This window comes from Amia ocellicauda, chromosome 1 (assembly GCF_036373705.1).
Source record: "Amia ocellicauda isolate fAmiCal2 chromosome 1, fAmiCal2.hap1, whole genome shotgun sequence".
Lineage (NCBI taxonomy): Eukaryota > Metazoa > Chordata > Actinopteri > Amiiformes > Amiidae > Amia > Amia ocellicauda.
The window spans coordinates 20,892,165-21,006,986 of NC_089850.1; the positions used below are offsets into that span (position 1 = coordinate 20,892,165).

The following is a 114,822-nucleotide window of genomic DNA, read 5'->3' on the forward strand; positions in this document are numbered from 1 at the left end:
GGGGATTCAAGTGAAAAGTATATTTAATGATAGGACATCTCAGAACAGGCGCCAGGTCCACAAATAAGTTATTTGTCCGTGGTGTTATATTTAATCAATCGATTAGGATATTTACCTTTTAGAAACTTTATTTAATTATAAGAATATAAAAGATTATCCGTGCGCTAGGAAGTTAAGGTAGGCTATGCGTTATAAAGGTAACGATTTGCTAAAGGCATGTTAGGGGGATACTGTAACTGAGATGACTATGCAACTGAATTATCTTTGGATCATGTTAATGCAGTTCTATCTAAGGCTACAGGCATTTGTTTCAATATTTCAGCATTCAAAATCATGCCGTCATCGATTACTTCACCTCCTTGGCAAATCGCATACCTGCCAATACGGCATCGTCCAACAGATTAGTCGTAATGCATAAAACGGTCCCCTCTGTTTTTATCTGGATACATTATAATCCTTTTTTTTTGTGTGTTACACTATACATATAACTTGTTTCTCGGAGTATTCAAAGAAATAGATGCAAAATAAGAATAAGAGTATTAATAAATAAATACAAACGTGCATTTCGTTTTTCATCAAGGTAAGACAACCCCCTTTTGTAAATGAATCCAGAAATATGTAGTAATGTAGTATACTAGCATCCACGACCTGATAAGAACACTACAGTCACCCAGCTGGATAACATCCTGTGGATAAACGACTTCACTACAATACATACAATGAATACACCCTGAAACCCGTATTTACCCATACCTCTAACTAGCTGTTGCCGGACAATGAAAATACAGAACTTGAGGGAGACTGAATTAAAAAGCTCCGTATCTCATGGTCTTGTGTTATTTATTGTAACAAGCCTGGAAGCACGTTTACATCGAGCGCACTTATGGAAGCTGCTCGGCAGGGCAATAGGCTACACTGCTGACGGTTTATATCGGGAGATAGCGGAGCTGGGACATGAAATGTAGAGTGAATGCCAATGTATGTAATGCGGTTCAAGCTGTTCAAAGCACCTTGGATCTCGGGTTATTACATAAATTATATCCAGCGCTTCTACATAGTGATTTTTCACGGTTTCGTCGTTTTTAAAACGCACAATCTTTGCATCATTCGTGCTGGCTTCCGTTGATAAGAGGGGACAATGCACGCAGGGCTACATGCTTTGTGTTTAAACACTCCACTTGACAAACAGCTTACGGAATGTGCTTTTCCTTACGCATATGCGTATAACATGGGTGAAAAAACGATTGCATTTTATATTATTTGCAAAACATACAAAATATTGCAAACAACAAATAATCCCCAAACACAACACATACTTTAAGTGGAATGCATAATGTGAAGCGATACCCTACCTGATGAACTGCAGCTTCTCTCCCAGTGCAGCCCCTCCAGATGTGCGGTCTGCGGCACTCTGGACCCTCACACACACGCACCGCACCACTGCCTGCGTCCACAAGCCGCGCAACACGCCGAAAAATGACACATGTGTAGGTACATGCGTGTGTGCGTGCGTCTACATACATGAATAACTGCACTTCTGACACTTACTTCTTCTCTGCCAGATCCCCTTTCCTTGCTGTTCTTCATCAGCAGTTATTTCCCGTGCGTCTCGCCGTTTGAATTGTATGCGTTTAATCGCTGAGCGCCGTCAGCGTGTCGGAGTCGTGTCGCCAGCGACCCCCCGCAGCCCCGCGCGCCGCAGCCTTCACGGGGTGGCCCCTGCCTCGCGCCGAGCAGCCCCTCGCCTCATAGCAGCTCGAGCCGGACAGCGGAGCAGGGGCAGCTCACACCGGCTGCACGAAGCCCGGACGGCGGCTCTCGCAGGCGTCACAGTCTTCTGGGAAAGCGGGCATCCATGCGCCCGGATGCTTCAAAGTGCCCGAGTGGTAAAACATAATATTCTGAATAGTGAGGCGCGCACTGGCACAGCCGGCGCAGAGGAGCGGGCTCTGCCGTGCTGACCGGCGGAGTGCGGCGCAGGTGTGGCGGCTGCCGGGAGGCGCGGGAGACACAGGTGTGCACCACGGCGCCGCCTCTGTTGTGCTGCTGCTGTCGCGCTGTTTAAACGGCTCCTCAGCCTAAAATGCTTTCGGTAATGTTAAACTGTTAGTCGCTCTGGAGAAGGGCGTCTGTTAGGTAATACTTAATGTTTGTGTTTTTGGTAAAATGTTTATTATCCCGCTTTATTCCGAACTGATTCGATTTCTTGGCGAGGGGAAGCCTTAAGCGTTGCATTTCAGTAAATCATCTGTTTACAATGAACCCGTACTAAACCCATTTCCACTAGTGTCCTGAAATTCACGTTGTACGTGTGTTGTGCAAGAACAGGTGTTTGTGTCGTGTTGAGATGTATGTGATGAAATTGTGGAAGTATAGCTTACATAATAGACATGCTGTTGCAGATTGGCAAACGCATGCTTTAAAATGCTTCATTTATTCATCCTGTCACTGGTCCTGCATGAAAGACACATTCGTCTTTGTTGCTGCAGATTTCCAAACACAGTCAAAACAACAACGCATAGCGGTTAAACTTATTCTGTTGACTGCATCAGGAAAAAACCCTCTTTCCTTAATTAGTTCAGCATTATTCTGAGCACACGATCCCCCCTGCTTCCTGGATGTCTCTCTCCTTCTGGGAACACAGCAGCTACAGCCTCACGGAGGTTAGGTTTGGGGTTATATAACACAATTGATTGTATGAGTGGCTATTATTACTCAGGCTGGGTTTGTACTGAAGAAGGTGTTTGTTCTTGAGCAGATTGCATAGGTGGCCTGGCCAAATGTAGTTCAGTGGGCCGGTCCCCCCGTGTAGAAACCCCAGCAAACCCCCCATACCACCCCCGCCCCCCCCATGACCAAACTTCGTGGACACCCAGACACACTTTGGCACCCTCCCCCATCCCAGATCGCACTTTACTGGGACCCAGACCTCACCAGCTCATTTTTTGGTCCCAGTCCGCCCCTGGCAGATTGTGAGTATCATCTACATTACCGGTAGAAGGGTCTGGTCTGGTTAAGCGAGCTGACCATTTACAGCCTACGTCCTTATGCTCTGATAAAATAGGAGTCAATATATTTTGCGCTTCTTGCTAATGTAAGTGAGAGAGCATTTACACAGTCCAGTAACCACGTCCGAGGAGCTCTGTGTATCCTGGTCCTGAGGAATTGATGTAGAGAGATTAACTGAGGACAGGTGACACTCGGAGACTTTGTTTTCAGTTTCATAACTAAGTGCTTCATATTTGCCTTATAGAATGTCAGTTAAGGTATAGTTCACATGCTATAGGATGCTAGTGAATGGCTGTATTAATTGTACCCTTTGTTGTGACCCTGGATCCAGATAGGGAAAGGTTTGGTTCCTCTGCACAAGCACGACTGTGTCTGCTCAGGGTAGTGCTCTGATTGAATTGTGGTGGGAAAATCACCGGATGGTTCTTCGCGTCCTCTGAGGGTGTCAATGCACTGTTGCCTTGCCACAGACTCAAACAAAAGAGGCACCACAGACTGGTGTCGTCCACTAATACACAATACTAGAAATATACCTCTCACAGGCATTTAAACCAGAATTGAATTGAGGACCAATTTTTCATTTTCAGTTTGCATGCAGGTCAAAATTGTAATTAGGCCTTAGGCATGTGTTCATTCTTCTCTAGTGTTTTAGCAAACTTATCCATAGTAAGCAGAGTACTTGAGACTGTCATGCCCTAGTTTCTCTTTATTGCATAAATATCATCTCACTATCTGTGATAACAAAAAACAAACTTACTTCCTGGGGCTATCAATTACTTTTTAACTTAAAGTAAATTGACTCATTAGGGAATTTTAGGAACAGGCTTAACCAACAAAGGCCAATTATAAAACATGTAGTAAATGCTGCTGCCTTCCTCGGGTGATATTCTGCTGCTCACAGTTTCACTGCTGTAGATGTATTTTTTTGCTCCTTGTTTCATAATTCCCCCTCTCCCATAAGTATTAAAACAAGAACACAGATTTGTTTTGGTTTTATTTGCATGTTTGTGGCCCCTTGTACTGAATTAAAGAATAATGTCAGTGATCACAGTAACAGAGCAGATGTCTGAATGTTCTCTGAATGTAGGCCTCATGGCCGAAGTGAAATGAATAATCACGGGATGGTAGCTGTTTATCTTATTGGCTCTGCCTCCTTTGTGTGAAATATCACCCTTCTCTTCTCCAACAGTGGGGAACTTACCAAAACAATCCAACTCAGTAGCAAATGTTGCACTCTGTAACTAAATATGAATTGTATCCCAGAATGTTAAAAAAACACATCTGAATTAACTAAATGAACAGTTCTTAAAAGGGGATACAGACTACATAAATAGAATTGATATGCTTTTCTCATATACTGTATAAATGTATACTGTATATACTCATAACTATGTTCGTTTTACCCAGAATATACTATAAATAATCAAATTTCATTATAAAGTTTAGAATGTTAAATTAATTAAATTATTTCAAGTCAAGGACTATAATATATACAATGTTAAAGGTTTTATTGATACCCACTCCTGAAACACACACACACACACACACACACACACACACACACACACACACACACACACACACACACACACACACACACACACACACACACACACACACACAGAGAGACAGGCACACAATCACAGAGAAAATCATCTGGGATGCTGTTTTGATTCATTCCCAGCTATGGAAATGTTTCAATCTGGAGTAACAGTCTTCAATAACAGTCAATACTCTGAGCATCACAGCCCTAGAGAACACCCACATAAAAACAATGCAGGCCAGAGTGGAAGCGAAAGACAGTGAGATTTGTGTCACATAAACTCATAACCAATCTTACGAGCAGCATTTGCGGTAGGGATGTGCTCTTCAGTGGATACTGGCAGTGGCAATCAGCGGCACAAAATGCAATAATTAAATAACAACAGGCATCATGAGAAATAGGCAGAGAGGCTGTGAGGAGAGTGGGAGACGGGATGCAGGCTGGAGGAATGTGGGACTGGGAAGTGTGCGGCTGAGACCTAGAGAGCTGGTGATCATTGTTACTTTACAGGCTCCAAAACCTGGTCATTCAAAGCAATAATTACACAAAAGCCCAAACAACACAGATGTGTGGAAAGAAACAGTTAGGAAAGCAAATGCATGGATCTGAGAAATAAATAACGGTATGTGACGTCCGTGAGAGAGTAAAGATGTTAAAATGGGAGTGTGTCAGATGCACTGCAAGAACAAATGAGAGATGGACTAAATACATAAATACTATATACATGAAGATAAGCTCCATGACTATATTTAAATGAGAGGATTCTTCTTTGAGAAATGCAGCATGATGTTTTTTTGTAAATTTTCTGTCCCACTGTGACTGCACAGTTGAAATGCAGGCGACAGCCTACGTATGAGAAACCAAAGTTTGCAGTCAGATGAACATCCTCCACACCTCTCACTCGAATAGCTGGCCAGATCCGTGCAGTGCCTGGTCAACCACAATCATCATCTGTTGCTACTGAGCCTTTTCTGAGCCCAAGCCAAAGCATTTCCACATGGCCAGCCTAGGAATCTTGGGTCAGCAAAGGGGTGATCTGGCACAATGATACAAATCTCTGAGAGACAGAGGCAGAAAGATAGTACTGTGTGTAGGTAAAAATAAATGTAACCACCAATTTGTGCCGATTGCTCCTTGTAACAGAAACTAATACGTGACACCCTGGGTTCATTCAGAGTTCAGTCCGCATCCACATTGTGCAATTGGCACTGACTGATTAAAATCCTTCTGAAAGCTACACACAATTTATGAAGGGGAGGTGAGCTCTCTATCTGCTTCAGATAGCCATGGATGTCTAGTTTCCTATATCGCCGTGTCCCTGCTCTTCGCCAAGGGCTGCAACAGGTCACAGCTCAAAGCAGTGACGTTCTGTCTGCTTGGAACAGCTCAGTGATGCAGTATGCCCGCTGAGAAGGCCCTGTCTGCAGGGACTCCGAGTTCTCCAGCGTTCTTGCTGGGAGCTGTGGTTAATTCATGAGCAGACAATAGGCATGTGTGTAGTGCTCCCTGGTGTAGTGGCAAGTGTAGAAGGGATTCCGTTGATTAAAACACAGTGGGCCCCCAGAGAAGCAGTCCCATGGCAGTGCTGCTGATCTTCTATTATCAGAACCCCAGCAGCTGGACACATCGTGAAAGTGTCTCTTCATTAGACATTGCCTGCCTGCTTTCACTGCAGGATATATTGCATTATTTAGAGATTGGGTTTTTTGTGTGTGTGCGTGTGTATTTGTTTCGTTTTGTTTATCCTTCTCTGTCAGCAACTGTCAAGATGCATTTCTCTTCTGTCAACAGGCCAAAGATGTTAAATTGTGTGTGTACTATCCTACTTCATATTATTATTATTATTATTATTATTATTATTATTATTATTATTATTATTAATAATAATAATAATAGTAAAAGGATGAAGAAAATCTGGATCATTGCAGATACATTTGTTCAGAAGGATCACATCTGATATCATTTGGGTGTTTCAATACTTCAATCATAGGAGAAATAATTTGACACGAACACCATTGTTCCCCAGCAGTTTAAGGTTGTGACATTTTAGTGTTTTCTCCAGTGTTCCAGCACTGTCAGGCTCTTCTCAATGTACGTGTGAATTATTAATCGGCTTATGAGTGGGGGTGAAGCATGGTTCCTGTTCTGTGCAGACCTAATCAACTTTGAAAAGCCAAATTACTTCATTTTAATTTCCACAGTGAAAGCAAGTGGCTGTAGCATTTACTCATCCAGTTTAAGGCTGCTGACAGATGTGATCTGTCACAATAGGGCAGTGCAGGGGTATACCATGTAGGGGTATACCATACAATTAGGTTGCTTAACAGGACTTGATCCAACTACACTCTAATTCTCCTGCAATATATTCTGCAAGAGCAGAAAGGCAATGTTAGAATAAATCAGCAATGCAGGTGGAGTTTGTGTCTGTACTCTACATTTATTATAACATGTCTTCTATATTATCCCTTTTTTGTCATATAGTTTAACAATTGAAAAACCAAGTTGCTATGCTGGGCATGGCTCTGCACAGTGTGTGACAAAGTGGACAGTGCTTGTGGAGCAGTCCTTATTATCCCCCCCCCCCCCCCCCCCCGTATAAGAGCAGCCTGATGAACATCTGAACCTCAGTCATAAGACCTGTTTTTGCTTCTGCTGCTGGTCAGCTGGGTGCTCTGACAGGGCCTCTGAGACGGAGATGGCTCCTTTCCTGACCAGATGAGAGGGGGAAACAATAATATAATTTAAATATCAAAATAAGCAACAAAAACCACGCTCCCCTTGGCTTTCAGAGGTAAAGGACCCCCCCCCCAAGAGACGACTGCACGAATGGTTGAGCTTTAGGAAGTGAGTGAGAGAGCAATTAAGAGAAGCGGTAGGAAGTAGGAAGTGGTAGAGTGTGCAGGAGGCCGTCCCGGCTGACTCTGAGCTGCCAGCAGAGGGCGAGAGGGAGCATTCTCTCTGACAGCTGGGTGTAAGAGCTGTGCAGTGCTGTACAGTCATTAAGTAGACTCCATACTAGCCCCCAGGCTTCTTAACCAAACACCTGTTAGAACATTATTTATTGAATTGTTCTTGTTGAATGTGTGTGCAGCCCAGGTCAGCTGGGTAATATTTTTGTTGTGATGTTTTCAGTTGTTATGTTTCCTTGAGCTGAGCCTCAAAGCAGCTCTGTACTACGATCTGGGAAATGTGATAAAAGCAGGTCATGGAAAACAGCAGCCCTGGCTGATTGCAGCTTTTTTGTTCCAGAGCTAACCTGTGCTTTCCCAAAGTACTTGTACGTGTTTGAAGGGGAAAAAACATGCAAGAAAAAATGGAAATTAATTTGCTTTTTTGTTGTTGTTGTTGCCAGTTTCACATGTCATGGGTATCTCAGCTGGGATAAGAATGGCACTTTTGTAAGAGATCAGTGAGTTTTTAATTCTAAGCCCTTTTTTGTTTATTTTTGCTCCAGTGTGTCAGTTGCTAAACACCTCAGCAATAAGTGACCTGACTACATCATCACAGGCTAAGGTTTAAAGGAGCTTGATTATTTTTTTTGCGTTTTCCCTTTTTCTTAATGTATAATAATTAAATGTTTGGTTCTCAGGCGTTTAATACAAGAGCAGGGCAAAATGCTGTTGCTGTTTTATCCCACTAATGATTTTCCTCTAGGTTGTGCTACTTAACCAATGACACACAGCAATTTCTCAAGTGCCTTGTTGTAATTTGTCCCCCACTCCCTTATAATAAATCCTACATCTAATGTGTTTTTAATAAATGTGTGTACAGTGTAACTGATCAGACTAAAACATTACACCACTGTGCAGACTGCATATAATACTATTAACACAGGAAATGAATCAAATTAACATCAGACTGAGCTTTTAAAACATCATGTTTTGGAGCCAATTACTGACCCATCACCTCGCTTATGACTGCTGTAACGCAAACCTGAGACCTATTGACTTAATTCCTCTGATGATTGAATATTACACATGTGCACTGCTTACAAATACATTCAGTGGGCATTCTTGGCCTTTTTCTCAGGTCATTGGACTTGCATCCAGCCCTGAAGAGCGTGGTGCACCTGAGCTGAGCTCTGACCGTCAGGATATTCAGGGTATTCTGCTGACCATTCAGGACCAAGTAAACCATCAGTCAAATCTTGTATTTATTATTACCTAACTCCAGGTAATAATATTCTCGGTCTCTCCCCGATTGTACCTCGGTTCACTGCTATTACCAATCCAGAAAGGATGCATTAGTCTAATCATGACTTTACGTTGCTTCACTCACTTGTGCAGAGGTGGGGTCACAGTGGCTCACGCGACTTCGCAAACGTTCGTGTTTTGAGCTGACAGGGTATTCACTGTTTCAGTTGAAGGTCTTGAGCGAGTTGAACCAATATATCATTTATTTATTTATTTGTTTGTTTGTTTAATTGTTTATTTTTTACAGGTGACCAATAAGTAGTGAGCAGAGGTGGACCGTACATCTCACAGGGGATTCTCTACCTCTCTTGAAGGCCCTGGTTAGCAACCAATGAGAGTCAAAGTTCTGTCTGCTGTCCAATCATTAGTGAGCAAATGAGCAACCACAGACATTAATATTCCCTGTTAACGGTTAACCATTTTGCTTGATATTGAAAATACACATACCTTCACAACATAATTATCTGTAATTTTATTTTACATTAAAAATAAAAATAAATGTCATCTGACAACGGAGACATCATAATCAATTTGTTTATGAATCCTTTTTCAAGGGGAACTTTCTCTGAAAAATTGGACATTGTTAAAAACACAGATCCCTGAGCTGACACAGGAAGGAAAAGGACTTGCACCTTCATAACTCAAACTATGAAAGGCACTTGTGGCTTACAAGTAGCCATCACTCTGAAGAAAGAATGCAGAATGGATTGTGTATCCATTCTTGTAATCTGGTGAGTAATGTTCTACATTTGTATAATTTGCAAAGTACAAAATAGTCAATTAAACTATTTATGTCTCTCATTAACAGAGTGACTAAGCTCTGTTAATCTTTTGTATTTATAATATTTACAGAACATAATGCAACATTGCAATAGTGTTTCAAAACAAAATGGTAAAATTGGGGGTTGCGACAACACCGTTTCCCCATTTGATTTTGGCATGGCACAGCACTGGCACTGAGAAGAGTCACAGTGCAACTACAAGTGTTTTTAACAAGGTGGTAAACACACATATTCTTCTTTTAAAATGTCCCCCTAGGCCTGTATTGATTCAGATTCAGACCATAACTGTCTCTTGAGTTTGAAAATCCTGACTCTGCATTATTAAATCACAATGCACACATTGCCACATTGTGTTTTTCCACAGTGCAGTCAGGACGTGATCCAGCAACGGTAGAGGAGAGGATGTGCCAAAGATTATCCCAAAGAGTGCAATCATTTAAAAACTCTGCTACAGTTTACCTACTGTGTCATTTAAATCTGGTTTTGCTACAGAAGCCTTTGCAGTGAGAGGGGAAAAAATAATGAGAAAATAATGTTGTCCTCCTGTACAGCATGCAGATCTAAAGTAAATGCCAAAGACAGCCAAAAACTCTAGACATATTGATTGGTTTAAACCACTCAGGCATATTGGGAGAAACATGTTTTTCTCTTTATAGTTTTCTTTTCTCTTCTTGAGGCATTATGAATTCCATTGTATGAAACTTACAACCTTTTTTTATTTACTTTTTAATTTGTATTGCAGGATTTTTTTATAGATGTTTATGAGTCATCAACCATTTACACTTGGGGGAAATTATTCAAAACAATCCTGTTTTTCCTAACTGGAGAGATTTTCCATTTAAAGTAAATGGAATGTTTGAAAAACTTTTTTAAATATATTTTTTAACATCAGTATGCACAGATGATTGATGTGACTCCAGTTATATGGCTATTAAGTAATCTGAAGTCCAAATATGGCACAATATTGTTATTCCTGCACAGTGAAGAGTAGTTCAATATGTCCAGTTCTAATTTTGGAGGCTGCATGCAAGAAACTATTGTCTGGGCTTTTCTGTTTCATGCTCCTGTTTTTCCTGGCTAATTGATACAAATTATGTTTAGAATAGCAGATTGGTGAATTATGTTGCTGCTAGCAACAGCTGTTTGGCCTGTCCTCAGAGGAGGCATTACAATCTAATGAAATATAGAAACCTATTTGATTGGCCATTCGTTTTAAACTAGACCAGATAAAAATTGTTGCAATGTTCTGTTTAAGAAATGTGGATTTCCAGGAAGTAAATGCCAATGTTTAAAAAATAAATAAATAAAATAAAAAAGACACTAGTAGATTGTAACCTGCATTATTATTATTATTTTTATTTCTTGGCAGACGCCCTTATCTACGGCGACTTACAACATAAGTGCAAACAAAGTGCAAAAATACAGTGAAGTACAAGCCATCAATCATTACAAATTCAATTTAGATAAAACATAGCAATTGTGTGCAGTGTGGTGAGACAGCGGTAGGTGAGGGTCAAAGTCTTGAACTGAATGCGTGCCGGTATCGGGAGCCATTGGAGGCAGTGGAGTAGCGTGTGAATCGGGGCAGAGAGACACCAGACGAGCCGCAGAGCTCTGGATGAGCTGGAGCGGCGGGTAGTGGTTGCAGGCAGGCCGGCCAGGAGGGAGTCGCAGTATCCAGGCGGGAGAGGACCAGGGACTGGACGAGCAGCTGAGTCGAGCAGCCGGGGAGGAAGGGACGGATCCGGCGTATGTTGCTCAGGAAGAGTCTGCCGGTGCTTGTCAGCGTGGTGATGTGCTGGGTGTAGGAGCGCAGGATCGAGGGTCACTCCTAGGTTTTTAGCTGAAGAAGAAGGAGAGAGTGTGGTAGGACAGAAACACCTGTGTTGCGTTGAATGACACAAGGCTGGTCAGGATGGCCCTCCCTCCCACGCAGGACTGCTAATAGCACAATTAATGGCCACTTAATATCTGAATACAGACAAAGACAGTGCCAGATACACACAGTTACACTGAACAATAGCTCGTAGTCATGTTAAACAAATGCTAAATAATCACAGCCTACACTGTAACGCTTCTGATTGCAGACAGGCGTGTCGAGTGCGCTAAGTTACTCGCTAAATTCACTAAAAACCGTCGCTGCTCTTCCTACAAAACAGGTCCAAGTATACAATTCGTAGCTAAACAACAAACCACGTTAACAGTCAATGTAACTTAACTGAACTAGGAAATGCGAGAGAAAAAGCGACACTTAGCTGCGGCGACTTGAGCGACTTCTCAGCTGGCTTGCCCGAGAGTCCAGTGGCAACGACACAAACACACCGGCTAATTTAAGCTGTATTAGACAATAAACTCACTAATGCTAAACTACATATTGTAATATCACTGCTTCTGAGGTATGTGTACTTCAAGGCTCCCACATGACACTTTTCAGTCTCCTATACTACAACAACTCCTTATCCCTGATGGGACATAAGGCTGCAACGAGTTGTCTCCATTTATTCCTGTAATTGGCTGCATGTTGTGCTTCTCCCCATGACAGATTCATTTGACCCAGATAATTTGTTATGGTTCTTCGCCAGGTGGCTTTTGGCCCCACTGATTTTCTTTTGCCGGAGGCGTCCATCCCAGCACAATTTTCGGAATGTAGTTTTGGTCCATTCATAGGACATGGCCAAGCCATCGCAGTTTTGATGCTTGGTTTCTAGTAGGATGTTATGGCTTTGGGTCTTTATCTACAGTTTTTGGTTGGATAACTTGTTTGGTCAGAATATATCACAGATGCATTCACACTCTCCAGCATTCTGAGTCATATAGGAGAACAGACTTAACCTTGCTGTTGTATATTTGGACCTTGGTTTTGAGACTGCAATGTCTGGATTTCTACATAGTACACAGTTGGCTGAAGGCACCCCTAGCTTTTCCTAGCCTTGCTTAGATGTCTTTCTGGGCCCAGTTATCCCTACTGATCAGAATGCCCAGGTAGATTAAATTATCCACAGACTCCAGTGGGTCACATTTTATAACAGGTGTCATGTGGGCAATGTTGATTGGAGGCATTGATGTACAGCCCTGTTTCTCTGCAAAGTTAACCAGTTTATCAGTTTTCACCTGCAGATTGCAGTGGTTGGTGGAAATAACAGCAAGGTCATCAGCCAAGTCCAAGTCCTCTATTTGGCTGAATGGGGTACACTGGATGCCTCTGGGTTTGTCTGATAGGGTGTTGACCATGATCCAATCTGTGGTGAGGAGGAAAAGGATGCATGAGATGATGCAGCCTTGTCTCAATCCACACCTTACAGGGAACCATTTAGAGAGGGTGTAGCCCATGATAGCACTGCATTCGAAGTGATCATAGATCTTTCCTATGCTCATTATCTTCCAAAGGGTATCCCTGTGCACAATATCAAATACTATTTTGAAGTCCACAAAGTTTATGAACAGAGGTGTGTTCCATTCAAGGCACTGCTCGATTATGTTGGGTAGAGTAAAGATCTGATCAATACATACTCTTTCTCTTCTGAATCCCACATGCTACTGTCTGAGTATGGTGTCAATGGCAATCTCCATCCTACTGAGGAGAACTCTGCAGTAGACCTTGCTGTGAATGGATAGTCATGCTGTCAATGTCAAGGACATCTCCCATTCTCTGAATATTGGCTGGTTGCTTTGGATCAGGAAGGTTGAGCACTTCTTGAAAGTGTTGCACCCATCTCACTGCCTGCTCTCTTTCAGAGGTGATGGTGTTTCCATGTTTATCCATAATGGTAGCAGATTGTTTGTAGTTTTTACCACTGAGACACTTGGAGATCTTGTACACGGTGCCCAGGTCTGTGTTGGCTTCAGTCGTCTCAGCCTTGCCGGCTAGGTTCTCAACAAAGGTCCTCTTGTCTCTGCTGGCATTTCTTTTCACTTCTCTGTCCTTCATGTAGTCTTGCTGACTTGATGATTAATCATTTTGTCTTCAGTTTCTTCCACCAATCTTCTGCCATGTCCCTGGTGTTATCCATTCTTTAGCTCCTTCCATTCCAATTGGCCTCCAGGGCACTGAAATGATTATTTCCCTCCATGACAAACTCTTTGTTGTTCTTTGGTCACTTGAGTTTAGCAATATCTTTTTGTTTTCGGAATTGACCTTGGTATGATCCTCTTAAGCTTGAGCTTGATGGTTTCACCCACAAGGTAGTGGTCACTGTAGGCCTCTGCTCCATGGAATTTTCTGACATCCCAGAGTGACCTCCGCCACTTTCCATTGACCTTAATGAGTTTACACTGGCAACTTTTATCATGGCTCTGTGCCAACCTAGGGCAGTGTAAACATTTCAGTCTGACCTAAAAATGGTAGGTGGTCCTGCAGTTGCTTAGGTCCGTCCTAACTGTACTGTACATGCAGATTCTCTGAGGATGGTTTACTTTACGCACAATGTGAGCATCTCCAGGCCATGGCCCCTTGACTTGAATGTCACTTCAGTAGAACCTCCAATCGGAAGAAACCAAAACAAAACATTTGTATCTTGCATATTTAAAAAATAAATAGTCTAACCACCTTTAATATTTTAAAAACCTTGGTAAGAATGCTTTAGAGTTAGTTTGATCATTTATATGTAAAGTTTATAAATTATACATTTATTTTATTTATTGGTTGAAAGCAGGGGTGCTCAATCCTGGTCCTGGAGAACCCCAATCCACTTAATCTTATAGGTCACTGTAAATCACCAATTTCTATACTGGGAACACAACCAAGGGAATTCTTCCCTCAGGAGGCTGCAGGTATTCAGGTAATTGCTCCAATAGTTTCAAAAGGACTGAATTTACCACAACACCTGCTTCATTGATACTTCCAGGTGTTTATAAATTGGTGATACAAGCGTGACCTCTAAAACCTGCTGCATAGGGGCTCTCCAGGACCAGGATTGAGCACCCCTGGTTTAAAGGGACTGCAATCCTCTACCAGAATGCAGGTTACAAATTATTTTCATATAATATAGGTTGATTTGAAACACTTCAAGCAATTGATAAAGTATTATTTATTTGTGTCTGCACATTTTGTTCTTGCTGTGTATTGATTAAACACCTTACAGTGTTCATTCTGTACAAGAAACATACTGTTTTATTACACATTACTTTGAAAGTCAAGTTTATGCCACAATGCAGACATGCATTGGGTTTGATGCTATATTTCTGATCAGCTGTTTAATATTCCTGCCACCGAGCAAACAGCTGAGCAACACTACTGATCTTTATGTATGAGAAGTGGTAGTGCTCACACTGCCGGGACTCTGAAAGTGGGACTGGCAGATAGTACTTGGTGCTCAGAACAAAATAGACAGACATAAACTGAAACTAACCTCTAGCTCCTCTCTAACCTAAACTAAATATATACTGTAACAGTTCCCTACCTAAACATATAACTAATATATAAAAGATGGAAGCAAACAATTAAAAGTTTGTCACTGTGATTTATAAATCCTGTTGTCAATTTCTCTTTCTCACGCATTCTCCATGCCCAAGCTTATGGCAGGACAAATTGTAATTTAGAGATATCTCAAATAATTATTTTTAGTCTTTTCTGATATACTGAAACAGAGAAGAGCTCTCCTTTGAGGTATTTACAGCAACCATGATTGTGATGCTTATACTTGATGACCAAAATCATAGAATGGAACTGAAAAATCACACATACTTTACTTGTATTAATACATGAGTGCATATAAACCAATCATCTTAGGGACTGCAATGAGTTTGAGTTTTAAATGTGTTGTTGTTGTTTCATCTGTATTCCAAGTTTAGATTGGTGTAATTCTGAGGTGGTCAGCGGTGGGTTTGTCAATTTTGTAGCCCCAATAAAAGCTCAGTTTAGGGGCCCAACCACCTCTACCTGTTATTGGTATGTGTGGTGATGCTAAAATGGTCATGTTTGACAAAATCCTATGTCATTGTGTTCTATTTTCTGAAGTGAAAATAGGAGAGTGAAAGACATTTTCTTACCTTCTATTAGTTATTCACTTTGCTGGCTTCCAATGACTGAAGCTGGCCAAGTTACAGTAGCTCAAATGTGTCATGACACGCGCTGAATGAAATTACTGTTTGTGAATAGACATGCAGATGGCATGTATAGGGCACTATGAAATCAGCGTTGCAGAGAACACCGCCAGAATTCAGGAGGAAAAACTGAACACATTACAACAAAGTAAGTTTAAACAAACACCATATAAATGTATAAATACATATAAATGTAGTTGTGTCTCCCAACCCACGTCATCCCAGCTGGAAAGGTCCAACAAACCTCATATCCTTTAGGGAGAGTGTGGAGAGACTTGGCTGCACACTTTGCACTTGTTCCGTATGATCCACTCTACTTCACACTACTTGTTTTTATTTTTTATTGAACAAACTTCAAAAAGGAAACAAAAAATTGATCCAATTACATGAGCACACAACGTGTTTCAACTCATTGTTTTCATCAGGTGGTGCATGTTGTCAATTAAGGCAAATCCTATTTATACTTGTGTTAATTACTTTATGCAATTTAAAATGTACATAATTTACCAATACAATGTGTGTGTGTATATGTGTATAATTTAAAATACATTGAAATAGCATTGTTTGTATAACACGAGGCTTCGAGAAACACACATCATGGGAACGTATGAAAAAACTTTTAAAGCACATTTTAGCACCTTTCAGCTACCATACACCATACAAAAAAGCACTGCCTCTTGTGCCACTTCACTCTCGCAACTGTAGCTCCGTTATCAATTGAGTGAAAACAACAACCTTCTGATTAAGCCATGCTCTCATCAGCAGTTAACATTTGTTGGCTGTTTACTTGGTATTTGCAGAAGTCAGAGCAATTAGGTCAGTGGAATGTCCTAATGAAGAGTCGTAGAAATCCAGAGAGAGATGCACCTCCAATCAAAAAGTTTTTATAACAAGCAGCTGCAAGAAAGAGGTTCAAGAGGCGATCTCAAGAACAGTCTTAGAGAAGTTACAAACTACAGGCACGTTTATGCAGACCAGACAGGAGAGAAAGATAACAGGACTCACATGTCTGTCCCGGGATGAGTGGAAATTCCATTTCTGCCTGACAATTGCTCAGGAAGACCCATATATGGCTAAACTGGGGTAAATTAAAGCATATGTAATATTTAATATAAGGGGGTTTGTACGATGTATCAAGCCCAAATTGCTGGTGAAGACTGGTTCTTATCAAACTCTGTTCTTCTAGGTATCAGAGTTGAAATAGCACAGTACTGTAGCACAGTGAGACAGTGACCTTGTTCACACTGACACACAGGAAAGAAATGCAGATCTTCACTAGCAACGGGCTTAGCAACAACGATGCTAAATTTCAGGGTTTCCCACAGTTATATTAAAAAATCGGTGCCCAAAAATACACAAGAACCTTGTTCTCGGTCTCGCTCTGGAACAAGCTACATGGCCTTTGAGCTGGAGCTGACTGTGGTTCCTTTGAGAAAAGGATGGATGAAGTTCTGTGGTAGAACCTTCCTGATAGCGTTCGCTATAAACCCCCTCCTCCAGGGCATTTGCTATGACTCAGAGAAGGATTGCGGTTGTGTCCTGGCCTCCTGGGGAGCTTATCCCTATTCTGTGAGTCTGCTGGAGGCAGCATGGGAGTGTAATGTCAGGGTCGAGCTGCAGCAAACTTCAATTTACACAAACGGAACAGTCTGCTGGGCTACACTTGGCTCTGACACAGCTTGTTCATTAGTGCCATATGTGATCAGCATCAGCATTGTGGACCTGTGCACACAGACTCACTAGTTATATTAGATATCTACAGAATACGTATGCCTGGCAACTGGCTGACACATTCATCACTCTGCGGTTTTGATTAATTGTTATAATAATGCTCGCACAGAGCTCAGCACTGTGGACTGCCGTTTATTAAATGCAGTGTTGTGCCCAGAAATACCTATACAGCATATCACCTGTTGATATTCCACAACTTGTTTATTTTTATTGTTAAATATTTACGTTTCCTCTCATTCTCCAAAGTAAGTTAGAAAATAATCTCTCCAGTACTGAAACTTTAATGCTCCCGAAAAGCAGCCAGGAATTATGTAACTGAATTTGCAGTGACTTATCATTTATTTGGAAGAAACCTTCATATTTTGAATGCCATTCTCATTCCACTGCTGATGTATAGCACCGCTCTCCACATAGTTAATCAAACCAGAGGCTGAATACATTAGAAAAATGCATTTCCTTTCTACATTTCAGATTCAAGGAAAAGAGAAAGCTGAATTAATTCTGACTAGCATCCATAGTAAAGAAAGTATTCCTTTTGGCCTTTGAAATGTCTTTCAAAAACAAAAGACTCTTCTAGTTATTTTTACACAGAATGCACTCTATTGCCTATACCCCCACTCCCTCAGGTGTTTTTCAGAAGAAGAAAAAGAAATACCCCACATAATTGTTTGAGAGTCTGTAGAAAACTGAATGTTGCAGTTTGAGGAGCGGGGCCATAAGTGTCATATAGAAACTAAGGTGACAGGGCTCACAGAACAGAGTCCAGTTAGAAGGGCGTGTCTCCCTGAGTGGCTGTCTGGATGTTTACTGTGTGAGTCGTGTGACGAACCTGTGCAGGAAGCCTCCTGCTGGGCTTGGTGAGGGTGGACACACACACCACAGGGGCCTGGGCGCAGCTGGGCAGCTGCTGTAACACTCTCCATCACAACAACCAGAGACTCTCTGTGCTGTAGCCGTTAGGACCTCAAAATCATCTCCAAACACGGCTGTCGTGCCTAAAGTCCGTTTCATAGTACTATTCTTCTCAGGATTATTGTATCTGACTTGACGGCTTACAATAAGAAGGAAAAATTATTTCATTGTGTGATGTACTGTGTGTCTGTGGGAAACACAGACTGATTTGAAATACTGTTTTTTGTTTTTGTTGTTTTACCTGTTGTTTAATAATACAGTCTGCTTTTGGAGAACCATCTATAGCAGGGGTTCCCAACAATATTTAGCAAACCTCCATTTACCCTATGTAGTCTTTGCTCTGGGGCACGGGGGGGGGTATTAACAGCATTCACGCTTTACTTGATCATTATACATATATATATATATACATATACATATATATATGTATATATGGACCGGTGACAAATTAAAGGAAAAAACAACATAAAGTGTCTCAGTAAGGTGTTGGGCACCACGAGCCACCAGAACAGCTTCAATGCTCTTGGCACAGATTCTACAAGTCTCTGGACTCTACTGGAGGGATGAACACCATTCTTCCACAAGATATTCCCTCATTTGCTGTTTTGACGATGGTGGTGGAGAGCGCTGTCTAACACGTCGGTCCAAAATCTCCCATAGGTGTTCAATTGGTTTGAGATTTGGTGACTCCAAAGGCCATAGCATATGATTCACATCATTTTCATACTCATCACACCATTCAGTGCCCCCTCGTGCCCTGTGGATGGGGGCATTGTCATCCTGAAAGAGACCACTCCCATCAGGATAGAAATGTTTCACCATAGGATAAAGGTGATCACTCAGAATAACTTTGTCATGGGGGGGCGGGGGTGTTGGTGTGCTGACGGTACATTCTTCTGGGTTGGGGGGGAGCCGCTATTTTGCTTGTATTTTCTAAATTGTTTGGAGAGCCCCTCAGATGGTATTGCATGATGGATAAGTATCTGCTTGTAATTCTCAGCATTGAGGAGACCATTCATCCTGACCAAATCCCCAACTCCATTTGCAGAAATGCAGCCCCAAACTTGCAAGGAACCTCCACCATGCTTCACTGTTGCCTGCAGTGAACAAACTGCCTTCTGCTACAGCCAAATATTTCAAATTTTGACTCATCAGTCCAGAGCACCTGCTGCCATGTTTCTGAACCCCAGTTCTGTGTTTTCATGCATAGTTGAGTCGCTTGGCCTTGTTTCCACGTCGGAAGTATGGCTTTTTGACCGCAAGTCTTCCATGAAGGCCACTTCTGACCAGACGTCTCCGGACAGTAGATGGGTGTACCAGGGTCCCACTGTTTTCAGACAGTTCTGAGCTGATGGCACTGCTGGACATCTTCCGATTGCAAAGGGAAGTAAGCATGATGTGTCTTTCATCTGCTGCAGTAAGTTTCCTTGGCCGACCACTGCATCTTCGGTCCTCAACGTTGCCCGTTTCTTTGTCCTTCTTCAAAAGAGCTTGGACAGCACATCTGGAAACCCCTGTCTGCCTTGAAATGTCGGCCTGGGAGAGACCTTGCTGATGCAGTAAAACTACCTTGTGTCTTGTTGCTGTGCTCAGTCTTGCCATGGTGTTTGTCAGGATTATCAGTGATTGTATTGTATTACTATTCTTTCCTATACCCCACTCAATGTTAAGTATCGTTTTTTCGCGTCTCCTAGTTTAGATACATTGTTTGTTTACATGGTTACTTGTTTAATTAAGAGTTAGCTATATTTTGCACCTGTATTGTAGTAACGACAGTGACTGTTTGTTAGTAAATTAGCAACTTACTTAACGCACTTTGTCCTTAAATTGACATGCAGTTTCTGTAAATCAGAAGCGGTTACATTGTAGGCTGTTATTATCTAGTATTGTTGCGAGCTATTGATCAGTGTAACTGCATGAGTCTGGCACAGTCTTTGTCTGTATTGACATTCAAAGCAGCCATTAATTGTGCTATCGGCAGTCCTGCCTGGGAGGGATTGTGCCATCACAACAGTCTTGTGTCACTCAAACAACGCAGGTGGGTACCGTCCTAATTAGCTACAGGTGGAGTATTTAACAGCCCCCTGGACCTCTGTGCCAGCAGTCAGCACTAGCAGCCTCAGTGCCCCAATTCCAAAGGGCCACGCTTACAAAGGGCAGGGACTCTAGCTGTGGGACTCCAGCAAGGAGAAGACTACAAGGAGATGCCGCACAGCAACAGCAAAAAGCCATGACTATCTCTTAAATTCCTGTTCTGCTCTCTCCTTCCACTCAGCGTCCACTCCCTCTGTCACCTTCCGCTGTAATCTCTGCTCTGTCTCCCCCTCCACCCTTGCCTCCACTGCTCTCACTCTCTTACCTTCCATTGACTGTTTTTCCCATCTGTCCGTCAACAGCTATGGATATACTCCTAGAGGGTACCACAGTTTAATCTAAAACGAGTTATGTCTTGTAATCCCAATTTTAAAAACTGCCTTTATCCCCCCAAAACGCAACATAAGACATTCCTGATTTATATCCATTTTAGCCCATCAGCATTGCGCTTGTTTTCAAAATAGCACTGATCTCTGAAACGGTAAACGTTCACACCATCACAATGAATACATCATTCAGCAATGTTGAAGAAATATCAGACAATATCACAAACCCGTACTTAATAGCAATTTGCTTTTTGGAAAGAGCTATTTCTGTAAAATACAGGGGATGAATGAAAAAATTGAATGCCCATTGACTACAATGGGGAAAACAGAAGGACTACAATCCTAAAATCCTGAATACACTTTCTTTTAAAATAAAATAAAAGTGGAGTGACATGGAATGACAAGCCTGGAATATCGAAAACGCACTGAAAACATAGTACAAATAGGTTTGACTGCCTATATCTCCAAATCCTAGACTGTGATTATAAAATCCTGAATACACTTTCTTTAAAATAACCTAATATAAAAAAGTGAAATGACAGCTGATTTCCATGGAATGACAGGCCTGGAATAGTGAAAACACACTAAAAACATATTAGGATTGTTTTCACACACACACACACACACACACACACACACACACACACACACACACACACACAAACTGATTTACAATCAGGTCTCACGAATGAAATACTTTGGAAGTTTTATGATTTGTTTGAAAGGCAAGTTCCATGATACCACTTCCTGCATTGACAACAAAGAACCATGCCCTCTCTCATTTGATTGGTTAATTTACCAAAACTAAACAAACCTTATCTGCTGCAAAAAGAAAATGCACAATACTTCTATTTGATTTCATAAAACATTTTGCTTTAATATTAAAATGTAATAAAATAGAAATTACTTATTGAATGTCAATTACTGTGAGGAAATTGATTAACAATATAATTTTCTGAAGTATGCAAAGCAAATAAAAAGAGTTAATCAGTTAATGATCACAATGTTGATTGTTGTTAATTATTAATTATTAATTCATTATTCATATTCTTTATTATTAATATGTCTATTCAGACACTTAGATTTAGACACTTTATTATTTACAATTATTTCAAGATATCACATTATTTTACATACAGTTGCCCATTTACACAGTTTATTTTTTCAGATAAGATTGAACTTGCAGTGTACATAAATGTAGATGACATCATCTACATTTATGTAAATGTAATCAAACATTACATATTTGTACTATGTTTTCAATGCATTGTCAATATACCAGGCCTGTCAATCAATAGAAAGCAGCTGTCATTCCTTGTCATTCCATTTTTATGTTTAATATATTATGTTATTTTAAATAAAGCGTAGTCAAGATTTTAAGATTCCTTTGTGGGATTTGGAGATAAAGACTGTCTTTCTGTTTTCCCCATTGTAGTCAATTGCCATTCCGTTTTGTTGTTTGTTTTAGTCTGTCCCCTGTATTTTACAGTAACAGCTCTTTCCAAAAAGCAAATTGCTATTAAGTACGGGTTTGTGATATTGTCTGATATTTCTTCAACATTGCTGAATGATGTATTCATTGTGATGGTGTGAACGTTTACGTCCCAAATAAATCCTCCTGTCCTGACCAGTGATGTTCCCCACAATAAACTAACAACAAAATAATATCAACATTTATTTGTGTTCTAGGTAAGTTGGTATTGTGATATTATTTGTATTGATTTTATTTAAATATCAGCTACAGCCATTTAGAAATAATAATAACACAAACTTTTAAATCAATAGAACCGTTACTTTATTGTTACATATCTCTGTACTCTGGCCATGATTGAGAGAAAAAGAATTGTGTGTATATATATATATATATATACAGTGGGGGAAAAAAGTATTTGATCTCCTGCTGATTTTGTACGTTTGCCCACTGACAAAGAAATGATCAGTCTATAATTTTAATGGTAGGTGTATTTTAACAGTGAGATACAGAATAACAACAAAAAAATCCAGAAAAATGCATTTCAAAAAAGTTATAAATTGATTTGCATGTTAATGAGGGAAATAAGTATTTGACCCCTTCGACTTAGTACTTGGTGGCAAAACCCTTGTTGGCAATCACAGAGGTCAGACGTTTCTTGTAGTTGGCTACCAGGTTTGCACACATCTCAGGAGGGATTTTGTCCCACTCCTCTTTGCAGATCCTCTCCAAGTCATTAAGGTTTCGAGGCTGACGTTTGGCAACTCGAAACTTCAGCTCCCTCCACAGATTTTCTATGGGATTAAGGTCTGGAGACTGGCTAGGCCACTCCAGGACCATAATGTGCTTCTTCTTGAGCCACTCCTTTGTTGCCTTGGCTGTGTGTTTTGGGTCATTGTCATGCTGGAATACCCATCCACGACCCATTTTCAATGCCCTGGCTGAGGGAAGGAGGTTCTCACCCAAGATTTGACGGTACATGGCCCCATCCATTGTCCCTTTGATGCGGTGCAGTTGTCCTGTCCCCTTAGCAGAAAAACACCCCCAAAGCATAATGTTTCCACCTCCATGTTTGAGGATGGTGTTCTTGGGGTCATTCCTCCTCCTCCAAACATGGCGAGTTGAGTTGATGCCAAAGAGCTCGATTTTGGTCTCATCTGACCACAACACTTTCACCCAGTTCTCCTCTGAATCATTCAGATGTTCATTGGCAAACTTCAGACGGGCCTGTACATGTGCTTTCTTGAGCAGGGGGACCTTGCGGGCGCTGCAGGATTTCAGTCCTTCACGGCGTAGTGTGTTACCAATTGTTTTCTTGGTGACTATGGTCCCAGCTGCCTTGAGATCATTAACAAGATCCTCCCGTGTAGTTCTGGGCTGATTCCTCACCGTTCTCATGATCATTGAAACTCCATGAGGTGAGATCTTGCATGGAGCCCCAGACCGAGGGAGACTGACAGTTATTTTGTGTTTCTTCCATTTGCGAATAATCCCACCAACTGCTGTCACCTTCTCACCAAGCTGCTTGGCGATGGTCTTGTAGCCTATTCCAGCCTTGTGTAGGTCTAGTCTTGTCCCTGACATCCTTGGACAGCTCTTTGGTCTTGGCCATGGTGGAGAGTTTGGAATCTGATTGATTGATTGCTTCTGTGGACAGGTGTCTTTTATACAGGTAACGAGCTGAGATTAGGAGCACTCCCTTTAAGAGAGTGCTCCTAATCTCACCTCATTACCTGTATAAAAGACACCTGAGAGCCAGAAATCTTGTGGATTGATAGGGGATCAAATACTTATTTCCCTCATTAACATGCAAATCAATTTATAACTTTTTTGAAATGCGTTTTTCTGGATTTTTTTGCTGTTATTCTGTCTCTCACTGTTAAAATACACCTACCATTAAAATTATAGACTGATCAGTTCTTTTTCAGTGGGCAAATGTTCAAAATCAGCAGGAGATCAAATACTTTTTTCCCTCACTGTATACATATATATATATATATACACTCACCTAAAGGATTATTAGGAACACCATACTAATACTGTGTTTGACCCCCTTTCGCCTTCAGAACTGCCTTAATTCTACGTGGCATTGATTTAACAAGGTGCTGAAAGCATTCTTTAGAAATGTTGGCCCATATTGATAGGATATCATCTTGCAGTTGATGGAGATTTGTGGGATGCACATCCAGGGCACGAAGCTCCCGTTCCACCACATCCCAAAGATGCTCTATTGGGTTGAGATCTGGTGACTGTGGGGGCCAGTTTAGTACAGTGAACTCATTGTCATGTTCAAGAAACCAATTTGAAATGATTCGACCTTTGTGACATGGTGCATTATCCTGCTGGAAGTAGCCATCAGAGGATGGGTACATGGTGGTTATAAAGGGATGGACATGATCAAAAACAATGCTCAGGTAGGCCGTGGCATTTAAACAATGCCCAATTGGCACTAAGGGGCCTAAAGTGTGCCAAGAAAACATCCCCCACACCATTACACCACCACCACCAGCCTGCACAGTGGTAACAAGGCATGATGGATCCATGTTCTCATTCTGTTTACGCCAAATTCTGACTCTACCATCTGAATGTATCAACAGAAATCGAGACTCATCAGACCAGGCAACATTTTTCCAGTCTTCAACTGTCCAATTTTGGTGAGCTTGTGCAAATTGTAGCCTCTTTTTCCTATTTGTAGTGGAGATGAGTGGTACCCGGTGGGGTCTTCTGCTGTTGTAGTCCATCCGCCTCAAGGTTGTACGTGTTGTGGCTTCACAAATGCTTTGCTGCATACCTCGGTTGTAACGAGTGGTTATTTCAGTCAAAGTTGCTCTTCTATCAGCTTGAATCAGTCGGCCCATTCTCCTCTGACCTCTAGCATCAACAAGGCATTTTCGCCCACAGGACTGCCGCATACTGGATGTTTTTCCCTTTTCACACCATTCTTTGTAAACCCTAGAAATGGTTGTGCGTGAAAATCCCAGTAACTGAGCAGATTGTGAAATACTCAGACCGGCCCGTCTGGCACCAACAACCATGCCACGCTCAAAATTGCTTAAATCACCTTTCTTTCCCATTCAGACATTCAGTTTGGAGTTCAGGAGATTGTCTTGACCAGGACCACACCCCTAAATGCATTGAAGCAACTGCCATGTGATTGGTTGGTTAGATAATTGCATTAATGAGAAATTGAACAGGTGTTCCTAATAATCCTTTAGGTGAGTGTGTATATATATATATATATATATATATATATATATATATATATATATATATATATATACTCCAAGTACTTTTTAAATTAGCTTATTTTTACTTTTACTTGAGAATTTGTTTATACCAGTACTTTTACTTCTACTTGAGTAAATTTTCATCAAAGTAACAGCACTTCTACTTGAGTACAATTTTTCAGTACTCTTTCCACCTCTCCTAAAACCCTGCAAAACATAGAAACAGAAATTAAATCTTGTATGCAGTACATACACTTTCCTGTAAAGGAATAAATTCTGAAATACATTGAGAAATATCCCAAAGATTTGATTAACAATACTGATATTATTGAAATATCTGAACATTGATGTACTACCAATTTTTAAAAGCACTCATGGTTCAGTTTGGCCAATTTTATGTGCTATTCACCAGAATATGTATTTCCAGTTACGCTGACATATGGTAGCAGTAGGCCCAACAATTTGGATTTTCTTCAAAATACAGTGAGGAATTTAGGTGAACTCTTTCAAAATGGTTTGGTATACAGTAGTAGACATGTCCAACTACAGCTTCGATGCATTGTTTGTGATGCCTCTGCTAGAGCAATGGTGAAATCTTTCAAGCAATACTCTGGCTACTATGGCTGTGAAAAATACACCCAGAAAGGAGTGTGGTTAAACAAGGTAACCTACCAGGAAACTCAGAATTTATTCTTTATATATACTTATTTAGTAATTATGTTTTACTCTATTTATGTTTGTAATAATAAAAGTGTAGATTTCAAGTGTATGTGCTGTAATTTTGAAAGGTAATCCCTGAATGGCATGTCAGTCCATTGCAGATAAACAAATTCAATTTTTTGTATTAAATGTAGACCCTTATGTGAAATTATATATTAACAAATTATCCAAATCAAGTTTTATGTTTCTTGTTTTTTATCCATGGCATTATTTTTCGATATGTCAAAATCAGACATTTTCGATACATAAACATGTTTTAGGGTAAAGAGGCGTACTGGCCACTTGCAAACGCCAGGCAGAGGGCAGAACGATGTGATATTCCAGACACAGAGCTGTGGCAAAGCCATCTTGTAAGGGTCTTCAGGGAAACTGGTAACTGATACAATGAGTCCCCGATGGACGCACAAACTATTATTGAAATTACCATTTTGTATGTATTTCCAGATAAATATGACGATGCCATTGCTATGTGCAATAGGGCATGCTTGACATCAAATGTTGATTGCAATACAGAGCAGGTGTGGATGTAGCATAGTGGTGAAACCAGCCCATTTTGACTGATAAAGACACATGGTGATGGTAAGAATGAATGATAGATTTATTTCTTCATAAGACTGTCAAAATGATATGTTAGATATGTTATTTTATTGCAAGTACGTTATACATATATAAGAAATAACAATCTGAAAAACTGAATATTATGCTGGATTATTACCCCAATATTTCTCAAACCTCCTACTAGCAAACCTGTGTGGCTGTATCTCATGCCAACCATGCTCTGATGTTATGACAACATTTTGGGAATTAAACTGTTAATTATACATTTCTCTATTTTTCATAACAATGTTTATTGGGTGATATCAATGCAATTGAGTGCTATGTTGGAACAAATAAGGTGCTGGGATGGAATGAAACACATGTGACTCTCAGGACCAGGACTGAGGATCACAGTATTAATGACTATTGTTTAGTGATGATAATTCAATTATTGCCAATGTTATGTTATAGATGAAGAATTGGAAGACAGTATCCGTTTCCAAGCACGGAAAACAACCTGTTGCCACATTCTTCCCCATTCTCACGGCCCTTGTTAACCCTGCAAAGGAAACGGGCAGATGTCTCCCAGTAGAGAATTACTTCTGTGTTGCTGAGCAGGTCACTCAATTAGTGCCCATTGTGTGTGTGTGTGGTTGGGAATGGTGCTTCACTGGAAGTGGAAAGTGGAAGTGCTGGAAGTGGAAAGTGGGTGACAAACCATATTCACACAGCAGGGGGCCTAGGGTGGGGGTGGGGGGGTCATTGTGCGGAGTTCAACTTCTCACCTCTGGAATCCCTGCCCAGCCATAGAGTCAGCCTGTAATCACAACACCTGTAGCTCTGTCAGCCCTGCATTCACATTGTGTGGTACCTTGAACATGGGGCACACTGCCAGGCTATACGCTTACAGGTAACTTGCACTAATTTCACTCAGTTTGATTCCACTGGTGAGGGAAAAAATGTCTTTGGGCCACATTAATAAGCCTGTTAGGGGTCAGAAATAGCAGGAAGCAAACCTGTCTCACATAGCGTGAAACTTACTCTCTCGGCTTGTGTTATCCCAGCACTGAGCAGGGACATGCTGGCTTGCATGCTTCAGGTATAGACAGGGTTAAGAGATTGGCCCAAGAGTCCCGCCCTCTCTGCCTGCTCTCGTCTGTCTTGTCAGTGTTTGGTTTTGCAGATGCAGATTCAGGGACCTACATTAGTTGATGTCTCCTTGCTTGTCAGCAGATTACCATGAAACCTCGACCTGTGGAACCCTGCTGTGCCTGTCCCTGCACTGATCATATCCACACTCCACTAGATCACTTTCAAGGCTGATATGTATCAGATTGGACACCCTCCATCCATCAGCTGTTTATTTGGAGGACTGGTACTCACTGTGTGTTTCTGTAATAATTTAAATTGATCTTTTTTCTTTCTTTTCATTTTTCCATCCATTGTATTATCCCTGTCAGACACAGTTAGCATTGATACCAGATACAAATGTGATGCACAACTCTGCACAAAGTGACCGAAGGGGTTATACCGTCCATGACTGCCGTATCGATCTCGCTCCACACAATGTAATGTAACTTGGTTCCACACATTTCTCCACATTTTTGCTGTGGGTTAGGGTTGGCCGGAGCTGGACAGTTTTTGTTAGTTGTGCTCCAGAGCCGGAGTGGAGCTGGAGCTGGCATTGCTGGAGCCGGAGCGGAGCTGAAGTCATGGAGCTGCTCCACTCTCTCCCCCGCTGCATTCAACTCTCCCAGATATATTCTCAAATTAACAAAATATGTAACTTCAATTTTGGCCATGTAGTGTATTTTGGTTTTGTTGAACAGTTATTTACACAAGAAGAGTAAATAAAACACTAAAACTTTAATACCAGATTTCTACATTCTTATCTCTTTAATCATCTTAGAAAATGTATAACAAAGCAACACAACTTAAAAAAACCTTTATAAATAGTGATCCCATCCTGGTTTGGACTGATTCTTGTGGCTCCAGAGCAGTGTGGAGCTGCACCGGAGCCGCTCTGGAGCTAGAGCTGGAGCTGGGGCTGCTGGAGCCCACATGGAGCTGGAGCTGGAGCTGAACCTCTGGAGCCACTCCGGGGCTGGAGCCAGTAAACCCTACTGTGGGTAACAGTTTGAGTCACACTGTGCTCTGAGAAGTTACGCACTATGCTGACTGCTTTCAGGGTGCTGTTAGCCATCTGTATAAAGATGCAGAGGTTTATTCTAACTGTAGTCACTCTTACCGGGTTGCTCTGTGTTACATAACATGGGGCCAGTGTGCTGCTCAGCTCAGCGTGACAGTGTTTGATTTGCTCCGATTTGCATGTGAATGCACTGCAACTATGTGAACGGAAAAAACATTGCGATCGCGTGACAGTGCTCTTTGGGAACCTGCACAGAGGACTCAAAAATAGAAACTTTAAAAAAAAGAAAAGGAATAAAAAAACAGTTAGGAGATTAATCCTTTTGGGTCACTGCCTGCGACAGCAACAACAACAAAGTGCACTGGGTACACATCTGTGCTGTGGCTGGCATGTCATTTTCCACAGAATTTGACAGCAGTGGTAGTGTATGCACAGTGCTGTGGTGTGCCGCTGCGCTGTAGTGTGCTACAGGTTGAGCCCATAACAACAGCAACAACACAGTGTTTGCCGCTGACACACCTGCTGGACACACACTCTGTCAATGGTTATTGATGTTGTGTTTGTGTTCTGTCACTTTCTGCCCTTGGCAACCCCTGTGCTCCACAGTCTATTGGCTGAGCCACCAGGAGAGTCTCCACCCTCTGCCCAACTTCAGGGAACTGTCTTACAAACTTCACTCCTCGACAGGTATCTGGACAGAGGCCTTTGCTCCTGTGCCCCGAGTACAGGAGACCTGACACTGACAGTGTGCTCTCTCCCAGCTGTGACACTGAGGGATGACATGGCTGCTCCACAAAATGGTGATCTTTGTGTGTGTGTGTGTGTGTGTGTGTGTGTGTGTGTGTATTAGTTCAAGGCCAACATTTCCTGGCCGCTTCTGATTAAAGTCTGTGGCAATTAATTTGTGAAGGGATGCAATACCTAATTAAACAGATTGATTAATTGAGTGATTGATTAGCTATCTCTTCTCTCTCCTTCATACTGATGAGATAACGCAATATTTCACTGTAAATAAAGCACAGGTCTAATAGGAAATCCTGTGAATAACGTTTCAGGTATTTTATCTTCTTATAGACCTTCCTTTCTTCATTCCTTCATTCAGTGCGAACCATTTTGCTGAGAAGCCTTGCATTACATTATGTGAAAGTCCCACGGTTCTGGAAGGTCTGTGTTTATGTAACATTCTTAATTCTGAATGATAATTTGAACATCCCAATAACAGATGAATTATTCAACCTGGGTCAGAAGGTTCTCTCTAACAGAAAAGCAAAAAGCACCACACCGCTGTTGCAGGTCACCTTTGGGGCATCTGAAGCAAACTCCTTGTGCCTTTCTGAATTGTCAAGATGAGTATGTTTCTTTGTCTTGATGGCTGAAATTTCTGCAATGATAAATCATGATGCGAAATGCCAAATCAATAAATAACCTTAGAACATTGTGACCCTGGTTTATAAATGCCTCCCAGCAGCTATCCATATTCTGCGGGTGGAATGGGTGGCTCAGGTACTGTGCGGTCTGTTACCTCCACAACTATTTATTCACACGAGTTCTGCTGTGCTCTTCCAAAAAGTTCAAAATTCATACATTTCTCAAGCTAAGTTTTAATTCGGAATACAGATAAAGCTGGATATGCACTTATGGAGATATTTCGATTTTTTTTGAGAGCATTAATATGAGTAATGTGGCTACATTTTGGATTTAAGTGAAGTTATGAAATTAAGGATCTGTTTTGGGGCGAAATAGGGTGAGGGTTAGAGAAACCCAGTAAACTTAGTCTTTCATTAAGGTTAGAGCTGCATTGCTACGGAGTTAATGGGACCAAGTGTAGATTTGTGTAGGGCTGGCTTGAAATGTTGGCATTAGCCAGGGTTGAGTTTCAGACTGATGATTGGCCTTAAAATGTGTCCGGTAACATACTGATGTAATATGTATAATGGGATACAGTGAAACATGTCTCCTCTCTTTGTAATAATGGCTCCAATTAATTAATTTTGATCTGAGCTGGATTTAAAAAAATAGGTTGCAAATGCAATCCTGGTTATCTGAGATGGAATACTACACAAAGGGGTGGGACTAGTTAAAGCAGGCAGAGGCAGGGTCTGCCTGAGTGACAGCGCACTGTGGCCTATAGGCAGCTTTGTTGGACAATGTGTTCATGAGTTCCCATGGCTACAAGCAATGGCCCATCCCCCTTTGGGTAGCATTCTCTATTTGAAAGATAACCAGAAACCCCTTCCTCTTCTGAGGACTGGAGCTGCTGACCCCTGATAAAGTGCCTCAGTTAATCTTTTATCACCTTTATCAGTAAAGATATTGTAAACATTTTTAAAGGAAATAAAAATAAGTCATGTAGTATTTGCTCTAAGGTGACAGTTCACTAAAACCAGCAGTGCGCTTGCATCGGTCTTCAGTCAACGAAGTAACCGCCTGGTGAGTTTCCAGCGCTTCCTATTATTTTGAGTGGGTGCGTGAGATTTCTCACATCCCAGGCATTGACGTCAATCAGCAGCAGCAGACAGATTACAAAGTAATTGACTTCATGAGAGTCACAGTGGACCTGGGAGTCTGCAGAGGCCTAGCATTAATATGCTTCACATTAGGAGGAACTGCTCGTGAGGCTGCTATTAACACTAAGTGCATTCACTCTTTGTAACTCACTTCTCTTGTCCATGAGATCAGATGGCGGAGTTGATGGACGAGATGGTCAGAGTTTCTCTGGAGCTGAAAGCTTTTCTCTTGCAATTTGTAATTTTGGCAACCAAACATAATTCCAAGTTCATTTGTTTTTTTGTTATTTAATTAATATTATTCAGTATTAATAATCACCTAAATTGATATCCACTAACATGTCCTACCTGATTTATAGTATTTTGCAGAAGCTTAAGTTTGTTTTGTACATAATAAAATCAAACGTATGGTGCAGTGAACAAAATAAAGCCAGTAGACTAGTGCATGTCCCATGATTGACTTTACTCTCTCGTGGGTGCTTCTTTAATGACCTCCCACTGACTAGACACAGTGATCTGCGAGGGGGCAAAGTGGCTTCCTTCAGACCCTTTGAGTCCAATACCATTCAGACCTGATAGTCGGCACCACACACAACAGCGCCCAGTACCTGTGTGAAGAGCAGAGTAACTCTGCAGTGGGTGAATCCAGCAGAGGTGTGCTACTGTATGCAGGGGAACTGGCTCAGAACCAGACTGACTCGTCTCCTGGCAGTTTCAGTCAAAAGGGCATAACCTGATGCCATGTGTGCATGTGTGCATGTGTGCATGTGTGCGTGTGTATGTGTGTGTGCTTGTGAGAGAGTGAGAGTGTCTGAGTGTTGTCTAACTTTGCCCTCTCTTCTGATCTCTAGGTGTGCAGGTCGCCATGGTGCCCAGGTACTCCATAATGGGCCCCTGCAGGGGACACTTGTGCTCAAAAAGCAGCCGTGAGTTTTACACTTTGACAGCTTGATTCAAGATTTCCACTGCATGCACGTAACTCTGGGTTTGTTACTGTTGAGTCCACTTTCTTTTTAATATGCTACCACCCGATTGCTTTATAAATAAAGAAATACATTCCTTGGGGTACTGCTCAGTCTGGGACAGGCACTGAAGTTCACTCATATATTAGTGGGGCTTGGTATTATAAAGGAGGAGAAGAGAGAGAACTATGAGCTGGATAACAACCTCTGCGATACGAAGAGGCAAGCTGTACAAGTTTTTTAACTGCAAGACATTTTCACTGGCTTAATGACTTGGAGAGGATCTGCAAAGAGGAGTGGGACAAAATCCCTCCTGAGATGTGTGCAAACCTGGTGGCCAACTACAAGAAACGTCTGACCTCTGTGATTGCCAACAAGAGTTTTGCCACCAAGTACTAAGTCGAAGGGGTCAAATACTTATTTCACTCATTAACATGCAAATCAATTTATAACTTTTTTTAAATGCATTTTTCTGGATTTTTTTTGTTGCTATTCTGTCTCTCACTGTTAAAATACACCTACCATTAAAATTATAGACTGATAATTTCTTTGTCAGTGGGCAAACGTACAAAATCAGCAGGGGATCAAATACTTTTTCCCCCACTGTAACTGTATGTGTGTTAATTTAATTCAGGAGCAATAATAGCATGATGAAGGTAATTCAGATTATACTAGCAGGTGGTTCAGGAAAGAAGTACTTAAGATATCTCCCCAACAAATGTTTCCACTGATTTTAATGAAAGGGCCATTACATTCTCCCCTGCAGGATTTACAGACAGCTCAGCCATGCAGACATCCACTCCAGGAAGGCCAGTGTCACAAGTCAATTACATTAACTTGTAAATAAAGGGCAGCCCACTCTCATGTAGAACAATCTAATTGCTTCTTTCTATGATGATTTACTTTTCGTGTGATCACTCTTTGCTTTGGCTCCAGATCAGAAATTTCGCAGGACAAACATAATTCAACAGGAGAGATGCAGTCCTTTTATCCTTACCAGAACTGCCTATCAGCTCCCATTCTGAAGCAAATTGTGTGCATTTTTTTCATTTTTAATAAGTCATCAATTAGTTACCAATGCAATTGTTACCACGGTTATGTTATTTATGAACCAGTTATGGTAATCAGATTCCCTTTTTTTTTGGGGGGGGGGGGATTAATACTGTTGTGCAGAGTATAATAAGGAGATATTAATATTTTACTTCTATACTGTTTCTGGTCTGTTCATGTAGTAACACATAGCTGAATTCTCTGTAGAAGTCTGTATTCTTGTACAGTGTGTGGTGATGCATTATAATTACAAGTCCTTTACCTCACATAACCTCTTATATGTAGCTGTGAGGCATGCACTCACAGAATCAATAAATAAATGATTTCTTGGTATCCAACATTTAACAAGAGAAGTAATTATGAAAATTCATAACACATTATAATATATTAGCCATTCACACATTTAAATTAACTGATAAACAAGAGAATAACCCCAGTGTATAGAAGATGCCTTCTTTTCCCCTGGAGTACTTGTTGTTTCTGACACATACATATGTACAGTTTGAGTGTTTACATTCTTTACAAGATTTAAACACTCACTTATAATATGATTTTCAGAATGAAGGAAATTAAATTGTGCTCACAAGAAAACAAAACAGAAATGGTTAACCTAATTTAAACACACTGGTGGGGTACATCATACAGGGAACACCAATCAGCTTTATTGCTGCAGCTGGTCGGCCCAGTGAACAGCTGATCACAGTATTGATTTGATTGAAAGAGAGAGAGCACATTAGCTTATGTGATTTCCTGTTAACTTAAAGAAGATGAATGCTGACTATACTGAGTTAATAACTGCAAATGACAAAGACTGAAACATTCAAATGCAAAAATGCAATAAGCAGGTTAATTATTCAACAGTACTCAAATTAGCAACAGTGTTATACTGTTATACTATGCTACTCAAATTTCCTACCCTGAGATTATGGCAGATCACATCAAACTAACAAATCTGGCCAGCTCAATATAAAAAAAGGATGTAAACTCCATTCTTGCAATGAATACAGTCTCGCTGGCAAATTCCCTGGGAGAATCCAGTTAACAGAAACCCTGTCGCTCGTGCAGAAAGCAGATAACAGAAATGCACAAAGGCGAAGCCAGAAAGGAGGACTCTAATCCCCTTCATTAGGGATGATTACGCACTTTTTTACTGTAGGAACATAGAGCTGGTGAGTCCTTAATATGAGCCATAGCGTTCTGAAATTATTCACAATGAACTCACTACCAGATGAATCCCAGTAGCCTGTCAATAATTCAGCAAATTAAGAGACCAGGCTTGGGAAGTCTGAAGTTGTCAGGATACTAATTAGCTTATGTATCTGTGAAGTATTAAATTCTTACAGTTTTATATTGTAATGCAGACAATGTTACAGTCTCTCAGTTTGTGTTACTGAATTAAACTCTCACAGTGTTAAAGTGCTACACTCTTACAGTGTTACAGTCCCAGTATAGTCTGGGCTCCAAGGACCACTGGCTTACAGCAGCAGTGAGAGTGTGTCTGTGTGTGAACTCTATTCCACTTGGGCTTTACATAAACAGGGTAGCCTTTGTGCACATTTACCTTGGTATTTATGAATGTTTAATATGGTTTTACGGTGCTTTTATCATAGTAACACATTACAGTGCTTTCCTATTTAAAATAAACATTGCATTGTGTGCGATTTCAGCAGCAGCCTTGAGAAAAATCCTAGAAGAGGACTGCCTCAATCAGCCTCTATGGCTGTTGTTAACCTTTTGAGTAAATGTTTTTTTTATGAAACGTTATACTGCAAATCACGTAAATAAATCCCATTTGCAACTGAATGTAGAAAAAAGCAACAAAAGGAAGCAAGACGGAAAGTAAGGGAAGTGGCCAGGTAGGAATATTACAAAGCAGAAAGGTCACTGTAGGATGAGACGTTTAGATTTAACATTAAGATTATTTTAAATCTGTACACGAACATAACCTTCCGCAACAGTGATGTGAATTTTGAGATCAGTCTTTGTTCTATTACGGAGAAAAATGTACAAATGTGTATGGAATGGCTGTAGCAATGTGTAGGAATCCAGCTGGTACACACACCAAGTTAGCTACATACCCTTTGCAGTCAGATGCCTATATTATACACTATTTAGCTACTGTTTACAGAATGCCTTTGTGCAAACATCTGCTACTGCTACTTAGGAAACAGTTAATTGAATAAATAGCATGACCATAATCAAAGCTCCCTACTAGAAGCATATGTCTAATTTGCAAAGAAGGCAAAAGGATTCACTGAACTTACTGGATACTAATGGTTTTGTCAGCAACAAACAAACAAACAAACAAAACGGGAAAATAACATCAATCCGTGGGTCAATAGAAGGGTAATTGTTCTTTGATCTGCCCAGCTGGGACCTGAGCTCAATAGGAAATGAAAGCCTTTTTCTGTATCTTAGGGACATGCTTGCTTCTTTCTGATCATTATGGTCCATGCAGTATAAACAGCCGTTTGTAATCATGTCAAATGCTGCCTGCCTGTTGACTCCTTCCATTTCCCGAAACACTGAGCATTGCCTGTTGCATCTGATTGCATTATTTATTATTCATTATTCATTATGAAAGGCTGATCACATTTGCTTATCAAAATTTTAATGTAGCTTTTCTTGGATGTGTTATGAAACTTTTCAAATGTAAAAGTTGTCGTTACAATTGTTTTGTCCTGTTTTTGAAACGAGCCTTTGTATGAGTGTAGCACTTATGAGTTTGTCTGGGCAATGTCTCAGCAGATATAACTGAGGCCTCCTAAGAAGCCTGCTTAACCAGAGCGCAATTGAGTCAGTGTTAAGCTGGGTGGCAAGGCTAGCCTCAGAATCACTGGGATGTTTTGGGGATGCTGTGTTGTGTGATGTTATGTATAATTGTCTTGTTGTGAGTGACCATGACAGTCCAGCTCTCAGCCCTGCTGTAGCCCTATGGCGTTCCTCCAGTGACAGACCAGTCCCTCTGTGACTCTCTTCCCAGCTGAAGGAACTATTGAAACAGCTTATCACTTGGCAAGGCTTAATTGGCTCACAAGCATGCAATGTAGATACAGTTATGTACCACAGTGGTGTGTGTGTGTGTGTGTGTGTGTGTGTGTGTGTGTGTGTGTGTGTGTGTATGGACATGTTTATGGACATGTGGAAGATATAATGTCTCTAAGACCTCTTCCAGCCTTCAGCTAAGGAAACAGTTTCAGAAGGAAATACTGTTAATTTCAGATGCAAGGTCATACTATGCATTCATATTTAATATTTTACAAAAAATAAATGGGTCCTTTTTAAATGTTTGTTTTAGTTTTTGTCAGTATATCGACAGAATGTATTCAGAAATAGGAAGTTGTCTACAATGCTGTCTGGCTGCGGTGAGGCAGGAGTTGAGCGCCAACCACGGTGCATAGTTAAAGGGATATTTTCTAGAATAAGAATATAGTTCTTATAGTTATTTTCAATGGCAGGATAACCCCCCCCATCATCTCTGATTGACACAGGGACCTTGACTCTGGACTCTGTTTTTCAATTCCAGTGTTTTGTTCTGGGTCTTCTAACAAACTATCAACCCAGTACCTGATTCAGGACCACATGTCAGTCCATTACAGAAAGCTGCTGTCTGCTAAAGGTAATCAGGTCAATTTCTCATCAATCTGCCTTGTGTGAAGCCAATTATTATTAACAATATTTATCTACTATACATATATTTATACTTCTTCATCTACTTTTTCTCCCCCTCCTTCCCCTCCACTTCTTCTTTCTGCCTGTGAGGTAACACAGTAAGAAAACTGCATCATAGGCATCCAGAATTATAATTTCAAAGTTGGGTGAACATATTGAAGCTGTATGTTGAATGTGTGCACATTATTTATATTGTTATTGCATGAACTGTACAAGTTAATTAAAAATGTGTCAGAAAAGCATTGTGTAAAGGAATGGGATAATCAATGTGTTGAATCTCAGAGCTGAAGTGATTATTTTCTTCAAAGTGATGGTACACCCAGTATTTGCAGCTTCAGCCATTGTCCTTTACAGGAATAAAACATATATAATTGAGACAGTTAGGGCGATTGATACATCTGTTCAATGTCAGCTATCTCTGTCATTAACTTTTGAACAATTGTGGAATATTTCATATCAGTCACGCTGATATTTTCAATAATGTTCTGTTCTAGTTAATTTTTGTGGTTTATTTTATATATATTATTTTTATTATTTTACAGCTTCTGTTGACACGTCCATACCAAAATCTCTGCTCACCAGTGTGAAATGTAAGTTAATTGTTTTAATAGTGTATTTATATTGACCAAGAAATGAATGTGTGTGGCAGTTGTCCATAATCCAGATAATAAGATGACTTGAGGTTTGAAATGTATGTTTATTAATTTGTTAGTGTGTTTATTTAAGAGCTATAAAATAATAATAAAAACTGTAAAATAGTTATCACACACAAACAGTTCTGCTCTTGGCCCTTGTCTTGCCAACCTTAAAGGATACAGTGCAGTACAGTACAGTATAACTGCAGGGGTTAGGTTCCTGAGAGAACTCATGGTTGCCAAAACCAAAAGCCTATGGGAGAAATGGGGTTAGGTTCCATGGCCATGATTTACACTCATTTATTAGCATAATTATCATGTACTTTAATAATCATGAGAAATAGCCTATGTACCTATATGAACAAAAATACTGTAATTTGCCTTGAATATTGATATTGAAATCCAGGTGATGACGATGAAGATGACTATGATGGTGATGGGGCAGGGGTTGGTTAGAGGGATGATGAGATGTGTAGAGGCCATGATTTAAGGTATAAAAAGTAAAATCATTTTCACAATCATTATCCGACATGTCAATGTGTTTATGAATGACTGCACAAAACTCTTGTGGGAACACAATACCGTGGAAATGCAAAACTGTACACCGCAGTAGGCAAAATGGTATTTTTTTGCATGGATACTCAAAACCTCGTTAGGGAACACACGGTTGGCAAGAGATTACTGTACTCAATCACAGATGCAGCTTTTATAAAATAATATCCTGTACTTATTTCCATCCGCTACATTTTCTACAAGACCCTTCTCATCTGTGTCTGTTCTCAGGCTTCGTTAACATGCTAATGAGGTACAGGACACTGTGTTACCACTGTAAATATGTTAATGAGGTGCAGCACACTGTTACCACTGATTAATATTCTAATGAGGGGCTGGACACTGTGTTACCCTTGTTAACATGGTAACACAGTGTCCTGATTTTCACAATATCACAAAAATGAAATCAGGTAGTAGAAAGTATAATATAATTTATCAAAGGACCTGACTGATACTTTCATAAAAGGAAAATGAGAATAGTGAGGTCTTACAGATGTACCCAGTTGAAATACACAAAGCAGATATGATGATCTAAAGAACTATAGCCCCATTAGTCTACGTCCCATCTTATACACATTTTACAAAGATATTCACACATTTCCTTTGGAAAGATGCAGAGAATATGAGCTTCCTCTGTGCCTGGGCTTTGTTGACTGCGAGAAATCATGATTCAATTTATACGTTCATCTGGGTTCTAAAAAATCTAAATGTGTATATACAGAATTGGGGGTAGGGGCCACGAGCCACCAGAACAGCTTCAATGCTCTTGGCACAGATTCTACGAGTCTCTGGACTCTACTGGAGGGATGAACACCATTCTTCCACAAGATATTCTCTTGTTTGGTGTTTTGATGATGGTGGTGGAGAGCACTGTCTAACACATCAGTCCAGAATCTCCCATAGGTGTTCAATTGGGTTGAGATCTGGTAACTGTGAAGGCCATAGCATATGATTCACATAATTTTCATACTCATCACACCATTCAGTGCCCCCTCGTGCCCTGTGGATGGGGGCATTGTCATCCTGGAAGAGACCACTCCCATCAGGATAGAAATGTGTCACCATCGGATAAAGGTGATCACTCAGAATAACCTGGTAATGATTTGCAGTGACCCTTCACTCTAAGGGGACAAGTGGACCCAAACCATGTCAGGAAAATGCCCCCCACAGCATAACAGAGCCTCCAGACCCCCTCACTGTAGGGGTCAAGCAGTCAGGCCTGTGCCATTCTCTTGGTGTTGCCACACATGCACTCGCCCGCTTGTCCAGAACACGAGCCAGTTGAGCGTCTTTGTGACTGAAGCTCCTGCCATCCATCCCTCAATAATGACCCCTCTTTCAAAGTCCTTTCCTCTTACCATCTTGATCCAAAATGCTTGCTCAGCATTTTTATACATGCCACAGAGCATGATAGGATGTTAATTGTTTAATTTAAGTTTTTTCCTTTAATTTGTCACCCATCTGTATATATACACACACATAGGCATAGGTTTAGGTGTCCCTATATACACTCACCTAAAGGATTATTAGGAACACCATACTAATACTGTGTTTGACCCCCTTTCGCCTTCAGAACTGCCTTAATTCTATGTGGCATTGATTCAACAAGGTGCTGAAAGCATTCTTTAGAAATGTTGGCCCATATTGATAGGATAGCATCTTGCAGTTGATGGAGATTTGTAGGATGCACATCCAGGGCACGAAGCTCCCGTTCCACCACATCCCAAAGATGCTCTATTGGGTTGAGATCTGGTGACTGTGGGGGCCAGTTTAGTACAGTGAACTCATTGTCATGTTCAAGAAACCAATTAGAAATGATTCGACCTTTGTGACATGGTGCATTATCCTGCTGGAAATAGCCATCAGAGGATGGGTACATGGTGGTCATAAAGGGATGGACATGGTCAGAAACAATGCTCAGGTAGGTCGTGGCATTTAAACGATGCCCAATTGGCACTAAGGGGCCTAAAGTGTGCCAAGAAAACATCCCCCACACCATTACACCACCACCAGCAGCCTGCACAGTGGTAACAAGGCATGATGGATCCATGTTCTCATTCTGTTTACGCCAAATTCTGACTACCATCTGAATGTCTCAACAGAAATCGAGACTCATCAGACCAGGCAACATTTTTCCAGTCTTCAACTGTCCAATTTTGGTGAGCTTGTGCAAATTGTAGCCTCTTTTTCCTATTTGTAGTGGAGACGAGTGGTACCCGGTGGGGTCTTCTGCTGTTGTAGCCCATCTGCCTCAAGGTTGTACGTGTTGTGGCTTCACAAATGCTTTGCTGCATACCTCGGTTGTAACGAGTGGTTATTTCAGTCAAAGTTGCTCTTCTATCAGCTTGAATCAGTCGGCCCATTCTCCTCTGACCTCTAGCATCAACAAGGCATTTTCGCCCACAGGACTGCCGCATACTGGATGTTTTTCCCTTTTCACACCATTCTTTTTAAACCCTAGAAATGGTTGTGCGTGAAAATCCCAGTAACTGAGCAGATTGTGAAATACTCAGACCGGCCTGTCTGGCACCAACAACCATGCCACGCTCAGAATTGCTTAAATCACCTTTCTTTCCCATTCAGACATTCAGTTTGGAGTTCAGGAGATTGTCTTGACCAGGACCACACCCCTAAATGCATTGAAGCAACTGCCATTTGATTGGTTGGTTAGATAATTGCATTAATGAGAAATTGAACAGGTGTTCCTAATAATCCTTTAGGTGAGTGTATATGTATATATAATGTTCTACAGAAAAGGGCTTTGATATTTGAAGTCAGATTGAGTGAATTCAAACAAAATCATTGAAATGGAGGAAATTCTGTAAATTCATCTCTGCTATGGATCCATTGCTTGTCTTTTCTCAAGCGGGTGGTTTGTACTCCATGTTTTTAATTGCTTTGGCTTTCTTAATTGGATTCTTCGGTCTAAAGCTCTTTGTTAATGGCTTAATTGAAGCCCCTGTTGCTGCTGAGGATTTCATTAGACCTCAAACAGCACAATAGTTCTGACAATGGGGACAAGTGGTGCCATGGACAACTTGCGAGATCCACCACAGCTCCAGAACACACATGTCTGTGTTGCCAAGAATGTTGGGCACCTGGGTCTGGCCTTTCATAGTAACCTGACCCTCCTCCTTCCTTTAAAAGGAGCACTGATGCCAATTAGAAGTCACTTAACAAGCAGATGCTTGCAGTTTTACACTCTGTTTGCTTATTAATATGCTCATAGGTATTCTCCCTGGTCAGTGGGAATGGAAGTGACCACAGGTTTAGAATGCTGGAGTTCAATTTAAGTCAGAATCCAGTGTTATTTAAAGCTGCTGGACCTAGAGCCCATTGTGTTAGATTTGCAATTAAATAATTATTTTCTAAATTGGCAATTATCTGTTTGCTAGTCTGTAAAATGTAGATATAATGTGTGCATGGTATCCATTAATAACAGCCCAAAACTATGGTGCCTTTTGTTTTTAGATGCTGAAAACATATATAAACTCCTCAGTTGCTGTTTCAACCTGATGTGTTTCTGTTGGCTGCACTTTGTCTGTGCTATTGCCACCCATACATAGTCTCTGTGTCATGGGTGCTCATTTTATTATGGCAAGGCATATTACTACAGAGCACATCACATGCAGAACAGAAGAGAAAAAAGAAAAGGGATAACCAATCAGCACATCGGAGAGAAAAACAAAATATCCTCTAGGGCAAGAAAGAATACATCTCTGTGGCTCCACAGCTTAAGGTTCAGGCCTAATGAAGGCCTCCCCTCCAGGCAGTTGAATTGAAATAGGTGATTTTAACAAGGAGACCAGAAAGTTCTTTTACTTGATGTACTATAGTCCATGTCTCAATTTTCTCTACAGAACGGAGCGTACAGTGCTGTGACTGTCATTCTGAAGGGTTTAGTGCTGCTTTCCTTTGCCAATTAATCTCTTAGAGGGCACTGATTGGTTCAAATTTGAGACATAGCGGTCATCATTTAACTGAGGAATAATCTAAACAAATATAAGTGTCTCTTCAGCGGCAAATTTCCATTTTCTCATTTAATAGGGATTGGAGTCTGTGCTCCCCACACTGTGCTCACTTACTCACTTCAAGGCTGAGGAATGTCCTTTCTCTCCCCGCCGCTATCGGGACATATATCTGACCTTCCAAAAATAATTACTAACTCATTTTTCATTTTTCACTCTTTTCTCCAAGGGCACTTGCAATAGTGCAGTCCAATTAGCCTACAATACTGGATTCACACCAGCATGCAATAGTATACAGTAGTGGTTACCCTGTATGGAAACAAAGAATGAAATACAAAGCAAAGAATTAATTAAAATCAAAGAGCTCAATGACAGGAGTGTCCTTTAACACAAAATGATTCAGCAGCCCCATGCCAAATATATTATTGCAGCAATCTGTCTTTCTTTCGGGTTTATTCTGAACCTCAAGTTTGTGCCCGCGAGGCCCCGGCTGTCCTGTACCCTGTACACTCATCAATTTTACTTCTAATTAAGTTGGAAGAAGAGTGGTTTCTTTCCCTCAAGCTGTAGGCTTTCAGATTTTTGTTTTTAATGTAATAATGATCTCGCCACTTCCACTCTTCAGACAATCTTTCCTCTGGGATCCTCTTGAGGTGTGAGCCTCATGGGGAAACTGTCTGATCCTGTTTAAAAGAACCGTTCTCACAATAATAATGAAATGAAAACAAGCAAATATATATATATTTATAAATCATAAGCCTGTCTTGACTGCTCCTGAATAATTAATCACCGGTTATTAAATTGTGTCGCCCCAAGGATTGTTCTGTCCTGTTAAATTTCTTCCCTTGTTTTTATTAGTGGTGGTGCTGTTCCTGCCGCCACCATTTTCCCTCACAAATGGATGAGCTAAAATGTAATTTCTCCCACATTAACATCTGTTGCAGACGAGCAGAATGTGGAGACCCTACATCTGTGTCAGTGAAAAAACGACCACAAACATCTACCACACAGCACCTCCTTGAAGCCATTGTTTTCATCGCCATTGCAGCCTTCATTATGCAAACACAGTTTTAGTTCAATAAATATTTAAAAGAGAAAGAAAATGCCATTAATACAGCCACTCCCTGTGTTACTGATCTGTACTCTGACAAGCGTTGTCCGATCTTTGGTTCTTCTCCCATATGGCCAAAATCATCACCATTAAACAGTGACAATTCCAGACTGGGATAACACCGGTGTGACAAGCTGGAATAGCCCACTGTGCACAAATACCCATAAGCCTTTGAGAACAATATTGATACGTGCTGAAACACCACCTTGTGCTCAACACTGGCCACTCCTGTTTTCTGGGACTGACACCTAGGGATGAGCAATTTCACAAATTTAGAAAAACAAGATTTAACTCCTAAGTACTGCATAAAGAAATGTAACAAAGAATAATGCTTGTTACATGGATTTATGCTATAGGCAGCTTAAAGAAAGAACCATGTTCTTTCAATGTTCAAAACCACTATCATCATAGTCATTATTAATACAGTAATGCTAATAATGATGCTAATAATCAATATTAGCATTATTGACACTAACACCAACTTAGTGTCACACATTCTCACATATGCACAATACTAAACTAATTTCTACAGCAACTGACTGTTCTACAAACCATTACTGATACAAACCTGTATATTACCATACATTATATATATCAAATTAAACAGTACTGTTATATATAAAGTATATTTTATATATTTCATATTCTAATTTCAACTGTTCTGGGATCCATTCCCCATCCTTACTGACACCGCCTCTAATCTTTTGTCATGTGTCAGTTTCTTGTCAGATGTCATCCCAGAACTGGCTTTCTGTGGCATGTGCTGTGCATTACAGGGAAGAGAGAGGAGAAAAGGGAGGTTTGAGCTTTTCAAACACCATTCCACTTCTGCAAACTCCATACAAGATATTCCTGTTAACAATTAAAGCAATATATATTTCCCGCTAAATTAAAAACCAAAGCGGCTCAGCAGATCCTTTTCTTCTTTCTTTCTTTCTTTCTTTCTTTCTTTCTTTCTTTCTTTCTTTCTTTTTTCTCTTCTTTTAATCAGTCAATGATCTGTGAAATGGGAACTTAATTGCTTTCATTCAAATGCGTGAGTCACGAAAGAAAGGCTTGTTTATTCTAGCCCTGTCTGTTGGTATTTATCCGCTGTTAATACCGACTGGCAGGACCCATGACAAGTAAAGTAAAGTAAAGTAAAGTCAGGAACATGCTGTGCTCTCTGCCTTTGTTTAGTGGATATAGGTGTACAATAGGTAGAAATTGGTGCAGTTGCTGTGTGTACCACAGTACAGCATGTACATGTACAGCATCTGATTTGATAGAATGTTTTACATTGCAGTGCACTTTAAGAAAATCAACGGAAAAGTTTAGAGTGAACCGGTGCTTTTGGAGACATTTGGTGCCTATAGCAGTGATCAGATAACTAATAATGAGGCTTAAATAATCAAATAAAACACAAAAAGTTGGGGAAGTTATAGTGACTTGTTCTCTGTTCTCTATTTTGATAAATAAGCTCAGGAGCAGTATGAGCTTATTTATGAAAAGCACGGGTTTTTCCAGTGTAGTTAGAATAGTGCTGTCCAGCTCAACATTTCCACAGGGCTCAAACGTTTTTTACCTCTTGAAGTTTCAGTTCCACCACACACACACAAACACACACACACTTACCTCCCTCTCACATATTTTATGTATGTATTGATTTCTATGCAGTCACCCTTACAGGTTTCACAAGAAACATTTTCAAAGATTTACAAAGTCAGTATAATGCTTATACAGTCAGTAGAATAATACAAAATAAGCATTGTAGAAATTAGCTACCAAGTGCAGACAAAATAGTTAAATCCCAGGTATGTGGTGAAGGGTTGATTAAGAGTACCCCCCTTCTGTTCTGCACCACAAATTAATTTCTACATCAGAGAACAGGATGAGTAAATGCTTTAGCCAGGAATGCCGACATCAGTTCATTAAGTTCAATTTTTTTTTTCACAAATTCCTTCCCTTTTTATTATTTTATTTCTTAATTATCCCATTATGTATTTGTTTAGGCTAATGTCAGAAAACATAATCAAACTATATATAGTTACATGCAGGTTTTATTTTGAGGAGACAGACATTGAAAGAAACAATGCAATGACGTGGAGAATGCAGTGTACAGGTGACAGCGTCTGGTGCATTTTGTCAGGTTACGAATGATTCTGTTTGTTCTGTCAGAGACTCTGCAAGGAAGCAAACACCCCCTGCCAAGAAGGCAATTCCCTGTAATGTTTTCCTTCCCAGAGTATAGTCAATCATGATACAAAACATGGGCAATCCTCTTGGTGGCTTCTCTGACCAATGACTTCCGACCTCTGACTATTTTCCCATCTGCTCAGTCTGGAAGGATGGCCAGCTCTCAGCAGATTCTGGGTGGTGCTGTATAACTTCCACTTCTTAATGATCTAATTGACCGTGCTCCAAGGGATATTCAATTTGAAATATTTTCATACCCCTCCCCTGATCTGTGCCTTTCCACAGTTGTATCCCAGAGTAGTTTTGAAAGCTCATTGGTCTTAATGGTAGTATCTTTGCTTTGAATGCACTACCTCACTGTGGGACCTTACAGAGACAGGTGTATTTAATCTGAAATCACGTGAACCACTTTGCACACAGATACACTCCATTCAACTTATTGCGTGAATTCTGAAGGCAGTTGGCTGATCCTGAGCTTATTTAGGAGTGTCATAGCAGAGGGGGTGAATACTTATTTTTTCACCTCTCCATTTTTTCCCACTTGTTGAAAGTGTGGAGTGTGGAGTGCAGAGTGTGTAAATCAAAAGGGGAATAATCCCATTTAAATGCATCAAAATATCAGGTTGTAACAAAACAAGATGTGAAAAAGTCCAAGGGCGGTGAATACTTCCTATAGCCTCTGTATTGTACATCATCATGACTGGCATTTCTCAGAGATGACTGTCCGTTCTGATTCTGAATTTGAAATGGAGAGAGAGGGATGGATACATAGGCATTCAGCAGCAGCTTGGGGCTCATCCGGATAGCTGCTCTGTATGGAAATCAAGGTTATCTTTGTTCAGCAATTCCATATGATGATAACACTGAATATGCAAAAGGAGAAAGAGTCTTTAACTTTAGCAGACTTTCTTCTGTGAAACGGTGTGTGAGTCATTCTCCTGAATAATCAAATTTCCTAATATTCTGCATAGTGCACAAGTCTTGTATTTGAGGTTAATGGATTTCACCTCTAATACTTTATATTTATTATATATAAATGCAAAAGTCACTTGTAGGCCTCTTTCAATTGTGTGCAGTTAGTGTTATCATTAAAGACATTGCTATAATGGGCTCCTGCTCTCAGGTTATTACTCATATATAATATCAAAAGGAGCTTTACAGCACCATTTCAAATGTTTTAAATCATTCATATTTTCAAACAAATACAAATTAAGTCATTTTATTAATATTTTAGATTTTGTGCTTTGCCTGCTCCATATGAATCTATTATTTGCAGGCTTCTACCAAGAAAGCGGTTTTTATTGCAGCCAGTGTATCAGTGTTGGAGAGACGGTGGAGACACTCAGTTGAGACCCTGCATACTGCGCCTGTGTCCCTGTGTCTCATGTTTTGCGTTTGCCCACAACACATCACAGTGAATGGTCAGAGAAGACAGTTCTCTCACTAATGTGTTTTCCCTCAGCTCATATATATGGTAGCAGGTCAATTTCCAGGTCAGTAAGCACTAAGCTCAGTAAGCAGAGAAATTTAAATTAAGTGCGACCCCCAAAGGCAAGAAGGACCCACAAATTACCCTGCTTCAGGCCAAGCTGTGCCCATGTGTGCTGACACCCTGGGGGTAAAATACAGTGTGACTTTTACAGGACCTATATCAAATGCCCTTATCTCACATTGTTAACAGACCATGACCAGCTGAGACGGGACAGACTGAGGACAGCGAAGGCGGAGTACCGGAGAGGAGGAGCTCAGAGCAGGCCCGGTCCAGCAGCTCCTACACAGACTCGCAGGGTACAAGCATGTCTGTTTCACTCTGTTCCCAGTAACTCACAGCACTGGTAGCTTCCATAGTAGATGACCAGTTTCTCAATCAAACAGCCAAAGACCTGTTTCTCCTTGGGCAAATTCAAATGGAGTGAGGTTGAATCAATCTGCTTTATTACATTGTACCAAAGCCTTCCAGGTTTATTACATTGTACCAAAGCCTCCTTGGATTATTTATACCAAATCAATTTATTACATTGTACTAAAGCCTCATGGGTTTTAAAATGTAATTTTTTTATTTCAAAGTATAACCAATCAATGCCTCCCCATCCACACAAATAATCTCTGGAACGTTTAATGCCTGTGTATCAGGTGTAAATTGTAATAATAATAAAAAAATAAAAAAATAAAATATATATATATATATTTTTTTTTAAAGCATGTTTGTGGCATCAGGATCAAAAGCTGTTAGCTAGCATTACTGCTGTCCTTAATGATGTGTCAAATATGAGGCAAATATCACAAGAAATACCTAGATGACATTCTGTCTTTTTTCAGACTTTACTTGGTTCTGTTTTTGCACTGTCCCTCAGCTCTCCCACACATGCCCTGGTCTGTCTACAATACTGCTTACTTTAGGAAACTGAAGATTTGCTTTTATCCCTCATCTCTTGTCAATTTGATTGTGTCTGACAGGACATGATTTACTGCACTGCCCTCTCAGATGGGCTGGTGTTCTCTCTGACAGGGTGGCTGTTGACAGTTGTCATTTTTTATGTATGAATGTATTTAAGAGATCTGTTTTGTTAATGTATTCTAGATGCTTGCGGCTATATACTGCAAAACATAGCAGTGTTTTGACTGCATTGCCTTGAAAATCTGCTTAACTCTGCATTTTATTTGCAGTAGATCATTTGCTTAACACTAACAGATGCTTTAGAAGTTTAAGTGTATTTTAAATTATTATTTGTGCTTTATATCTCCCAGTTTTTCACAATACAGCTAACAGTTGGTGTGCTAATCTTAGGATGACTTTTAACACTGACCACTGTCAAAAATGAAGGGAGCCTTGTGTAGTGTTTTATTTTTATTTTTTCACAAGTAAATCAGTTGTTCTGCAAATGTGCTGAAAGAGTCACTTTTAGCTCTTGAACTTCTGTTGATTGAAATCATCAGCACAATTCCTAGAGTAGAGTGACACCAGCCTGCACCCTGATCCATCAGGCAAGACAACAACAAAAAACTTTGTTGCAGCATTGTGCAGCTTTTTAATTTTTAAAAGTCTATGCCTATCCACCACACCTATGCATCTAAGCATAAAGAAAGAAAAGAACAGAAACAAATAGCCACCACTGAGTACAGGTGTGTAACATGGAATTCTGAGGGGACTTGTCCAAGTGATTGATTGATTGATTGATTGTCTTTTGTTATGGGGCTTATTTGGTTTATAATGAGAACATTACAAAGTGACGTAACCCCTCAGTAAATGTAGTACAGTGTTAAGCCTCCTGTGGTGGGAGACCCGGTCTTTTGGCATAGAGCATGTGGTGCGGAGCATGTGGTGCGGAGAGCTCCAAGGGGTGCCGGTGGTGCATGGTTCGAATCCCGGGTGGGGAGCTCCGACCTCAGTCAGCTACACTTTGCATTCAGTGAAGATCTGAATGAGTCGCCTTACCAGCACAGAGCACTGGCACAGAGCACTGTAACACACACATAAGCAGGCAGAGCAATGCAGTCTGTGGAATGCGTCAGAAGGAGACGTGTGAGGGTGGGTGTGAGTGACATGGTGGCCATCCCTGAGCATCCCAGGGCAGGTCTTGTCAAGCTCTAGTGAAGTATTCTGACAGGCTCTAACTCAGAGCACACAGCACGCTCGCCCTTGCCAATCAAACAAAATAAAAAGTATAAAAACAATGCTTGATGCAGGTCACAGGAAGAGACAGACACTGCTATGGCTGGTTTAGGCTTTGTTGTCTTCAGCAGGTCCCGTCCCTGTGAGACCGCAGTCTGAATGTCTGCTTCATAAAGACTTTTAAACACTGATGTGCTCAGTGAGGCAGGTTCTGATGTATTGATTAATTCAATAATGTTGACAGCATTTGGATCACACTTCTGCACAGCCCTCACCCCCTCTATACCAAAGCTCCCTAAAATATACAACCAACTGTACTGTACTATGGAAAACTATACTGTACTGTACTTTACTTAACTGGTGTAAAACTAACGCGGTGTTCCTGAAATTTAGAAACTGGAGGTATAGGAGGTGAACTAATACAAGAGCAACTGCATTGTCCAAATGCTGTCAAAAGTAGGAAGGCCTGTTTGAGAAGAGTGTCCCTGTAAGTGAAAGCTGTGGGGTGTTTTATTGGCAGCACCTTTTTATTTGTCCTTAGAAGCTCCAATTGTCTCTTCATTCAGAGCGCTCCCTGCAGTGGAGGCCGCTCACCAACCCCAGGGCTTTCCTCAATGACCTGCTGCTCCCTAAGGACTGGGGACCTGCCATTTGACCGCAATTACTGGGCTTGTTACAGAGTTCAGTGACCAAACTCTTTGACGGCTGATTACTTGCATGTTGGCTTCAGTGCATTTACCAGTCTGAATGAACTACTGGAGTCGTTAGATAATGTGCTTCATCTCTCAGAGTGTATTGCGGCAAGACTCCTGGTCCTGGAGAGCCATTTCCCAGCAGGCTGTGTGGCTAATTTAAGCTCCTCAACCCCTGCAATTTACACTGAAGCCAATTGTTGCAAAGTAACATGGGAAGGCTTGGAACTGTCCAGCTCTACAGTCATAGGTTTTCTCTGTGACTCGTACAACTGAGTGACTGTGACTGAGTGTGATAGTGAGCTCCACAACTAGACCAATAAACCCTCTTTCTGAGAGTGCATGCACAGATTGCACTGTGCCTCAAGGGGGGAAGCGAGAAACGAGAAAGTGTTATAGGCGAGATGGAGAAATAACAAATCTGGGATTTACTATCTTGCAAATTACTAACCTGTCAATTGGTCCCATGGTGCATAATACTAAATATCAGCTGCTTGGATCCAGCAATGCAGAAATACGTAGACCTTTTTAACTTTTTCTATTCCTTCTTGCAGCATCGCAGCGTTCTGTGAATCATTGAAACTACAAATTAAAGGTTCCCTTAGAAAAGCACTTGCTGATGGCATTGTCATATTTGCAAAAACACCTGAAGACCTACAGCTTCAATTTCAAGAACTCTCAAATGCCATCAGGAAACTTGGACTGAAAATGAACCTGAGTAAAACAAAAGTCACACATACTTAGTGGCATTTTTATGAACTGATGCATGAACTGAACCCCTTTCTACCTTTACATTTTAAGTTTACCCATCCTTTCTCAAAGTACTTTTTTCATTTATTTTTTTCCCTAGAAAAAATAAAATATTGGTAATATTGTGTATCAAAGATTGACTAGATCAGACCCTCACCCCAATCCTACCCCCATCTGTACAGTAATTTATGAAGTATCGATTCTGTGTTTTGTATTGGCAGAGTGGTTTCTGTGGGGACACTGCAGCTGTGCGGACACTTCACTCACACAGATCACGTAGCTGTCCTCCCTTCACGTCTGACAGACTGTGGTCACCAGACACAAACAGCCAGCGCCCTCGTTCCTGTGCCCCGAGCCCCTCCACACACCTCTCCCCCACCCGCATCGCACAGCAGACCCTCCACAGCCTCGTTCCGAAGCCTTTGGGGGGCTTCTCTCTCCACGTGGCGACGCCCAAGCCAGACAGGCCCTTCAGGACACCCCCGCAGAAGACCTACAGTGGAGATGTTCTGGACAAGCACCCACATGCCTTCCTCTGCACGAGCCAGCCTTTCACCCCCAGGACCGTGATGAACCAGGGCAAGACCTCATTTCTGTCTGGCTACCGCTACTACGCACCCCCCCAGCAGAGACACACTACCCTGAGGGGAAGGTGAGTGGCTTCCCCACCCAGGCTGGCAGCAATACAATCCAGTGTTTTGGGAACTAACCATTTTGTAGGTTTAGTGTAATAAACACAGTTAAAAATATACACAAGAAATGTGAGTTTTGGCAAAGGACAATGAAGTCATAGTAAAGCATTGGAGTGATATATAGTTTTAGGAAACACACACCATGGAAAAGAAGGGCAAACTACACTCATGCTCAGCCCATGAAACCACTGTCAACTCACTGTGCAAACTTACTGTAGTAAACTTTCATAAACAAAGGCTGGGATTAAATCAAATACTCTGACCCACCCTGCTAATATTGAATTAGTTACCCAGTACTGATGGCATTTGATTGTTTTAGTTTTGTCTTGATTTTCCTGCTTGTTGGAAGGTGCTTGGCTCTCCTCCAGAAGGCATTTGAATAATCCCCTACGTCTCTGTTGTGTTTCTGCTTGCAAGCCCCTCCGCAGCACCAGCAGGGACACAGAGGAGCAGGCGGCCCCACAGACAGGTTGGTTTCTCTTGCTTATTTGCTGTAGAGAGGGAATAAATATCAGCGTAGGGAGAGGTGGAAACACTCTGAGAACACTCCAGTTCCCATGGGCAGGTCACAGGACTATGATGTTAATGGAGCCCATTTGTTGTTGAGGGAGAGCTGGGGCATAATATTAAGTTGCTTCAGGAATATCACAAGTTGCCCATCTATCTCACTTCCAAATATAGAGTATGCTTTCTCTCTAAAGTACTGAAAGATTGAAATGCCAGGCTGACACTGTAGGTAAGGAGTTGTAACCTAATGGAAACCAGAGTGCGATGCTTTCAGTGTGTTCTGATGTTGAATTCATTGTCTTGGTATCTTCGCATCAGTGTGCTTTTTATTACTTGCTAAAGTGTAGATAAGATCTTCTCAGTGACATACAAATATGCTATGGGAACAATCCACCCGGCATTCAAACTACATATCTCAGGGCTGTAGAGTGATATACACTACTGGTCAAAAGTTTTAGAACTCCTAAATGTTTCCAGTTTTAATTGAAATGTATACAGTTTCATGTCTCAATGTACTCTGAAATTAAAGCATAGAACAAATTAACAATTGGAGATCAAAGAAATCATGGAATCATTTTGTTTAACAAAATTTAACGCCTTAAGCTGACAAACCCCTCTGGTACCTGCATTCTAAAATGGGGGGTGGGGGAATACTTGGTCTGAGTAGGAATACAAAATCTCTGAAAATATTGACAATTGTGACATATTCTAGAACCAGACAGTCTACTTATTAAAACAAGACCATCAACGTGTTGGTAGAAGCAACACACACCCGTAGAGAGCTCAGAATGTCAAAATGGAAAATGGTTTACAGTGTACTAATACACAATGATTTTACATAACTGGATCTGAACTTCTCTGTGTTTGATAGAACATCAAGTAATATATACTGGATTAATCATTAGGTTGTTCTGAACAAAACAAGCCTATTTGCAAAAAAATCGGATCGAAACTGAGTGATCTGTGACCGTCTGAATGAGACCCCTTCCGAAGCAGACTGTGTGTTTACCCCCCGGGCTCTGAATGACGGCAGGCCACATGGAAACTGTAAATCGGATGTGTTTGAGACTGAAACACGCTGGTAGCCAAGAGAATAATCTTTCAAACGATGTGCGCATTGTAGGAATACAGTGTAACTTCTATGTACAGGAGCTGCGCATAACACTGCCAAATAATGCTTAAGAGGGTGTAGTAACTCAGTATATAACTCAGAAATGTACATTATGTTTCAGTGTTTGGTAACCTAAACTTTTTTTTACCTCTGGCAGTTTACCGCTTACCTTTTTACCATTTCAGGTTAGTCACTGGACTGCTTAAATTTCAATAAAAACTGGGAAAATGGGGGTGTTCTAAAACTTTTTCCTGGTACTGTACCTGTTCCACCACTTGGACGTATCTCGAGATGTGGAAGGCATAACACTATACTGTTTTTTTCTGAGTGTAACATCACTTGTAATGTGCTCATATATCATACCAGTTATGACAGCAACAGGGGAATGATAATTCAGCCCTAAAACTACTCAAAACATATTTGCGTTCCACTATGCCAGAAGAAGGCCGGGCGCACCTGTACATAAATAAGGACCTCAAACTAATGTATGGAGATATTATTGATGAATTCAGGAGTCACAGCAGGAGACTTGAATTCACCTAGAAAGTCCTACATCCGTGGCGGAAACAGTTTAATTCCAATGAAGATGCATATTTCTATCAGACGCACAAATCGAACATTGTGCATCCTCACCCGTTTCAATTCCAGAGCTCCACCAAAATAATAATAATAATTTTATTTATATAGGACTTATCAAGCACAAGGCACAAAGTGCTGCACAATCGATAAAAAAACAACAGCAGATTAAAACAAGGATATATAAGGCAATAAAAAGATAAAAAAGACAAGGTGACATCAGAAAGTAAAAAATGTAAAACAATAAAGGTAATGAAAATAGCAGAAGGACAGATGTAGTAGATCAGTGGTTTCAAACCTGTACTGGATTATCACCTACCCTGCTGGTTTTTGTTCCAATCGAGCTCTCAATTACATAATTTAACCCTTAATTGAAGTAATTTGATTACATTTTACTCTTTAAATTGTGTAACTGATAGAAAGTTGGTACCTTAATATTTTTTTATACAATTTTATATTTAACTTAATTAAAAGGCTCTGATTTAGGAAATTATTAAGGGTATTATTATTAACCCCAATTGAAGGTTCAATTAAGTAATTAAGAGCTCAGTTGGATCAAAAACCAGCAGGGTAGGTGGTACGCCAGGACAGGTTTGAGACCCACTGCAGTAGATAAAATAAAAAAAAAATACAAATACAATTATCTAACTGTTACATACATTTGGAAATGCAATGAGTTTAGAAATATACTTTATAGATCTCTTTGATTGACAAGCACTAGAAACCACATATAGTTTGCTTGCATAATGTCGATATGTGATTTCCCGCATGATTGTATCCCATTGTAATATATGTGATTGTGAAGCAAAGATATGTTTGAGTCAAAATCTGCCTGATTTAATGGATTTCAATTTTTTGACACCGAAATGACTCACAATCACGCATTTCAGGTCCAATTTCCACAATTTTATGGGGGAGTGCTCTTCTATACTCCACACCTGCTGGTTTGTCTGAAGAGAGACTGAGCCACACACATAGTCGTCATTAGTGGTGTTTCATCTTAGCGGTTTCAGTGATTCGTGTGAAATGTGTTGAACCACTGCAAATGATGTATATTATTGTTGTGCTGGCTGTAGAGATTTCTGCAAGCATTTCAGATGAGCTGTCTCTGTAGAATCCAGCTGTAGCTTGATCGTGCATGAAACATTAATGGCTCGTAATTACACCAACCCCTGCAATGATTTAGCAGAAATCCTGTCAGCAGGTCACTTGCGAGTGACTATTGAGATAAAATGTAAGTGCAGAGTTGATTTCCTGCTGCACTTACGTCATCTGCATCAATTTAAAGGTCGTGTAATTTTGGGGTAGAAACGTCTTCACTGCACTGACTGCTAAGAAAATGTGCACAAGTGTAGGGAACCCTTTCTGTAGCTACAGTGGAGTTTGATCACCATCATCAGCCAAGATGTTTCTACTTCCGCTTCTATCTAAAGCTTCTCTTTTCCATGTCATGCCTGCAAAGTTTATCATCACATTTTCGTTTGTTCTCGGATGCTTTCAATTATTATTATCTCATCTTGTTATTCCAAGCATACACATTCATAAGTGTTGATCAAATACTTTTCTATTTAGGCAAATGGGTAGGTTTCCTTTCAGCAGCATGATGTTTCTTCCCAATGCACTCCATCCCATTTTCAATCTTCTTTTGATTTCTAATATCCGTTGATCTACGTAAATTTTCTTAGGTTTCAAAAAGCTGTTAAATTTACTTTTGTTTTACTCAGGTTCATTTTCAGTCCAGGTTTCCTGATGGCATTTGGGAGTTCTTGAAATTGAATCTGTAGGTCTTCAGGTGTTTTTGCAAATATGACAATGTCATCAGCAAATCGTAAGATGTTCAAATGAGCTCCGTTTAATTTGAGAAAACTCATATTCTGTGCATCTTTCCAATTCTTCTTGTATGACTTGTATATGGACCATCATGTTATAGCCACTTCTGAATCCTGCTTGTTCTTTTGGCTGGGCAAATTCCAGTGTGTTTTGAAGGAGATGTGTTAATGTCTTGGAAATGCCTGTAGTTCTTCAGATCATCTTGGTCTCCTTCCTTGTGCAGGAGAGTGACACTTGCATTTAACTTTGAGACACTTTGTAAAAGGTTTTGTGAGAATCTCATCCATTTTCTTCTCCAGCTAATTTTAGGATCTCCACCGTCTCCAGGTGCTTTTCCATTTTTCATCTTCTTTATGGCATAGCCTGCTTCTTCTGGAATCACTTCTGGTATTTCACTTGTGTTCATTGAGACTTCTTAGTATATATTTTTCACATATACACTCACCTAAAGGATTATTAGGAACACCTGTTCAATTTCTCATTAATGCAATTATCTAACCAACCAATCACATGGCAGTTGCTTCAATGCATTTAGGGGTGTGGTCCTGGTCAAGACAATCTCCCGAACTCCAAACTGAATGTCTGAATGGGAAAGAAAGGTGATTTAAGCAATTTTGAGCGTGGCATGGTTGTTGGTGCCAGACGGGCCGGTCTGAGTATTTCACAATCTGCTCAGTTACTGGGATTTTCACACACAACCATTTCTAGGGTTTACAAAGAATGGTGTGAAAAGGGAAAAACATCCAGTATGCGGCAGTCCTGTGGGCGAAAATGCCTTGTTGATGCTAGAGGTCAGAGGAGAATGGGCCGACTGATTCAAGCTGATAGAAGAGCAACTTTGACTGAAATAACCACTCGTTACAACCGAGGTATGCAGCAAAGCATTTGTGAAGCCACAACACGTACAACCTTGAGGCGGATGGGCTACAACAGCAGAAGACCCCACCGGGTACCACTCATCTCCACTACAAATAGGAAAAAGAGGCTACAATTTGCACAAGCTCACCAAAATTGGACAGTTGAAGACTGGAAAAATGTTGCCTGGTCTGATGAGTCTCGATTTCTGTTGAGACATTCAGATGGTAGAGTCAGAATTTGGCGTAAACAGAATGAGAACATGGATCCATCATGCCTTGTTACCACTGTGCAGGCTGCTGGTGGTGGTGTAATGGTGTGGGGGATGTTTTCTTGGCACACTTTAGGCCCCTTAGTGCCAATTGGGCATCGTTTAAATGCCACGGCCTACCTGAGCATTGTTTCTGACCATGTCCATCCCTTTATGACCACCATGTACCCATCCTCTGATAGCTACTTCCAGCAGGATAATGCACCATGTCACAAAGGTCGAATCATTTCAAATTGGTTTCTTGAACATGACAATGAGTTCACTGTACTAAACTGGCCCCCACAGTCACCAGATCTCAACCCAATAGAGCATCTTTGGGATGTGGTGGAACGGGAGCTTCGTGCCCTGGATGTGTATCCCACAAATCTCCATCAACTGCAAGATGCTATCCTATCAATATGGGCCAACATTTCTAAAGAATGCTTTTAGCACCTTGTTGAATCAATGCCACGTAGAATTAAGGCAGTTCTGAAGGCGAAAGGGGGTCAAACACAGTATTAGTATGTTGTTCCTAATAATCCTTTAGGTGAGTGTATATGTGTATGTTTGTGTTTCTGTAGATTTGTAGGTTTCTGTAGGTTAATAAATAAAGACTGTGTGGTGACTAGTTGAAAATGTTCCTTTCCAGGGTAAGGAAGCCAAGCTGTTCAGGTCCCACACTTCCACTGATCTCTATGAAGAACTTCCAGCAAGGTATTTTTATTATTATTATTATTATTGCAATACTAAATAAAAATTGACGGATTAATTATTATTATTATTATCATTATTATTAATGGAGAACTTCTAAAGCTATGACAGTCTTCTGAACGCTGCTGAAAAAGGATGGAGAGTGGTGCGTATGAAAGTAGTGAGAGTCCAGCGGTTCAGAGTAGCGTTCCTGAGCCACGGGATCCCTGGTTTCTTCCATCCTGGGCCCTTGGCTGGTTTCCTGTCCTGTCCCTGTTCCCTGAGCTGCCTACACATTGAAGCCAGGTTTTCCTGTTATGAGCTCTTTACATGACCAGATTAACAACATTATATGACGTGATTATTTCCTTTTTTCTGTGGAAATCTCCTGTTCTGCAGGGTTCTTGAATTTTTTAACACATCTGCAAACCTTCTACTGGGTAGAGGAGTGTTACACACCTCACAGGTAATATAGTGAAAGTTGTTTAAAATTAAAGTGAAACGTCAGTGCAAATGGGAATCACATTACAGAAACCTAACCCAATCAATTACACATTATCTTTATGAATATCACAAAAAATAATTATTTACTGCTTTATACTGTTATTGACTTATTACTCCTTATTACTATATTTCTCTTACCATGGGCAACTTACATTGTTACAATATATCACATTATTGTTACATACAATTATCCATTATACAGCTGTTTCAAGGGTCCAACAGCAGTGTCCCTCACCTGGGATTGAAAACCATGACCCTCCACCCAGTCCAAAGCCCTGACCACTAATTCAAGTAGACCATAGTCGGAGGGGTTCATGGAGTGCAGATTGTTGTTGTACAGATGTTCAATACTTTTTTTTTTTTAGGTGTCTTTCCTGCATCACTTCCCCATTGTTTATTAATACCTATTGACTTGTTTCTGGCAGCTCTCTGTAGCTGAACCCACTGTGTAACACAAACCTCTGCCACACATTTTACAATATAGTAGAGAAACCTGTGCAGCCAACTTAATTATATTTTAGTTACTGTTGCAGTTTCCACAAAACAAATCAATAAATGCTGTGAACAGAAACACAGCATGCTATACCTCATAAATACAGGATGGTAAGTTTTTGATTCACTGGGTGTAGTGAAAAATGACGTGTATCACAATACTACATTGTTTTAGCCAGCACCTAAAACATTTTATCTGTCTGCGAATATTGTAATGTTTATAGTTATGTGACATTACACTGCTTATGAAATTGACAACTGTAGATATAGCTCAGTATTTTCTTGAATTGGAATCCCTTTGATTGTTTTGGAGCACAAGTCCTGATAGCTTGAAGATCATCACGTCACCAAGACGTTAGCAGCAGATCCTTTAAGTCCTGTAAGTTGCGAGGTGGGGCCTCCATGGATGGGACTTGTTTGTCCAGCACATCCCACAGATGCTCGATTGGATTGAGATCTGGGGAATTTGGAGGCCAAGTCAACACCTTGAACTCGTGATTCATCAGACCAGGCCACCTTCTTCCATTGCTCCGTGGTCCAGTTCTGATGCTCACGTGCCCATTGTAGACACTTTCGGCAGTGGACAGGGGTCAGCATGGGCACCCTGACTGGTCTGCGGCTACGCAGCCCCATACGCAACAAACTGCGATGCACTGTGTGTTCTGACACCTTTCTATCAGAACCAACATTCACTTTTTCAGCAATTTGAGCTACAGTAGCTCGTCTGTTGGATCGGACCACACGGGCCAGCCTTCGCTCCCCACGTGCATCAATGAGCCTTGGCTGCCCATGACCCTGTCACCGGTTCTCCGCTTTTCCTTCCTTGGACCACTTTTGATAGGTACTGACCACTGCAGACCGGGAACACCCCACAAGAGCTGCAGTTTTGGAGATGCTCTGACCCAGTCATCTAGCCATCACAATTTGGCCCTTGTCAAAGTCACTCAGATCCTTACGCTGCCCATTTTTCCTGCTTCTAACACATCAACTTTGAGGACAAAATGTTCACTTGTTGCCTAATATATCCCACCCACTGACAGGTGCCATGATAACGAGATTATCAGTGTTATGTTAATAATTTTATGGCTGATTGGTGTATAATATACTATAGACACACTACTGGTCAAAAGTTTTAGAACAACTCAATTTTTCCTGTTTGTATTGACATTTACGTAGTTTAAGGTCTCAGTATACTCTGAAATTAAAGCATAGAACAAATAAACAATTGGAGAAATCATGGAATCATTTTGTTTAACAAAATGTAACCCCTTGAGACTCTGAGCTTTCTAAGGATGTGGATTCGCTGATGTGAAACAAAATATGTTTTAAAACCCCAAAATGGTGGGTGGGGGGATACTTGGTCTGAGTAGGAATACAAAATCTCAGAACATATTGACAATTATGACATATTCTGGAACCAGACAGTCTACTGATCAAAACAAGACCATCCACATTTTGGTAGAAGCAACAGAATGCCCGTAGAGAGCTCAAAATATCAAGATGGAAAACTCTGTTTACAGTGTACCAATACACAATGATTTTACATAACTGGATCCAAACTTCTCTGTTTGATCACGTCACAATGCGTTTTGCCACTACTTTTATTAAACAAAAGTCTGGTCTAAATACAGGATAAGTGAGAGAGCGGCTGCCTTATTTGGGCCAGCACCTCATGGGGGTGAAGATGCTGTAGTGCATGGGTTCTTTCAAGTTACATATATATATATATATATATATATATATATATATATATATATATTGAATTTAATTTAATATATTCAATGTATGAAACTTTGATCTATATATATATATATATATTGTTTCAATATATAAATATACAACTTCAATATTCATTATATACATATATATAATATTGTTATGTATTATATAATACATTTATACACATACACGCATTATAATTTGCATCAGTATGAAATCCCAGACTATAATTATACTGGAATTGGTGATCTTGAACATAAACCATCACCCAACATATTTGAAGCTAGCATTATAATTGGACATGTACTCGTTGTGTGGTTGTTTCTATCGGAATGCTAGAACCCTTACTGTAACAATCAGCCATTCTGCCTCAGTCGTCTGCGGACTGCTTATATTCAGCCAGCCTCACGTTTCCATGACAACCAATGTACTGTTGAATACTTTAGTTCCATCATCTATAAGAACCATATGTATGTAGAATTATATAGAATATAATAATAATATATATATATATATATATATGCATGTATATATAAGAAAATAAAATGTATATATATATATACACATTCATATATATTAATTATTAACTTCACATTGAAGTTGGGAACATTCTCTACACAAGTATACAAGTGTCTGCTAATTACCTTAACTAATAATAATAAATAATACTCCGTTACAGTGCTCTGGGATAGTGCACTTGACAGCATTGCTCAAATAACTTGATGATTTTTGCAGGGAAGAAGAGCTGAGGTACCTTCAGTTCCTCGAAGATGTGACCACTGACATTCTGCTGAATGGATTCTACTCCAACAAGTAAGAATGCAAAAGGAAAATAAAAAAGGATATTCATGCCTTAGGCAGTCGTGACATTGCAGTTACCTTTTCGTAAGGCTTTGACAGTACGGACTTGTTTGATGTCTGCTGTGACAGCTTCCCCGATTGTGACTGAAAGCAGGTGAGTGTTGTAGGAGTACAGAGGTCTGTTCAGAGCAGCCGCTGTTCAGCTCCTGAAACTGGGGCCATTGCACTGATCAGTAACACTTGCCTTCTACCTAGGGAACCTGCAGTGAGCTGTGTACAGATTATTTATATTCTTTCTTTTGTTTATCTGACTGTGTCTCCAGATCATTTTCCCATGATTCCTCTCTTTTCTCTAAGGAAGTTGGAGTCTGTTTTCCAAAGGCACATGACCAGCAGGTGTGACCTCAGTGAGGTTAGTGTGTAAAAGTCGTGATCTTAAATTGAACACGTTCACACATTCAGTCACAGACGTTCACGTCACAGTTACTTCAATTATTTCAAGCGATGAAGAATCAAAACAATTCTCTCACTATAAAGTCATCTTCTTTTTCACACTTTTCAGCAGTCAGGTCCACATCCTTCTCTCTGAGTGGTGTGTCGTATTGAAACGTCACATGACATCAGAATTATACGCCAGCCTGTCGTCAGGTCAATTTCACACTGTCGCAGCGCAGTTTCACAGCATCAGTTCTAGGGAGTGTTTATTTCATTTTAATGTGTTAACATTTTAATACAGAGAGAGATTTCCAAACTCCAAAACTCCCAAAAGTACCACTCAGAGTCCTCAGGTTATTTCTTCAACAGGACCTGAGAGATGCAGAAACACGAAGCAGTTTTCTGTTCTCTGCAGGCCCTGACCGCTTCTGTCTTGAACGTTGTTTTTGAATGTTGTGGTTTATAGTGCAAGTCAAAAGTATTGTATAGCTTGCATTAATATTAAAATGTATGTTTTTTTTATTATTCTAATCTTTTACCACTGGTTTACCATTAACTATTCCTATTTTCTTAATGGCTCCTTTTCGGGAAAACACAACAGCTGCATCAAATATATTAGTATATAACTATATGCTATATAGTATGGTATTAAGTGCTGTAGGGGCTGCCGTAACATTAACAGTGTCAAACATACCATAATTGCAATCTGTTTTTAAACATAATTCATTTTAAAGCACAGTACTCTGTGTGCTGGTGATATTTATCCACAGTATTCATCAACACACGCTGTCGTATTGACAGAGAGCCGGCAGGATACATTAAGACTGTTACTGTTTTTGCGTGTCTAGCATCTAGTTTGACATCAAGATGTCCAATACCCTGAAGCAATCACAGGGAGCACTTATGCATTCTGATTGATCTGTGTGCGGTGCAGGGCTCCTCCGTGCAGCGAGTGTTTGTCTGCTCAGTCACTGTGTCACAGAACCACCTGTTTCTGAGCAGAACGCATGGTTTGCAAATTTGCTACAAGGGTTTCAATGGCATGTCCTGATGTGGCCATTCACAGGCTTACAGCACCACACAATTCATGTTTAATGTACGATGGCACTGGAATGGATTTTGCTGCTCCTGTTCTGTTTGAGGATCCAGCTGGATTAATTACAGCCTGTGCAGCGAACATACAGACATTCAGAGTAACAGAGTAGCTGTAATGTATTATAGTCATGTATTTAAGTCATTTCAAGGCTCGTGTAACATCTTTTTAGAGTCCTGAGCTGAAAATTGCTATACTGTGTGGCCCAGAAAACAGCAAAAAATTATGTATTAATTAATCCATTCAAACTCTTACAAATGTGCAATTAATTATAACAACACATCAGTGCTCTACAATCATTGGAGTCTAATAAAGATCTACAGTATTGAGTCTTGGGTTGGAAAAAATAAAATGTATATTTAATTACAAGTCAATTCCTTTCAATTATTCATCAAAAGGTGGTATCATTTTGAGAAAAAACATCCAAAGAATCAAAGGGTTCTCCTCTGTTGTTCTGCATGGGCAAAATCAAAATGTCTGTGTTAGTGATTGATCAGTTTTGGTTTTGTCAAATCCTGCAGGCCTATGCTCAATGTACAAGACACACACAACTATAGAGATACGTGTAAACTTTCATACTATCTTTTGCAAAGTCACTGATTCACTGAGTGTTGCACAATACAGCAATAATCAAAGCCAATTTCAGTTAGTGAGATTTCACCACATGCAAAAACATATTTGCTGATGTGTGTTTGTCTTTTACATTTTGTTTTTGTTAGATACATCTTTTTTATTTGATTACCAAGTTTACCCAAGTGAATTATTCATAATAATAATTCTCTCACAAATCAAGGAGCACTGTAAATATTATGGATGAAGTTTGGCACTCATAAAATGGTTTGGTTCATTAAGTGTTTTCTTCATGTTTTTTTTTTTTTAAGTACATATTTTTTTCTAGTCTGCACCTGCCCCTTTAGCCCTTGAGATATTGACAACATGACTAATGAAAAGTCCATTTGCAGGAGATGCATACTTAACAATGAATTGTAGATTTAAAGCAATAAACATAAAATTCTGTGTTCCCAGAAAAACAATTTGTACAAGAAAACATCCTATTTATCTAAAGTGGTGTTGCTGAGTGATTTGTGGCCTTTTCAGATAAAGGACTCAGTCTAAAGAACTTCTGAAAAATATCCCACAATATATATATATATATATACACTCACCTAAAGGATTATTAGGAACACCTGTTCAATTCTCATTAATGCAATTATCTAACCAACCAATCACATGGCAGTTGCTTCAATGCATTTAGGGGTGTGGTCCTGGTCAAGACAATCTCCTGAACTCCAAACTGAATGTCTGAATGGGAAAGAAAGGTGATTTAAGCAATTTTGAGCGTGGCATGGTTGTTGGTGCCAGACGGGCCGGTCTGAGTATTTCACAATCTGCTCAGTTACTGGGATTTTCACACACAACCATTTCTAGGGTTTACAAAGAATGGTGTGAAAAGGGAAAAACATCCAGTATGCGGCAGTCCTGTGGGCGAAAATGCCTTGTTGATGCTAGAGGTCAGAGGAGAATGGGCCGACTGATTCAAGCTGACAGAAGAGCAACTTTGACTGAAATAACCACTCGTTACAACCGAGGTATGCAGCAAAGCATTTGTGAAGCCACAACACGTACAACCTTGAGGCGGATGGGCTACAACAGCAGAAGACCCCACCGGGTACCACTCATCTCCACTACAAATAGGAAAAAGAGGCTACAATTTGCACAAGCTCACCAAAATTGGACAGTTGAAGACTGGAAAAATGTTGCCTGGTCTGATGAGTCTCGATTTCTGTTGAGACATTCAGATGGTAGAGTCAGAATTTGGCTTAAACAGAATGAGAACATGGATCCATCATGCCTTGTTACCACTGTGCAGGCTGGTGGTGGTGGTGTAATGGTGTGGGGGATGTTTTCTTGGCACACTTTAGGCCCCTTAGTGCCAATTGGGCATCGTTTAAATGCCACGGCCTACCTGAGCATTGTTTCTGACCATGTCCATCCCTTTATGACCACCATGTACCCATCCTCTGATGGCTATTCCCAGCAGGATAATGCACCATGTCACAAAGGTCGAATCATTTCAAATTGGTTTCTTGAACATGACAATGAGTTCACTGTACTAAACTGGCCCCCACAGTCACCAGATCTCAACCCAATAGAGCATCTTTGGGATGTGGTGGAACGGGAGCTTCGTGCCCTGGATGTGCATCCCACAAATCTCCATCAACTGCAAGATGCTATCCTATCAATATGGGCCAACATTTCTAAAGAATGCTTTCAGCACCTTGTTGAATCAATGCCACGTAGAATTAAGGCAGTTCTGAAGGCGAAAGGGGGTCAAACACAGTATTAGTATGGTGTTCCTAATAATCCTTTAGGTGAGTGTATATATATATATATATATATATATATATATAATTCTTACCGATATAAGTACAATACACTGCTTACTCCAGTTTTCGTAAATGTGTTTATGAAAGGGATCACCTAACGTATTTTTTGCTTGTACTTTGAGTGATAAGTTGTCAACTTTGATCACAGGGTATATAACTGAAAGAACCGAGTGAAGCAGCCAGTCCACCCCTTTACACCAGATCAGAAATTGCATATACATTATTTTTATTTTTAAGCAATAGGAAAATCAGCATTGAATAACAAAACAGATTATCAGTGGAGACAAGCATGTTCCACTATGCTGACTGCTGGGTTTGATTCCCAAGAGTGACACTGCTGTTGTGCCCTGAAGCAACTGCTCTAGTAAAATAATGAGGATAATATTAAAAAAAAAAAAAGTTTTGGATCCACAGTGTTTCCAGCTCTGGTTTTTGAGGAACCCTGTGTTCTCTGGTTTTCAGTCCAGCTAAACTCTGTATTGAGCCCTTAAATCGTTAATTGAGCTATTTTCCTAATTAGCTTAATTGGCGTCATGTTGTTGCCAAGACACTGAGTGAATAAAATTCCATTCAGTCAGTAAATTAAGTGTTGTTCTTTCAAACCTAACTGAGCAATTATCATTTAATAGTGCACAGATATGGGTGGTAATTAAATAGTAACAACTGCTTTTAATTCTGTACAGACTGGGTTTGCCTATTTCCAGACTCCCTGTCCCCAAGACCACTCACCTCAATGAGGGGGAACCCAGCGCTGGGCACAGGGTTAATGCAGTTTTCTAATGGAGAGTTATCTCATTAAATGCTTGATGATTTGTAGTCTTACCAAGCAAGTAGTTCAACTTAAGAGTGACTAGCCCAATTGATCAAGAGCTCAGTTGAAGGAGTATCTGAAGACATTGGGGGACCTCAGGAGCAGGACTGGGAAGGAATTCACTTTTTAAAATTAATGAATTATGTGAATTGACTGACTGACACACTGACTGAGTCTTTTTCACTCAAGTTAATAGTACTTGGGTAATGAATCTCTTGTAAAGGACATGTATGGTACATAATTTCCACGTATGATCTAGAACAGATAATGGAATGGGGAAAAGGCTCTTGAAACCTGCCCTAACAGAGGACAAGCTCCCAGCTGTCCCTGTGTGACTTCTCTGTGGGCTACACTAATACTGTAGTTCTGGGGCCAGTTGCACAAAAGGTCTTAAATGCTTTTAAGACAATTTTTTAGGTCTTAGACTTACATTTAAGCCCAAAATAAATAGGCCTGTTGCACAAAAAAAATTAAAATCAGTTTGGTCTTAAATTGAAGTCATTTTTTAAGCCTACCCTACACCAGGCTTAAATGGGGAAAATGTGTCTCTTGTTATAGAAACTGACATGAAACCAACATGGCAGCACATATGCCAGGTAATGTAGATTTTTTTATATGAAAGGGCATTCATACAAAGTAATGGAAGTTTAACTAATAATAGTTGCAACTAATTTGACACTGAAATGTTTAATTTAATGAATAAAAACTGTATTAATACTTTAGGTGAACTATTACAAATCTATTATCTAGTATCTATTATAAAGAATGACAACTGTATTTACAACCAACAACTCTTAATAAATTACAATAATAATTTTCTCCTTCCCCATTTAACTCGAATCTTGCCATTTATAACTAACATTTTGATTTCTAGATCAAGTTTTTCCCTCTACAACTAAAGATTTCCCTTCTGTAGTTCCAACAATCCAACGTAAAGGTCCTCTCTTTGAACCTAGTTTTTATGTTTTTAGTTTGAATGGGGCAGACATCTTCAGAATCGTATTATTAGTATTATTAAATATGTAAATGTCCTGTTGTTATGTAGTCGGTGAAACAGCTGTGAAATAAGCAATATATATCAATAATTGTAACTATACAAATAGACATACGTTAAAATGAGTATTTGTATTAAACACCACTCCCAAACAATATGCATATTATGTGATGCATTTATATAATTTTAATACAACAAGTTTTTCAACTATTATATCAGATGATGCTCAGTGAGGTTTGCACAAGCTGTCCGGTAACTAGAGGGTTAGAAATGTACTGAACAAAAGCAGGACGTGTCCCCCCTCAGCGGCTTATTAAACGTATTGAGTGTCAGTGAGTTGTATGTGTAAAAATCACTCGTTGAACTCGTAAAAATGTAGTATACACTTATTTGATTGTACTGTATTTAAACATAAAGAAGTGCTTTTAAAAACTAAGCCATTTTGTTTTTTTCATTCTTCACAAGAATAATAAGTGCAGACTTTGCTGCTTTGCAACATCAGGTGAGCCAGGGCTGACGTCAGACCCGCGGGGTGGTGTTGTGCAGCGTCTATCGTCAGGTCTTACGTAAGTCAAATTTCACAGGACTTAGACTAAGGCTAAGACTTAAAATAAGACCTTTTTAGTGCAAGCGGCCCCTACTGTTTTGCTATAGCACAGGATGTTGTGCCCAAGTCAATATATTATAATCTGCAAACCCAAACCAACCAATGAACATTAAATGAACACAACTCAATCCTAACAAACCCTCAGAGACTGATACACCAAAGTTATATTCATAAGTTAATTTGGGATTCTGAGTTTTTACCTTTCACCTCAATTTACTGCTAAAGTAAACCAGTGACAGGTTTAACACGTGCTACAGTGTAAATCGTAATGGGTGCTGAAGAGAGCACACAATACTGCAATACTTTTTCAGTACTGTTGCTGATGATCTTGCACGTTATTTATGTAAAGGAATTCTGGTCCTCTTGGTATAATTCAGTGCTTCATATCTGTCTAAATTGAAAGCCATGTATTGTCTCCTTAAATCTTAGCCTCAATTGTGGCATCCTGACTTATCCAGTCAGAGCGTGGCTGACCGTGATTGGTGTTCTCTATTAATAGAAATTCTTAGTTTTTCTTCGCACTGGAACGATACTGAATAAAGTCCCCCGTGGTGTTGCTTGACAGTTTAAAAAAGCAGTTTTCGAGACTAAAACCATTATATAGGATTCATAATAATCATCAAGAAGTTTAGTGCAGGAAAGTGTTTGAGTACCTTAGGAGTCTGACTCATTGCTGAAACTTTAGTCTCAGATGCTCTTCACGTCAGTTTAGTTACAAGAGCCAGATTTTCATACAGAGCTGAGTGTACCGGGGTACTGGGCACTGAGTTACCCCAGCTCCCAATTGGCAGGCTACTATGTCACCCCCTCCAGAATCAACTTTTCTGAGATGGTGTCCTGTCACTGGCCTGACCCGGCCCAGCCCTGCTTAGCTCCTGAGACCAGAAAAGATGTGCAGGCTGTTCCCTCAACAGTAGCGGAGATGGGCTGGTACCTGCCGTCCACTCACCTGCGCTCACCTGTGATCTTCCCCACACTGTCCCCTTGTCGGAGGCAGGGATTGATGCTGTGAGGCTCCTCCCAGCGCCTGTGTGCCGTGTGGTGACGGCTCTTCAGCCCTGACGTAGGGTTCTGGTTCAAAAGGAAGATGCTGCAGAAGCCCCAGGGAGGCAATTCTGAACATCACAGAAAAAGCAACTAATTAGTCAGTGGGGTATAATTACACCGTTTCGGTCCCTGTCTCCACTGGGACTCCATTCCTGCACTTCTGAATGTGAGATGTGTGTGTCTCTGGAGTCTTACACCCACCGTTTCCCACATGCGTCATGCTGAGGTCTTGAGTTGTGTACCAACACACTGTGGCTGCTCAACACACTGAGCCCCAGTGCAGCTCATTTTAGTGCTCACCCTTGCAAAAGCCCCATGTCTACCAACTGGGATGCACTATGTTAAGTATTGCTCAGTGTAGAAAGTCCGTTTTTTGCAATGAGGCAGCTCTGATCCTCAAGGCCCTGTGAGGGAATTCACTTACGAGAACCCTACCCTCCTTCAGATATTACTGTGCAACACAACCGTTTTAAGATAATGCCTGAAAACAGTTTGGCTGTAAAACTTAAGATTTAACATGACATTTTTAAAATATTACAATGTACTTAAAAGATACCTTTGGTTCTTTGATATCCTTAGTTGGATATCTCCACATTATTTAAATAATTCACTTTAAGGTATCTATCACAATTTAAAGATGTTTCTAATACCAGTTTGTCTTGCCATTTGGGAACATGTAAGATGGGAGAGCCTGCTGTTTAGCACACAAACCTTAATGTCTGAAACATTCTTTGTTCAATTTTGTAGCCCAATATAACTTTTTTCATCAGACTAGTAGGAATCCTAACTCACCGACAGCAAGATACAGCTGAAATATTACTGCAAAATGTAAACCATTTAACTTCTGTAGAAGAGTATGCATATATTTTTACCTCACCATATATTTTCAACCAATAGAATAAATCTATGGATTACAGACTTACAAATTATAAATATTTACATTCAGTATATTTTAAGGGTCATATTCTGGCATATGAAAAACATTTGGATCTTCCATATATTAAAAATATACACTTGTTCCATATGTGACAATATGACAAAAAAACACTTAACATGTAACACTGAATGCCACCTCACAGGCAACATGACCTTAGGGAAGAACCTAAAACAGAAGACTGTGAGACGGCAGCTACTGCCTTGCTGTAAACACCGCAGTCACACCGAAATCATTCACAGTACAGTACCTGCTTCTGTTCAGTTTCAGCTGTCTTGATGCAGATTCATTTTTTATAGCTTGTCTGTTTGCTTATCTAAGGATTCCTATGGGTGCTTAAAGTCAGGGTAATAATTCTCTTAGCCCTTTAATTCACCTGAGCATCTATTCCTTATTTTAAGAGGCAAGTATGTGTGGTTCGTTCTTTCTCATTCATTCCCTGAGCTAAAATATGCATGGTGTTGCATAATTGAGTTTTCATTTTTCTCCTGTGAGTGAACTTATTTAAAGTGCAACAGAAAATGTCACATTAATCAGCCAGTTATTTTATGCATGCATGTATGGTTATTTATTTACTTATTTATTTGTATAGTAATTAATTTGATCTCAAAGCTAAGATCTATATATGTATATGTACAGTGCCGATCAGAAGTATTCACCCCTCTTGGGCCTTTTCACATTTTTACTCATTCAGATTGAATTTCTTTCCCTTTGATTTAAACAACCTACTCCACCATTTCCATGTGGGACAAATGGGGGTAAAAAAACAAATCAATGAAAAATTAAAACCTGAAAAGTTTTCATTAAATATGTATTCACCCTCTTTGCTATGACAATCCTAAAGAAGTTCGGGCGAAACTAATTGCCTTCAGAACTCACACAAATAGCTGAATGGAGTCCATCTGTGTACAATAAAGTGGTTCACATGATTTCAGATTAAACGCACCTGTAAAGTCCCACTGTTGGGTAGTACTTTCCCAACAACTCCAGGATAAAGTGGAAAGGGGTATAAAAAGATTTAAAAGGCATTGAATATCAGTCAAGGGCATTGGTTGGAGAAGCCATTCCTCGTGTGGCCCAATCAAACCCTAGACTAGAACCCGATTGAGAATCTGTAGTAAGACTTGAAGATTACTGTCCAGCAATCCTATCCAACTTGACAGAACTTGAACAGTTTTGCCAAGAAGAATGGGTGAATTTTGCACAATCCAGATGTGCAGACCTGTTAGAGACTTACCCCCAAAAGACTGTAATTGCTGCCAAAGGTGGTTCCACAAGTATTGACCCAGGTGGACAAATACTTATTTTTTCAATACAAATTCTCTTGCCTCTTCAAAGTGTTGAGTAGGTTGTGTATAGGTAAAATACAACCATTTAAATGCATCAAAATTTCAAGTTATAACACAACAAAATGGGAAAAAGTCCAAGGGGGTTGAATACTACTTATAGGCACTGTATATAGTATATGTGTGTGTTCTGCCCTCGTGGTCGCAGTGTCCTGTACTGAAAGCGTTAAAGTCTTTCTCAAGGTTGTATCCCTGCCTTCCCCACAGTTCAGAAACCCCAGTGAGTCTGACGGTGTGTTTAGACTTGCTAATCACTCGCTGCCCAGAGTCTTCCTGACCTATTGCAGGGAGCTCAGCCATAGGATGAAGAGGCCTTGCATTTTGATTGAACGTCTCTCACACATGGGTGATTTATAGTGTTCCTCTCTGTTATTCTTTGATTATCTAGGAAGTACAGATTGACTTCCACTCATCAGAACTACATTATCTATCATTCATCACTTTTTGTTAATCACAGTGACTTGGCTTATTTTTCTAACTAATACATTTGACCTGTCAAGTTCTTTGATCTTATTTAAAGAAACACACACAAGCAGCTTAGCATTTCCGTTGCCTGCAGCATGTTGCCGTTTTCAGTTTTCCACAAGTGTGCTGCTTTGTATAATTGGTGCGTTTCTTATTCCAAGGACACAAACTCAAGATTAAGCTCCTGCATCCATTATCGTGCACTGTAATATGGAGAAGTGCGAGATGAATGGTGATGAATAGATGCAAGAATCTCTGTATATAAGCAGAGATTGTAGCCTGTTTCCCGGGCACTTCAGTCTGCCCATTCTCTAAACGTCATTTCAAACAAAGGTGCCAATCTAGCCAAACAAAATGTAAGCATGGAAAATAACTTTGTTTTTCTGCCCTAACACCATATCAAAAAACATATTGTTAGAAAAAGGTGACTCTTCCTCTGCGGCAGAAAGCTTTATAATCACCTGTTCTTTCTTATATGCAGCCATTTGCATTATAGTGACCTCAGAAGCCACAATGGTTGTCAAATGAGTTGATGGGTGCTTTGTGCCTCTGCTGTACATTTTCTTCTTAAATGTGTGTTGGCTGTGCTGTGGGTGCTGACTATATATCTGAGCTATATATTTTACTGAAATGCTTTTATCAAGGGTGTGAAGCCACCTTCTTCAAGAGGGCCACATAAAGGGCTGAGGGCTGCCTGACACGGACTGATTTAGCATTTGCTTTGGAGTAATATGAAAGTGAACGGCACTGCCGCGTGAACCAGATTTGACTGTTTCCAGGCTGAAGTTCTGCGTTGCCACGTAGAAGCAATTACTCCTGACTTTCTGCGTTTTTGTATTTTATTTCTTTATTTGCTTTTGTTAGGCAATCACTTTTTCCCCACGTGATCTGCGTTCAAGAAATAAATGAAAAAAATATACTTATGAACTGCTGTGCAAAGGTTATAGTAAGGGATGGAGGTGGGGGGGTTAAGAAACTGTACAATACAACACAACACAGGGGTTGAGAAAAGAGCTCCTGTTGGCTGGCATGTAAATGATCCAGTCCCGCAATCCCCAGTCTGGAATGGTCCTTTATTTCCTCCGATTGAGAACAGACCTGCTGCGGTTTCTCGGACCCCCTGGTGCTTCAGAGTGCAGTGGAGAGTCAGACTGCTCTCCAGGCTCCAGTACAGCAGCACCGCAATTTGCAGTTCAAGAGGCACTAAAGTGAAAGCATTTTAAATATTCATTTGTTTCAACTTGTGGTGGAAATTGCCAGTGCAAATGAGTGGTGATTTATTTATTTATTAAAAAAATATATACCAACAGACTCTAAAAATAGCCAGGCAAGCTGAGGGCTGGAGGACAGTGAAGCATGATGATACTGAACATCTAAGACCATCCATTTGGAAAACCGTGAGGCCTTCATTTTATTTAAACAGCCACATATTATTTTGCTGTGAAGCGGGTCGAGGCAGGTGGGTAGCGGGCAGTCAGATAGAAGAGAGCTTATCGCTGTGGGTCAGGTTGAGGCTGCTGTCAGCACCACATGACCTTGTCTGGAGCTTGCTTTCCTGCAGTGCACTCTGTGCCCATTCACTGCTTACAATGTGTTCTCCTTATTGCCAGGATATGCTCAGAAATGAACTGGTACTTTCCGAGTAAGAACCACACTTCTAGAAGGCCTAAACACAGAAAACCTGAAAAGCAGGAAGAGTGCGAACAAATTTGGGCATAATAATAATAAATAATTAAAACTAATAAGTAATAATAAGGAATAACATCATCATTCTCTAACTAGGGAGATGAGTGTGCTGTCTGTGCCTCAGTGTGCACATGCTTCAAGTGACGGGATGGGTGGGTTTGTACAAAATAAATAAATAAACAAACTTCCATAGCGTGTTCTGAAACCTTGCTGTAATGGAATCTGTCTATGAAAATCACGACGATAATTAAAATGTAATAAAAGCAAAACTTTAAATAAGCATTTCATTCAAAACAAGCAGCAGTGTGAGAGAACTGCAGTTATTATTCTTTATCGATATATATTTATACACTGCCCATGTTAAAATTCATTAAGATACGAAAGTAAGAATTATGCAACCTGGTAACTAAGGACAAGCAGTCTGTCCTGGCAGGTGTACAGGTGTGCAGAACCTCAAAGTAAACTGAATGGATTGACCATTCAGCTCTGAATCGCTGTCACACGCCACCGCTAACTGGCAAATCATGCTCCTGTGCAGGAAGAGAAGACCATTTTTCAGCAAAGGCCAGCATTAACTACATACAGAAATGCCTGCCTATTGGCCTGCCTGCATACAGACACACTTCTAAAGTTGTTCTCACTCCCTTAATTTGAACAGTTATTGAAAATTGTTTATTAAACTACTTGTTTTATCAATATGTTCTCAGTTCGGAGAGAGAAACTGCAGAGTCCAGCTGATTGAATGAGTGGAGACGGGCTCTTGAAAGCCCAGTGTGGTGTTTAACAGCTCTATAATAAATCAAACAAGTAGAGAGTTTTAGCCTTTAGCAAGACAATACTATACAACAGAAACACCACAACAAATAAAAATAAAAACTGTTTTTAATCCTACAGCAGTTCTGCTAGTGCAACACAAGTCCAGGTACAACATGTTCAAAGATTATTATTCCTTTTCTATAAATAGTGATATAGATGAGACAATCCAATTACCTAAAGTGTTTCGGAGAACTCCCTGGTGATTATAGCAGGAAACCTCAGGTTCAGAACAGCCCTCAGGCCAAAGCCTCCCCCAGGAAGCTGTTGAGCTCTTTTCTTGGTACGACTCCATTTCTACCTTCTTCCAGAGCCTCCTCCTCCAGGAACCGGACAGAGATGGAGACCTCTCTGGTCCCAGGAGTGGCCAGATGTCCACATACCTCCTGTTCAATGTACCTTCAAAGCGGCGCTAATGCCACCACCTCTGCACAGGCATCTTGCGTGCATCTCCAGGGACGCCTCTCCTGCCAGACACTTCTCATTTGTTAGAATACATCAGAACTGTGGAAACCCGAATCTGAACTTGCCAACATGTTCCCCCCCAGAAAAAAAAACATTAAACTATCCAAGCAAGAGAAGACTGTTAGATCTGAATGCAGTTTCAGACTTTTCCCATCAATGATTTGCAATTTTATTAACTATAAAATAATGTTGTTTCCATTCAGAAGAGGTCTTCATGATTTTTATATATATATATATATATATATATATATATATATATATATATATATACACACACACACACACACACACACTACTGTTCAAAAGTTTGGGGTCACTTAGAAATGTCCTTGTTTTCAAAAGAAAAGAAAATTGTCTGTCCATTATAACATTAAATTGATCAGAAATACAGTGCAGACATTGTTAATGTTGTAAATGACTATTATAGCTGGAAACGGCTGATTTATAATGGAATATCTATATAGGCGTACAGAAGCCCATTATCAGCAACCATCAGTCCTGTACTCCAGTGGAATCAATGGCAAGTGTTATGGACAGACGAATCTAAGTTTGAGGTGTTCGGATCACAAAGAACATCATTCGTGAGACACAGACAAAATGAAAAGATGCTGGAGGAGTGCTTGATGCCATCTGTCAAGCATGGTGGAGGCAATGTGATGGTCTGGGGGTGCTTTGGTGGTGGTAAAGTGGGAGATTTGTACAGGGTAAAAGGGATCTTGAAGAAGGAAGGCCATCACTCCATTTTGCAACGCCATGCCATACCCTGTGGACGGCTCTTGATTGGAGCCAATTTCCTCCTACAACAGGACAATGACCCAAAGCACAGCTCCAAACTATGCAAGAACTATTTAGGGAAGAAGCAGTCAGCTGGTATTCTGTCTATAATGGAGTGGCCAGCAGTCACCGCATCTCAACCCTATTGAGCTGTTGTGGGGGAAGCTTGACCATATGGTACACAATTATTATTTCAATTAAAAATCATTATTTCTAATCTTGTCAATGACTATATTTTCTATTCAAACTCATTTCATGTATGTTTTCATGGACAACAAGGACATTTCTAAGTGACCCCAAACTTTTGAACGATCAATATATATACACTCACCTAAAGGATTATTAGGAACACCATACTAATACTGTGTTTGACCCCCTTTCACCTTCAGAACTGCCTTAATTCTATGTGGCATTGATTCAACAAGGTGCTGAAAGCATTCTTTAGAAATGTTGGCCCATATTGATAGGATAGCATCTTGCAGTTGATGGAGATTTGTGGGATGCACATCCAGGGCACGAAGCTCCCGTTCCACCACATCCCAAAGATGCTCTATTGGGTTGAGATCTGGTGACTGTGGGGGACAGTTTAGTACAGTGAACTCATTGTCATGTTCAAGAAACCAATTTGAAATGATTCGACCTTTGTGACATGGTGCATTATCCTGCTGGAAGTAGCCATCAGAGGATGGGTACATGGTGGTCATAAAGGGATGGACATGGTCAGAAACAATGCTCAGGTAGGCCGTGGCATTTAAACGATGCCCAATTGGCACTAAGGGGCCTAAAGTGTGCCAAGAAAACATCCCCCACACCATTACACCACCACCACCAGCCTGCACAGTGGTAACAAGGCATGATGGATCCATGTTCTCATTCTGTTTACGCCAAATTCTGACTCTACCATCTGAATGTCTCAACAGAAATCGAGACTCATCAGACCAGGCAACATTTTTCCAGTCTTCAACTGTCCAATTTTGGTGAGCTTGTGCAAATTGTAGCCTCTTTTTCCTATTTGTAGTGGAGATGAGTGGTACCCAGTGGGGTCTTCTGCTGTTGTAGTCCATCCGCCTCAAGGTTGTACGTGTTGTGGCTTCACAAATGCTTTGCTGCATACCTCGGTTGTAACGAGTGCTTATTTCAGTCAAAGTTGCTCTTCTATCAGCTTGAATCAGTCGGCCCATTCTCCTCTGACCTCTAGCATCAACAAGGCATTTTCGCCCACAGGACTGCCGCATACTGGATGTTTTTCCCTTTTCACACCATTCTTTGTAAACCCTAGAAATGGTTGTGCGTGAAAATCCCAGTAACTGAGCAGATTGTGAAATACTCAGACCGGCCCGTCTGGCACCAACAACCATGCCACGCTCAAAATTGCTTAAATCACCTTTCTTTCCCATTCAGACATTCAGTTTGGAGTTCAGGAGATTGTCTTGACCAGGACCACACCCCTAAATGCATTGAAGCAACTGCCATGTGATTGGTTGGTTAGATAATTGCATTAATGAGAAATTGAACAGGTGTTCCTAATAATCCTTTAGGTGAGTGTATATATATATATATATATATATATATATATATATATATATGTTATGTGTATATATGTTATGTGTATATATCATTTGACTATTCTCCATCCTGTCAATATCATGTTCCATTGTGTATGACATTGTTTTTTAAGATTCAACTTCCCCACTGAGACCGGTTTGTTTTTGAAGTGTTCTTGTTACGCCAAACTTGTGAGTCACTACAAATTTTCCCAGAACTAAATGAATACCAGCAAGTAATTGCATTCTTCCCTAATCAGGAGTTTCATCAGCTTTTCATTCACTCTGTCTCAGCCCGGAGGATTCAGTGTTTTTTCCTGAGTAGTAAGTTAATTCTGCCTGGTTGAACCACTTTGCTTTTTGCCCTCATCCGGTCAGTAAATTGGGGATTAACTGAGTTAGGTTTACATGGAACACTTATCTGAAAATGGGCAGGTTTCACAGAAACGGCTGCAGTGTCTTCTAGTTCTGGTCCACCTCAGCTCCCTCGATTGTAGTCCGACTGCAGCCCTCCAGGACCAGGGCTCCCCCCAGCTGTGATTTATTTTCTGTTGCAGGTGAAGATGAGGACGATACTCGAGGACGTGCGGAGACACTTGAACGGCGGTAGCCGTGAACTGGACTTCTCCATCTGTTACACCGGAGAGCTGCACGCCGGCATCCTCCTGTCCCCCCACAGCCCCGCGCTCTGAAACACCCTAAGGGAGCCAAAGCCACGAGCCCAGCCCCGCAACTGGTGTCATTTAGCGTTTATTCCAGTGAATACAAACCCAACACTGCAAAATATGCATTTATATAGATAAACTCAGACAGCATTCAGGTTTGGGGCAGAACAAGACAATCTGGGTGGTAAATTACCAATTAGGTAAGGAAATGATTCAATTTTTTTCCAAAGAATTTAAGTTTTCAGCAGAGGAGGGAAAACTAATTGTCCTACTGTTGTCTCCAGTTGTGTAATTGCAGTGATTTTTGCACAGGAGCTGGTAATTTGTGTGGCCAATAGGATGGTGCATCAGTGATGAATCCATGCATCATGAGTAAGTGTTTATGTATTCATTAACAACTGATCAATGGGAGACACTGCATCCTGAAACGTCGCTCCTCAAGCAAACGTCACACAAGGAAGTCGAAAATGCATGTAAAGTCCGTATGCTATTCTGCAATGTTTGCCCAAGGAAACTATAAAAGCAAAATAAACCAATTTGCATTACATGAAATATTCAGAGTGCCACGAAGCCTCCTGCAAAGTCTTCTGTTCTGAAAATGCTTTGAGGCGTGGGGCGCTGCGGAGAGGATTTACCCGGCGCTTAAACAACTCACAGCATTTGCATCATTTCCTGTTATGTTAATAACAGTGCTGCACAGGTTAATTGATTAAATTGAAATGCTTTACACTTTGTAAGGGGTCTGCCAAATGAATAAATTGTCAGGAATAAAATTATTAGCACAGTTGGTCTCCGACTGTTGTGTTTGTATTCAGAAAAACCTGTCTTGGTATTCATGGAAATCTTCAAATTTCAACCCCATTTCACAGCCCAGAGAATTCAAATTGAAATGTAAAAAACGTTGCTGGCTGTAATTTATGGGTATGTCTTTGCTAACCTCCTTACTTGGCTCAAATGAGGAATGGTGAACGCAATCAATGTTCTAAGAGAAACTTGTGAAATTAAAAAGTAGAATATTTTGAACAGGAAGAAAAAAAAAAAAGCCAAATTGAGGGAGAATTGACACCGCAGCAACTGAGAACTCCAACTGGAATGGAAACAAAGTCTCCAGTCCCCCGGCTCCTGCAGACCTGTTAGAGCATCTAGGTTTGCCTCCAACACAACAGAGAAACAACAACTCGTTTCAAAAGGAATGATCAAAGCGCTTGTGTCCGTCAGCATTTTTTTTTTTCTCCTCCACGAAACAGATCTTCCGGGCTTTAAAAATGAAGTATTCTCATTAAATTCACCTGGAAATGCAGTTATTGATTGTGGTTGCTCAGCAGTGCTTGGAATTGCGATGTCTGTAGACTGCGGGTAAAAGAAAAAAAAAAAAAAAAACTTGCATTGATTGCATATGTGGAGATATGTGGTTTCTACTTATATTTATAACTCAATTAAAAGCAACCGTCTCATCAGCACTTTCAGCTGTAGATACATACTTTAGTCAATTGATATTGGGCTATTATAAACTACACAGCATCATGGGTCTCTCAGTAGTTTGGTACTAGTAACTTCTTCAGAAGCTATATATACACACATGTATAAAAGATTATCTTTTTAGATAAAATACTTAAAATGATCTCAAAATCATGCTTAAACAATAGCACCTGCCCGTTGTAGATCTGAGACTGGGAGCTGGATACATTCAGTTTATGCTTCTAACACTGGAGGTTGGTTTAGATTGTTTTACATATAAAAAAAGACAATATATTTTAGTTTTTTTTTTGTTTTTTTGTTTTTTACTGAGAGTGCAACAAATGCACATATTTATCAGCGCAAACGCATCACAAGAATGCTTCGAAATTAAACATTAGCATTAGAAAAACGAACTAGACTTGAAATGTCAGGTGGTAGAGCAGTAATGACAGGGACAGCTTTGTAGTGAATCAGTTCAATACCTGTTGCCTATAAAGAAAATGTCCATCTGCATTTAAAATACAAAAACATAAAAACGACATTGCAACTTAAATGCTTAGAAAAAATAAAATGTCCATTGTCTATATATACAAATAAAAGCAGGAAAATACTGCAGGTAGAAAATGAAGTATTGCTGTCTTTGAGCACGTGACTATATACACCTGGAGTTTTCTGGTGTCACTGTACTTGGCAGTTCTCGTCTTGAAGTGGCGCCGGCGCCACCAGCTGCCGGCGGCGCTCTCTCTGCTCTGGAGACTTCCTGGTGCTCAGGGACCTCCTGCTCCTCTTCCCCTCGGCGCCACTGATCGGGCTGTCGAACCCCTGGGCTTTGGGACTGTTGGTAATGGTGGAGAGCGTTCCTGGAGTGAGCGCTGCCCTGTCGGCTACCTGCAGCACAAAACGAAGGAGAGAAATAAGTAACGGTGTCAGTTGTGATGCTGCACTTCCACATGGAGCACTTCAGCTCACGAAAAGCCCACGCACTCCAGGGTCAGTAACAGCTCATTTTCCCTGACCCGATTTAACACAAGCACTATCACATACAAAAGAGGTTCGTAGGTGTGGACGTGGGGATGCGATGCGCACTGAAAATATACTCCTCGGTTCAACTGCATCACATCTCCCGTGCTGCGCTTTGCCAGGAAAGCATCTTGGTGGAAAATTGCATTTCATACAAAAGGGGAAAGTCAATTTGCCCTCATCAGACTTGGTGACACAGGTTGAAGTGACAAGTCCTGTGAAAGTCATGGCGCATCTGAACTGACAGGCGCCCCTGGGCTCAGCTACACAATCACTGCTTTCTTCAGAGTAAACGCTTTGCATCGAGGTCGCAATCGAGCACTCACTGCAGGACATTGTTTGCTAAATAGAGCAACTTTTCTGTAGCCAAGATTGACAGACACAGAAAAAGTGTCAAAACTTGTGCAGATACCTTACATGAACACCCTGCGTTCTGCAGTATGTGAAAACAAAAACAGGCGATGTCTGTAAATGTTCAATTAAAACCCTTTTCCCAGATGCCCTTACCGCGGTGTGCTTGGCGCTCTGTGTGGAGTGTTTGCCAGCGTATCCCGGGGTCTCGGGCTGGGCCAGCGGGGAGCGCTTGGCGGCGAGGCGAGGGCTGCACCTCTGTACGGTGGTCCTGCGCAGGATGAAGGGGCTGAGCTCTCCAGAGGGGATGTCAGCGAACCCTGAGGAGAGAGGCCAAGAGATATTAATGTGGAGGAACAGGTTTATGACATCGGTCAACAGTGCCAAGTCAGGCAGCTTCGTCTCGGTGTGCTAGAAGGAGAGGCACGGGGGGGCGACTTCTCTTTAAAACGTCACGCCGATGTTGGTCTCTGCAATTAGGAGGTCACCAAATGACTGGAACATACAATAATTATCTGAAAGCCCTGAAGTGGTCAAAGAAAGTCTGCCAGTGAACAGCCTCCGTGGTGAGTGTGGGAGTGCTGGACAAATTCCCAGTGGAAGGTCATTGTTAACCGTGTACTTTCTGCTGCAATTAACCCCTTTCCATTGTGCTGCTTTGGTCAGCAGCGGAAAATCTTTAGCTCCATTCATATCAAATGCTTTTTTCCTGTTGCCCCCTATTCACACTGGCTTTGAATGCCGGGAAATTGCAGGCAAGGATGCATTCACACAGAAAACATGCTGCCGGCAAGAGCGCTGTGGCCATGGGAAGGAGACGCTACAGAAGCCCGTGGGTTCGGCAAAGGAGACACGGACCCATATTCTGGATGTGTTTGTACAAGTTTGATTATTTCCCGTTTTGCCAGTTTCCTTGTGTTCCATTGTGTTTACTGGGCTATTGGTTCTAACCAGGGTGCCGGTTCGGTTCGGAATCACTACCAAGAACTAGTCAGGAGGGAAAGGCAAACGATACGTCAGTCTTGGTGCATTTCGCACTATGAACAGGTCATCAGTTGCATGGTTGTGTGTTTTTGCGGTGTGGTCACTGGACCAGCAATCACAGATCATTTAAACCAGTGAACCCAGTACGAGACTCGGCTCTCGGTTCATGTTGGCGTGAGGAGAGGCATTGTGTGGGACTTGACACACTGCAGCAAAGTTAAACTAAATGAGAAAAAAGCATGACATTACATTGTGTGTATATCTATATCTTCCAAAAGTTTGGGTTTGCAGATCTGTGATTGATTAATTGCTCAGAACAACTTATTTTATTTTTCATATTTTAAGCCAGGGGGGGAGGGTGTTGGGGGGTGCTGACGGTGTTCGGTTCAATTGGAAAACTTGAATGTGACACTGGAGGGTCTCGGTTCTTTCAAAAAGAAAACAAAATCCAACATTTCACCCAAAAGCTTGTAAAGTACCAGTTAAGATAACGTGCATTTGTAATTGTTCATTTACTTATTGTTAACGGTAACATCAGTAATCTGACACAATTAGATATTGAGCAATTCATCAAGGGTGTTACAAGGGTATATCTATTTTTTTTCTAAATGTAATGCAAATTAAAGTTAATACACCAGAGGCAGTTCTTTAACTTTGCACCTCTCTCCAGTTTCCCCTAACTTACTCAGCTGCTGCTTTAGCCTTAATCCTTAGCAAACAGGGTACACAATGTGTTTTTATGAAACCTGTGCACCAGTATGCACCCACCCACCCGCCCACCCACCCATTCATCCATCCATCCCTTCCTTACCTTTCTTCACCAGCTCAGGCAACCCCTCAGGTTTGAACTCCTCCTCTCCTGCCCCTTCAGAGCGGCGGACGGCTAGGGGAGTCTTGCTCCCGGTTCGCAGCCTCTTGCTGGAACTCTGATCTGTGCCATCAGCCTGCATCTCAGCCAGGCCGCCTCCCTCCTCAGGCCCGGCAGCTCTCTGCCTCTTCCCCGCAGGTCGGGACTGACCACCTGACACTGCTCTCTCCGCCGCAGAGGACTCCGGGCTACCCGATTGGTTGGCTTTGGGGGGCATGGTCTGGCTGGTCAGCACGGCCAGCTGACTCCTCAGGTTGTCGTTGGCCTCCTCCAGCTTGTGCAGGCTGATCATCAGGCTACAGTACTTGTCCATGCTGTCCTCTGCCTCTCTTGTCTTGTCCTCCAGGGCCTGTGTGAGCTCTTGGATCTCCATGCTGAGGTACTCTACATTGCCGTCAGTGCCTGCACGGAGCCGGGAAGGAATCGCTTTCAGATATGCAGCTCACAATTAGCACTAATAGTTTTCAACCTGCATTTATGTAATACAAAACTAACACTCATCTAGTTTAGGGCTTTGCTTTAATCCTTTTCCTCATAACAAGACCTTGATGTGCAATTCCCATCAGTTTGGGAGTTCCAGTGAAAGGACAGCAACTCTTGCTGGAAACCACAGTGATATGGGTCAAGTGGATTCAGAAGACGTTTACCCCCTGGACACAGGGGTCTGTCCTCACCTGGGCTCTTGCTGGCTTGCAGTCTGGCCAGCTTCTCCTCCTGCTGCTTGCTCTCGGTGAGTAGGGCCTCCTTCTCCTGCTGTACCTGTTTGCAGGACTTCATCCACAATTGCATCTTGCTGAGAGCAGAGTCCCTCTCCTTAGTGAGCTGAGCCAGACTAGACTGCAGCTCGGGCACCTGGGGGTGTAAGTCACGGTTAGCACCTGGTCAAGAACAGCAGAGTCCCCTCGCCCTGCCTGCCATGTAGATCCACCTGGCTGAGCAGCACTCGACACTGCTAAACACTCACCTGAGCACCAGTCATGCTCTTTCCCTGGAATTTCCACTGAGATTCCCTCAGGGCTGGAACTCAGAAACAATCTACCACCTGTTGAATTTGTGCTAATCAGACTTCCCGATTCCATGGCCAGGTCTGGGACATCACTGAAAATCAGCAGTGTGCAAGACGGTAAGGCAGGGGGATAAAGATGGACTACTACACACCTTGACTGTGCTGAACTGCTCCAGCTTCCGCTCGCTCTCCTTCAGAAGGGAGTTCAGCTCTTCCTTGCTGGACTTCAGGCCATCCATCTCCTGCTGACTGGCGCTGTTCTCCTCCTGGGCTGTGGAGAGCTCCCTCTGCAGCTCCTGCCTCACTCTCTCATGCTGGGAAACCGGGGGGCAGACATTTCAGTGGGATGTCAGGGATGATGAATAAAGTTAACTAGAATAAATCAGCAGCAATGAAGGTTTTAATGTATTAAATCAAGTACAAGAATAAGAGCCCATGAGGTCAGGCCTAAACCCCTGACTGGTTGAAAGCATCAACAGATTGTAAGAAGCGGGCTGAATGCATGCTGTGAAGCGCACCTCTGCTAGCCTCTCCTGGTGCTGGGCTTCCATGTCCCTGGTTGTGTGTTGAAACGCAGCGATGCTGTCCAGCGAAGCTGCCAGGCTCCTCTTCAGCTTCTCTTGTTCAGAGGCCGAAACCTCCAGAGACCGCTGGAGAATAACAGCACTTATTAGCACCCAACACATGACACGTCACTGGGGTCTGTATTATTTCCATTTTAAAACAGCAGAACAACATGACTGAAGGATTTCTTTGTGTGTTTGGTAAAGTGTTCTGAAGTTAAAAAAAAAACACTGATTTAATTGGACTTCACATTAATGTAAACAACTGCACTGATAATGCTCTGATATCTTGTAAGTTGCCTTGGACAAGGGTGTCTGCTAATAAATAAATAACAAATAACACACAAAACAAAATGCAAGAACCTTGTAGCTCTCAGCTTCTTGGCGAGAGGTGTGCAGCTGAGCAGCCAGCGAGTCTCTCTCCAGGTCAAACTCCTGCTGCATCGTCTGCGTTGCCTTCAGAGCAGCACTGATTTCATTTTGTAGCAATCCATTCATCTATTAAAAACAAATACAAATAAAATTGTAAAACACACAAGTGCCACACTTAAGGAAAGAAGAGCAGCACTTTGATTAAACTAGAGCCACTCGGGTGTGGTGCGTTTAAATTATTTAATGTAAACAATGCGGTGCAGGGCCCTGTTCCTCATACCTGGTTTAACAAATTCAGGCTAATCAGACTTTAACTGAATCCGGCTATCTCCTTTCCTCGAAGCCAAATAGAGGCTAAACTTGTGTTGATAACTCGATTCTGAATTAAGAAATCCAGGTGCGTGTGCATGCTCGTGCTGCCTCACAAGGGAAGAGAGAGACACTGATCTGCACCAGAGATTACATCAAAACAGACAGCAACTTTCGTCAGCCTGACTGAGCAAGAACTTCTCATGGAAAGTTTTGAGGAATATAGAGACAATTTCACAGCTAAATGCAACACTGCATCTCTTACTGCCAAGTCCAGAGAGGAAGCATAGCAACAATTATTATTAAAGCTGAATTTAAAATATATTGGTTTTATTACACAGGCTTTATTTAACCCAATATAATAATTCAAACAGTCCAATTTAAACCAACATGCTTGTAGTAATGAAATGTAACATGGACAGAGTTTGCTGCATCAGAATGGTTAGCTCTCTATTTGTCATTTTGCCTTTGTTCTAACAATATATTATATAATTAGTAATGTAGTATTATGTTGTACTAATTAATGTCTGATATAAATGGTTTCTTCACCTTTGTAGTAAAATGAACAGGAAATTATCCCATAATAGTGACCTATGAGATGAAGATGATTAGATCACTTCATAAAACACATCTTTTAGCAATGAGTTCTGACAAATAAGATTATTTCCTACACCTTCCTCAAATCTCTTACACATTGTAGAGTCTGAAGATGCAGACAGAGCCTGGTCACTTGGTTCAATACTTGAAATACAGATCATATGGGAATAACTGAGGTCAACTCATGGATGATGTACAGTATTATCCAAAGTCTGATACCCTACTGTCTAGCACTGTCATTGTATAATTGTCATTAAAATGTTGGATTAATAGCATCAGTTGCTGAATTGTAGCTCATTTTCAAGTGATCACGTCAATAGCACCTGTATATTCATTCTGTGAAGTTATTTCCTGTTCACAAAATCTGCCTAATTTGGTCCGGAGGTGCCTTGATGGGGATCGGACTGCAGCCCACAGCACCAATGACGTTGGGGATCTCCGCATAACAATGTAGTCTATTATACTATACTGATATGATTAACCATTCATTAAATTGCATATAATCTTGTGGCAGCAGCTTTGGTGATATTTCCAACCGGAATGCATCACTACCAAAAAAAGTGACTGAAGATTGGACTGCAATACTCTGCGTTACTGTCAAAGCACTGCTGCGCCGGGTGATTTGGTAATGTACAGCTCAACTACATCTATTAGGTAAATTATACCTTGCTGACCAACTCGATAGCGCTCAAATAGAAAAACATGCAAATGATGAAAATTATCTTGGCCATCTCACAGCACTCGTTCCCTACGAAAAGCTGATTGAATTAAAATTGTGGGCTTTCATTGGGAAGATTCATGAGCTTTTATGTAATGATCCAGCTAACTCAGTTAGCCTGCGCTGGAGAAGGTTTAAGATTAAGGATGTGTTCCTATGGTAATTTACTCAGTTGGACTTCAAGCTTGTTTGAGGAATGGAAAAAGCCAGACTTCTGTCATGTTATCCTGAACGTTATCTAGCTGGCTGCGAGGAAGTTGACGAGAAATACAACCCACACAAAGACAATAGTAAAACGGATCTCAGAAGCAATACAGGACATACATACAGATGGTGTTTCCACATGAAGTTTTTTCTTGCAGATATACTGGCCTTGCTTTTTTAGCTACCTAATGCATTTGTACAGATAAAATCTATAATCGTAATTGTTGAATTAAAATAAGCAAATAAGTAGATTTCAGACATTAGTAACATGGCTTAGCAGAAATGGCGACCAATCTATCAGTGAACGTATGGGGACATGATTACCTCGTCGCTGAGCTCAGTGGTCCTCTGTCTCAGAGTCTCAGCCTCAGCCTGGTGCTCCTGCACTTTCTCCTCCAGGGAGTGGATCGTCACCTGCATCTCCTCTGACCGCTGCCGTGCACTCTGCTCCTGCTCCGTCACCGCAGCATGCAGGCAGACACTGTCCTTCTCCAGCACCTCCTTCTCCGCTTCCAGGGCCTGCAGTTTCTCCTGCGCCGCCTGGTACAGCGCCTCCAGAGTGGCCACCTCATGCTGAAGACCATCCCTCTCCTGCTGGGTCTCGCTCAGCCTCGTGCTCTTAGCCACACAGTCCTCAGACACAAGGCGACTCTCTGTCTGCAGGTCAGACAGGGACCTTTCAGCATCCTGCAGCCTCTGGGACAACTGCGTATTTTCAGTTTCCAGACATGCCCGCTGACGGTCCAGTTCCTGCTCCCTCAGCTTGGCGGACTCAGACTCCTCCTCACGCAGGCGCAGCAGCTCTCTCATCTCAGTTTCTCGAGACTCCAGCACTCTGGCAGTGCTCTCTTGTTGCACTTCTGTCTCCCTCTTCTCTTCCTTTAGATTCTCTAGCATCTGGGCAGCAGCGTCAGAGCAGGACTGCAGCTCCACTACCTGTTCATCCTTCTGGAGCAGCTGTGATTCCAGCGTCTCCTTCTCAGCCTTCAGGGTGTCCATCACAATTGTCATTCCCTCAATCCTGTTCCTCAGCTCCACTTTCTCAGCCTCTGAGGTCTCTAGGTCGGCTTTGGCAGACTCAGCCTGCAGCACCAAGTCTTCCAGGCTCCCGTCGGCTGTCTCAACCTCCCTCTCCAGCGCCTCGATCCTATCCTGTAGGGAGTCGGCTCTACGTTGGCTAGCTTTCAGCTCTTCTGCCATGTGCCGCTTCTTCTTCTCGTCCGCTTTAATCCTCACGCTTAGTTTCTCGATGCCGGTGCGCAGCTGGGACACCTCATCCTGGGTAGAGTTCAGCCTGGAGGCGATCTGTCCCTTCTCCGAGAGGGAGGACTCCAGCGACTGGGTCAGCCTGCAGATCTCTACTTCCAGCGTTTTAATTTTGCTCCCCAGAGCTTCAGCCTCCCTGGACACTAGACTCTTCTCCTCCACAGCTCTAGTCAGTTCAGTAAGCAGCTCTTCTTTGTCTGCGCTCAGCAGCACAATAGTCTGTTCCAAAACCTGCAGCTGCTGCACGACACACTCTTTCTCCTCTTGCAGGTTTTCCAGCTGACTTCTGGATGAATCTCTCTGGTTTCTCAGATTTCTTACATCTTCCTCAAGGATCTTTATCAGTTCCTTAGCATCAACAACATCCTTCTCCAGCTGCTCGGCCTTTCCACGCCACCTCTGGGCAGCTTGATGCAGCTGCTCCTTTTCTTCGGTGCAGGAGGACAGCTCCTCTTTCAGCTGGTCTCTCTCGGTCTGGATCATGGCCAGCTGCTGATCGAGAGCGGTACTGGCTTTTTTACGGGAGTCGAGATCGGCATCCAGCTTCTGAGTCTGCCGCTGCACCACATCAAAGTCTGCCTCCATGGACAGAATGTGTTTCTCCAAATTGGCCTTTTCAGAACGAGCCCTCCTCAGTTCGCTTTCGATCTGAAGGAACTTCTCATCCCATCCACCTTTGGCCATTTCCAGGCTTTCCACCATCTCGGTGACATCGGACAGCTGAAACCTGGTCGTCTGCAGCTGTGAGCGCAAGCTGCCCACCTCCTCCACCAGCTCCCGCACCTGGTCTGCCAACTTCTGCTTCTCCAGGGATGCGGAACACATTTTCTCCACCAGTTCAGAGTTTTTCTTTGCCATGGTCTGCACCTTGCTCTCCAGCTCAGCACAGGAGCCAGCCTTCAGAGTGGCTTCGGCCTCTTGGAGATCGAACTGCGATCGTAAAGTTTGAAGTTCATTCTGCAAGCATTGGGCCGCTACCCTGCTTTGTTCCAGCTCTGCTTGGTCAGGCTGTCCTTTGAGAAGGTTAGCCTGCAACTCCTCTGCGTCTGTTCTGCGGTCGTTCAAGTCCTGCTGAAGTACAGAGGTGTCAGAATCCAGCGTAAGGACTTCCACTCCAGTCAGAAGCCCATCGAATATCTGGTTTGCATCCGTGTGCCATTCATCCTCTGTCTGAATCACAGGCAGCAGCGGGTGAGGGTCTGGTTGGGCAGGGGGGCTGTTAGTGTTGTCTGTTTCAGTAGGGGGCTGCAATTAAGAAAAAATAAAAAACAGATATTGCATTTCTGTTAATGGTGATTTATTTTAATACCAGAACACAATAGCAGAACAAATCTAGCAATTTAAGCAGACAAATTTAATATAAAAATCAGTCTAAACTAGCTGTCATGTAATCTTTATCACTCAAATTTCTACAGGGTCAAAATCATCAAATTTGCCTCCATTCCCAAAAAACACCTTGTGGTCAGATAAATGTTTCAAAGTAATTTTAGAATTAAGTATTTCTTCAGCAGAGTCCCTAGCAAACCTTACAGGGTGAATTAGGCATAAAGGCAGCAGTTCTCAGCCCTGCTCCAGGAACATCCCTGTGGCTTCTGGTTGCTGAGCTCGAAATTCACTTTACTTAGTTGAAATTGATTAATTGGCCATTTGCAATTAATGTCCATTGTGAATATAGTTGAAACGCTTCACTTATTTGATCAGGTAGCTGCACAGCTCAGCTGGCAGGGGACTTACCTGCAGGAAGCTGTTCTCACTCTCGCTGCACAGCAGGGAGCGGGAGCTGAGGTCCAGGCTCTGCATCTGCATCCTGGCGCTCTCTAGCTCAGAGGACAGGATCTCGCAGTGCTGCTTCTCCTCTGCCAGCCTGGCCTCCATTTCGGCACTCCGATGGGCCAGTTTCTGCTGCCACTCCTGCACTTCCACGAGGTGCTGTTGCTGCATGTTTTCCAGGTCCCGCTGGGCTCCAGACAGTGCCACCATCAGCTCCTCCACCTTTGCCTCATGGGCAACTCTTTGCCTCTCCATTTGCTCTGTGAGCATCTGCTGGGCCTCTTTGTGGGTCTGGGAGAGAGCCTGCAGCTGCTCAGACTTCCTCTGCTGCTCCTCACCCAGTGTGACGTTGCACTCTGTGTTGCAGGGCGGGCTGCAGTCTCCGGCACCGTGCTCAGTGTGCAGCTGCTGCTCATATGCATCAGGCTGCTCCTGGTCGGCCTCCTGAGCCTCCGCATTAAGCAGAGAGACCTCTAGGCCGCCGAATTCCTCCTGAAAAACATCTCTCTCCCCATGCACTGGGGAAAATGCAGGCTCCATCGCATCAGTTGAGCAGTGCGTTGCAGTCAATTCTGTACCCTGCTTCAGGACGATAGCGCTGCTGTGGGACGCTTCCAGGACTGTGCCCTCCGCTGTGGATTTCAGATCTTCGTGCAGACTGATGTTAACGAATGAACTCTCAGTTGATTTCTGCCCAGAAAGCTGCTCAACCTCCCCCTGCACCCACAGAGCTGTCTGGGCCTGGAGCTGCTCGATAAGGCTCTGCTGCTCAGAGACTGTCAACAGCAAAGTGCCGCACTGCTCCTTAGAGGCTTCGTACTCATTCTGCAGAAAAGCCACCTTCTGAATGAGCTCAGTCTGCTGGGCCGCAAGTTCTTCATTCTGGGTGTGCTGTACTTCAGAAGAGTTAGCACTACTACTGCTTTGCGATTCATTTCTAGCATCTTGCTGGTCAAGAGTGTCTCTCAAAGACTGGTTCTCTTCCTGTAAGCCACACAGTGATTCCTGTAAATCAAGAAATTTCTCCTTTAAGCTGTTCATCTCCTCCAGAGCACTCAAGCACTGGCTTTCTGACTGAATCAGGTTGGTTTCCAGTTCAGATTTCTCCAACACCAGGCAGTCATATATCTTTTGAAGATCTCTGTGCTTTATAACTTCCTCATCCAGGAGAGACTGCAGTTTCTCATTCTCAGATTGGAATGACTTGGCTGTGTCTGCCAGAGCTGCACACTTCTCATCCACTGGTTGCTCACGCTCCTGAGCAGGGCCTGCAGACTGCTTGTTTTGGGTAATCTCAAGCTGCTTGTCTGCGAGTTCCTGCCGGACGGAAAGCAGTTCCCTCTGCAGGGAAGCCACCTGCAGCTGACTCTCTTCCAGTTTCTTCTCGTGCTCAACCACAGAGTCCTGAAGCTGCTCCACCTGTGAATCATAGGAGTTCAGACACACCTCCTTATCCTCCAGGTCCATCTGAAGCATCTCCAGCTGGACGTTGACCTTGTTCAGGCTGAGCTGCTTTTCTTTCAGGGCGTCCACGGCCTGTGCCTGTCCATGCTCCGCAATGCACAGCCGACTCTCGAACAGCTGCAGCTGTCGGCTCCTTTCTTCAGCACAGCTCTGGGATACCAACAGAGCATCTTTCAAACACTGCATCTCAGCCTGGAGCTCGGAGACCTGCCGTTCCAAACAGAGCTTCTCCTGGCTTGTTAATCTGCACAAGTCCTCCATTTTTGCAAGCTCCTCCTTTCCAGTCACCAGATACTCTTTCAACTGGGATATTTCAGCTTCCACTTTGTCCAGTTTCTCCTTGGCATCTGCAGCCTCAGAGGATTGCTTCTGGCGCTGAACCTCCAAGTGCCGATTTATGCCATCTCGTTCTTCTTCGTAGAGCTTCACTTTGGAAGCGTGTTCTTCGCAGTCCTTTGTAGATCTCTCCATCAGTTCCTCCAAGTCCTTCTGTAGGAACAAAACTCTGCTTGATTCATCACTCAAACGACTTTCCAAGATGGTGGTGTTCTGTAGAGCAGAAGTGTATTTCCCCTGCAGATCCTCTAATGAACACTGAAGCTCAGCACATAAACGATTTGCAGCCTCATGCTGCTCTTTGTACCCACTCAGTACCTCTGTGTAGGCTTCTTTTTCAGCTAATAAATCGGAGAGCCTGGAGAGCTCCTTCATCAAGTCATTCTTCTCCTGGCACAAGGCATTGTGAGCCTCGTCCAGACTGTGATTCTTTGCAGAAACCTGTTCGATGTCCTTCTCCAGGGCTTGCAGTTTCTCTCTCAGCTGTGAGTTTTTATTTTCCAAATCCAAAACCTTAACCTTTCCTTCCTCAATCGATGTGCTGAGGAGCTGGAGCTCATTTACTTTGCTGTCAAGTTCCTTTCTCAGATTTTGCAGAGCTTCATCCTTCTCCTGTGCTGTTTCTGATAAGAGCCGACACTGCTCCTGAAGGGAAATTGCAGACTTGGCTTGCTCAGACAGGAGACTCATTCCTTGAGCAATTTCTTCTCCACGTCTCTCTGACTCTGATAGTTTCACCTCCAGGTCGTCTTTGACTTTTGAAAGCTCCTCGGATTTGCTCTGCAGCTCCGCACTGAGAGCCTTTTGCAGTTTTAATGAAGATTCCAGCGAAGACACCTGTTCAGTTAAGAAAGATACCTCCTGCTGACTCTTCTCCCAGTCCAGCCTCGCCTGCCCTACAGCTTCTGCCTTTTCAAGGAGACTTTCCTGGTGCTCCTTAGTTAAAGCACTCTTTTCCTCAGTGACCCTGGCGAGTAGCTGCTCATGCTGAGACCTGGTCTGCTCCAGGGTGCTCTGCAGCTGGAAGATCTCACTATCCTTCAACTCGAGGACTGAGTCTTTTGACTTTGCAAGGCTACATGCACTTTCGTACTCGGTCAAGAGCTCACTGCGGGACTTCTCCAGGGCCTCAGCTCTGCTGCTCTCTTGCTGCAGTTTGGTGGCCAGGTCTGCCACCTGTGCCTGCAGGTGAGCGAGCTGTAACAAGGCATTCTCCAAATCCTTCCTGTATTTTTGCTCTGCATTCTGGGAGCTCTTCTGAAGTTCCTCGTACACATGGCTCTTTTCCTCCAGTGTAGTGCACTTATTGAGAAGCTCACCTTTCAGAACATCAATCTGCCCAGCCAGAGTCTCTTTCTCCCCATCCAGGATCCTCATCCTCTCTTGTAGGCCACCATTGACGGTCTGCAGCTCCTGGGTGCTCTGCTGCAGCTCTGTGATCTGGCGTAGCATGCTCCCTCTCTCAGTGTCGATGTTGTTGATCACGTTCTCCTTCTCATCTTTCCATTTGGACAGAGACTCATTCTGCTCCTTCAGCGCGCTGCACTCGCTCTGCTGCGAAGACAAGGCTGTACGCAGGTCCTGCTGCTCTCTCTCCAGTGCAGCTCGCTCATTCCTCAGCTGCTCCAGCTCTGCCTCCTGTTTCTTCATTTGGCTCTGAGTCACCTCCTTGATCTTTTCCAGTTCAGAGACTCTTATTTTCATGTTTACCACATCCAGCGCCGAAGATCTGTCTTGTGTTTCCAGTTTTACTCGAAGACTTTTCAGCTCTTCATTCTGTGCCTGATATTTAGCTATAAAATACAGAAGGTGGAACATTAGACTTCATAGCATATAATTATCTTTATTTTCTATGTACCTGGTGAGTGCTTTAAGTCAGCAAATATTGTTTAACCTGTAAATCACCCATCACTATAATTTAATTTATTATTTATAACCTGTAATTCCTTTCATTAGTTTTCATAGAGGTTTCCTATATTATGGTCTACACTCACACAGTAAAAAGCCCTGGTAAAGCCTGTTAAAAAGTAAACCTGTTCTCGTCCCCGACAGACTACACTGGAGACAGGATGGAGGAGATGTACAAGCTCAACAGATCAGAGACATTCACACATCATCCAGAGTAGCCAATGTAGTCATTGATAGCTCTTGCTTAATAAAGGTGTGCGAGATGTGAGCTGACAGATCCCATCAGTGCAGTGTTGTTTATTAGTTTCGACACAGATGTGCAATGGAAGCAGAAGGGTGCCGAAGAGCTTTGAAGTAACTAAAGATCAAGATCTGTGGGACTACGGAGAACAGCAGCACAGTCGGCTGCCAATTCCAGAGAGAGAAGAAACCTTCCTGCCAGGCACTTAATGAAGAAGGTCAAGCTCTCTCAAAATAGAAACCCACTGTTCCAAGCCGCAGCAGCAGCCCTGCAGCAAGACAAAGCACAGCAGCCACATCGGCCTACCTTTCAGATCCTCCACCAGGTTGTGGCTGTGCTTCAGATTCTGTCTGGCAGTGTTGAGCTCCTCTTCCACTTGAGACAGTCTCCTTGAACTCTGCTCCAGCTGACAGCTCAGACGGCTTTTCTCTTTCTGCATTTCCTACAAACAGGGCAGAAAAAGTGCAAATCAACAAGCCTATTCCCGCACGAGGAGATGTCATTTTCCATTTATAATCAACCGGCACTAAGCCAGCTAAGTCCAGTTAAATTGACATTCTAGAATGCATTATGCAAATTATAACATTTTAAAAAGTGTTTAGCTTTGACACAACAACAAACATTTTCACAAGCTGACAGACTGTGTGTGTTTGTTCAGACCTGATGTGATTCACTGATGAGTAAAGATCACTCCTGCACACTGACACACACAATCTCACGTCTCTGAAAGGTTAGGGTGCTTAAAACAAAAAGCGAGACATTGTAGAATAGAGCGCAGGACGTTCCTGGTCACCAGTCACCAGCACACCTGTGCCAAGACGGATCAGGTGTACAGATGCATTAAACTCTGATGGTAGTAAACCAGCTATTACCTCAAAGCCTTTTCTTGCGTCATTCTCCTTGGTCTGACTGGCCTGCAGAATCTGATCAGTCCTACTCAGTTTCTGCTTCAGCTCCTCCATGTCTTTCTCCAGACTGTGTTTCTGTGCCTTTACCTACAAAACACACCATGTCAGTGGAACAGGAGCTGACAGAAAATATCTGCTGCCATCAAATGGAAAACGTTGGTAAAACAGCCAAACTAGCAGCTCTAATAGCAACTCTCCATCACAGAGAATACAAAACAATGTGAAATAAATCTGGTGCAGGATCATCTGTCTGCTTCTGTGAACAGCCAGTTCTGATTAACCTCAGTTTATCATATACATTTGTGTTGCAAACAAATCTACACACACACTATATAAACACACAGCACTGCACTGTGACACTTCTGTAAAAGACAGCTACAAGGTAATGAAACTGCCTCCAACTACTCTTTTTTATTTAATGTACAATTCAAAATAATTGTAATATCTTAGGTTACAGTTCACATTTTTAACTGTTTAAATAGATATATTAAGCCATTTAGAATCAGTTTATCTCATAGTTAAAAATGCCAGATGCAATGTGTGTGTCCTGTGAAAACATTTTTCAAACTCATACCTTGTCTATTTCAGACTGTAAAACATTGTACTCCTTCTTGGCCAGCTGCACTTCCTGTCCCAGTTTAGTTTTCATCTGATTAAACTGCTGATCCAGAGCATGCTGGGAATTCTGCTGATGTGAGAGTTCCTGCAGAAAGAAAAAAAAAAACAAGGGCATCATAATCAATAATCATAAAACTCCATTGGGATCCATTTGAACATATTGCAACTGATGGCAAATGATAAAATGCAATAAAACAGCCGATACATCAGTTTGGTGGTGGAAAACGAAAATTAGTTTTAGAGTAAAGTTTGATTTGGACTTACATTTTTAAATTAACACACTCAATATTAAGTTAGTTTTGAACATAAATGCACCGAGAGAGCATCATATTTAATCGATCAAACTAACTCAATAACTGCAGCACACAGGATGAGGCGCTGTGGCCGGCTGCACAAGAATCGCTCAGCTACTCCTCGAGTGCTTCCTTAATTTAAGGGTGCTGTACACAGTACCTCGACACACTCATTAAGGGAATAGGCTGCTGTTTAACACTGAGGTTTAATGCTGACCTTCTGGTGCTCCTTCTCTTGGTCCTTGAGCTTCTGCTCCAGGCCTCGCCGGCAGCTGTCTGCGTTGTGTCTCTGGCACTTGAGCTCCTCAGAAACCTGCTTGAGCTTCTGCTCCACTGAGGTGTACTGAGAGCAGAGGAGAGAGGCCGGAAACAATAAATATACATCTTAGAAACAGCTTCAGGCTATGAAATGTGCATCTTTGGTGTACTTGGTGTCATGACATTACCATAACCCACACCACTGGCTCTCTTATAAAGACGGAGAATGCAAGGTGTTCCAGGCTTGACAAGCGAACTGATGTTTGTGAAATTTGATAGGAAGTTGGACATGGGGGAGAGAACATTCCTACATACTGAGGCGAGAACTACTTCAGCTAAAACTTTGACACTTCCCATGTCTCTGTAATATTGGTTATTATTTATACAGAAGTATTTTGGAAAAAGATTAGAATTCACATGAAATAAAGCACAGGTTAAGTTTCAGGTACGGCATGTTTTTCCCACAATGCAGCATCTCACAATCACCTTGGCAGTGGTCTGGTCGTACTGGCCCGTCACCTTGGTCAGCTCGTCTCTGCATTTGCTCAGGTGTCGGTCTTTGTCTGCCAGCTCCAGCTTGGCTTTCTCAAAGTGGCTCTGCATTTCCTGCATCTTGAGAAGCTGGCTCTTCATGTCCTTCTCCTGGGCCTGAAGACGAAGCTCCAGCTCAGAGACTCTGGCTTTCAGATCTAGAATAAGAGTTATGAGATTAAGACCCACAGATTCTGGTCCATGAATGATGGCAGGACATAATCATCAGGATAACTACAGAAAGTCAGACACAGAACAATAACCTACTGAATAGAGCTGTATTTTTTAAGGAACTCTTTGTCAGGCCCTTTTCTTATAGTTATTAAATTCAATCTTAGGAAAACAAGCAGAAACAAGGTCTGGAAATTAGCCTCCATGGACAGAAGATTTCTGATCAGGAATGAAAGCAGGAGACCCTGCATTCTCCTTAATTAGCCTAACTGCACAGAAACTAGATGCCTGCTCGTATTGGTTTCATCAGTCAATCCAGTGCGATTGGTTCCGGATTCATGCTTTTAACCACAACAGAACTTTTAGCTGTCCAGATGTACTTTACCCCTACACAGGCGAAGCACAAACCTTGGTTCATGGCCTTGAGCTGCTCGTTCTGCTCAGTGTTCCCCACACTGTCGTGCAAAGTGCTTCTGGAATCACGTTTATAGGGGGTCCCTTCCTTTTCCCACAGGAAGTTGGAGGCTCCACTCCCCCTTTTCAGAGGCGTATCCAGGAAGCTGTTTGACTGGCGGCTTGGTGTCTGGTCCTGCTGCCATGGAAATATTGAGGACTGTGTCTGATGCCGGGCGATTTCCTTGTGACTCACGGAGGACTGGTTCAGTAGCTGTTTACATACACACAAAGACAAAATGAAAACAAGAGAAGCATCATTAACCCTCTAATTACACATGAGAAGAGTATGGTTACACTATTGATTAAACAGTGAAGTTAAAAGCAAAAAACGATATTTAAAAGGACAAATGAATGAATGCTAAAGCTTATTAAGAGAAATTCATATTATATATTGATACATACACACACTTTCATAACAGAACATTGGGTTCTGAGGTAAGCATTTCTCTTTAAAATCCCTTCAGTTGTTATTGAGAAAAAAAAAAAAAAAAAAAGGGTTATTTTCCTAAATATGCTGAGCCTATGCCATAGGCTCTCCCCGCTCCTCAGAACAGCAGCACTGCAGCTTACTTTGACTTGTATGACCTTCAGCTCTGTTTCCAGTCTCTGCCTCTCCTCAACTTCTTTGTTGTATCTTTCTTGGAGATCTTCCAGTTTGGAATCTAAAAAAACAAATTCAATTAATACTGTTTATTTGGTTTAGTATTTTACATTTCATAAAATAAAAGCAATTCAATTTTTAATACTTGTGATTAAAATCATTAAAATATCAGTCCTTAAAATCACTTAAAAAAATTTAAAATCTTTGTGATTTTAACAAGAACAAAAACAATTAACTTTAAAATAAACGTGCCCAAAACAACAATACAAACGTGATAAAAGCAAAAACTGCCCACCAACAAAAAGGTCAAATACATTGAAAATAACTGAAAATGCATTAAACAAAATAAAGAAACAATTAAAAAGGAAAAAATAAAACAAATTCAATTAATAGTCAATGCATTTTGAGGCTATCTGGTGTAAAACCTGCAAAAACTAAAAGTTCAACAAGCTGGTGAAGCCAAGAGGGCTAAGCGCACCATGGGTCCTCTGGCTGGGAGTGGCAGGAGCAGTGAAGCTCTTCTGAGGCGTCCCGTACAGCTGCACCTCTCCTGCGTGAGCCTGCTTGCTTCTGTCCAGCTCAGACTTGTACCTGCAGGACACAAACACACACGTAAGGGGGATTGACACTCGAGATGCCAATGCACACACTTTAAAGTCATACAGTGCTTCGGTTATGCAAAGTGTGTGAAATGCATTGTGATATTCTGGAATGTGTTTGCAGTTCAGTCTATCAGGTGCCTCCGGCGGCCAGATCTGCTGTATCAAGCCAGCATGGCAACAGCATAGCCTGAGCATTGCCACCAGCCCCTGTTCTTCTGTCACTCAAACTGTTCAAGTTCAAATAGTCTGCAGAACCCAGTGTCTGGCCATAGCTGGATAAAGACAGAGCTGAACTGAGGGATTGGGATATCCAAGCTACAGGACACTTTTTTTAGCAGGGTGCATTAACTACAAGTCATGCGATAGTTCAAAATATACATTACAAACTAAGAATGTTGTGTACCAATCAGTTTGTAAACTCAGTGGATGGAACACAGTTGTAACAAACCTCTTAATGTCTTGCTCCAGCTTCTCCACCTGCTTCTTGCTGGAGGTGAGCTGCCCCTCCAGGTAGTTCACCTGCTGCTCTTTGATCTGCAACTCGTGGGAAACCTTCTGCCTGAGCTTCTCCAGGCTGTCGCACGACTCCACCAGAGACTGGTTCTCTCGCTTCAGCACCACCGCCTCGTTCTTCTCCATCTCCACCTGTCCATAGCAAGACCAATGAAATCAGTTAGCATGGTTGTTTTGGTAATAGTCTTCATGCTTTCAAAGATAGGTTGGTTTTGGAAAGGAGGAGTATACTGAGAAACCAAAAACCATACAACAAAACCCACGTGGCTCTCCAGGGCCTAGAGAGAGGTGCAGTTATAGGGACATGGGGGCAAAATAACTCATGTCATTCCCAAAAGTGGGGAATATACTCTCATGTATTTTTTTTTTAAATCTCAGCTCCATAGTGTTTACAAAGAGACAGAGTGGGAGACACACACACCTTCTGTTTTTGCTTCTGGAAGGCAGCCTCCAGGGACTCGAGCTGGAATTGTTTCTGTTGCCGTTCCTTCTTCAGCTTGTCCAGTTGGCCCTCAATCTCCTGGATTTTCTGAAGGGCTTTACCAGGTAGCCCATCTTTCCATTCCTCCACTGCCCAGCTCATCTTGATGGATTTATTGTCACTTCTGTTTTGTTACTCCCTCAAAATCAGATCTACAAGACCTGAAGTCAAGACCAAAACAAGTAGTACAATAAATAACATGTGGTTAGCCAAGGCATACAAAAATATTAATAACTTTATTTATATGGCGCTAATCAAGCACAAAGCGTTGCACAATCAATACAAATAAGTTAAAACAAGGATATACAAAGAAATAAAAAGAGGACAAGATGCAGTCAGAAAGTACATAAAAAAATGTAAACAAAGCTAATGAAAACAGTGAAGAACAAATGCAGTAGATAAATAAAAATTACAATAAAACCATCTTTAAAAATTGTTATAAATGTTACATACATTTGGAAATGCAAGTGTATAAAAATGAGTTTCGAGATGTGATTTAAAAATATAGGTCAACTCAGAGGATCTAACTTTAAAAGGCAGGCTGTTCCAGTCTAGAGGCCGTTACGGCAAAAGCACGATTTCAACCTAGACTTTGGAAGGTCTATAAATCCCTGGTCTGAGGATCTCGTAGAGACTTAGCATCTTGGGAATGAAGGAAGGCACCAGATCACGCAATGCTTTAGTGATTTGTACAATTTTTAAATAAATTCTAAAATGTACTAGCACCAGTGTAGAGAGGCTTGTACTGCGGTAATGTGTGCAGAGGGTTTGATCCTAGTCCGTAATCTATCAGCAGAATTTTGAACTATCTGGAGCCGGGCCAATGTATGGTGATTTAGGCCTGAAAATAAGGCATTACAGTAAGCGAGACGTGAAGAAATAAGAATCATTTTCTCTGTGTCCCTTAAAGATGAATCAGATCTAACTTTAGCAATGTTTCCAAGTTGATAAAAACATGACTGAAATAGTTTTATTATATGATTTTCAAAGTTCAAGTTGGAGAAAAAGATCACTGCTAGATTTCTGCAAACTGGTTTAGATCTGGTTGGATCTTCTAAGGGCCGATAAGAACTTCTGTTTCGTCCGAGTTCAGCTGAAGAAAATTATAGGACATCCCGTTTTTGATATCTACAAGATAAAGCTGAGCATCGTCTATCTAATAATGAAAATAAATATTATGCTGATGAATGATATGACCCAATGGTACCATGTATAGTGAGAACAACATAGGCTCCAGTATCAAGCCTTGAGACGCACCAAACGCAAGAATGGCTGTGGACGATACATGACATGACAGATAAGATGAGAAACAATGCAGTGTAATCCCAGAGATCCCTACCCAGTGTCTAAGTCTATCAATTAGGATGGAATCAAGCAACACCAGAAAAGAACAACCTCCAGCATCCGCACCCATCAGGCAGTCATTTGTATCATTAGTCATGATGCTGTTCAAAACCTGATGGAAATGTTTCAAGAATGTTATTGTTCTCTACTACCAACAGGAACTGTTTTGATACCACTTTTTCAAAGATATTAGAGATGAAGGGGAGCTTTGAGATAAACAACTGTAGACCTAAGACAGCAAGCTCCAAGGAGGGTTTTTTTTTTTTGTAAAGGCTGAACACTAGTGGTCTTAAAGTAATCAGGGACACATCCAGTGCAAAGAGAGCTAATCCAGGACCAATGGACTCAACTTCTGTAAGGAGTCTAGTGGGTGTAATATAGGGGACTAGAGGACGGTTTCATATGATGCATATGATGTCTAAGAGCTCCTGCATAGAAATTGGCATAAAGCAATTTAGTGGAATTAGACGAAAGCAAATTGGATTTCACACATTGTGGCGTAATGAGGTGTCTGTGCAGGGTTGATTGTAGGCGTGTGTAACGTGCTCGGTGTCAATCAGCTGGACTATCTACTCCGTCTCTACACCACACTTGCTCACAATCAGATGTAATGCAGCTTCAGGCAGAACTGGGTTGATGGAATATCACAGGGACACAGCGTGTGAATTACAGATGTGAAGTGCCACAGTGTGAACAGATGTTTTAGTACTCCCATAACAGACAATACAGAGAAAACAAACTGCTAGATCTACACTAGAAATATTCCGTCCGTCTGCGACCGTGTGCTTGTGGTGTAACAGCTCCATTGCGTCGTTAGAAGCAAAGCCCCAGAAACACGTTCTGCCTGATCGTACATCTTACACTAAAAATAGCAGAACCGGTTTTCGATGTCAATTAAATCGTACAGTAGTCATGTATCTAACATCCAAAACTTAACAAAAGTCGGTAATAATGTAAAAGTATACCCCCTGTCAATTACATACGAATCTGCAAGATAATAACTTTAAAAAACAAAGCTAGCGCACTTTAACAATAACCTACTACCTTCCGACCCTGACCGTGCAGTGGTAATTATTAATTTATCATTTCCACTCACCTGACAATATTATTTTTTTAATTGACGGGAGACATAACACTCGGTGACTCCATTCGTCTTCGAATAACAATAATTTCAAATTTCACCGCTGACTGACGTATACGGGCAACTAGACTCCTGATTGGACAATATTTAGTCAAAGGGCCTCTCTCATAGGCCAGTTTGTGTGACACAGTAAGCTTTGTTCTCTGATTGGGCAGCTAGCGTTTGAATAGGATCCCGCCTACAGCTCGCAGGAAGCTAATGCTGATTGGTTTATACAGTCCCGTGACGTAACTCTGGTAGTTGCTTTATTCTCTGACTCGGTTCCGCTGTGCCGGTTCAGTCCGGGAATCCAGTCCGGAGATTCTTTCCCTTGATCCACTGGACGGGAGTCACGCCAACAATGCGAGTATTGTGCTTACGGGTTGTGTCAAACAGTCCGTTTCATTGGGTTTAGCTCATTTCGAAAGTGTGGTTGCATAGGAAGCCCTAAACCCATGAAGTGTGCACTAGCATGCAGAAATACCCCTGACTGAACATATGAAGCATGCGCAGCTGATCCATGTACTATAGTCACACCACACTGCACTGCAGTCAAGGGTCTGTCTAATCTATCTGATACAAGGATCTGAGCAGCGAACTACACTGCGTTATAATTGTCTACTCTATATTAAGTACAATACAACACAGGTACAGTGCCGTGGGTCGTGTATCGGAGTGCAGTACAGCGTGAGGTTACTCTTTTACAAAACATTATACACAATATATGTCGATGGGATTCTATATGCAATGCATACTAGTCGATTAATGACTTCTATATGTAATTAATTATGACATATAACAAGAATTTCCTCAGTACTTGCAACAACTAGCTATGCAATGATATGGCTGTATTTTGGCTGTCCCTTGTGACACTTTTGCCCCGTTTCCACTGGCTAAGCGTCCGGACGCGCCGTGTTTTGTGGCCGGTGTGCTGCGCTACACGGGCACAAAGCCCCGACTCATCTGTCATGGCCAGTGTCGCTGATGCCCTGAATCAGTCATGTTCATATACACGCATGTCCAAAACGAGCTCTCTTCAGTTTATGTGCGGGTCATCACTGTATCAGCTCACTCTGAGCTCAAAGCAGCAAGAGGAAATGTCACAGCCTCCCTATAGCGCACTGGACTACTGATCACAGGCAGCTGCATTAACCACGCTATCTGAACCAGCTATTCTAGTGAATTACTCACATATTCAAACACAATATGTAATTATTGTTGTTAATAGTTGTATTAAATGCTTTCTGTGGCACTTATAATATGCAACTTTGTTACATTTTACATTTTGGTGTTTTCATGTGCCAACATGCAATTTCTGATTGATTGGTACAGCTATTCTGGACAGACACTTGGCGTTTTATAACTATAACCTGCATTCTTTCAAATGTATAATTAATGAATAACACAGATATTCAAACACAATATGTAATTATTAATAGTTAACATTAATAGAAAACATGCTTTCTATGGCACTTATGAGCGGCTATTTGTTGCACTTCTCTCTTCTACTTCAAATGTATTCTTGTCAATGTTGCTTAGGAAAATGCTTTCTGTTCAACATGTATTTGCTGTAGTTCTCTCTTTTGCTTTATGTAATAATACATTGTGTGTTATTTTAATGTGCCAACAATGCATTGATTGGTATCGGTAGGCCTTCTTGAATGATTTCAAATAATAAATCCGCAAGCAGCCTAAATGCGGGGGAGTTTTCTTCCGTGAGAGCAGGGGGGATTCCCATTTGCGGGCCCCCCCTCAGCCCGGGGCCCCAGGCAATTGCCTGGGATGCCTACCCCCTTGCGACGCCCCTGCTATCGTATATATTTACTGGTGACATTTGTGAAAAGCACTCCATCACAGCTCATTGCTCTTGCTGGGCTGAAGTGAATGCTGGTCGCCTCCTGGTGGTGATTTTGTTGTATTATTTTTGTTAGCTGAGCAGGAAATAAACTTTTCTGCTTATTCTCATTTGTTCAAGAAGGAGTTGCACTGGGGAACCTGGCTCAACCTACAACAGTTTATTTGGTGAAATTCCCAAGGTGTTGTAGTCTCACAATCAAACAGAATTTAGTTCTGTACTAGTCACAGCTGGCCCATCACTACAACTTTCTGTCCACTACAACACTTTTTCTAGGACCCTATGACATTTTTTGGTCATGTATGACATTTTTTTTCTGTCCAGTACCATACTGTGTCTGTCGTTTGTGATGTAAAAGTTTTATCATTAGTTTTTAGGGATATTTCCACTGTCTGAGGGATTATGATCAGTTACAATTACACCGATCAGCCATAACATTATGACCACCTGCCTAATATTGTGTAGGTCCCCCTTTTGCCACCAAAACAGCCCTGACCCGTCAAGGCATGGACTCCACTAGACCTCTGAAGGTGTGCTGTGGTATTTGGCACCAAGACGTCAGCAGCAGATCCTTTAAGTCCTGTAAGTTGCGAGGTGGAGCCTCCACGGATCGGACTTGTTTGTCCAGCACATCCCACAGATGCTCGATTGGATTGAGATCTGGGGAATTTGGAGGCCAAGTCAACACCTTGAACTCGTGATTCATCAGACCAGGCCACCTTCTTCCATTGCTCCGTGGTCCAGTTCTGATGCTCACGTGCCCATTGTAGGCGCTTTTGGCAGTGGACAGGGGTCAGCATGGGCACCCTGACTGGTCTGCGGCTACGCAGCCCCATACGCAACAAACTGTGATGCACTGTGTGTCCTGACACCTTTCTATCAGAACCAGCATGAACTTTTTCAGCAATTTGAGCTACAGTAGCTCGTCTGTTGGATCGGACCACACGGGCCAGCCTTCGCTCCCCACGTGCATCATTGAGCCTTGGCCGCCCATGACCCTGTCGTCGGTTCACCGCTTTTCCTTCCTTGGACCACTTTCGATAGGTACTGACCACTGCAGACCGGGAACACCCCACAAGAGCTGCAGTTTTGGAGATGCTCTGACCCAGTCGTCTAGCCATCACAATTTGGCCCTTGTCAAAGTCACTCAGATCCTTACGCTGCCCATTTTTCCTGCTTCTAACACATCAACTTTGAGGACAAAATGTTCACTTGTTGCCTAATATACCCCCCCCACTGACAGGTGCCATGATAACGAGATTATCAGTGTTATTCACTTCACCTGTCAGTGGTCATAATGTTATGGCTGATCAGTGTATACTACTAATACATTTTCTGTGTTTAGGACTTCCAGAGTTAATTTCTGAACTTTTCCTGTCAGTAAATAGTACACATTCTCAAGCAGAGAAGGGATAGAGAATGTTCTGCAGGATAGTTTCATGAGATGTTCTAGATCATGTCATGGTTTGCAGAACCCCACAGTGCTAAGCTCTGTTCACCCCTGTGTCTGCCTTCTAGTACAAAGCTAGTTGAAAAAATAATGTGAATAATATTTGACAATGAGGAAATATTGTTCCAATGTTTTTCTTGATGCATTGCTGGCAGAGCATTAATTCATCACAATAAAATTCTTGAAAAACTGCAATGACAGGTTCTGTGCCCTTTGCAGGAATTCGACACTGAAGTATGTAGTGTCCTGTGATTCAGTTATGTCATAGGTGAAGTTATCAAGTTTCTTGAATTACTGGCAAGCAGTTTAAAATAGACCAGGAAGAGTTGCCAAGCAGACAATAACATATAATTGTGTTAAATGTAAAAGGGTATAGAGTGTGTAATAATTTCACATTCATTTAGCTTCATTTTAGATTTAAGCTTCAGCCCAACTCATCTGCTCAACTATTACTTGACAGCCCACACTCCTGGACTCTCTATGTTGTGTGTACAGGGCTGCAGTGACACACGTAAGCTTGAATGATTAAGTCTCACTTATGACCCCAGGCACTATATATATTTCAATTGTTATTAGTATAGCGCCCTTCACAGGGTAGCAACATAGCACTTTACAGATTAAAAATAAACAAATAAACCATTCAGGAGGAGGGAAAAACAAAAACTCAGACAGGCTGTCAAATTGTTATAGGAGAAAATTAATCTCTTGGATTAAGGCGCAGGCCTAATGGTTGCCTCCCTCCAGGCAGTATAATTATATGTTACAGCAGCAAGAAGATCAGAAAGTTCTTAAGTGGTGCTGCTAGCTGTGGCCCTCTGGGACTGATGGTGGGGAATACTTGTCAGCCTTCAGGGGTGGGGGTGCATTATCAATCCCGGGCTGGGGTGCCTCATCAGCCTTCTACGGTGGAGAACAAGATGCCTTGTCAGCCACTCAGAGGGGGGCTATTGCTGGAAGACAAAAAGAGAAATGGTGCCCAGCTGCTGATAGTTAAATGCTGGAGATGACAGAATACATTTTGCATAGCATGTCCATGGCACACTGGCGACACTATGAGCTATGATGACTAGAAAAACACAGCTTAAAAAGATAAGCCTTCAGCTGTTATTCAAAGGCTGAGACAGAGGGGGCATCTCTTACATAGGCTGCAAGATCATTCCATAGTTTCAGGGCCTTACAACTAAATGCTCTTCCATCTGGGATCACATATTTGGACATAGGCTAAGACATTGCATTTTGCTTGAGGTTTATCTGTGATTTCATGAAAAGAGCAATATTTTGTGCTTCTGTTAGGACAAAGAAATACGTTGTGGTTTCTAATGGAAAAGGTGAGGATAAAAGCATTAGAACAAAAGGTTACAAACTACAGGAGGTCATTGAACCCAACAGGTCCGTGTGATAGCTACAATCACTCAGTGTCACAAAAAAAATAAGAACAAGTGGTCGATTTAGTAATTCCACATTCCACAATGACTGGCATGAAAGTCGGGGACAAAGCAATACTGACATTTGTATGGTTTTTAGCAAAGCATCCTTTCTACTGTATCTTTACGTTAATGGTCAAATTTCACCTCAGACCCAGCTAGGCAGATACCTAGTGAGGCAAGTGTTGTGTGTCTTGATTGAATACGGTGGTGTTTGGTGGGAATACAAATCTTTTCTGGGTAGCTGTTTAGCAGACAAAATTTCCAACCTAATTCACTTGACCTTTCATGAATAAAATCATCTTTCACCAAGCTCTAGGCATCATTCAGCTGCACAAGGAAATGTGACTGTGCATTTCTTTGGAAGCTCTCTCAGGTTGCAGGGTTTTCAGGTGTGTGTGTGCTGTGAATAGCACTGTGTGACTCCACCTGCATTTCTAGAAAAACACTCAAGTCATCCTGCTCGAAGTAGAGACAACAGCTCCTGTCCTGCACGCTGTGACTGTGCTCCTCATTGCCCTCCGCCATGGCTTTAACGCTGATCTTGATTGGACTTGTGAGTTCACAGCTTTACACAAGTGAGTCTGACACCTGCCTTGTATTACATGTTCAATGTTATATTGTCAAAGTGTTGTTCAATTACATGTTAAAGGGTTAATACAGATACTGCTAAGTGTCTGTAAGCAAATCAAAGAGGATTGAAGAGGAAAGAATGAAAGAAAAAGAAAGATCAGAAAAAAACAGAGAAATATTGATAGCCACATAACTGCTGTCTACTTGGCGCAAAACCCTGTCACAGAAATTACACGACACCACACAGGTACAGATCGGAGCTGTTTTCATTAACCCCTGCTATTCCCGAAGGGAGAGATTTGTGATGGATGTCATTGGATCGCAAACATGGAAAGCTTTCTAAGAGGTTTCTACTTTATTCTCTTTAAATCAGTTACTCAAATTCTATATTAGTCCTACAGATGGATTTTGTCTCTCAGATAGTCTATTGGTATCATAATATAACAAGATGCCTACTGACTGGACTGGTATTCTGGTCTCTCTGACCTGGGCTGTACATGACAGTGGTGTAATTTATGTGGGCTGTTTTACAAATCCTTTTACAAATTACGTTTTTTTATTGACTTATCTATATTGAGGTTCTTCAGTAGGTTTCTGAGAAACATATTGGAATCTAGCTGTGATAGTTGGCAACAGAGGTACCCTGTCATGGATTAAATTTTCACTGGAAATAATGTATAATAGATATTTTTAGCACAGGAACAGGTAAATAGAACTGCTCCAAGTTCACAGTGCTGATAACGTAACCAGTTTCTCAGCCAGAAGAATGCTGTGCGTCACTATGAAATGGTATGCAGACAATATAGAAAGAGAAGGGGTGGGGTAGAGAGATGGAGGAAGGAGAGATGACCTGATATGCACAGATGTCTCTAACAGCTATAGAAAATAAACTGTAACTGATGCTGTAGCTAATAACTGCAGCCTCTTCTTTTTGCCCTGACTCCTGTAGGCCTGGGCTCAGCCAGTGACCAGGTGGCACTGCAGGGGGGCAATGCCATAGGGATTAACAGCACTGTTGTGTTGCTGACAGGTGAGTGTACCAAGTGGCCATCTTGTTTTTCAGATCATCAGAAAGGTTACGAATGGCAGGAGGCTTCTTGCCCCGGATAGCTCATTCACTTGTACTGCGAATAATTAAGTGGAGCAAGAGTTTCATCCAGCTGTTCCTTGAAGTATCCTAAGAGTAATCCTATCTGTTTCCACCACACGTCTACATTGGTGTCCTTGCTGCATTGCAGAACGGTGTGTGAGTGTGTAATGATACGGTTTTCTGTGTTCAATTCATTTTTATTTAGTATAACAGAAACTCTTATAGGATAGCAGATTGTTATAGGATAAAATAAATCTCTGGGGGTTCACAGCTTAAGGCCTAATGGTTGCCTCCTCTCCAGGCAATATACTTTATTAGTGTTGTGTGTTGTGCTACACAGTAAGCCCCTCCTTCACCCCAGTGGCCAACCCTGACTCCAGACGCAAATTTGAGGAGGGAGGGCAGTCGCAGGAGCAGGACTCTCAGAATGAAGGTCAGACGCAGGGGCACGACTCTAATGAAGATGTTCAGGCTGCGGACCACGACTCCGGAATGCAGGAGCAGGGACCCGTCACCCCGGCCAAGAGTCTCCTGGCAGCTATTATTATACCTGTGGTGCTGGGGATACTCCTGATCGTTGCAATTATTCTGGGTTAGTGAACACACACAGTCACTGTCACATTTCAATAGCATGAAAAACCAGCAAAGACACGGTGCTCCTCCAGTCAACACACACATAGGGCTCCTGCAGGATTGGGGTTGGGATCCACTGCAGTAAAGTTTGCTGTATCAGCTTGGACCACAGTAAGAGGAAATTATCTGCACTTTTCAATTTTTTTTTACAGTCTGCCTGTATAAGTTTTATCCTACATACATTAACATGCTGGTTTCAAATTGAAGAGCATAGGTTAGTGTTGTGTGTCCTGTGTATAATAATGCTCCGTGTACAGTAGTGCTATCACTGATTTATTTATTTTTGTTTTCACAGGTGTACTTCTCTATAAGAGGTTCTCCAACCCCCCCCAAAAAAAGGTATTGTTTTTAAGTTAAGTTATCCTTCATGTTTTCCAGCCTCATATGGGTTTAAAATAGCAGAATGCATCAAATAAAATAAAACCTCTTTGTAGTAACAATTACTACAAAGTAACAATTTGACCAGATTAAATAAATAATTACTTTTTTCCACCACCATAACTTTATTTATTTCTCTTTTCTGTCAGTCTCTGGAAACGTTCACAAAGAATCCGATCCCAAAGGCTGAGGAAAACATCTATGCGGAGAACCCGGGCTACATCAACATCGCCTCTTTTCCCATTGAGAAGTCATAAGTTACAGTCCCAGTACTTAACAGGGGGTTTCAATATTGAAGCAGAAAGCCCCTAAAACACCTTCTCAGCCCTGGTCCTGTGGGCACAGGGTCCCGCTTGTTTGGGTTCTAGTTCTCTTTTGAAACACTAATTGAAATCATGATGTGCTTAATTGGCCTTTTTCAATTGGTTAGCTTACACAATGTTGGAAAATTCAATTGCGCTATCGTTTTATATTTTACTTGAAAACTTCTACAATTTAAAATAATGGAAAATATTTCAGAGGAGTTAAATTATCAACTGATCAGTTAAGTATAGGAGAGCTTGGTTGCAACAAAAATCAGCACAATATTAGAGCCCCCTGGACCACAGCTGAGAATAACTGCTATTCAAACCACTCCCTGGAGTGAAATCACTAGGTTTGCACTTTATTTAATGGAGGTCTTGGTTTGTTATCTTCTTAATAAACATGTTCTTGCACTGTAACTTCCTTTTCCTTTTCAACCAAATAAATGAAGGATTTTCTATTATTTTTCAGATTCCATGTATGTGTACATTTAAATAAATACAAAAGATTGTAATGTTTATTTGTGGTCTGTTATTTTCAATAAATTTCAAAGAACAGTTAAATCTGGTGAGGGAATTTCATGAGGTCAAACCATATTCATGAAACAAATAAACTCTTCCACTTTCCTGTGGAATGTGATACAATGGGACAAGATACTAGTTCAGCAGAACAGGTCCAGACCTTACAAAATCAAGAAAGCAAAGATTTAAAATATATATCTTAAGCTTTAGTTTAATGTTTACAACAACAAACAAAATATATCCTAAAAAAAACATGTAAATTAGATTGCTAAATCATTGATGACTTTAAAATGCATCATATCTAGTGCACTGATTAACAAGGTCTGTGAATATTGTCAGACTGAGGCAACGGAAGACAAACCAAATCTCAGCTCTTTGTGCATCAGAACCTGCCTTCCGTCTCTGAACCAGCAGAACTGCAAGGCTGGTTTCTATTCCTGCTCTTCCGTCACAGTTTTTCTAACACAGGCTCTAAGCAGCCCCACATTGCTGGAAAAATGTGTTCTGCTTCTACAAGTTAATACCAGCATGGACACTTCTCTTTCTTCAGGTGCATGGTGCGACACTGAACTTGCTGAACTGAATAACTTGGCACATGGCAACAGCTCAGACTTATAAAAGCAAGCAACAAAAAAAACACAAACAGTCAGGCCATGTGAGCTGCCTCAAAACCCAACCCAGCCCAAAAGCTGGAAGTGCCTGGGGAAAGAACTCTCCTGTGTAAATTCCATGTGTTAAAGTTAGTCTGTCCATTGTCAAGAAAGAGTTACATTCCAGATTATAATTCTCTTCAACTTTCTCTTCTATGCACCACTAGCTCAAACTCACAAAAACACAGTCTTGGACAGGAAGCGTGCCTGCTTTTCCATAAGCACACCAGATTTAATCAAAGTGGTGCTGTACCTGTTCATTAAAATCCATGTGGCCGAGCTCTTCCGGCAATCCCATCCTTGGATCCTGGGGCAATCGTGCATGCCTTCCAGCCATGAAGAGTCATGTAATGCCAGTCGTGCCACGGGAAGTGGTGTTGTGCATCCCTCCTTACAGACAATACGGGCTTCTCCATTTATTAGCTCTGTCTAAATAAGGAACGCCTACCTTTTAAGCGCATTAGGTGTGTTGTTGTTTTTTTTGAGAGGGGAGACAGTGTCTACACCAATTAAAGGGGTTTACTAAAAGTCCAATTAAATCACCATTGATACCTTTCTCAACCATTGCCAACTGCAATCCAATTTTTATTAAATAAATCTAAAATGTGGCTAAAAACATTTGTAGTATTTGTATCACTTGAGGTGCTAGTAGCAGCAGCAGCAGCAGAAAACAGTCAGTGGATAGTAATGAAGTCCTATAACCAAGCACTACAGCTCACAGCCAGCAGGGGGCAGTGCTAGCACCCCCAACCCACAGACAGACTCAGACAGGTTCTCTTCTCCATGCTGCTGCATCTCCTCCTACAGCTTGGGGATCCCGGCGACGATCTGTGACTCGATCCCGCAGTGGTTCTGCCCACGCAGGAACCTGAAAAACCCTGGGGACAGTGAAGCACAGGTGTTTAGCACAGCTGTGGGCAGATCTGGCCCCGGAGAGTCACCGCTCTGCAGTCTGCAGTCTTACCGTCTTCACCCCAATCGGTGTTCCAGGAGTTGGCAGCCAGCCAGTATGGGGTCCCGTTCTCCTCCCCCCAGCCTAGAATCTTGATGGCGTGTCCCCCCACTGCAGAGCCAGTGACATGCCGATACACTCCTACAAGGGGGAGAAACAAACAAAGAGGGTGGGGGGGGAGATGTTGTCAGCCCTTCCTGAATCAAAACAGTTTTACTCCACAGCCACTTACAGTTACTACTTTCAGGCAGACTGTACGCAGCTCTGGTCCAGTCCAGTCTAGTCCAGTTTATGTGTTGAACCATCAGCACCTCAAGAAGGGAGATAAACTGGTCCAGTTAAGCCCAATTAGGAAGTGACGGAGGTCCTCAAAAGTTGAAGGTTTGAATGAAACCCTACAGATACCATGCAGTTGACCACCATGACTACAGATGTGCAGCTTCCTTTTGGGGTCATCACAAGGGAGTGAAAAGGGTCACTCACCTGACTTGTACATGAGGAAGTCCTCGTACACTGTGAACGCCCCCTCCACAGGGCCATTTGTGTACAGCTCAGACATGATCTGCTCCACCTGGGAGGGAACACTGTAGGCATTCTTCCCTGCACATGAGAGATGGAGAAAAACAGGTGAAACAACCACTAAAGACTTCGGAGAGATTTGCCCTTAAGAAAAGAAGTGGAACTAGAAGAAGCTAGAGATTCTGTATGAGAAGCAAAGGGTGGAGAACACAGACAGGGTACAGCTGCAAAGATAAAAAACATCAGACCAGTGTACAGAGAGGGAACAGTAGAGTACAGGATTGCTGCAGCGTCCTTTGACCAATCTGTTTTACAACCATAGTAAGGTTTAGAGCAGCATGACCAAGGGGATCAGCAGGGGGCACAGTATCTTACCATAGTGTTTGTCCAGCTGGTAGGTAGGGGTGTAGCCATCCTCACATTTGTTCAGGCAGGGGGGTGTGTGTTCTCGATCCCTGCTGCAGGGGGGCCGAGATCCAATCACATGGTGCTCGCAGGGGGGGATGCTGTAGGGCTGGCAGCCTGCAGACAAAAGAAACAGACGGGAACAGCTTCTCATCCAGGGATTCCTGCTTTTCATTCATCCTAAACCTCAACCCAGTACTGTACTTTTAAATGTTAATTCTTTAAATGATAAGGAACCTCCATCAAAAAATGTACAACCACTGGTGCAGTCTCTCATTCAATTGATTCAGTAGTCTATGGGAGGATTCCTTGCAAGACCACTAAGTAGGCCAGCCCCCTTTTCTATCCCTACCTCCAAAATGTGCACAAACAAGCGATGTCACAGACTCCTGCCACAAAGCAGCTGAGCAGGAGCAGCATAGACATCACCCTCAAGTCCTTGCTGTGATATTCACCCACGTGCGAGTCGTAGAGCCCTCCTGACACCAGGCCCTGCTCATACCAATACATCCAGGCAGCCGAGGGATTTCCTCCGTAACACCTGCAAGAGAAGCGAATGGCAACTGAAGTTGCCGTGGGGGGACAGAGGCAGAACTGACCTCTGACTTGCACTGCCCAATCACACCATTCATTCTTCATGCGGATTAAATGCATGGACTAAGTGCGACTTACTCCCTTCAATGAACCCCATTCAGCATTAACAAACACTCAGGCGGCAGGTAAAAGGATTTTGTCAGACACAGAGATCCTACGCAACTTAAACAGCACCCTTCTCAATGCAGATGTGTACAAAAATCTATACAAATGAAGCACCATACAATCCAGAAGAAAGATACTTTTGCTCGAGAGCCATCTTCAGGTTTCATAGCAGGGTCAATGACCCTGTGGTTTGCATAACAACACCCCCTTCCTCTCCAAGCATGCCCTGCACTCTCACCCATGGCCGCACGAATCACAGCAGGTCAGAAGGTCTTCAGAGGAGATCTCTACGCTGATCTTGCCATTGGAGTGAATACACAGACGATCAGATATCGCCTCTGCTGCCCCAAAAGCCTGCACAACACCACAAGTGAGACATGCTCAAGACACATGGACAGAAACACTCACAGACCAAGACCAATACTGTAGAAAAGTGCAGATCTACCACAGGTCCAACACAGCCCAGGCAGGCACAGCGATTTGAAAAATCCAAGAAGTTGCATAATGGACCCGGATTGGAAATAACTGTATAGACTGATTAAGATTTGGATGAGGTTTTATACTGAACTGCCAACTCAAATAGCTTAGTATGAAATGCAAGTGGTGTTGCTTGCAATGCCTCATTGAATATAAAGGGACATTGCAAAAGCTTTTGGGTGTTTAACATAACTTTCCATGGCCATCTCCGCTCATTTATAACTGCTGCCGTTCCCGAAGAGAAAGGAGGGGAATTCCCAGAGGAAAGTCTGAGATACAGCTGAAGTTGTTGAATACATAGATTTACATCACATTTACAGGAGACAGGAGGGGAATTCCCAGAGGGAACACCGTCAGAAATCTGAGATGTTGTTAATTACACCATTTAATGTAAATGTTGAATACATACATTTACATCACATCTACAGCAAAAGCAAAATGCAGTCAGTCATCTATAAAGAGTGGAGTATAAAAGGAAGCAAAACAGGTCTCACCCAGCAGGATCCACAGGAGCCCTGGTCTCGGATCTCCTTGAGGGTGGGGCAGTTGGGCCACTTCTCCAGGGGATCAAAGCTCTGGGGTAGCTTGATGTCATCAGCGTACTGCACCCTGCAGCGTGGGAGGAGCAATAATAATAATAATAATAATTACGCTTCTATAGCGCTTTTTTATCCTAGACACCAAAGAACTATACATGTTATGGGGTTCCACCTCCACCACCACCAATATATAGCACCCACCTGGATGAGGTGACAGCAGTGCACCAGTATGTTCCCCACACACCAGCTACTCAGTGGGGAGATGAACAGAGGGAGATTCATTCAAATTATTTACAATTTGATGGACAATTTTTTGGAAGCCTTAATAGATTAGGACCATAACAGGAATTTCTTTCAGGACACCGGTAATACCCCTCTTCTTGTCGAGAAATGCCCTGGGATTTTTAATGACAGTCAGGGCCTCAATTTTACGTGTCATCCAAAGGAGTTAATATGACACAGCACTGCACCACCACAGCCAGGAGGCAGCCAGGAGTGTGATCAGAATCAGATCATGAGGTCTCCCCCAGCTACAGTAGTTTTGAACAATTATTTGTGACCTAGTTGAAACAAAATGTAAAACCTCATTCCTCTACATGCGTAGAGCTCCGACTGACAGCCAGGACTAATAAATGTGACACTCTGTCTGCTCTGCTCTACTCTACTGTTAAATTCTTACAACACAGCTTCTTCTACTTAGGAAACTAAACAAGACAAAAACCCCAAAATACAAACGAACTCCTTTTACTACACATATTAATAAATCTGTGGTTCTTAAATGAAGGACAGAAGTTAAGTTCACACAAAACACAGGAGGCAATCTGACAATCAGCAGCTGACAAACATCAACAAATCCTGGCAGCATTTTGCTCACAAGTCCTGCAGCACATGTGCTCAATCACACCCTGCCCGTCACCGTGAGGAGTGTGCCCTCCAGCTCTCACACTCACATCACTGGCAGTCTGGGGCCCTTCAGCAGAGTCCCACACAGAGTCTTCACATAGCTGAAGTCAGCATTGGGGAAATTGTGTCCAGCCTGGAGACAAAGAAGCCAGTGAGAGAGAGACATGGACCAGTTCTGCATGTCATTGGAATATCCAACACAAAGCAGCCAATCAGTCTTAAAACTGCACACAGCACATACACATTAGCTAGCTAGATGTCCAGAAAGCATCCTACACTCATTCGGGAAAGGGGAGACTGGGGAATAGGATTTAAAACATGCTGGAACACATTTTAGAGAAAAATAAAGTATGTATGTGTGCCCTCCCTACAGGGAAGTGCGACGCAGCATCTGAACAAGGTGCTGGAAATGCATTGTTTCCCCTGACCTACTGTAGCGGGACAAGAGGCTGTAACAGACTTCCCATTCACTGTGGCCAATGTTCCAGTGGAGCTTTTGTTCAACACAAAGTACTCCACATTCTCTCCTGAAGACAGAACAAGTAAAAAAAAAATTCCAGACAGTTACATCCCTCTTGCCTGAACTTATGACAATATCTTTAAACATGAGGTGCAGACATGGCCATACAAATGAATGAAAATGACATTACAATTTCACATGCTAGTTTCCATCTTGCCTCTGTTAATGCATAAGATTAAACCATACAGGGAAGCAAAGTAGAACACTTCAGAAAGTTTAGAGACTGGTGCACACACTCAGACACACACTCAGTTCCAGTCAGGTGCGTCCAATTTCAGGAGTCTGTTCCGCTTACCTTCCAGGTGGTGTTAATCTTGTTGATGTAGTTCACAAGCTCAGGGGACAGGGGTGAGAGGTGTGGCCGGGCCCTCGACCCACACACAGCCGCCAGAACGCACAGCACAGCCAAACGCCACATCCTGCAAGTGAAAAAAGGAAGACATGTTACTGCAGCTCCGCCACCTGTTGAGTACTGTGGAATAATCTTAGCAACATGGAGGCCAACCCTACAAGTTGTACAAGTGTCTCAAATCAATCACTGGAAAACCTGGGTAATTTTGACTAATAAAACCCAATAATTTAATCAATTAAGTAATTAACAGTTTGGATATGTAACAAATACTGGAAGAGACCAGACTTGGCCATCTTTGTTCTATTGTATTCTGTATTTGGAAGGCTAAACACTGGCTTACCTGGACCTCCAAAACACCAACAGCCTCAAACCCCTTTCCTGGGATATTAAAACATGAGCCACATAAAACACCAGGTGTACTGACATGAGGAAATAGATATTATGCAAAGGTTCCTTAAGTAGCATGAAGAGGAACCAGGGTAAAGGGTCCAATGTATTAAAGTGTAGCATGTGAAGATCTGAGTGAAATGAAGAGAGAAGAGCAGAGTGTGATGAAGGAGCCTGTCCACTACACTGAAGACACACACAGACAGGATTTCATGTTCAAGTTTACTGTGGGTTTCATAGCAGCTCCTCACACTGGGCCCATTGTGCATCTTGCTTGTGCTTATGATGCAACCAAGCTTTTCAGTTACTTTGAGTGAATCATAAACTGTTCAGTTTAAACAGACT

General features: G+C 41.8%; 3 protein-coding genes and 1 long non-coding RNA gene across 4 annotated transcripts; 2 read left to right on the forward strand and 2 right to left on the reverse strand.

Moving 5' to 3' along the window:
* The first annotated feature begins 32,107 nt into the window (after positions 1-32,107).
* Positions 32,108-47,150, forward strand: LOC136759835 (uncharacterized). Its single transcript, XR_010820115.1, has 4 exons — positions 32,108-32,169; positions 36,782-36,874; positions 37,470-37,517; positions 47,050-47,150. It is a non-coding gene; the product is annotated as an uncharacterized LOC136759835 (long non-coding RNA).
* A 3,842-nt stretch (positions 47,151-50,992) lies between these two features.
* LOC136758702 (spermatogenesis-associated protein 7 homolog) lies at positions 50,993-77,226 on the forward strand. The gene is made up of 6 exons (XM_066713289.1): positions 50,993-51,075; positions 56,826-56,829; positions 56,894-56,958; positions 60,385-60,462; positions 60,808-60,862; positions 76,409-77,226. The coding sequence occupies exons 1-6, from the start codon at positions 50,993-50,995 to the stop codon at positions 76,541-76,543; spliced, it is 420 nt and encodes a 139-aa protein (XP_066569386.1). The 3' UTR covers positions 76,544-77,226.
* Positions 77,227-77,229: 3 nt separating this feature from the next.
* cenpf (centromere protein F) lies at positions 77,230-99,895 on the reverse strand. The gene is made up of 20 exons (XM_066698539.1): positions 99,824-99,895; positions 97,324-97,544; positions 96,838-97,034; positions 96,266-96,378; positions 95,757-95,848; positions 95,139-95,397; positions 94,515-94,717; positions 93,988-94,113; positions 93,434-93,562; positions 92,824-92,946; positions 92,258-92,393; positions 87,967-91,595; positions 85,291-87,477; positions 83,130-83,264; positions 82,722-82,853; positions 82,356-82,517; positions 81,872-82,049; positions 81,141-81,599; positions 79,502-79,665; positions 77,230-78,862 (listed from the first exon to the last, which is right to left on the reverse strand). The coding sequence occupies exons 2-20, from the start codon at positions 97,483-97,485 to the stop codon at positions 78,653-78,655; spliced, it is 8,796 nt and encodes a 2,931-aa protein (XP_066554636.1). The 5' UTR covers positions 97,486-97,544; positions 99,824-99,895; the 3' UTR covers positions 77,230-78,652.
* Positions 99,896-109,525: 9,630 nt separating this feature from the next.
* On the reverse strand, positions 109,526-114,166 carry LOC136758710 (cathepsin B-like). The gene is made up of 9 exons (XM_066713301.1): positions 114,034-114,166; positions 113,266-113,351; positions 112,271-112,385; positions 111,538-111,653; positions 111,056-111,141; positions 110,571-110,717; positions 110,160-110,276; positions 109,689-109,817; positions 109,526-109,602 (listed from the first exon to the last, which is right to left on the reverse strand). Exons 1-9 carry the CDS (start codon positions 114,154-114,156, stop codon positions 109,526-109,528), a joined length of 996 nt encoding a protein of 331 aa, XP_066569398.1. The 5' UTR covers positions 114,157-114,166.
* Between the last annotated feature and the right edge of the window lie 656 nt (positions 114,167-114,822).

What these genes read in the sequence shown, in the direction of transcription:
- LOC136758702 (XM_066713289.1), top strand. Translation starts at nt 50,993, where the DNA reads ATGAACCAGGGCAAGACCTCATTTCTGTCTGGCTACCGCTACTACGCA. An exon ending in TATGAAGAACTTCCAGCAAG is followed by an intron (nt 56,959 to 60,384) that starts GTATTTTTATTA and finishes TGATTTTTGCAG; the next exon opens with GGAAGAAGAGCTGAGGTACC. An exon ending in AATGGATTCTACTCCAACAA is followed by an intron (nt 60,463 to 60,807) that starts GTAAGAATGCAA and finishes CTTTTCTCTAAG; the next exon opens with GAAGTTGGAGTCTGTTTTCC.
- cenpf (XM_066698539.1), bottom strand. Translation starts at nt 97,485, where the DNA reads ATGAGCTGGGCAGTGGAGGAATGGAAAGATGGGCTACCTGGTAAAGCC. An exon ending in TCCCAGCCAGAGGACCCATG is followed by an intron (nt 95,849 to 96,265) that starts GTGCGCTTAGCC and finishes TTGTTTTTTTAG; the next exon opens with ATTCCAAACTGGAAGATCTC. An exon ending in ACCAGGAGAGGCTAGCAGAG is followed by an intron (nt 82,518 to 82,721) that starts GTGCGCTTCACA and finishes CCGGTTTCCCAG; the next exon opens with CATGAGAGAGTGAGGCAGGA.
- LOC136758710 (XM_066713301.1), bottom strand. Translation starts at nt 114,156, where the DNA reads ATGTGGCGTTTGGCTGTGCTGTGCGTTCTGGCGGCTGTGTGTGGGTCG. An exon ending in AGATTAACACCACCTGGAAG is followed by an intron (nt 113,352 to 114,033) that starts GTAAGCGGAACA and finishes CTTTGTCTCCAG; the next exon opens with GCTGGACACAATTTCCCCAA. An exon ending in GGCCCCAGACTGCCAGTGAT is followed by an intron (nt 112,386 to 113,265) that starts GTGAGTGTGAGA and finishes CCCACGCTGCAG; the next exon opens with GGTGCAGTACGCTGATGACA.